The sequence below is a fragment of the Catharus ustulatus genome, chromosome 13 (assembly GCF_009819885.2).
Source record: "Catharus ustulatus isolate bCatUst1 chromosome 13, bCatUst1.pri.v2, whole genome shotgun sequence".
Lineage (NCBI taxonomy): Eukaryota > Metazoa > Chordata > Aves > Passeriformes > Turdidae > Catharus > Catharus ustulatus.
Genome location: NC_046233.1, coordinates 7,307,006 through 7,433,257, shown reverse-complemented (window position 1 = coordinate 7,433,257; position 126,252 = coordinate 7,307,006). Strand labels below are relative to the sequence as shown.

General features: G+C 47.5%; 1 protein-coding gene and 1 long non-coding RNA gene across 4 annotated transcripts; one reads left to right on the top strand and one right to left on the bottom strand.

Moving 5' to 3' along the window:
• Nucleotides 1-17,488: 17,488 nt before the first annotated feature.
• Nucleotides 17,489-117,351, bottom strand: PRICKLE2 (prickle planar cell polarity protein 2). 3 transcript variants are annotated; one of them, XM_033071279.1, is made up of 9 exons: nucleotides 117,288-117,351; nucleotides 116,988-117,073; nucleotides 48,536-48,719; nucleotides 37,097-37,210; nucleotides 35,253-35,390; nucleotides 34,395-34,598; nucleotides 32,552-32,738; nucleotides 29,413-30,276; nucleotides 17,489-19,227 (listed from the first exon to the last, which is right to left on the bottom strand). In XM_033071279.1, exons 1-9 carry the CDS (start codon nucleotides 117,327-117,329, stop codon nucleotides 18,359-18,361), a joined length of 2,688 nt encoding a protein of 895 aa, XP_032927170.1. In that variant the 5' UTR covers nucleotides 117,330-117,351; the 3' UTR covers nucleotides 17,489-18,358. The 3 variants fall into 3 exon arrangements, with proteins under 3 accessions (XP_032927170.1, XP_032927172.1, XP_032927171.1); XM_033071281.1 differs by lacking the exons at nucleotides 116,988-117,073; nucleotides 117,288-117,351 and adding an exon at nucleotides 73,554-73,688; XM_033071280.2 differs by lacking the exons at nucleotides 116,988-117,073; nucleotides 117,288-117,351 and adding an exon at nucleotides 58,353-58,831.
• LOC117002323 lies at nucleotides 37,217-39,528 on the top strand. The gene is made up of 2 exons (XR_004419265.1): nucleotides 37,217-37,355; nucleotides 37,648-39,528. It is a non-coding gene; the product is annotated as an uncharacterized LOC117002323 (long non-coding RNA).
• Nucleotides 117,352-126,252: the final 8,901 nt, after the last annotated feature.

Sequence of the window (126,252 nt, the reverse complement as noted above, 5' to 3'; positions counted from 1 at the left end):
CAGTGCAGAGCAGCCAGGTTTGGTTCCTGGTGGGATGGAAGAGGAGGCTGGGCACAATGGCTCTGTGGGCTCCTGCCCCCCATCCCCAACACCAGCTCCCCACTTGGCACAGCCTCTGTTTGGCCACATTGTCCTTCCTGGGCACAGGATGCCACTTTCTTTCTGCACAGTTGTTCAAACATGAAAATAACGTATTTTTATTATTTTGAACTGTATACTGTTCAATATATACTTCAATATATTTTAATGTTACTGTCATCTTGGTGTTTGCCTCTTGCTCATTTCCCTTTTCCTGTTTTCTCCATCCCACCTCTAGTGACTCACAGTAATTTTTGAAGTGCCCAGCAGCAGTCTTTTGATATATTATCTTATACATTTCCTTATTATCCTTATCTATTCTGTCTGGTACATGTAACTGAGCTTTCTGTATGATCTACTCTCAGTCCTGCCAGTACCTCCTCACCCTTTCTGTGCATCTTTTTTTTTTCTTTAGTTGACTGTTTCCTTCCAATTTTCCATGAGCTGCCTCCTTTCATTCTTACCTACTTCCATCCTTTCCACCCACCACCCCCAGCTTCCTCTCCTGAATCCACTTATGTGTAATCTAAAACATACTGCTTGAAAGTGGAAGCCCAGAGAAATATTTGCTCTGGCTCTTACTAGCACCTCTCAATGCCAGTGAGCTCTGGGACAGTGGATTCTCAGCCCTGCAGTAAAATGAGCTTTTCCTGTAAGTTTAAAATTCGATTCTTTCTCACAAGCTACAGTCAAAGTGATTGTCAGCTCAAAAAGTACCTTTAAACTAAATTCAAAGGAATGCATTCAGAGCAAATTTTTGAATTTCCACATGATAAAACTAATTACAATTAGCAGCTTGTTACTGAAACAGAAAACATCCAGAATGCCACAATATTTGAAGTTATATTTTAAGGAAAACACACAGATCAGAGAAAAAAGCTTCAAAGTCTAAGCCAATTATCTTCTTAAAGAGCCTTAATAGTTTGTAAGATAAATGGGAATGAAGAACTAGGGGGAAGAGAGCTCTTGCAGAGATCTGCCACAACACATGAGCTGTGACTCAGCACTGAATTGCCCCAAATTACCAACCTGCTCACCCAAATGGCACCACTGACCAAGGACTGACTTGGCTTGTAGTGTGGCAAGGGAGACTGAGAGCTCCCATTTCAGGTGGCTATGGGATAATGAATGTGTCTGCTGGTTACTGAGAGCACCTCTTCAAAGCTCCTGAAATGTTTGTTCATCCTTGTATTTGCTGTTACTCATCTCATCCTTAGTCAGATGAAATGCAGGGCTTTGCAGTCACGTGGGGTGAATTGCTGGGTGAGTTCCTTGACTTGTTCCACTGGCTGCTGGAGATGTGCATGGATGCACTTTGTCAGTCTGATCCTTGCACTGTGTACTGCTCACTGAGATCCAGCCCAGCTGCAGCAGGGTTTGAGGCACTGTTCCTTGTCTGACTGCCTCACCAGAGACACCACCTCGTGGGTACTTTGGCAGTAAGGGGTTAATGTCCCTTCCCTGAGGGTTGCTCATGTTTGATGTTCTCCTGTCCCCATGCTCTGCTGTGAATCCAGCCCCAGCTCCTTGGTAAGAGCTCCATTCACAAAACGCCCCTTGCTCAGGGCTGTATCCAGCAGCACAGCAGCTGGTTGTGCCAGGATGCCCATCTGGACTCCATGGGCCATGAGTGGCTGGTTGCCTGTTTTGGCAGTGTCTATCCACACCTGCTCCCAGCCCATCCTGGACTGTTGGATGGACTATGGGGAAGTACAAGCGATGGCAGAACAAATTAAAGAAGGCAGTGGAGGACCAACATTCACCAGCCCCCACCATGCACTGCAGATTTGTCTCAAGGCATTAGCCAGGAGTGGGGCTGGGACCCCTAAGAAAAGGGCCAGGGTGAATAATGGGGAGACAAGGAAGAGAAAGGCAAGGTAGCCAGGCTGGTGAGGTGGGCCTGGAAATGTTATCTGGAACTGAAGCTCCCAGACTGCATCTTTCCCTGTGTGGTTGGACTGGCTGCAGTGCCCCAGGGATGTGGATTTTGGAGGCAGTCATGGCTTGCTTCCTCTCGAACTGTGGTGTTTATGGCCTGCTGTGGTTTTGGCACACAGTTCCTGTTTCAGCTTCTCCCCAGATACATGATTTGGGTATGAAGGGTCCCTGTGGCACAGGGGTCTGCTTCCAAAGTCTGAGGGCTGCATGGGCATCGTCACTGGTGACTTTTCCAGAATCTCTTTCCAATGAAGATGGAGCCAAGGTGTGGCTGCCCTGCAGTCCCTTCTGTTGGTACAAGGCAGCTAATATTGTATTCCAAGTTGGACTGATGATGAAAATGTGCTGGACACTGGAAAGACATGTCTTGAGCACACAAAGCAGCTTACAAGCCTGAGAAGCGAGAAGGGAATTTTTCATTTGGCAGAATAACATGCATAGCGAGCACTCTTGTTTTTAATAAGTTCACAAAGCTTTTTTGAAAGCTAGGGATTGTTTTTTCCATCCTGAACACATGAGGTATTTTCATTTCATAATGAATGTATGTTACATCCAACTTCCAGAAAGCCTTTCACATGAAAAAAACATAGCAAAGAGTATTTCAGATGCTGAAGTGAACAGGGTGGAAGTAATCATGAAACAAAATGCTGGAATATTTGCTCTGTGCTCAGAGATTGTGTGGCATCTTGTATTGTCTGAAGCAGCACCAGATAATAATCATAAGTGCAAATCTCTCAGACTAGGGCAACAGGGAGAGGAGCCAATCTCTGGGTCTCCATAGAGCTGGAAGAAATTTCAGATATTTCTGTTTGTCTGCAGAACAGCTGGGGACTTCTCAGACATGAATCTAATTAAGCATATTCCTTGCTACAAACACTTCAAGTCCTATTTCTGAGATCCAAATGTCTCTCCGAAATGAAGCCTTAGGAATATTGCTTTCATGCAGCCTGCTTTTTCTAATTTGGTCTGGGCAAAATTAAATTACAGTTATAAGCTCAGAGGAAAATTTTCTGCAGTCAATAATATTGATTGATATTTGGGTATCAGCGTAATGCCATGCATTAGTGATAGCTGAATTTAATCCACATACCACGAGGTCTGCCAGCAGCAATGTGGATATTGGATTGTACAGGTGGGGTGACATTTGACATGCCCGGTCCCCTCATCCATCCTCTGCACTATTTGGATGTCTGTCCTTGCCTCCCGACATGTCCTGAGTTTGCACGTGGTCATGCTGGGACCAAAACTCAAATATTGAATCTTTTTTTTTCTCTGCTTGCCACATTGCAAGGTTTAAAATAGAGCTGAGAAAAAAAAAAATCTCAGCAGGGAAAAGGACTTCCCACAGCAAAGGGCTTAACTGGAGTGATTTAATTCTGCTGGGATTGGTGCAAGCCTGCCTGCCTGAGCACGGTGTGAGCAGCCAGGGCTCCAGCCTGTGGCACATCCCTGCTCCCTCTGGCACTGGGCATACTGAGATCCTTCAGCTGTTTTCATGGCACAAAGCCCTCATGGCACAAACTCTCCTGCACGGCTCTGCGGGCTGGCTGCTCACCCAGTAACCATGCTCAGAACACAGGGCAGCTGTGCCCAAATCAGCTCTGCCACCCCCTCACTGAGACCCCCCGGGAGCCCCAGCTCAACCACAGCTCTGCAAACCATTAACTTCCAGTCTGCAGCCACTTTGTTTTAAACTCCAAACCGATCCAGAACAGAAAGAACATTCCTGCTTGCTTTCTTCTGCTTGTTTTGTTTTGTTTTGTGGCACAAGGTTGCCACTGACTTCTCTGCCACATGTGGAAGCCCTCTCTGGAATTCTTGCAGATTTGAAGGAACCTTTTCCTGCTGATATTGCAGGGAATACACTAATCTGAGCAAAGATCCCAGTATTGATGCATTCATTACAGTTTTAATCTTTTTCCTGCTGTCTTCATTCCACTCTTAATCCAGTTGAAGCCAAACAATGAGCCTTGCAGGAGGCTGGTCCTAAGCTTCAGGTCCTGCTCTCTGATGCAGGTCACAGCCATGGCAAGGCTCATTGGCAAAGCCACGTTCCTGTTCCCTCAGAGCATCTCATGCAACTGGAAAAAACAGATAAGCTTTCAGTCACATAAGCTTGAGTCTCTTATATGCAAAGTTATTTGTCTGTGCTCCTCAGAGAGTTTGATTTGTGTTCATTTGCATGTACCAAGTATAGTGAAACCCAGTGAATTCTCCTGACATGTTTTCACTCCTGCAAGAAACATGATGGGAAGTGGAAGATACTATCATCTCCCTCCCTAGTGGCATCAGTAAGTATCACACATATCAGATTAAACCCTTGACATTTTTCCAACAGTGTGAAATTTGCTTGAAGATGCTGGAAAATGAGTTATAGATGTGAAAGCAAGGCTTGGAATATGAATGCAAACACGTTAACCCTAAAAACAGTGTAATTTGCTTTCCCTGAAATCCTGGTGTGTTGAGCTGGAGGGGCTGACAGGGAGAACTCCCACCACACAGCCTGGGGGTGTGTAAGATGTGGGCCATGAGACAGAATGCTCCTGAATAGTGATGGATAGATAAATTCTGTCCAGTGGTCCTGAGGGATGCACCCCAGCAGTGAGGGGGGATATCACTTGGGGATGGCTGGGTGATGTCAGGTATCCTGCCCTAATACTGGGGTGCAAATTCCTGTGTCAGTGTGGCCCCTGGGGAGAGCTGCCCAGCAGCTTTTCATAGAAAAAAATACACTTTTCACTCAGCTGAAAAGATCCCTCAGGGGTTGCTGCAGTATGATCATCCACCTGTGAAAGATTTCAGGAAAGATGCAGGTTGGGGATTTGAGGTGCTGTTTTGGGCAGGACCGAGCCTTTGATATAGAATTTAAGTCAGGATTCTTTTATGTCTTACAATGAGACTGGTTTTAGTGCTTTTACAGGAAAAGCTCTTCAGCAGGGTTTCATATCCCTGACTTGCTAAAGCTGAAAGGCACACTAGGGTACCGATTTTGGATTTTCCATGCTTGCATTTGGGATCTGCCATATTCTGATGGTGAAACCTCATCCTGGTAGAGTAGCCCTATTTGAGCATGGCACATCCCACTCAGTCCCTGCCTTAGGGATGGTTTATTATCCCATACCATTTTTGGGGGTTTTGATCTGTTTTGTTTCATTTGTGCCTGGGGTGGCTGTTGTCCCTGCCCCAGCCCCCATCCTGCCTGACTCTGGGGCTGTTGGGATAAATGGGAGCTGAGCTGGAGTTTCTGGAGGGAGTTGAGTGTGGGGTGAGAGGCAGAGCTTCCTTTGAGGACATTCTGTTCCACTAGACACATGTGGCCAGTACCTGTGACCAGGGATCCTGCTGTGGCTTTGCCTACTTCTTTTTGGCTTTTTTTTTTGCTTTAGTACTGTGACTGAGCTTGCCAGCTGGGCTTCTATTGCTGCTCTGCTGTCAGGAACCCCAGAGTCGGTGTGTGCCCTGCCAATACCCAGGAACATCCTTGTTTTCTCACTGGGAGCTGCCCTCACCCTCGCAAGCCTGGACTCAGGGATCAGCCGGTGAGAAATCTTGAGGAGTCTCTCTCTCTGCCATGTTTGGGAGCCAGGCTGCTGCTGCCCATTCCCTGCCATGCCTCTACTGCTGCTCCAGGGTTTTTTGCTACACTGGAGTTGTTTCACCCTCTGCCTGCTGGGAGGTTCCACAATTTGGGTACAGCTGCAGAGTTTCTACTGCCTCTTACTTGCTGCCCTGGGGGAGCCCACCCTGCTGTTCTGGCTTGCTGCTTTGAAGGTTTCCTGCTACAGCCCCTTTCAGTGTGCAGAGGGCCACCAGGATGGCTGTCCTGTGAGCTGAGAGATGGCCCCTGCTCCATCCCCTTTCGTTATCCAGGATGGGCTGCCCTGTGAGCTGTAGAGCAGCCCCTGCTCCATCCCCTTTCGTTATCCAGGATGGCTGCCCTGTGAGCTGTAGGGACAGTCCCTGCTCCATTCCCTTTCGTTATCCAGGATGGCTGCCCTGTGAGCTGTAGGGACAGCCCCTGCTCCATTCCCTTTCGTTATCCAGGATGGCTGTCCTGTGAGCTGTAGGGACAGCCCCTGCTCCATTCCCTTTTGTTATCCAGGATGGCTGCCCTGTGAGCTGTAGAGCAGCCCCTGCTCCATCCCTCTGTGCCCGCCATCGCTGTAAGGGGAAAGGCGGCCACGCCACAGCGCCCCCTGCAGGTGCGGGGGAATCAGCACACCCTGCCCGGCCCTGAGCCAGCAGCGCCCCTGGTGGACGTGCCCAGAGCTGCACCAGGGGAAAACACCTGAGCCGACAGAGGCTGGGGCTGGGTTTGTGAAGGGGGTAAGGTTCCACAGTCTCAATATCTAGTGTTTATTCAATTTTTTGTTGTTAATAACCAGCTGGTTTTTTTCACTTTCACCCCCCATTCTCTCATTTCTCTCATTTCTTTCTCAACCCGTTTCTCTCATTGGAAGAAGAACAGGGCGTTATTGAAGCCCTTTAGTCCTTAGAGGAAATGCTCATTCCAGGGCATTTTCTCCTGAAATTTATCTCAAAACCAAGACAGTCCCCTTCAGCCCCCTCTGTGGATATGCACAGGGAAGCAGTGAGCAGCAGCAGAACAAAAGCTGAGAGACACAAGAAATACGGTGCATTTTAAGGAACAGACTAATTGTAATCCAGAGGAATTGTTGAGGCAATTACACTCTTCAAAGTGGTTTCAGTGCCTCTTATTAATTTCTTCTGCATTATCCTCTTGCTCCCTTGGAGATGACCAAGACATAAGTTGATTGCAACTGCTGCTTGTGAGAGTGCGGCGGTTCCTTGGGAGCCATTAGGGATACAGCATCTGCTAGAGTTGCCATGGAGATGCCAAGACTGATTGTAAGCCAGTTGAAGTGCTCCTGCTGCTGCTGGCTCATCCCTCCTGGGGGACATGGCCACACAGCCTGACACTGGGGCGGGAGGAACAGCAGCTTCATCCTGGGCGATTGTGCTGCTGGCAGGGATCAAAGCCAGGTGCTGGTGACTGGAACAGGACCCATCACCAGAGTGGTGAAGAAAAGTCTGACAGCTACATCCAAAAGGAGATTGGCCTCAGGAGGGGTTTGCTACACCAGATCTCTGTCCCAAATTTCCTGGGTCCAGCCTTTTGCAGGTTCTCTCTGGTTGGTCTCACTGACCTGGGAGATGTGGCTGTCACTGGGTGTTTATACCCAGAGGAGGAGGAGGAGGTAACTGCTTCTGGGGTTGTGTTGTAGCAGTGAGAAATCTGGTCTTTCAAAATCTGGCAAGCACAGTGTGACTTGAAGTACAGTCTGAGCATAAATTAGGTGTGAACACATTTGTCTGTGGCAGAGGGAAGGTGGCTCTTTGGCAGCAGGTGGCTTGGCTTGCTTTTATGCAATAGATATCCTGTCTTCACTTAATAAACTGATAAAAGGGTGGTGCAGTTGACATCAGGCTCATCTATTCTGAGATCTGACATTTGGGAACATGGTTTCACTGCCTGGATTTGCCTGGAAGCCTGTGCCATTTCACAGGCAGGAAGGTCCTTCACTGTTAATAAATTTGGACTGAGATTTAATTGGTAGATAAGCAGGTGCCCTCCGTGCCCCAGCTTTTCTCTGCAGCCACTGCCTGCATTTGTGGTTTGCCCAAAAAATCAGACTTCTTGCGCTCAGCACTGCCCTCTCCTTTCAGGATCCAATTTCAGGAGAGCCCATCAGACCACTGAGGCACTGGGATGTACCTGCTCTCTGGATGTCATTATTTTATATACATCCTACTTTTTATCTATCTAGCTATATATATATGTCTATATATATGTATCTATTTATATATTGGTGTGTGTATATATATATATATATCTATCTCCTACTTTACAGATATCCTACCCTGACACTATGATCACCTCCTTTGAAAGTTAAAACAGTTCTTACATATTTCAGTCACCAGAATGAAGGTCAAGAATCCTTCTTTTTCTGTCTTCTTTGAGAATGGTAACGGAAAAAAAATATTACCTGATATTAAAACAGGGTCAAAAAGCTGTAGATAAATGGGACAGAGCATCAAGTGAAGTGACAGGAGACCTAATTATGGAATTGAAGCTATGGCATGAAATAGGTAAAAATCTCACAGGAATTTGTATCTCTTATAGCTCTCTCTCTCTCTCTCTCTCTTTTTTTTTTTTTTTTTTTTTTTTAAAGAACTTTAAATTCTCTCTTGTCACCTGAGCCTTTTAGAAATAAGTATATTTTTAGCTCAAAGTTGGAGACAAGGACCAAATGGCCTTGGCAGTAAATGTTTCAGTTGTCCAAAAACAATTGGAGAGAAGTTCACATTTCCTCCTGGTATTCAGGACTGGGTAACTGACCTTGGAAATGTGGGGGAAGTCAAGGAAAGCCATTGGGCTTTTTTCCTACCATTTTAGATAGGAGCTTTTAATCACCATCACCACACATCCAGTTGTACTTTATACCGTCTACTCACTTTGTGCTTAATTTAGAAGGGCAAAATTCTGTGGCACCAAAATATTATACCATGATTGCAGCAGTCAGTTCATCCTTGCTGTGTGTTGGTGGGATGGGCCTCTGGTGAGAGGTGTTCCATGGCAGGGGAAATGAGGCTGGATGATTTTTGAGGTCCTTTACATTCTGAGTTTCTGTGTTTCCAAGGTCCTGTTTGCATGCCCAGGAGTGACCATTCACACTCATGCTCAAGTGCTTGCCCATCCAAAGGTTCAAACTTGCTGGTGCAAGTGGCATTTGGCAGGATAGATGGGTCAGCCAAAATTCAGGCTTCTGAAATACAGAGACACACAGTCTAAGGGAGGAAATTAGCAATCATGTTAAGGTTGAGTTGATAAAATACCCCCTATCCCTTGTGCTGTGCTTTGAGAAGAATAAGAAGTGTGTGCTCTGCAGGTGGGCAGAGGCCTGGGAAGATGCTGGTGGGCAATCCATTTGCACAGTCCTGTGCTGGGAAAGTGACAGTAACACACCAGTGAGAGGGAAATATTACTTTGTGGGTATGTAGTGTCCTCCCACTGCTCCTGAGGCTCCTCATTTCCCCAGGTACTATGAATAAATAACACAGTATGGAAATAACGGCAAGGTGTTTATCGAGGCTGTTAGATAGAAGCACATCTGGAGCTGATTTGGACTGGCTGTTCTGCCTATAGGTTAATGTAGTGGCTTTGGGGAACATCACTTCTCTGGAAAGCTGTACATGCTGGTGGGGAGAGGGTATCACGCTGGTCCCATGCTTATCTTTAGGAAAGAGTACTGGGAAATCTTTCTTCACCTTGGTGAAATGATTACTGCCTTATCATTCAGGGCTTGAGGGATATATCCATGCTGTTATTATAACATGTTATTTCTTCACAGTTCCTCACATAAATGGTGGAGGCTGTGATGTCTGTCTCTGTGTGTGTGTGTGTGTGTGTATGTTTGTGTGTGTGTGTGTGTGCAGGAGACAGAGAGAGCCCTGTGCCTCTCTAAATGAAAATCCATCTGTTTTCTGTTTTCTGTTTTCTGTGGTGGATGCTCAGTGCTGGGCAGAGGCTCCTTGCTCTGCTGGTTGCAGTGAGCAGTGGTCAGTTGGAGGTGTAAAGCTACAGGCACCAGGAGGGAGAAACTTGCTTGAGGACAGAGATGTGGCTCCTCTGCCAACCTCCCAGATCCTAAAGCTACCCAAAGAGCAGCTCTAGATACGTGGGAGGTTCCTTGTTTCTGCAGCAGAGCTTGTTGCTGGTTCTGTGGGAGCAAACCAGGGCCATGCTGGGATGCTCACACTGCTGTTCCAGTCCACAGGGCAGGACCTTGGGCAGGCTCTTCCCACCGGCTTGTGGAGAATCACTGGCCCCAGGACAGATCCTCAACCCAGTTTCTTTATTCCCAGCAAACCTGGGGATTTGAACTCCACTTTGATGCCAACAGCAGGGAACCTGCTGATGGTGCTGGAGGAGATCCAAAGCTGTACCAGCACATCCCAGTGTTCCCAGTCTTTATCCAGCTGTGGAGCTGGAGGTGCCTTTTTTTGTTGGTGGCTGCACTGAAGTCTTCCAAGCTTTAGTGACTTCCTCAATGACAAGTGAGTGGGTGAGTGGGGATTTATTGGGAGATGGAACCTTTTCTGCCAAGAGCAGCCTTCACAAAGACCCAGAGGAACACGGTGAGCTCTCAATCTAGGAGGTTGTTAAAAAATTGTTTTCACGAGAAGGCAGAAATCTTGCTCTTAGAAAGACTGTGTCACTTGCTAACCAGTGTTTTCCCCTTCCAGCCAGCCCTTGTCACATGCAGGGTACTCTGTCTTGCCTAAAGGCCCCGGCCACACCAAAAGGAAAGTGTTCCTGTAGGCACCAGCCCTTTTTTGCTTTTATAATGAACAAAACCTCAGATTTCTGGGCTCCACATGTGCAGGGACAATGGCACATTTTCCTCTCTGGACAAAGGATTTACCTCCTGGAGAGGACCCTATTCCCAAGCACTTGGTGCTTACACCATCTCTGGAAGTGTTTGATCTTGGAGCCTCACTTGCTGCCTTCAAGCCTTGGCACAAACTCCTACTCAATTTTCTATTATTTTTGCCCATTCTTTAGGTTGTTTCATTCCTCATCTCAGTTTTCTCCTGTACATGTGATTCAATTCAATACTGCTCCCTGCCTGATTATGGAGATCTGGAATATTGAACTCTAATTTTAAAACTGTCCCCTGTGAAAAAAAATTGCATTCTGTGTGGAAATAAAATCAAAATTTAAATTTCATTGAAAGGAAAAATGAGGTTTGAGCAATTTTCATTGTAATCTTCATGTCTTAAATCCATCTCAATATTCTAGCAATAATTTTGGGTTGTTTTGACCTGAAAGAATCAAAGTCTTTCTTTTCTGACAAGGCTGACAGATGCTTTGACTGATGATAGCAAAAATCAGGTCTCATAGTCTAAGAAATGTTACAACATGATTTGCATACAAACAGGGACTGAGACAAGCTCTTGAAAATCTCTTGCACTTGCAAATTCTGACATTGGAGAGGAATAACAGGAATTTTATTCCCTGAGCCCAGCGGATGCTCAGCAATAATGACATTGTCATAAACATTGGTTTGAAACTCCAAATTATGAAAGTGAAACTGGAAGATTTTTGCCTTTTCCCCCTCCTAGACAGGCTCTCCCCACCCTCTCCCAGCTGTTAACAATTCAGGAGCATTAAAGGCAGGGATCTCTGGGGCTGCAGCAAAGCCCCGTGGGGAGCCAGGCTTGTTTGCTCCAGTTCTCTGTGCATCCCAAATCAACTTCTCTTTGTATCTTTTGCCATAAACAATTATGTTCCTAAATATGGGAAGATTCGCTTCCTCTGAGCAAAACCCTCTACTGACACAACTGGGCCAGGTGGTAAAGCCAGGCACACTTATCCCCAGCGCTGTGAATTCCAAAATGAGCTGCTAGAAGACCAAGTGCTGGGAGAGGAGGCTGCTCTAGTGTGCCTGCCCAGGGGGCTGCCCACTGCCTTGCTGTGTGCCCAGGGAGGAGAAAGCTTCTCCCCTTCCCTTGCACTTCCTCTTCTCCTTTTTGCTTTTCCCTTTCCTAATTTATTTTTCCCTTTTGCCCTTTTCCCTTTGCATTTCCCCTTATTTACCCTTTCCCTTAAGGCTGGCAGACCCCACAGTGCTGAGCCATCTCCATCCCAGGTTGGGGCCACACCAGCACTTTTGGAGGGTCTCATTGAGATTCCCCACACTCACATGCTGCTGTGCCAAGGCCTGGCCTTCCTGGCACATAAAAAAATGCCATTTCACCCATGTGTTACCCAATGAGGAAGTTTGAATTTAACTCCTCAGTGGTGGGTGAGCTGCAGGGGCAGGTACAGGGCAGCATCGCATTTGCTGGACCCAAATCTTGAAAATTTTCATCTTAGCCACGAGGATTTTGCAGTGACTCTCCCTGGTTCCCCTTTCCTCCCCTGTGGCCACCTGAACATTGAGCAGTGTGAGATGCAAGTGCTTCACTCAACATTTTAAAACTGTTTGCTACAAGAGTCTGTGAATTTAGTAAAACTTCCTAAATATTCACAAACTGCTCGGCAGGCACATGATGAAGGATGGAGTGGATTGAGGGAGCAGATTTACTATTGTGAAGAGTCATCACATAAATTATTCAGCAGCCCTAACGTGCCCAGCTGTGTTTACTGTCCTGGGCCAGGAGCTCCAGAGGCTGTTGCCCCCAACAATGAGCAATTTTGCTGCTTTGGCTTTTGGTGAGGGGTCAAGGTCAGACCTAAGCCAGGCAGATGGGGCAGGAGGATGGGGGGAGGTTCACTGGAAGCATCTGAGAGGAGAAATCTCCACTGGGCCTTTCCAAGAGGCACTCTGTGCATTGTGAACAAGCAGTGATAATTATGGAATTGCAGCGGCTCCAGATGTTTTGTGTATGTTTCAGTCATCATTTACTTGTTTTCTGTGCCGAGTTACTCGGGATACCAAAAAATGTAAATAATGAATATGTGATGAGCAGCAAGAATGAATCCCTGCCCTGCCTCCCTCTTCCAATAAAGCTAATTAATCCAAGTACCAAAATAAAAACTGCTTGAGTCTGCTCCAGCATCAGCCATGAAAGCATTCTCATGAGCAAATAATTGACAATTATGGCCCAACTTACAGAAAAGAAGGAATAAACCCAAGTTGTATAGAGCTAAAGCTCTATAGCAGCAAGGATCTAAGGGAGGAAACAACTGTGATAGAAATTGCTGGCATGCACTGCCAAGAAAGCTGGCTCAAACCCTGAGCCACTGGTTTAAATCAGAACTCTTTTGCAGCCTCCTTCACCCCAGATTTTTCATTTCTTTGTTGTTAAAAGCGTCATTGTGGTGGAGGTTTGGAGATGGGGAACTGAGGCACGGAGCTCACGCAGGGCTGGCAGCAAAAGGGATCCCTGTGTTTGGGGGGAGTGGACTGCCTGACTGGGTTTGTTCAAGAGCAGTGCTGAGATATTCATTGCCTAACACACACCCAGCCTGGCTCAGGGTTGGCTTTCTCCTGGGTGTTGATATGGGATCCCAGTCCAGAGGGCTGGGTTTTGACTGCAGGAATTACATGGGATATATATACATATACATATATACTGTGATCTGATGTGTGCTCTTCAGAGTTTAATGCTTTATTTAGACTGAATTAACTTGCTTCACAGGGCTTTGTTTATCCATTTTAATAAATCATCTCTTTCAGCTAAATCTTGCCTTAAGAGTTGATCATATCCAGAGCCTCTAAGAGCATAGCAGATATAAATATTTGCTTTTACAAGGGGAAAACTCTCCTGGGAACGCTTTAGCAACTAGCTGAGTTTGCCTAGAACAGGGAAACTGGTAATTTGCTGAGTGCTTAATAAGAAGTGAAGAAGCAGAAAGGTGGAGCTGCCTTTGGTCACTGACCTAAGGGCCAGTGTCCCATAGGGGGGTAAAGCCTGTGACCTGGCTTCCTCTGCTCCTTCCAGCTGAGGATGAAACCTGGATGCAGAGGAAGCTGGTGCTTTAACAGGGAGGAAACACACAGCACAACACTGGAGTCCATTTTTGATGGGCAGAAGCAGAAAATTCAAGTAATTTGAACTTTTTTTCCCTCCTCAGAGATTCAGACAAGCATTCTTGGCATTAGAAATTACTGTAATAGTGCCTTCCTTCCTTCCTTCCTTCCTTCCTTCCTTCCTTCCTTCCTTCCTTCCTTCCTTCCTTCCTTCCTTCCTTCCTTCCTTCCTTCCTTCCTTCCTTCCTTCCTTCCTTCCTTCCTTCCTTCCTTCCTTCCTTCCTTCCTTCCTTCCTTCCTTCCTTCCTTCCTTCCTTCCTTCCTTCCTTCCTTCCTTCCTTCCTTCCTTCCTCCCTCTCTCCCTCTCTCCCTCTCTCTCTCCCTCCCTCTCTCCTGTTGGAAAGGGGCTCCAGCTCTCCAGTGACTCCCCTTTGCACTCAAACTGGATCTGAATTCCTAAATAGTTTTAAGGATCTAGGTTAAAAGTGTATTGCATAAAAAAAAAAAAAAAAAGATAATCTTTAAAATAAAATCCTCTGGAATTGCTCTTAGTTAATGAGCTTTCTTTTCCAGACATGGAGGATGGTCATCTAGTAGGTGGCAGATAATCTTCAGGAGAACGAGGACAGCCTAGATTTCAAGAATAGCTTAGTTGTATGTAAATGCAAGGAACTGGGAGGTTATTTTAGTCTGAAAGAGCAAAGTTCATCAGATAACAGGGCAGTTCAAAGCCCAGGAGCCCAGACAAGCTGAGAGCTGGGAAGGGGGCACAGTGCCAGTGCCAGGTGGGTGCTGCCAGCCCCATTCTGCATAGGCATGGATTTTTGGGGTATTGAATTGTGAGGATAAACGTGTGCCTGTTTCTCAGGAGCACTCAGTCTTTGTCAAACTGATACAATTTATTAACCCCCACAAATCCACTGAGTGCTTTGGACTATTCCAGAGCCACTTGGGCCTTTAGCAAATTACCATCTGTGGATGGCAATTTCCAGACAAGGTGACTATTTCTAACTTCACACTTCTGATTTTTCTGCAGAGGTTTTGCTCATCTCATGATGTATCTGCCAGGCTCAAGGCTGTGTGTCTTCTGGCTTCCCGAAAAACAAACTTCAGTGTGCTGGAAGCTTCTCTGCACAGCTCTAGTGGCTTTTGAGCCAACATGTCATGCTGGGGTGTTCCCAGGAGCCTTAGGGAGCCCCCCAAGTGTGCTGGGGAACATGGATGTGAAGGATGCTGTGCTTCCACCATGCAACTGAGGTTAACACCAGCCCATCCCATGGTAACACTGGGTGGGTTTGCCAAGGACTTTTTGGAGAAAAAAAGGCGAAAAAAAGAGATTATTTTACCGAAGAAAATTGTGGTAGCAATAGACCTGATTAGATTTAATTATTTTTGTAAGCGACAGTGACAGTGTGCCAGGCTGGCTCTGGCAGCACAGCTGTCTGGAGGAGCCCAGCAAAAACCTTCCTGCTTGGCCAGACCAGGGGAACTGCAGGTGACTTCAGGAAAACTGCAGGTGACTTCAGGGAAGCTGGGAACCACTGACACCCACCCTGAGCTTCAGGAGGTGTCACCTTCACTCAGTTCTGGAGACGCAAAAGCGAACGTCAGCACGTGAGCCCCCTTCCGAGTGCAGTGGGCACAGAGAGGGGAATCAGCAGGGCCAGATGGCAATGGAGCAAGATTTTACAGACTTGCTACTCCATCCCTCAAGCTCAGTGGGTTTGTCAGAAATGGTTAATCATACTCCAACTGGGCCAAGCAGGAAAAAAAAAAGCACTTTTTTTTTTCTTTTTAAATCATGTGCCTCAAAGTGTACTGAACTTCTGGAGCCCATATGAAAAATCAAAAGTGTTTGGAAGCTGCATTTGCATTTATTGCTGAAATTTGTACCAACTCTGACTTTCCTAGAAAATGTGATCTGACACCTTTGTGTGGTACTGGTGAAGGGTCCATCAGAGGGGAGCATTACCCGAGACTCTTCTCCCCGGTTTGTTGCCCATCTGTTCCAGTTCCAGCAGTGCATTAAAACTGGGGTGCATTGCAGGGATGCAGAGATGCTCTGCAGTGACAACCAAATTTTGAAGAGTTACTTCCAGCACAAAACAGAGTGAAGAGAGGCACTGTGCCTGGGATTTTAGTAGAGAAATTGCATGTGCAGAGTGCTGCAATTCCACTGCAAGGACTCTCTAAATTTGTGCTGTCAGCCCTGAGGACAGGCAGCAAGCAGGGAAAGGGGAAAGGCTGGGGATTAGTTTTTTACCATTTGCTGAGCAATCCAAGCTCCTTCTGCACAAGAGCAGCTCAGCTGTACCAGAGCTGACAGACATTTGTTGTGCTTTTAATCATTGACAATGAATTAAACTGTACATATTAAATCCCAATTATATAATAACCTGTACAGTGTCATATTTGTCACTGTAAGCAATACTCCTATCCAGCTTAGCAAGTCTGTTTTATTACACATGGAAAAATCTGTGAACTTCTAAGAAAAGGTTGTTATTTATACATTTCAGGTTGATGGTCTCCCCCAGTATGCCATAGGCCCAGCAGAGATTTCAGCTGAGCTGTGCTGGCTTTTACAGGTCAAGATTTCAAGACAACCTGGAAATGTTCAAAAGCTGTGTGGGTATGGCTCTTGGGAGTATCCTTTAGTGGTGAACATGGTGGTGTTGGGTTGTTCTTCCTCCATGATTTTAGAGCTTTTTTCCAACCTTAATGAATCTGTTATGTGGCTTTTTTAACAACAAATAATGGGTCCAGGTGCTACCACACCAGGCCACCAACGCTGGGGTTGGTGCGTGGTGTGCAGGAGATGCTCCTTCACCAGCTTTCCCTGCCCACCAAAATTATGTCAATGATAAAGCTGAGCTGTTTCTTGTGCTTTTATTGCAAGACCAGCTCAGTAAAAATCCAGTTTTCTATTAACAATTAACCAACACTCCTCAAGAGCAAAAAACATACACGAGACTCTTCCCTTTGGATGAATATTTCCATTTATTCCAACTGGAAAAAACATTTTTTAAATATATTTAAGTATAATTTCTTTTTTTTTCTTTTTAAAGGAATAATAATTATCACATTGTCCTTTACAAACAACAAAAAAATTCCTAGCAATAGTCTGTGGTATGGAGACATCCATCTTCCAGATTTTTCTGCATCTGCTGCTTTGAGTAGGCATGGGGATGTCCCTATGTGTGCCCAGGGCTGCCAGTGCCATCCCTGCAGCGGGATCCACATTCCCAGGGTGCAGGGAGGGGCTGGCCTCAAGGTGCAGGGACACCCTGAGGTGCCAGCAGCACATGGGGCGAGGGCAGTGCAGCTGGTTAAGCTCCCAGCCCTCCTGTGGCTCAAAGCCCAGCCTGATCTTAACCCCCACAGGTGCTCTGGGTGCCAAGAGCCCCTTTTACAAACTTGCTCCTTTGTAGGAAGCACTGGGACAACCTGGCCTTGGCTTGCAGCTGGGACACGCTGGGATGGCAGAACCCCAATGGATTACAGCACACAGAGAACAAACTCACATCCACCAGAATACAACACAGCTGAGCCCTATGTAGGGACCCTCTGCCTCGGCAAGGGGCTGTCCTGCTCCTGGGGCTGAGCCCCCCAGGTGACAAACCCTGGCCACAAACAGCCCCAGAGGGGTGAGGGCATCTTGCTGGGCAGGAGGGGCCCATGGGGGGCAGTTTGCAGGTGTTCTCTTACATCTTAGGCAGGAGGCAATACTGAGACTTCCACTTGGTAATGAACAGCAGCTAACATAACCCAGGAGACTAGAGCACCATAAGACAAGTCTATATTCAAAACAACGTCATGCTGACATCACACAATTGCACCATTTACACTTTATTTACTCCAAATAATAGTTCAATGTTTAGTAACTTCAGCGTTCTCTACAGAGGTGTGAAATTCCTTCTCCAGCTTTGGTAATTTACAATGTTGCAGACATTTGGTAGTTCTGGTCTTTCCTATTTAATAATAATAATATTAATAATAATAATTAAAGAAAAGGTCCCTTTTGCAGCTGTCAGGGGTTCTTGTATCTGACTGATGGAGTGTACTTGCAAATCACAGGCTTCAAAATGCCACTGAGGCTTGTCAAGATTTAAAGAATCAAAAAACATTTTGTTTATTGACCAGGATCAAAACAAATGAACAGAAAAAAAAGGGTTAAAACAAAAAAACCCTCAAAACCAATGGAAACTCAGACTCTCACTGATAAACTTAAGGAGTTTGATGATGAAATGGAAAGGGGGATCCAAAGTACTGTTTGGTTAGCTCTGACTGAAAACAATTCTGAACGTGCATGCATTTTCCCAGTGACTCCTAAGATATAGAAATTCCTCTGATATTACAAAATACAAAAATATTTTCTCCAAACTTTCATTTACATCGCATTTACAACAATCATGGAAATAACTTAGGCTCCCACACTGTCCAAGAGACAAATCACCTACCAACGTGGCTAATGGAAAACAAAAATGTGGTGGAAAGCAAAAGCTACCAGCAAACTGATGCTGAGAGTCAACAGTGGCAACCAAAACGTGCGGACAAACAGAGCTCAAGGGGGTGGCAGTATCTGGGAGAAGGAAGAGAAACTACTGGGTAAATATTACAGGCTAAAGTGAACTTTTAAAATTTTTATCTCCAAAGTAAGATGTGCAAAATATATTCACTGTGCCCAGGATTATGACTATTTATAGAAGCCGGTCTACAACCTTCTTCCAAATCCCTACTCTGCGGGCCTTTCTTTTGTTACAATAAAAGCACTTACATGATCTAAAACAGTGCAAGATCGTGAGTTAATTTACATTCTCCCAAGGTGCCTGGCAAGGATGCCATTAGGATATGATGCAGTTCTTGCTCTTCTGTCTTTTCCGGCTGTGCAACTGTCCCCTGGCCCCCACCGTGGAGGACTTGGGCATGCTGTACGAGCCGTACTTGTGCAGCAGCTCCTCGCTGGTCACGTACCGGAGGCGGGCAGGCTGCGGAATGGGCTCCCCGAGGAAATAGCCCTCATTGTCGGACTCCGAAGAGGAGGAGCAGGTGGAGCACCAGTCGTATTCGGCAAAGTAGGGCCCCCATCTCTCGCCCAAGTGGTTCTGCAAGGCAAGATCCGACACCGTCCGCGGACAGTGGCCGTAGACATCCCTGTAGGGACCCTGCTCCATCGTCTCCCTGCAGCTCCTCTGGTGCATGAACGGGTCGTAGTCGTCCCTGGCTCGGAGCGAGGGTCTCTCCTTCAGGCGGTAGCACTGCTCGCTGGCCAGGTGCAGGGCGTTGTCGGAGCGGGAGCGCCGGGAGCGCCGGGGCCGGTGCGGGCGGTAGTGCCGCTCGTCGTCGCGCAGCACGGTTCTCCGCCGCGTGCGCTCGCTCATGGGGGTGTGCCTGGGGATCTCCTGTGCCCCCAGCTTGCCCCCGGGCACCCCGCTGCCGTAGTCGAAGCTCTGGTGCATGCGCCCGTGCGATGGTCGCTCTTGGTAGCCCAGGGGGCTGGCGAGGTCGTGCAGGGTGGGCTCCATGTCCTGGTACTGCTGCGCCGACAGCAGGCTGCGCACGGACTCGGCGCTGCGGAACTGCATGGAGGAGTTCAGGGTGCCCATGTTGCTCATCTTCTCTGAGACGTTCATGCCCGAGTCTTTGCTCAGGTCAGGCATGGAGAACCTGGAGAGGTGCTCCTGGCGCTTGGCTCCACCGTCTGCTGAGAGGCCTTTGCAGGAAAAGGGCAAAGGAAAAAAATAGAAGAAGTTAAGAAAGCGAATTTTCTGTCAGCGGAAATGCAGGGTGGAGGCTGGTTTTGGCCCAAGACTTTAGCTTTAAAAAGTAACTCAGTGGTATTGATCCTGTCCTGAAGAGCCCTTTTTAAGAGGAGGATTTTTATTTTTTTTAAAGAGCAGGCAGTTCCTCCTTTGGGGAAATCACACCAATTTAAGGTGTTTTGAGTTGGACTCCAAGCTGCTTTTCACGACTTCCTTTCCCATATGTCTACACTGTCTGCGACTTGATAGGAATAACCAACGATGCCAGGGAGAAATCATGCGTCAGAGGTAACCTGAGGCCTCCTGCACACCAAGCTAACTAGGGTGCCATGATCCAGCACTCACACCTTCTGCAATGACAGCACATTTTGGAGGACTAAACAGCATCAGTGGCAGATGAAAATGGGGCCACTGATTTATTCAGGGTTGCCACTATGCTGCACCTCACAGGTCCCCTGAATGACACTGAGGGAGAGACCAAAGTTACAGTTGGGTTTCCCAAGAAGCAAGGAAATTCCCAAGCACAGAGCTCAGCTGGTGCTCCCAGTGAGCAGCAGGCCGGAAACGTGAGCTCCACCTTGATGGGCTGCCCTGCTTGGGAAGGTGACCCATTAGATCCCTCCAATGCACCAATGAGCCCTGAGATCCTGCAAGGTGCTTTCCTCCAGCCCAGCAAGCCTTCACCTGGCAGCAGGGAAGAAGTGGGGTGTCTGCTCAGCACCTGTTTGTCAACAAGAATCCCAACACACCCCACGGTGTCCTAGTCCTTGGTTTGTTTTATGGGTGTTCCTGACTATTTTCTATCTCCCCGTTGGCTTGACAACTGGCAGCAGTCAGTGGTTGCATTGCAAGCCCAGGACAAGATGTTTCGCAAGTTATTTCAAAGGAAATTCGTTCCATCCCAAATCAAATGTGGAATGTTTGCTTTGGCACCCTTCTCCCCATCCCAGTGCAGACCCAACACAGAGAACTGTGCCCCGTCAGCAGAATTTCCAACATGACGCACAGCCTTTATGCAATCGCCAACAATTTACGACTTTGTAAATTAATTATAAAAAATAACAACCCAGCCCACAATTCAAGAATAAAGCCCTTTTTCCCTTAACAAAAGCTGCTTGCATTTCATCAAGAGCTCAGCTCCTTTGGCATTAGCTGCTGCTGCTAAACCTGAGCAAGAACAAGGGTTGCTGTCACTAACCCCACTCATGAGCTGCTTAAGGGTTTCCTTGGGCTTAGCCTTGAAAAGCTCAACAGATCCTGCAAAGCTATGCAAAGTTTTCCAAACCCTGCTCTCAGTGGCATCAGGGAGAGCTTTAGCTACTACTGGCCCTCACATGGTTTGGTTTTGCTCCCTGAGTCCCAGCTTCTTTGCTTTTCTGCTGTTAATGGGGATCTTTTTGGAGTTTATGGTTACAGAGGAAGGTAAAGTGAAGGTGAAGAGGGAGAGACTGGGTTAAAAAGAAATACAAGCCATGCTTTCTTAGAAAAGGTCACATTTTTCAAGTCAACTTCATGCTTTCTTTCTTCCTCCCCAAGTCACGCTGACTTTGAGTGAGCAAGCCCAACCCTGCCCACTGCCCTTTGGAAAAAGCCCTGGATGGGCTTCCTGTCCCCTCTGAAGACCTGCCCACTGACACTCCACACTCCCATTATGTTCCACTGCCTGTGAACCCAGTGAAGGCATCTGTCACATCAGGCACTGCTGCCCATGTGCCTCCTGTGCCACTGTGGAGGAGCCCAGCAGCCCCTGGGGAGGGAAAAACAACTTGGTAACATGCACAAAGACTTCCTGAAAAGCCAGAGCAACAGTGGGACTGCTGGCAGAGCTGATCACAATGAGAATCATGGCTGTTGACAGCCCAATGTGGCCTTAATCACATCTGTCAGACAATAGCTGACACCAAGGAAAATGAGCCCTCGGTGACATTTATGCAGCACTTCATTAAGGGAGCCGGTGCAGCTCTGCAATAAGAACGAGCAACAGCAGTGCTGTGCAGAACTACAGCTTCAACACCACAGGATGCTTCTGTGGCATCAACACATTGATTTTGCCAGCATCATTAAAAAGAGGCTGACCTTGTTTCACTCACAGGGGTGTGGCATGAGCTGATGCTTTGCTCCCAGCATCAGCCACATCAGATGGTACCCACGGGTCTCAGCTGCCCCTCACAGACATCTCCCTCCTGTGGTCCTGCACCCAGCAAGAAGAGAACCAGTGTCTGGGCACAGGCTTGGGAGACATGGCAAGAGTAAAACAGTATTTTCGAATTAAACAAGACATTATCAGCATCCTTCACATCACAGGTGAGAATGATGTGGCCAACATCAAGCAGGACGACCAGGAGGGAAACCTGTTTCTTTCTGTGTACAGTAAAGCAAGCTGTGATAAGCAAGGTGCTCTGGCTTGGGAAGGGCAGAGCTTCATTGGTTTAGTTTGTGCAGGACAAGGGTCTCCAGCCCCTCACACACCTCCAGCAGACAACTATGAATGCTTTAGTCTCTTCCCCTTAGAAAGCAGCACAGGACAGTGAGCTCAAGACAAGGATCTGTGAATGGCTCGTGCTCGGAGTTCGACGTTTAATCAGTCATGGGGACATCTCTGGCTGATCATTTAGACAGCTTGATTATAATTAAGCACAAACATTCTGAGATCTTGAGTCACTGGGAAAATGCTGATTGTAAGAGGAATCCAGCACTTAACATGTCCATCACTGTTACCAGCACACAGAACTTGGGGTGTGATGGAGCCTGTGCTTGGGAGGCTCTGATGCAAAGCCAGTCCAACATCCAATGGCTTCATCTCTCCATATGACAGAGTGGAAAAGGCTCCATGCTGAGGGCAAAATGTGTCTTCCCAGGCTGCACACGCACAAGCCTTTTTTTTTTGGGAGCCACACTTGGAAGTGACCCAGCAAGCTGTGCAGCTGGGAGAGGGAAACTTTATTTTATCTGCTCATGGTGACAGCAAAGGATTTATTCCACTTGCTCAGAAGCAAAGCTGTGCTCTTCCAGCTGAAAGCACTAAGAGCTCTGCAGGGCTCTTACAGTGCCCACAGCAGGTTCCAGGTCCAGAATGCAATCCATCCTTGCAGAACACAAAGGTGTCTCCAGGCTGAATTTTACATTTATGCCAGGGCATCATGAGCAGGGCTAGGCCCAGATTAGTCTTTCTAAGGTCTCAGAATGTCCCTCTCTATGGTTCTCTGTGGAGCCACAAGACCTCAGGAGGCACAGTGGGAACAAGCCAGAAGTGATCCAGTCTGACCGCAGCGAGATCAGGGGATAGCAATAACCATTTGTCATAAAAAATTTCATCTAGAAAACATAACCTGGTAATAAAGTTTGAAAGAGCAGAGGTTGTTTAGTCTAGAGGAGAGAAAGCTGAAGGGGATATAGTAACAACCTTCAAAGGAAGAAAAAAATACTTGCAAGGAGAAGGGAACACATTATTCTCCAGGTCTGCTGACTCCTGCAACTAAAATTCAGATTGGAGAAGAGGAAAACTCTTCCTGTGTAATCACAGTAGAAGGTGACAGGGACAGGCTCTGGCACTGGAGGGTTCCTGGCACCCAAAGGCAGTGAGTACCCAGGCACATACAGGGTGTCTCCAGATTCCTGGTCCCTCTCTGCCCTGGGTGGGGCGAAGGTGGCACCAACCCTTGTCTCCTGAAGTCATTTACCATTCCAGAGCTACACCCATCCACGAGGCCCCATCTTCTGGAGTTACCAGTATTTATGTGCAGCTGTTGCAGTTCCCACTTAATGAAGTGTTTCATCTGAGAACACAGCTAATAACCAAGAGAACTGCAATCTGGAAGAGCACACGAGGTGAGACCCCACAGCGCAGCCCTGACTTTCTCCTAATGAAGAAATGTGAGAATCTGTTTCCCAAGGCCATCCAAGAGAGCAGGAACCCTGCTCTGGCCCATGGTTTGGGATGGTTGTTACCATATCACCAGACCATTCCAAGGGTGCAAACCCAGGTATAACCTGCTGACCCCACCAAGATTTACTTCTGCACAATGCTCTGAGACACTGAGCACATCCACTGTTGGCTGCCTCAGAACCAGGCTGGTGCCAGCACCGCAGCACACGTAGACACAGCAGGTTTTTCTGCTGCTGCTCTCCACTGCATGGGGCTGCCAGGCTCAATATTTCACCCTGGAGCCATGGAAACAACACACTTTTCCAATGAGCACAAAGGAAAGCTGCAGCTTTTGGCTGTGGATGCTCGATATAGAACTGGAGCTAGCTGCAGAGCCAAGAAAACCAAGCAGGTTTCTGGTTAACACTCAGATTCACTATGAACACCCTGCACCATCCCCTCTGAAGTCCATCCCCACCCCTCCTGAGAACCATGTTTATCCCATAAACACTGCCAAGGGAAATAGCACCCAAATAAGCAAAGCGACAGCACACAGATACCCCTGGTGAACATCACCTGTACAACCTTGCCACAACAAAGCCCTCGGAGGTGCTTCAGTCCCACTGTGTGCTTTGCTAAATGGGGGCTGCAAGTTGCACTATGAATTATTAAAGCACTCAGCAAATGACAGCAGAGAGGCCGCAGGGAGCATGTGGGTTGGGTGTGAGCTGGGAATGGAGCCCCCCACGAGGGGAAGCAGCTCCCAGCCCCCATTTAATCAAACTCCCTGTGAAGCTGTGCTAACATGGGGTGAGCCAGCATCCCACTGCAGGAGAGCACCAGCCAGGGAATGCAAAATATCCTGACACAGGATACTGCAAACAAATAGGGCCATGCTGACGCTTGCTTCTTGCTTTAACATTTATCACAGCAGACACACACATCTGTGCATCACAGCTCTCACCACAGAGCCCCACAGAGGTGCCTGCCAGCACCAAAGCCCGACAAGCAGTGTTTAAACGCAGCTGTGGATGCACAGGAGGGTACAGCATAGCATCTCTTGTGTCCAGCCCCCTGTGCCAGAGCCTTCTCTCTCACACAGCATCAGGCATACACACCACCCCTCAAACAGGGTTTATTTCAAGGTCAGTCTGTAGAGCTAGAAAGAAATTTAAGAAGAAACAGCCTGCACAGAGCTTTGTTTATAGCTCAGCCCCGTCTCACTTCTGAGCGACCTCGGGGCATGAAGAAATAAAGCAGAGCCTTTATGTAGCTGGAAATTGTGGAAAATAAACAATTTGGGGGAAGGTAGAGTCCCCACCAAGTGGGTCACAGTCCCACCAGCCTCCCATGATGCGTCCCCATGTGTGACCCACGGATGTCACTGGATATTTCCCACCCAATCAGTCCTTTCCAACTTGGTGGAAGAAGTCCCTGTGTGGGGGCTGCTTGGAAAAGGGCTGGATTTTAACCTAGAAGCCCCCCTATAACTCCTTTATCAGCACTCCCATCTCCTACATCCTCCCCAGCTGATGGCCAACATGGGGATGATGCTTCCCCCACTAACATCTCCCAGAAGTCCATTTTGGTTCTCCCTCTGGTTTGCATTATCCCACCTGTTCTACACTGTCCATGTGTGACGCTGAAGGGTTAAAGACATGCAAGAGGTTGGCCCCTGCAGCAGGCACACCAAACCTGCCACTGTTGAGTGGCAAAAGGCAAGTGAGGAGAAGAAGAAATGTTCTTGACAGTTTTACAGTGGTTTGGCATTGGGCCTTCGGGGTGGAAAACTTTTATCTTCATACTGGTTTTGAAATTATCTGCTTTGGATCAGGAATTGTTACACCTGTGCCTCAAAATTGCAAAAATTCCCCTCAGGGATCTGATCTTCCAACTTGGAAGCAGTTTTGTGCTAGCTGTGTCTGGGAGAAAGAAGTGATAAGAACATGGTGGAGAGCTGGGAGCCTCCTTTGTTTCATAGAAAAACTCAGGAACAGCCAATGTGTCACTTTCTGGACTGCAGAACTCAGGTGGAGCATGTGGGGCAGCCACCTTCTCCAGCCCAGGGGAGGGAAGAACACACAGGGAGGGAGACCAGAACCCAGACCCCTCACTGCTATCCCTGAGGGTGTTCAGGAGCTGCTCCAAAGCCCCCAGTGCAGGAGAGGCTGGGTTCATTAATGTCTCTCCAGAAAATACAACCCTGGCCCCTGTTCTTACCCTCACCTGCCCTGTAGCTTTTAGCTCCTGCACAGGGAGAGGAGGAAAAGGGACTGCAGACAGATGATGCTGTCAGGTCACTCTGCAGCTCAGGGCTGCAGGGATCAGCCCTGTTCTCTCCACTTTCTGGTTATGTCACACTTGTTGTCCTGGAAAAACAAACTATCTGGGGCCTTTGGGCTACCACACAACACAGATGACAGGAGCAGTGTGTGCCATAGAAGTGAAATCACATTCCACCCTGTAACAGCACCAGTTAAACATACTTTTAAACTGGATTTATGCCTATGACAGATGTTCCCCTTGCCCAAACTAATTTTCTCAAGGAATCCTTAAAATCCGTTTCTCCTTTTGCAGACAGCAGTGCCACCATTCAACCTGACTTCTCCCTCCACAAGGCTCCTGCTCTCTGCAAGCAGCACACAAAGGGACTGCTCCCAGAGAACAACATTTAGCCTGCAGGTACTTTCTTAAGTGAGCTATTTGACCAGCTGTCATTTTGTGGAAATAACTGCTTGGAATCAGCAGAGATCAGCTCTTGATTTCTAATTCCACTGCCACGCACATTCAGGGACTGCAAAACCTTTCTGGAGGGAAACACAAACACAGGGAGCAGGGCTGATGGGCCAAGTGTCTTTTGGGAAGGGATTCACCTCTGGTAGGATCAGGCTTCTCATCATCAGCAAACCTTCCTGGATAAATCCCATCTTAGCATTGTCCCAATTGCTTAATGCACAGAGCTACAAGGCAAATATTGCTACAGAATCCACTGGTTTTTGTTCTTGTTACTGCCATTAAAAACAACCCAACAATCCAAAACCCCCAACAGCAGATAAAGGAAGTACAATATAAAAGATAATATAAAAGAAAAGCAGCAAAAATGAGCTCTCTCTTAGAAAACAGGCTGAGAAATACTGTTTCTTTTGCTTCTCCACCTAATGGCCATACAGTGCAGGAGGATACAGTCTCTAAGAAGCCATAGCAAACTGGAGTCTGTTGTGGCCTTCAGCTGATGGCAGAATAGGGATTTTCAAATAGAAACAGGGAAGGGAAGGAGAGATGCCCTCCACCAGCAAGAGATATTGCCCTTTGCCACTGGATGGGCTTAAATCCCATCAGCATTTGTGGCAATTACACCAGCACAAACCAGAGGACAGCAGAGACACTCCCACCTAATTCAAACCCCGACACAGAGCACAGCAGGGTCACAGGCACCTCTGCCACTCACATGTCTGCTGGTGCACCCCTGCCCAGGGTGACAGCACAGCACAACCCAGCACTGTAAGCATGCCCAGGATTAACATGGTGTCTCACCTCTTTACTAACCCATGAGGAATTGGCTTTAAAGCGATTAAACAGAGCCTTTTGCTAAGGTAGAAACCTGGGGTCTTGCAGGAGATTGGGGTCACGTAGATCTTGACCCACACAATGGCTGACCCCAAAATATTACAGGGAACAACATCTGCTCACGGCAGGCAGCCTTCCGGCCAAAGGACAGGGATTAGTGCTGCACAGCCCTGAGTCATCTGCATTACTGTCTCCAGCTAATTAGCAGTTAAGTCGTAATAGAAACATCACAGCAAAATCCGCTGCCAGGGAGGTACCAGCTTTTAACATGTGTTCTCCAGGTCAGGGACTGTTTGCCCTTCAGCTCCCTATAAAAAACAGACTGTTTTCAGTGATGCCTTAAAACTTACATGGATGTAGCGTTAATTATTTCACTTTATAAGGTGGAGCTGTGCTGCATTGGTAGCTCAAAGGGACTTTGTGTGTGGATGCCTGGGAGCTTCTAGCAAAGCACAACTGGAGGATACAGGGTGGAGGACATGGGGGGAGCCAGAACCCTGGGCTGTGGCTGGAGGGAGCTCTGTGGAGAGCTTGATCAGCCACAGCAGGGAGTGCAGGGATGGGAAAATCCAGGCAGCGGGGTGCTGTGCCCTGATACCACCTGCCCAAAAACCTGCTCTCACAGACCTCATCCAGGTCACCAAATCTCCCTGTCCTCAAAACACTGCCAATTAAATGGGATGATAATTGTGCCCTCCATAATTGCAGACATGGCCCTGGGGGAGCTGCCTGTTGCTGCTGCAGTGCCCCCAGAACAGCTGAGCCAGCTCCCAGAGCAAGGGAAATTATTAGGACCTTACACATTAATAAAAATATTATCACCTCACTCCACAGAGAAATGATGAACACTCACTGCAAGCCCCATCATGCTGAGCATCTGCTCCAGAAAGCAGGAAAGCAGCAAGCCATTAAGGCAGTCACTGCCCCTGAGGAAACTCAGACTCTGTATAGTAGACAGATGCCTTTGGGAAGTCTCCCTCCCAGCATTTTAAAAAGACGTTTCTAAAATGAAAGGCAGAATTATTTTCACTCTGATATGAAGGCCTTGCCATATTTTCTGTGTCTTGACCTATATCCCCAATAATACGTTACACTTCAGCTCCAAAGCATGCAACAACCTCTCTACTGCTCAGGGATTGCTCATCCAAGCTTGGTGTTGCTCAAGACTCTTTGTACTGATGGGGTTTACACAACACAAGTTTTCAGGAACACAGGAAGCTTTGGGAACGTGGAGCTTTGTTTAGGGAAACCCTTTTTTGGAGAGCAATTCCCAATTCCCTTGCCATTTCACATCTATTTTTCCTCTGTGTGTATGTGAGACTGTTCAAGCAAAACCCTTCCCAGCTCATTACCTTCTGCTCTCCCCTCCATTTTCCCACTTGCTGGACAGGGAGATCCAGGCTGAAACAGAGATCACTTCACATCTTGGCATGGGGCTGTCAGCTTCCCTAAACAAACACACCAAACCCTGGGCGCGGATGAGGAGGCACGGGCGGAGCAGAGCAAACCTGCCCATCCAGGCAGGGCAGAGCCCAGAACTGGGATTCAGAGGGGCTCAGCTCTTTGTGGGCATGGCAATCCTCACCACCCATTGCCAGTATCCTGTGGGGGATCCTCAGGACCAGGCACAAACACCCCATGGGCCATTCCCTGCCAGCAACAAGGCAGAAGGGCTTCATTTTGCAGGAGTTCAGATGCAGGACCTGCCCAAATCCAAGCAATGATTGTCTGGAACAGAGAAAATCCAGGGGAACTGCTAAGAAAAAGGCAGTTTTTCTCTGATGAGCAAACCAGGCTCAGTATTCTCTTCTCCAAGTAGTTTTGCACTGAGGGACGTGGGAGCTGTGGGGGGTGAGGAAGCAGAGCAGGCTGCAGGAAGGACAGAGCAGGCTGCAGGAAGGACAGAGCAGGCTGCAAGAAGGACAGAGCAGGCTGCAGGAAGGACAGAGCAGGCTGCAGGAAGGACAGAGCAGGCTGCAAGAAGGACAGAGCAGGCTGCAGGAAGGACAGAGCCTGCCCAGCGCCAGTGCAGACCAGAGCCGCACACAGACACGTCCGTGCACACACACACCCATCCCTGCAGCCACGAGTGAAACCCAAACATGTTTGGGGTGAGAGGACTGAGAAATATGACCCTGGGATGTGCTCGTGAGAAACAGGCTCAGCCTGATGGGACAAACATCTTGCCTGGCTTTTCCCTGCAGTTTCTACCAAGGGGTTGGGGAAGAGGAATTAAAGAGCTCTGCATAGAGGGGGAGGAATTTCTTCTAACTAGTCACATGCTTGAGGACTGCATAGCATTCAAAAGGGGTTAACTGGGCCTATTCCAAAGCATTCAAAAATAGTTTTAGCTCACAAGGGCAGCTGACAGCAGTTCTTCAAGTGCTGAAGGCTGGAATCTGCTTCTGTGTTAGCAGTTGGCCTTGATTTTCCCCCTCTCTTCACAAAAGGAAGGATTAAAGGGCTTGAAAACATTTGTTTTGAGCTGCACAGAAAGGCCAGTCATCTATAAAGCTCTGTATTTGGTAAATAAATAAGTAAATGAAAAGGAACTGTCAGGCTTGTTGGGACCAGGCAGACAAACCTGTCACTGAGCAGCGGTCCCCAAGCTGTTGGTCACCCTCATATTGGGAAGACACCAGAACACAAGGGACTCAATTTCATGGAGGGTGGTCTCAGGGTGGCAGGAGCAGGGGTGACATACCTGTAGCATTGGAGAGTGCCAGGGACTCCATGGAGCCCCGGGGAGTCTGCTCAGTGGGCGTCAGGTCCTCTGTGAACTTGAGGGCATTGATGGGGTGACGGGTGCGGCACTGTGACGTTGGCATCCCACCCTCCTCTTCCTCTTCATACTTGGGGACTTTGACGCTTCCTCTGGTCTCTGGGAAGCTCTGGTTGGACATGTCACTGTAGCTCTCCTGTGAGCGGAGCCTCCCTGAGTAGTAGTCCTCTCTGCAGTCCTGGATGAAGCTGCCACCGTGGCTCTTCATGGCCAGTGAGGAGCTCCTCTTTGGGTTGCTGAAGTGCTTTGCCCATAAATCCGACTGCGAGCCCGGGACCTGTGTGGGGTTATAGGAGGTTCTTATGTTGCACTGGCTGAGAAGCTGCAAGGGGGTTTGAGACTGGCTTTGCTCCATTTTGCCCCCATAGTGATAGAGCTCATCCCGGCTCCTCCACAAGTGGTCCCTGTTGAGGCTGGGTGTCTGGCTGGCCAGGCTCAGCAGATCCATCTGCAGGGACAGCGGGTCCACGTCGGTGGAGAGGCGGTTGGAGGTGACCTGCAGCTGGTTGCAGGGGCTGCGCGCCCCCTCCTCTGCCTTGCCCTTGTTCTTGCCGATCTTGGCGCTGCGGCGAGATTCCTTGGCTCGCGCGCTCTGGAAAGCCGAGTCAGAGGAGTCGGAGCCATTGGGGTCATCACCGATGCTGCAGGCCCTGGAGCAGAAGATCTGCCCCTGCTTGGGCAGGAAGGGCCGTCCCAGCAGCGACTTCTTGCACTGGGCACAGCAGAAGCAGGTCTCGGTGGCGTGCCAGTGCTGGCCGTCGTACGTCATCTGGCCCTGGTCAATACCTTGAGGGAGAAGATGCACAGTGTCAGGGGCATCTAAAGTGCACTTAACACCTGCATCAAGGTCAGGCTGGATGGGCTTTTGAGCAATCTGGTCTAGTGGAAAGTGTCCCTGCTGATGGTGGGTCCCTTTAAGGTCCCTTCCAACCCAAACTATCCTACGATTCCCCTATGAGTGATATGCATGATCCCCTAATGAGTGATATGCACTCATCCTTGCTCTTGAAAGCCCTTTTTCAGGGTTTCTCTGATGCATGAAGTTAATCCCATTTTTAATTCTTCCCAATTCTAATTCCAGGCCTTTGCTTAGGAGTTACTCAGTGTTGGGAAAGGCAGCAGAACCATGCCTCAGGCTATTTTGTATTAAATGGGGATATTTCCGATCATAAAGCAAAGGAATGCAAGAAGTTCTCCATAAAGTCCTTGAAGTAAAAGCAATGTGCTGCTTATTAAAAAAAAAAAAAAAAAAAAAAAAAAGCCTCTAACTAAATCATAATGAGGAATTTGTGCTGACTTGGTTAAGTATGTAACAGAGCAGATGACACCCCTGTCCCTTGCTGCTACTGTGGTCCTATCCTAACTGTATTTTAGCTTCTGGGGCCTCTTCTCCAACAGAGAATGGAAAGGGCTGGCCCCAGGGGTCGAGCACACACCCTTGCCTTGCACCCAGCCACATTTCCTGGGTTGCTTCACCCGGCCCCCCTTGGGTTCAGTAAAGGAATTAACACAGACAGTCTGTCTCCCTCCAGCCAAACCCCAGGGAGCAACATCCTCACAGTGCTCTCAGTCAGAGCTGTGAGCAAAGCTCCTGAGGTTTCAGTTCTAACATTTGCAGGCTTGTTTAAGCTGCTGTTCCTGGCCAAAGCCCTGGCTGCCCTCACTCCCTGAGGAACTGCCATGCAGTGTGGGCTGGCTGGCACGGCGGGCGCTGCACCCCCATGTGCACAGCACACCCGCTGTGGGGCCAAGTGCTGCCAGGTAACTCATAAATGAACAGCAAGTTAATGGTCTGTTTCATTCCAAGCTAAATTAGGTTCAGTATAATCGGTTCTTTCCTCCCCTTACAGCGAGCAAAATGCTTTTATACAGATGCGAGTGCTACACTTGTGGGCAAAAGAGTGAAAAGACGGTGGGTGGGGTTTTATCAGCACCTTTTCTACTGCTCAAAGCCATCCTGCAGAGAAAGGAGGGAAGCCTCTTTACTCCATCCTCACCTACCCAACCCAAGCCTTACAAGACTTCATCACATGCTTACCTCTGATTTGTGTAGCTTGTCAGCACAGTGCTCAGCTCGCTACTATGAGCAACTTGCAGTAAAATGGTCGCAGTCCTTCCTTTGCTAGAAATGTGCAAATGTGCACCAAACCAGACATTTTACCCTGAAAACCTGACAGTCAGCAGGCTCCAGCAGGCCAGCTGGAGTGAAGGACAGCAGATGGGAGAAGCAGAAGAGAAGGGACCATGCAGGAATCGTTATCAGCTGCTTCTTCACCTTTCTGCAGCTGAGCTTTTGGGAGGATGTGCTGCATCCTCCAAGCGCTTCACTGAAACCCTGTGTTACCCCTCCCTGTGCCATCTGGCTGCTGCACAGGAGAAAAATGTTTTTTTTTTTTTTCCCTCTGCAGCATATGAAGTATTTGAACATGTGAGCTCACCTCCATGGACAAAGAGCTGTCTGCGTGCTCAGCCAAGTGCAAAGGGGGCTGGGGAGAACAGCAAGGTGCTTCCCAGCCCACCCAGCTTGGGGACATGTAGCCTCCAGACTGAAGCGCATTTTAAATCACTGTTCTAGGAACATAAATTGACCCTGATGCATTATTTCTTTCTGTCTGAGAACATCTATCTGCAAGTTGATTGAAAAATGCTCAGAAACAATAATGATGCCTAATGAACAAGCATCTTTTCTGACAGTAGCTCATCAAATCATGTGATACTTTGGCAAGCTTGGATGGGGAAAATCTGAGTGAAAGAGCCAGGCTGTTACAGGAAAATGAGATTTAAAGGGAAAAAATGTGCCAGAGAAATTTTACTATGCTAGAGAAAGCTTTCACTAGCTGCCATTGCTCCTGAGGTTGCCCTCTGATAATCCTCCCCTCTCTGACTACAAAAAGGAATAAACAGTGGTTTAATCAAATAAATCACCATGTTACCTCCTCGGTGGGATGGGAGAGAGGGCCATCAGCACATTTGGTTGCCCCAGCCATGCACAGTCCTGCCCCCAGCCCCACCGTGCTGTCAGCAGCAAGCTGCCCAGCGGGCTGTGCCCTCCTGCACGTACCGATGTGCTGGGCGCAGGTGTCGCAGTACTCGGCGTACAGGGACTCAAAGCAGCTGCAGCAGTAGGGCCTCCCATCCTTCATGATGTAGCGCTGCCCCCCCAGAACCGTCTCGCACTCGAAGCAGCAGAAATGCTTCATGTGCCAGTGCCGCCCTTCGGCCTCGGTGCACTCGTCGGCAAAAATGATCTGGGGGAAGAAACACAAGTGTGGAGCAGAGCTGGTCAGAAAAGGGAACCCCCCAGACAGCAATCTTTGTGTCTCCTGCCTGTGCACAGCAGCTGTGCCCCTTTGTTCATGCAACCCCCAAATTTTACAGCTAACTCCCCCAGTCCTGCATGGGAAACTCCCATAGTTTGGTCTGTGGCAGAGGCACCCATCATTTCTTAGGAAAATCCATTAAAATGCAAATTCCTCAGAAGTGTGTAAGTGCCCAGACTACAAAGCGTTAAGGCAGAGCTGCAGTAATGTGCTCCTAAGCTCACCCATCAAACAGAGAGGTCGATCAGGGTAATAAACACACTTATACACAACCTATCGATCTGGTGGGCTTCTGACGAACAAACACAGCAGCCGCTTACTGGAACATATTTTCCATATCTGCAACAGGGACCTGACCACAAAGGATGAGCAAAACACAAGGAAAAGTGGCAGGAAAGATGGAGCTACCTTGGCTCCTCATGTCGCTCCTACCCCAACCTGGGTGCCTATAAAGGCGATTGCAGTCATTGTACCAGTGAAGAAACTGAGGCACAGAGCACTGTTAAGAATGAGCTGCAGAAGAAGCCATCTAAAATGTTTTCAGCAGATAGATGCTTTCTCGTTGTGCCTTCTTTTCAACCCTACCCCATCCCAACTCCCAAAGCCAAGCCAAGGGAGCCAGCAGCCCCAGATCTGCTCCCTGGTTCTCTACACTGGCACAGGGCACACCAAAAGCTTTTCCCCTGAAGATCCTCCTACCCCTGAATTACTATTTCTCACAATTAGTACTTGATGTTTTATGGGAAGAAAAGCATGCTGAAGAATGAGCTGAAGAAAGAATTAAATAGAATTTGCAGGGATAAAAAGTATATGAAAAAAAATTACCAAGCCTAAGCCACAAAGAAATAGAGCTGGTTGAATGGATAGTGGCTGTCTTTCACTGGTAACACTACAAATTTAATTGGATACATACATCAATGCTCTTCATATTTGAAGTGCATATAGCCTTGGATATTTACTATTACATGCTTACAAGGATGGGATGTGGTATTTTATAGTACATACGGTTTTCCACGTTATGGTTTTCATAACTTTAAAAACCAGAGCAATTTCCTTCACCAGCCTTTTAAACAGAGATTGACACTCGAGAAATGCTCAGAGGCGACTCGGTATGGTTTTCTATCTTAGTTTTGTATTCTATTTGTTCAGCTTCCTATAGCCTGTTAATCGCCTCTCTCAAAGCCCATTTCAGCTCAGTGTGTACTCAGACATGACCGACTTGCAAGAAATACAGCACTCATCCCACCAGGGACTTCTGGGGAAATGGAGGAGAAGGGAGGATCACCACACCCAGCTGGGCTGAAACCACACAGCCAGGGGGCTGTGCTTCTACTGGAAACACTCATGGAAACCCTCCAGCTTCCTGTGTGTAGATGAGGTCCTAACTCATAACAGTCCTAGGCAGACTGCAACTAAGAATACCTGAAACAACAGGAAAAGCTTTCTCCAGCTCTTGGCAAAGCCAAGCCATCAGTTTGGTGTGTATGCCTCCATGAAAATGTCAGGGATGGAGGGGAAATGGCAGCCAACCCTCCAGTGCCACCCCAGCGGGTGGCAGTGCTCGTGGCAGAAGCTGTCTCTTACCTCATCGCATGCGGCGCAGCGGGGCTTGAGGCACTCAGCGTGGTGCCTGCCACAGTAGATCTTCCCATCCTGGTAGAAGTAGATCAGGTCGACCAGCAGCTCGTTGCAGACACTGCAGATGAAGCAGGGAGGGTGCCAGCAGACGCCATGTCCCGCTCGTGAGGCAAAGACAGCCATGTCCCCTCCATTGATCTGGCCACCACACTGCCAGAAAAGCCAGGGATTAACGAGGAGTGTGGGGGACCCCACTGCCACCCACCACCAACAGGATGCTCTCACAATCACTGCTCTGATAATGCCAGCAGCTGAATTGACAATTCCATGTCAAACATCCTGAAAGGTGCCCTGACAGACTCCAGCACTTGCACTTGGCAGGGTCACAGGCAGATGCTTGTTCCATGAGTGTCACTACATCATGGAATGGTGTGAATGGAAGGGACCTGAAGATCTTCTGGTTCCAATCCCCCTGCCATGGGCAGGGATGCCTTCCACTAGACCAGGTTCCTCAAAACCTCATCCAATCTGGCCTGAACACTTCCCAGGATGGGGTATCTACAACTTCCCTTGGTAACCTGTGCCAATGCCTCAACACCCTCACAGCAAAGAATTTCTTTCTAATATCTAATCTAAACATGCCCTCTGTTGGTTTAAAGTCACTCCCTCTATCAATATGTACCCTTGTAAAAATTGCCTGTTCAGCTCTTGTAGTCCCTTTAGGTACTGGAAATGTTTTTAAAGCACCCCAGAACCTTCTCTTCTTCAGGGTGAACAGTCCCAGCTCTCTCAACCTGTTTTCAAAGCAGACATGCTTCACTTAACTTGGGTGATGCAGGTACCTGTTCACCAGCCACTACCCACCTGCTCACAGATGGCTCCTGTCATGGTCACAGGGAATGGCCGAACATTGCCTCTCCCTAAATTTTCCCTCTTCCTCTGGTTACTGAAGAGTTTGAGCTCCCTCTTCTCCTCCTCATCCAACGAGTTGCAATAACGGACCTAAAAAACACAAGTGATGCTCAGTGCCTGCGTCCCTGGCTCGCTGCCCAGTGAGGCACAGTTCCACAGGCTCTGCAAACCTCTGCCCTTGGCTGTGTGGAGCCTGGAGAAACAAAGGCACATGGGCTTCAGCTATCTGGGGTTTGGTCAGAATTTCAAGAGGTGGAGATGAGAAAAAAGGGCAGGAGGATTGTTGCTCTTTGGGTGCTCAATTTGTAGAGAAGTCTTAAAAGTTGGGTTCTCAGAGTCCCACCCAGACCAGCAATTGGACTGATGGTTTTCCTGCCTTCTCCATCAGCCTTCTGTGGCAGAGGTCTTAATAAAAACCCACTGGCATTTCTAGAGCACAGACCCTTTTCTCTGCGTGAATGACATAGTTCCAGTGACTTGTGAACGATTCTTCCAGCACAGAATCAAGCCTGCTCATTTGTAAAACCTCTGCATTGCAAGGTAATAAGGAAACAAGTAAAATAAAAGGATACAATGAATGATGCAATTTCCCTGAAGCTTATAAACTCTGAGGTTTTCCTGGCAATTTCCATCCTGCAGGCTTAGCTCTTGGCTGGTTGCATTTCAATGGGGAATAAACAGAACTGAAGAGCCGGGAGGTGAAATGTAGCACCAGTGCCCAATCCACCCTCCGTTACTTGGGAGAGCAGGCTCATGGAGCTGAGCAGGGTTATTCACATGAGCAACCAGCACACCTTGAATGTTCAAAGGAGCAAAACTGAGCGTGAAGGGAAACTGGGTGCCAACTCTGCCAATTTGCAGAAAATACACACAGACTTGCATGTCCAGCTTGCAGGAAAACAGGTTGCAGTAGCAGCATTTGCATGTATTTACTCTTACGATTTTTGGCTGTCAGAGGCTGTGGGTTTCCAGCAGCTGCCAGGGAAGCAGGCAGGCAGGTTGGAGCCCAAGGGTGTAGAGGAAGAAGCCCCTTCTTTGTGCCTGGAGCTTCCCCCATGCTGACAGTGCTGTGCCCATGGCATCCAGCCACATGCAGGCAAACTTGTAAAAAACTGACTGAGATCAAACAAGTTACCTGCCTGTATTTCCCAGAGCGGCTTCTTCAGAAAGTAGCGTGAAAATAATTGTTTTTGTTTACACAGGGAAATTTTGTGGGTTACCAGAAGCCAATGTTCTCGCTGGTGAGATCAGGATGTCAAAGACCAGACCCTTTTTGCTGCCTCACATCATTCTTGTGAGACGGAAGAAGGTTTATTTTGCTCTGACTGGTTTTGACTCAACCTGTGGCCTCGCAGGCTCTCCCAGCTCGTGAGGCTCAGCCCAGGTGAAGCCCCTCCTTAGCACACTCACTCCCACTCCAAGGCGAGTCGGAAGCAGCACCTGGGAAAAGGCTTTTGCAACTTTGGATTTGTCTCTAGATAATCTCAACAGCATTCCAAGCCACTTTTAACCGGGCCTTGGCCTCCAAAGGCTGAGAAAATGCTTTTATTTCAGACAACTCAAGAAAGGTTATTTTAAAAAATTTTAACTTTAGAAACAAACCACCTCCAACAATCAAAGCAGGGAGTAAATAAAGCAACTTAAACATCAACATGACCGAAATTCAAGTATATCCCTCTGAAAAGCAAATGGAGTTGAGAAAGGAAAGCCATGTTTCCCACAAGCAAGCCCAGGAAGAGCGTCCATTCCCCACCCACAGCCCTGCTGATGTCCAAGGACATTTTCTGGATACTGACCTCATTGTCATGTGGCGGCAGCTGGTGAAGAAGTTGCTTTATGCGAGATTTTTCTCCCGGGCTGTTGACATAGGGAACCTTGTCCTCGGGCAGGCAGCTGTAGTACTGGTGCACCTACGGAGCAAGAGAGGGGACTGCAGTGGGGTTCCCTGGCCGAGCCCGCGCCCCTGTGCCCGGCCAGCAGCCACCCCCTGAGGCAGCAAGCGCTGGGTCTTCCCGAAGATTCTGAGCAGAGAAACACAGCCAGGAGCTGCTTCAGGTTTGTTTTCTTTTGTCCTCCAAGGCAGAGGGGTGGCAGCCCCGGCGAGGTGGGCACGTTACCGTTTGCTCTGTCAGCCTCCATAGCGTGAGCATTGTGCCGGCTGCGGGGATGTGTCGGCACCTGCCTCGGCAGGGAGGTTAAAAAGGCTGCGCCCCAGCAGTCTCCGTGTTGCCGGCTATCTCAGCCTCCACCTCCATCAAACCCCTCCGGGCTTTTTTCTGCAGCAATTTGTGGAAATAAACAGCAGATAAAATCTGTTGGAAGGCTTAGTTTTTCTCTTTCGTCTCAGAGCGTGTAATTAAAATCAGCTATTAAAAAGGCAGAGGAACAGCGTGCCCGACGCTGGGAGCGCAGTGCAGCCCGGAGAGGAAGCACACCCTGAACCCCAGCATCTCTCCTCCGACTGCCACACCTGGGATGTGCACTCAGGGGCCGGGCCAGCACCGGGAGGGGACTTTCTGGCTGAGGATCCGCTCCCAAATGGCCACGGTGATGCTGAACAGCTTGGGAAGAACCAGGAGAAGGTAAAGGTAAGGGAAAGCTCAGCTGGAACTGGGACTTGCTGCACCCCCAGATGACTCCAGATGCTTGGGCAGAAGCAGAGGGCTGGCTGGCTTCCTTAAATCTGCTCTTGGCTAGAGAGATGCAAGCTGTTGTCCCAGTGCACACAGCTTTCTGCCTTTGTCATGGTGGATTAGTCCCGAGATGCTCCCTCAGCTATCAACAACTCATTTTGGAGTGGCTGTGCTGCCTGCAGCTTTCACAGGGCTTTTCCCAAATAATACTTCCTTTGCAGTGGTTTCTGACCAGCTTTTTCCCTGGCTGTATGCTTTGGACTTTGGCCTAGAAAGCACCACCTGGGCCAGCTGTCTCCAGAGAAGCCCTCTGTGCCTGCACAGCCCCACAACATCTGCAGACGACAAGCTGCTGTGGGTCACAGGGAGGAGGGGATGGGCTGGTCACACAGGGCTGGCTGAGCTCACCCATGGACTCACAGGCTGATGGGGGTGGCTCACATGCAGTTATCTTCTACAGGAAGAAATACTCTTTTATTCCAGAATAACTGTCCTAGCTTTATTCAGGAATAATTGCTCTGCATTCATCTCACTCCCTGCTCTCATTCAGAACTACCCTGTGAGCAAGAGCTGCTCCAGTGGTTTTCTCAATTTATGATTCCTCCCAAACCGTTGTCACCATCCACCTTTCTCCATCATCAGATTTTACAGAAAGGGAGAATTTAGCAGATTTCCACATGCAGGTCTGCAGTGCTGATGACAAGGGAACTGCTCATGTCACAAAGCCAAGGAACATGCTGAGCATACGCCACTGCAAAACCCTAAATTTGTTTTGCTAAGGCACAGCAGAAACAAACCCACCAGCTATGGAAACTGTCAAAGAAAGAATGGCTGCAAAGTATTTTGTTATGTTAAAAAGAAAACAAACTACATACATTAGAATACTTACTTTGCATTTATAGAGCATCCTTCATCCAGGGACATCAAAGCACATAAAAAAACACTAAAATTCTTATGCTACACTAGGTAGCAAATACACACATTGCAAAAAACTGCAGCATCACGATCTTAAATGAGCTCCCACGTTCACACAGCAAGTCTGTAGCAGAGTTTGCAGTTGAAAATCTCCCAGCAATGCCCCAGCTGCCACACCAGACCCTTTCCTGGGCTGCCAGGCTTCCAAATGGCCACTCTGTGCGTGCCCGGCCAGCACACACTCCTGCTGCCTTCTGCTGCCAAATTCCCCACGTGCAGAGAGGTTGCTCACTGTGCCCTGTGCTCACATTGGTTAGCTTGTGTTTTGATTTCTTGCAATGAAGTTTTTTTGCCCACCGAGTCCTTCAAGTTGATGGAGACCATAAATTACTTTTTTTTTGAAGAGCCGCCAAATTATTAAAGCAACGAGACCCAAGACGCTCACCCTGGGCAAAAACCAAGGATGGGAGCTCTTCCCTCAGCTGCCAGGGTGCTGCTTTCCTGGAGCACAATCCAGCAGGACGTACGTGCCCAGCTCTGCTCCTGCTTCCGCTGGGAAGTTTTCCATTAAGTCTCAGCAGGGCTGCAGGAACTGGTTCCCATCACACCAGCAACATAGCTTGGCAGGGATGGGCAATTTGGTTTGAGAAGCAAAGCAAAATAAATACAACAGGCTCCAACCTGTGTTCTGTTGCCTGAAATAACCTGAAAAGGTTTGCTTTGGATCTGCATCTGCCAAGAGGACCTTCTACAGGAGTGCTCATGGAGAGGATGGAGCAGAGGCAGCTGCCAATCCTCGTCCAGTGCCTGTGGAACATCTCATGAGGAGGAAATCCTTATACCTCCAATGGCTTCCTCCAGCCACCATCATTTTCTGGGGAAAAACCTGAATCAGAGGGATGCACAGATCCTTTCACTTCTATCTCAAGAGATCCATCCAGAGGGCAGATGAAGAGCAGAACAGCCCTTACCCAAGCTGACATTAGGTCAGGCCTGTGCATAAAACACTCTCTCACCCATCACCCATTCCCATGGCATGAACCCAGCTTGGATGGGGGACCAAAGCCTGGGAGGGACAGGGTCCCAGGCTGCCAGTGCCCAGTTGGCTGCCAACAGCATTTCTGATGTGGCCTGGGAGCAGCTGGCAGCTGGGCTGGCACAGGTCTGTGAGATGCTCAAAAATAAAGAAGGAAAAGGGGATTCTTAGATCAATCTGCAGAAAGTGTTAGCTTGCTGGAAAACTAAAACTGCTCAGTCTGCACTTTGCTTTTGTACAAAAGGTCACTGTTTTATGCTAAAGTAACTCCTCCTCCACCCAGCTCTGTGCTGCAGCACACACAAGGCTCGTCGCTGGTGAGCCCTGCAGGGCCAGGGCCAGACCCTCAATGTGCCTGAGGATGGCTCCAGTGCCCTTACAGGCTCTGCAACAGGAGTTGCACCCAGATAAGGATAACAGTGGGGGCAATGACCCTGGAGAGATAACATTTCCTCTTTAAACCCTGCAGTATCTGTAACTGTTTTATTATTAAATACTTCTGCTGCACAACACAGCAGCTCTGCATCCTCCTATTTCCCCTTGCAACAGATCTGCTCTGCCCGTGATTATCCCAACAAGCATCATTAACACACAGGAGTTAAACTTGTGTGAAAAACAGGTTTTTTAAACCAGGACTAGATTTCATCCTCAGTTTCCCCACTTGTCCCACTTCACTCTGACTTCTGCTCACATCTGGATGACAGAAATCCCAAAGCAGACTGGGTAACATCACGCTGAGTTAAAATAAGGCTTCAGACAACATCACAAGGTCACAGATGCCATGGGGATGGTCTGGCCAGTGCACTGGGCATGGGGACAGCCAGGTGCCATGGGATACTGGGAGGTTGGGCAAGTTCCATCCTGCCCAGGGAGGTCCCACTTGGACAGGCTCTGTGCTACCAGAACATGGCACAGCAGATTCCCAAGGTGTTACTCTCACCTTCAAAAGGAAAATGTCCAAACACCAAGTTTTGCTAACAAAAATTGATATACATTTTTGAAATTAACAGCTGCTAAAAGGGAGGAGGGGAAGAGGGGAGGTAGAAATTAAAAAAGAAATAAACCAGGAGAAAGGAAAGAACATAATGTAAAAACAGGGTAGGAAAAAGCCTTTAAACTGGAGCCAACTTTATTCAAAGGCACTGAGGAAAGTAATTACATTAGTTTACAAATGCCTTTGTGTTTTGTGGTCTTCTTAGGTTTGGGGTATGTTTCCAGTTTAACTTTGACAGTTTACAAACCTACCCTAGCCCTGCCAAATAAAGGCAGGACTGCAGCTTGTCCCAGGGTGACCAAAGACAAAACCCACACGAGTGTATCTGTGAGCAAAGCCTTACACCTCCTAGAAGGAAAAGTTTGCAAACATCCTGTAAATTCAAGCTATTGATGAAAGATCTCTTTGATCAATGAATTAAAGGAGGTGGAGGGGAAATATCATATTTCTTATGCCACAAATTGCTGTTGGGAAGCAGCATTTGGTTGTACTCACCCTGAGCACAACAGCCCTTCCTAAAGCACCCACCAAACCGGGCTGTTTGGGATGACTCTATGGCTGGGATGGACTACAAAGGAGCACACGGTGTCCTGGCACGGGTGCTGACTTGCTCAGCCCTCACAGCTCCAGCACAGCCAGCTGGGCAATCCCACCTGGCCCCATGAAACCAAACCAAACCAACTGCAAAACCAACTGCAAGGCTTTGCAAAGAGCCCTGTGAGGGCAGGACGTGCTGCTCTGTGTGCAGGAGGGTGCCTGAACACAGATGTCCCCAAAAAGGGGCCCTTGGTGACTCAGCCACCACTCAGGCACAGTGCAGCAAATCATCACACACAGTGGAGTCTGTTCAAAATACAGACACACCAGCATTCCCCAATGTCCCCCCCCATGCCCAGAACAGCATCATTTCCCCTGGGAACTTGCCAGGGTACCAGAGCCCTGGCAGCCCATCCCATGACACCCAGAGATGTCCTATGGCAGCACAGGGAGCACATTGATGTGTGTGTGTGCTCAGCTGTGGCCCCTGCTCCTGGCTCGCTGCTGCGTGCAAACTCCCACGGGATTTGGCTGTGGAGGGAAGAAGGCGGCCAGTGGCTCTGACAAGCCTGTGCTGGCCCAGGCGAGCAGGGCTGCTCCTGTGGCTTGCCTGCTCCTCCCCGGTGCCAGCTGCTGAGCAGCACACGTCAGGCTTTAATGATCCTTTACACTGAGCACTTAAAACTGACGGAGAAACAAACCTGATGCTTTTGTATGTTTCTCATTCCTGCCAGCCTCCCTTGGAAAAACAAGGGAGGAAAAAATCCCAAACAAACCACATGCAAATAACTTTCCCAATATGTCTGTGAAACATTGCAAGTACTTGTACACGTTGACTCACACAAAAGCTCCACAGATGACAGCACGTGTGAGCCTGGAAAACGGGTTCAGTGTGCTTTGGCCCGAGTCTGGCATGTCCTCCTTTTCCAAGGCCATTAGGATACAAAGCACTGATTTAGTTTTTGAAGCAAAACAATCCTTACAGCGGGGCCAGATGCTCTGAAATGAAGAGTGGGAGCTGCTAGCTGGCTCTGCCAAGCATGGGGTGCAGGCAGGCATGCACCCTGGGGGGATCCAGAGTGCTCCCCAAGAGCCCAAAGCCCCAGCTGGGAGCAGCCAGCCTCACCCCCAGATCTGGGAGCGCCCACGTGCCGGCACCCAGCAGCGGGACGCAGATGAAATCCCGGCGCCGGGCAGTCCGGCATCCCGCAACGCTGCCTTTGCTCTTGGAAACCCGCTCCTAACTCAGAGGGACAAAGGCAGGGAACAAAGGAAAAATCATTTTTCTAAGTGCTATTTGTTCTGGCACGCTCTGCGGCTTTCCGCACGCTCCTCTCCCACGGCTAACGGCAGCTGAGGCGTCTGGGGCTGCTGCTCCCCGGAGGAGAGCGCCATCCATCCCTGCCAAGCCTTTGGAGCAGCTCGGGCTCTGTAAGGGATCCCGCGGAAGCGCCGCTTCCTGCTGGCATCAAAGAGCAGCGCTTGAATGAAGGCTCTATGTCCACACGTTTTAGACTTGTGAAAGCCTATGACATGATTTTTCTTTCTTTCAGCAGAAATTGAATTTGGATTAAAAAGAGGCAGATCAGTGCTTTCAACAGCATCGAGAGCAGTCTATGCTGTGAAGTCCAGGCAGGGCTCAAGGTCCCCTGGAGCACCAGGAATGATAATGATCATCTGCTGCATTGATCATCACTGATCATTCCCCTAGGTATCCCACATAACATGCTCTTGGATTTCTAAGGCATGGGGTAGCCCACCAGCATAACATAACACTGCAATACACAAAAGCTGTAATTGCACACTGGAATAAAGCTCCAGGAGAAGTTTCTGTTGGGTAGTTCAGGGTTTTTCAGTTTCCTTTTCCACTCCCTTCCTTTCACCTCTGCTGACCTGCACATATCTTCTTCAAATTTCAGAATCGAGCAAACCATGTCAGGTGAGTGGTTTGGTCTCTGTTACCCACCAAAAGTAGCTGATTCCCTCCCTGATAATAAGATAGTTCAATGATTAAGCAATTTTTACATCTTCCATTGGCTCACCAGGATGAGGACAACACCCCAGGATACAGAAATGGAGCAGAAGCCCAGATGTGTGGTTCTGCCAGGGGCTCTTTTGTAGCATGGGATGTGCTCACACTTCTCCATCCGCTCTGTTCCAGGGCAGGGACAGCTCCAGGACCTCCTGCCCACTCCAGCTGCCCCCAAGTCCCGCAGCACTGGCATCAGGAAGAAAAAGCGTTCCGTGTGCGGGACTGCTGCTGCATGCAGCAGCTGGGAAGCATTCGGCACAGTCCGATGCCTGGAGGCTGGATTTAGACAGCTCCAGCCTTGAAATAAGAGCCGCTAACTGCCGGGCTATTTAGATACCCAGAGAGTTCACTGGGGAGGTGATGGACTTACGGCTACCTCAAAGTGAAACTGGAGAGCTTTTCAAAACGTGCTGAAAGGCAGCTTTTGGGTAAAATACTCCAGCGTGCACGTGTGTAAGGGGGCAAAATGAGAGGCAGCTGCAGCTCTTGGGAGCAGGGTACACGAGTAGCAGCTCCTCAGAGCCCTCAGCTTTCCATCCACTGCTGCTCTCAGGATCAGCATCTACCAGAAGGAAGAGCTCTTCATGGCCCTTCTGCCCTTCCTCTACAGGCTGTAAATTAGCTTGTCTGCTCCCCACCACCACACAGGTTTGGGGCACACTCTTTGGTCTGTTTTACTCCTTCCTTGCCTCATGCAAAACTTCAGTCTCTTGAGGAGTGAAACAGTTTGCTGAATTCAGAAGGCTCAAGAAAGAAAAAGGTGGTACACCCATGACCGTGCCACACAGGCACAAGTGAGACACACATCCCCCAGAGATGCCTGGCCCAGATATTGTACTTTCTGCCTCACCAGAATGGTGCAAATCTTTATGTAAGGTGTAAATGCATGCTCAGTGTAGCTTCATCTCCATTCTCCTTTCCTCACTCTGTGACCTCAACAGCAACTGATGAAACTTGGAGGTTTTATAACTCAAGCCCTTGCAACAGGTCCTGCAAAATATCCAGAAGAGGGATTAACATGTATGTTAGCCCCTGAATAAATTCCCTGTGACAGCTACAAGTTTCACACCACTGCAAAGCTCTTGAGGTCCAAGCTCTAACGGCTGTCTTAGAGAAAAATGGTCCCTTGAACCTCACGCTGCTAATTTTAGCTCAGATGAGATTTTCATAACTTTTTAAGGGACTCAACCAGAGCAACTGTGTTGACAACAAGAGGGAATTAAGTTCTTACAGCACATGTAAGGTTCTCAGATGTTGGCATGCCAGAGCCATGCAAAAAGCCACACTGAGGCTGAAGTAGAGCCCCATCTTTTGTTTAATTGGAAATTTCTGCCCATTACCAGCTGCTCCTAATACTGAGACACAATAAAGACAGAAATCCTAAAAAATCCCTTGTATTCAGAAATTCAAAGTGGCATGTTATAACCCCTTTGGATTTCTCCAAACCACAGGCCCAAGGAATGCAAGGCTGCATATTCACATGTATTTACACATGCCTGGCCTAAAAATGTGAAAACACATCACAAAAGGACTTATTTTCAAGCATCTGCCCTCAAACTTATGTCAGTGCAAGGAGGATCAGCTGTCAGACTGCCAGCCCCAGCAGACAAACTGGCTCCCAAAGATGTCTTCCTCTGTGTCTGCAGCCAGGCTCAGTCTGGGATTTTGCTTTGCTGAGGACACACTTCTAAAGGTGTTTGCCCATTTCAAGACTTTGACACTTATTTCTTTATCCAACCATTGAACTGTAGGCAGAAAAAAAAGAGCATTTCACAAAGCCCACGTCCCCTGCTTCTATACAGCCATCTCTGCCACTCCCATTTGCATCCCTATCTTCCAGAAGAGAGGTCCCTCTTCTGCCATAAGTCAACTTCTCATTGAATTCCAATCCAAGTGGGATTAGACCCCACAGAAGGCTCCTGGCCATCCTGTGTAGCTGATTGCCACTACAAGAAACCCTATTTCCTTATCACATTGTGATTTATAGGTTTTTACCTGTCGCTCTCCTGGCTGACAGGTTGTCACTGAGCCTTACACCTCTGATGCTTTCAAACCTCTTCCAATTTCCTGCCTGAATGCATCTGGAGACAGTTTATGTCTACGTTCTTGGGCTGAAGTTGGAGCTTGGATAACTGCTCCTCCTCTCTAATGAACAAGGGGGAAGAACAATCCTAATGAACAATTTGCTAGGCTGGACAAACTGAGCTCTTGAGCTCTTGTAGGCTCCTCAATGAAATAACATTTCCAGTGTCCTACCAGTTTATATCCCTCTTTCTTCAGCAGACATGTCATACAGCAGAAGAAATTTTATCATACCTTATGCAGGGGTGCTGTCAATTTTTAAATTACTGTCCTAATCCCTGTGTAATAAACATACTTAGAAATATATTGCACTTACGGCTTTTCAGTAAAGCTCTTTTTAATCTTAGACACTGATGAGCTATAATATAAGAGATAACTTCCAGCTCCACTGCTCATTACAATGTTTGGATCAGTACATGTGAACACTGGACCGATGCTCTTTTTGTCTTCAGTACTGGGCATTGAGTAAGCAACATGATTTTCACTAGTGACAGGTACCACAAACCAGCTGATGCCTGAGTGTCCATGAGTACTGTGAGACCTCATAGGTTTGAGTTGATTCCCCTCTAGTAATTTAAGCTCTGGATTGAAGGGACTCTTCAAATACTGAAATGACCTGTGGACATTGCCAAAAAACGATGTCATGTTTGCAGGCCAACTCCTCCCCACTGAAATCCTGTAAATTGCTGTGTTGAGTGAGACGTGAGCGCTGTCTCCCAAGAATAGCAAGGTAGGAAGGCTGTCGTCCAAATAAAATAAGAGAACTGCATTAGTCTTTCAGGGGAACACTTACCTCCCCAGTTCATATACTGCACAGAGATTTTAATAAAGTAGAATATTGCGGAAAAAGTTGTTTCATTTAATCTGTTTTACATCCAAAAAAATACAAAAGTGAAACGGCAGGAGGCAGAGAAAAATTCTCTGCCTGTTAATCTGTATTTTCAGTGCAGCCTGACAGCAGTGCCCTCAGCCAGAGCAGAGCCCACCAGCTGCTCCATGGCAGGCACCAGCCTTGCAGAGGCTCCACATCATGTGCACACACCTGACTTATTGACCAAAAAGCCACACATCTGTCTGCAGACTTACACATCCCCTGTGAGCTGCTGCAGAGACATCTCCCATCCCCATGGGAGGTAAAAGGCCCCTCCTGCACTGTGGGGCACCCCAGCCACGGGACAACCATTCTGTGATTGCAGGAAATTCAGTCACACCTCACTTTTGCCATCTCAGTGGCTCATCTAACATGTGAAAAGTCATGAAAGGGCTGGGGGATGAGCTCTACTAGACGGATTTCAGAGCTCTGTTTATGGCTGCTCTTCATCTCCATGGTGATTAGAGACAGGTCTGAAGTGGCAGATTTGCTGAAAGGCCCAGCAATCAGGCTGAGGAGTGTTCTGAGAAAACAAGTGTTCAGGCTGAGGAGCACCACGACCTCTGCAAGAAATAGATGCTGGAAGAACCTAAAAATACCTTAACCTGAGTAATGCATGAGATGCCAGTAGCTACTGGTAGAGCTAATGGACTTGTGTTTCCTCTTGAGCATCCCAAACTCCCTGATGCCACACTTGAAGAGCACCTAAGGGATCAAGGAAGCACACAGGTCTCCTGGAATATGTCACCACCACGCTGAAAGTGGGTTTCAATCACTGCCCACACCATGATGTACTCATTAGAGACCATGTCCACCTGTCACTAAATACCTGTATTTCCACCCAAAGCTACAGGGACTCGGCTCAGCTTGTGCTCCAGAAGCTGCTGCCACGCCTGGTCAGAAACCAGCAACGAGAGCAGGTGGCACCAGCTTGGGTATGGTCCCCCAACCAGGAGGGACCCCCCAAACCCAACCAGTTAATGTTGCCACAGCATGAAGGACCAGCAGATCTACTTCAGAACCATCTGCATTTCTCCACACACCATATCCTGTACCTCCTGTGAGGCAAAAAGAGAGCCTCTGACATAAGGAAGGTGACAGAAAACAAGGCTGCTGCCTGATTTGCACGGTTGGATGGCACCAAATGAAACACATGGTGCTGTGGAGTTTCAAGTGAGCACTGAGCAAGGCTTATAAAGACAAGTGAAAGAAAAAAAAAAAGAAACAAGCCACCAAACAACTGGATTTTCTCTAATCAGACAGATAATATTTACAGCCTACGGGTGGTGCCAAAATATTTCAGGAAATTCCTAAGCCTGTCTGAATAAAAGCACAGGAAAACACAGTACTTAAGGACAGCAGCTATGGCAGTAAGAATGAAAGCTTTCCACCCCCTTCCAGCCTCTTTATACAGTTTAAAATTATTGCCATATCATATCATACTGCAATTATCAAGGCTAAGCTCATTTTGCTATCTCCACTGCAAATGAAATTCTGAGTTGAACATATAAAAGACCAGCATAAAAATTCAAGGAATCATGTAAACTGGAAGGAGCAGAATCAATGTGTGCTCCACACAGCAAACTGAGGTCCAATCCAACCCACTCAATCCTGCACCAAGAGACTTGAGAGCTTTATTTAAGCTATTCCTTCCAGTAAGGCATAAACATCACGCTTGGAAAACCCAAACCACAAAGCTTTTGGCCCATTTTTCTGAGTTATCTACCAGCTTTGACTGTCTGCCCTGGACTTACCACAGAGAGGAGCAGTCCAGGAGGGCAGAACAAAAGCACTGAGCCCCTGGGAAACACAGGAGTCCCATCGCTTTTTTCCCAGTGAAACACTAGATACGTCTTTTCCCTTGCACAACCACAAGAAATCCCATCCTGGAGGCATTTTGTTTCCCCCCTCTCAATTACAAATTACATCCACAGACACAGAAAACCACAGGTCCCACAAGGACCACGTGTCTGTTTTGTTCCATCTGAGCATTCAGACCAGCAAGTCTCTTTAGTGCACCCAGAAACAACCACACACAACAAGTGCTCACATCCCTAGAAGGACAATCAGGTAAATTATGTTCAAAGAACACATAAAACCAATTATTTTCTGGTAGCTGGTGGTGTCATCATTACCTGTTCAGGCTTCAGGCCAGGGGGGACCCATGCATACTCTTCCAAAGCACAGCCTGAGTCGTCGTCAGAAGTTGAATTCCTCTGGAAGTCAAACATGAGCTTCGTGACTGTCTTCTCCATCTCCAGAGGCATAACTGTTACAATGTGCTCTTCCTGGGAGCACTTACAGTGAAGGCAAATCTTCCTGCAAGGTGAGGAGAGAGAAAAAGAGATGCCCCAGTGAGTAGTGCTTTAAATAAGAAAGTGATTCTTGCCAATCACTGGCCTGCAGAGCCTAACCTCAACCCTTTCTTATGCTCAGGCACTTTCCAACACAGGATTTGTCTCTCTTATGAGGAGGAAATGAAAGTCCATATTTGCTGTAACAACACTTGGCAATCCATCTGAGCCAGACTGCCCCAAGTTTGGGGATATGCAATTGCTTGTCCCTTTACTGCACCACAAAGAGTATTTCCAGGGGTCAGCAAAGGCACAGACCATGCCTGGTGGGGGCTGACTTGCTACCCAGAATTGCAGTCATTACAGAATTTAGGACAACTGAGCACTTTGCTAAAATGGGAAATGGTGGATTGACTGGGAAGCTGTGAATGACAAGCCTCTTTAGCATGCTGATAGCATAAATTTGCTTATTAAAGTAGCATAAAAATTGATTATAGTCTGAACATATAAGCTAAATTAAATTAAGGGAGGCTACAAAACCCACAGTCACACTGCAATGGATTCTTAACCACCCAGCTTGGTGGCACATCCACAGCTCAGCAGCATGGGCAGAAAAGCACAAGAACTGAAAGAACAGCCCACAGGTTGTAATAATTCAACAGCCATTAGCTTAATTCACTGCAAATATCTGCTGTTCTTAACACTTCTTTAAAGAGGCTGTTCCTGCAGCCTGTGGTCTGCGACAGATTTTCTTCACAGGCTTGAACCTGAACTTTTATCTGCAGGGCTGCAAGGACAGAACAGACTGATAGAATGGTTTGGGTTGAAAGGAACCTTAAAGGTTATTCAGTTCCAACATCCCCTGCATGGGCAGGGACACCTTCAACTAGACCAGGCTGCTCAGAGCTCCATCCAGCCTGGCCTTGAACACTTCAAGATATCTGCAGGTTCTCTGGGCAATCCGTGCCAGGGCCTCACCCCACTCACAGTACAGAAGCCTTCGTAATACCCAATCTAAACTTACTCTGTTTCAGTTTAAATCCATTTCCCTATGTCCTATCACTATATGCCCTTGTGAAAATCCCTCTCCAGCAATGCTGGAGGCTCCTTCAAGGCTGATAAGGTCACCACAGAGCCTTCTCTCCTCCAGGCTGAACAATCCCAATGGTCTCAGCCTTTCCTCACAGGACAGGTGTCCACCCTCTAATCATGGCACTCCTTCACCATGGTAACAGTAAAGAACAAACTTGGCTGAAAACATCCCCTGACAAAGAAGAAGAGGTTAAAGGGAATGCTGATAAATTGGCTTCTATTTCTGAAAACTCAATGCTTTTCCACAGGCTGGGTCAATGGTATCTATTTTAGAACAACCACACAGGATTCTGAATTAATTTGCACTAATGAGGCACCACTGACTTCTGAGGAACGAGATAAGGTTTCACTGGGGTAGCAGAAGGGAGACATCTCAGAAATAATAAGGTACCACACGAAATCAAGGGAAAATTTACAGTTGCCACCGCAGGTTTCTCTGGTCTCTGGTAAAGCAAAGAAATTCAGAGGAAAGCAATAGTTAAACCAGGGGGCTGGAATTTTTAAACACCTTTCCCTCTCTTCCACTGCTGTGTACAAGCCAGCTAAGCATAGCAGTGCTCAGATCCAGCTTCAAGTCTAAATTTCCATTTGGCCATTACAGCACAAAAAACGCACTCTAGCAAAAGTCAAGAGGCTCCGTTAAGTCAAGCCAGGGAGATTTGCCAGATTTTCCCATTTCCTGCCTTTCATCAGATCTAAACCACACAGCAACCCCCACTCACTCCAGCGTCTGGTTTGCGTCCAGTCAGGGAGTCTCGGCATCACCTCTGGCTGTTTCCTTAAAAAATAACCAAGGTACCATTTCATTTGAATATTTTAATTAATCAGCTACCGTGGAAGGGTGTGGAAGGGGTACTCTGCCTCAGTAAAGTTGCTGGTATCATTGCTGTTTTCATCTCATTTCATGACATGATTAAAAGCAGCTTAATAGGAAACAAGATTTTAAGAATAATTCATAGAGCCCCAGATTTGGCACTAGAGTTAGTTATTCTTAGACTTAACCAAATTTTGACTTTTGGGGTATCGATCATGTGCTTCAAAGAGGGACAAACCCAAGAGTCCACTGAGAGCATGAGCATTACAATGGGGGAAAAGCCAGCCCACAGGCTTCTTCCTCCTTCCCACCCTAGATCCATCCCCTCCCCATCCATCCCATCCCCATCCATCTCCCCATGGGAGATGGCAGGAGAGCATCAGACATCTCGGCTTTTAATAAATTAGATAAATCAGGACCTTCAATAACAGTGTCAAAGGGTGAATAGGTGAGATGTATGATCCCTTAGACCCCAGAGATCACTCCCATCCCCCCCAGCTCACACCAGGTACAGCCAGGAGCTTGAGGAGGGGTCAGGAAGCTGGTTTACCCCACCCTCCCTGCTGCCCCATCCCAGGCAAGCAATTACTGCCAGTGAGTGGCTTCCCTGGCCAGAAAAGCAAAGGATGAAAACAGCACAGGTAGCCTGTCTACTCAGTAGTGTCCCCAAGCTAGGACAACTCTGCACCATTAAAATCTGACCATCTCCAGGCATGGGATTTCTGCCACGTCCCTGGGCAAACTGTACAAAATTTAAGATCTTTCCTCTGAGATATTCAGCTTTTTCCCCCCTCATTAAGAGCAGATGATTAACAGCTTTAATTACAATTTTCTTTACATTAGGATATGTTGTTTCATGGGAACAATACCCAGTGTCCTAGGAGTGTCTTTCTACTTCTATGATCAGGTTTCCATGACTTCTTCACATAGGTCTCACTTACTCAACTTTATTTTATCATCTTCCAGCTCACTAGAATTAAAAATAATTCCCCATAGCAAAAATTTAATATCAGAATGTACATTTCAAATGTGAGATGAAATTGAAAAAGTCATTTTCCCCTGGCACACTCAGAGCAGAGCAGCACGGAGCGAGACAGCGCACGTGTCAGCGCTCGCCTGTGCCTGCAGTGACCACAGTGACAATGCGGGTGCCACTGCCACAGAGGAGAGCTGGTGGGTGCTGGAGAGGAGCAGGGCCATGGCTGGCAGCCTGCCTGGCTGCTCCTGGCAGCAGCACAGCCTGCAGATGCTCAGCACATCGGTGTGTCACACACCTTACCCTGGACAAGGGTAAGCCCACGTGGAGTGGCACCTCCTCAAAGGGAAACCCGTTAGCTTGGCTCTGCCCAAGCCCCACCAAAGCCTCAGCAGCAACAACCTCTGCTGCCTGTGCAGCCTTGCACAACTTGAGAAGAGTGCAGGCAGCTGGGTTTTTTTTAGCAAGAATAAATTAACACCAATCACCGTCTGGAAATCCCGTCTTCATTCATGAGCCTTTCCATCTTGCTCCCATCCCAGGTCTGCAAGCTTGTCACCTGCCCTGGTGACTCAGAGACATCACCAGCACTGGGGAGGAAACAAGGAGGCAAGGATGGCTGACAGCAAGGAGGGTGAATAAAGGAGCTTTCAAGCAGCTGTAGCTGTGGACAGGGAGGAAAGGCGAGCAGGAGGCAGGCTGCTGCAGGAGGCACGGGCTGGGGAGCATCGGCAGCGCTGCTCTGCACGGAGCGCACACAGAGCTGTCCTGTAGAGGGGCCAGGACGGCGGGAAGCAAATGGGGAGAAAAAGAACATTTCCTGGTGTCAGATTTAGCTGGAAAGCAGCCTGCCTTGAATTGACTTCACATGGTACAATGCAGCAACGTCTCAGAAACAGACTGAAAAATTTCTTCTCCTCAAGGCCAGCGAAGTTACAAGATGGATGGGTTTTATTTTGCATTGGCTGCTTTTACATGGTGCTCCTGGTAGAGTGGGTAAATCCTCTCCTCAGAGGAGACTTTAAACCCATTCCCAGTCATATCCCTACCCCCACACTGGTGTAGGAGGAAGGTGTAAATAGATCCACCACCCCACACCAGCCCTTTTCTCTCTACAGATGAAAATAGGCACACAAGGGGAATCTGAAGCAAACACGACCCAACACACCAAGCAGAGAACCTGGCTTTGAAGCACCTCTTGGGATGCACAAGTACACTCCCAGCTTCGGTCCACCTACGTAGACTTTGACACGAAGCCAATTGACCCACGAGGTCTCTGGGACGAGGCAGTCCCTTGTTGTACAACCCTGCTAGCAAAGCACAGCCTCTGCCACCTCTGGAGCTTCCCACAGCCCTTTCATCTCAGCAATGGCACCAACAAAAAGCTAAACCACGCTGAAAACACTAGTGCTGTGCAAGAGGCTCTGGAGAGAGCTGTGAGTGTGACCCCAGCTTTCTGAAGAGAGATGAGGTCTCCCTGCTGTGAAAAACCAGCAGACTCCAATTGGGGAAAGCACAAGCAGAGCTAAAAAGTCAGGGAAGAGAGATGGAAGGCAGCCTGTCACCAAGGCAGAGGGGGTCCTTGCCAATAGAGTGGAGCTCCAGCAAAGCAGCCAGGTGAGCTGCCTCTCCCTGCATGTCAGGCTTTGGGGTGCACAGGCAGGATGGGACTCCCCAGGATGTTGAGGGCAGCACATCCCTGCCTGCAGGAGAAGCTCCAGGCCACAGGAGTTAGGGCTAGGGCTCTTCTCTTCCTGGTTAGTGGGTGGGCATGCAGAACATAATACAGCAAACAGCACCAAGGCAAAGCCTGCCCAGGCTGGCATCCACAGATGAAAATGGGCAGAGCTCAACACCTCCCAGAAACAGCAGGAATGAAAGCAGAGTTTAAAATTGTGGCAGAAATGTTAAAATTCCTCTCAGACAAAGAAGGAACTCGGTAAACAGCCCTTATCACCCACCAGCGGGTGCTTATCTCTGCTTCTCACTTGTTTCTTCTGGGATGGAAATAAATGGGCTGTATCAGGGAGCAGCTCCCTCTCCAGACAAAGCCAGAAGCAGGAATGCCATGGCCATGCACGGCCATGCTGTGCTCCCTAATACAGGATTTGCATGCATTTGTGCACACATTAACATGCAAGATTTGGAATCCCTCAAAAAGCAATTGTCTGCTCCGCTCGGATGGGGTGTGTAAATGCAGACGGACAATTCCCTTCTCACTTGGCTTAAGGCATCCATGGCAGCCTGATCTCTTTCCAGCATCGTGCCATCATCCTGACTGCAATAAGGCTATTGGGTCAGCTGTCAGTCAGTAAATCACAACATCCCAAGACCTCTTGGAAAAGGGAGGAGGCTCAGGATTTGGGGTGGCTCATATGACCCCTGAGTGTCTTAACAAGGGTGTTTTAAAATCCCTGCCTGTTATCTCCTCCCCTCAATTGAGAGCTAATGAGGCATGTTCCTATCCCAACAGACCCGTTTCTCCAGATCCCACAGGCAGGGCAAACATTTACCTAAAGGGAAAAATTAACAGTCCTTCACTGCCATAGGGAGAGCCCAGCAGTTCTTCTCCAGCACAGGGAAAATGAGGCATGGAGCAACCACAAGCAGCATCCAGCTGTGGATTCCCCATGGACTTCCTAAACATCAGAGGAGCCCCAAGGTTTTGTGCTCAAAACAGACAGTTCTGGCTGAAGTTCTGCCTCTTTCTCCAATTTCTCTAACACTGTATTTTGAACAAAACGGTCCCAGCAACCCCATCCTGCTGCTGTCCTTGGCCTCAGGGCCCATGGATCTCAGTGACAAAGGGGCATCTCTCCAGATGAAACATTTCTGCAGTTTCCCAGCTCTTCCAGTCACTGCAGCTGAAGAAAACCCCAACCTATCAGTGGGAATGACCTGCAAAGACTCTGTGTTACCTGGGTTGAAAAGGGAGCTTAGCAAAAGCTTTTACCTGCCCACTGTGGTGCAGGAGGAAGAGGAGGTGAATTACACACAGGTAGCAGGAACAGCAGGAATTCAAAGTCTGAGGACAAGGTGCCCTTGGTGGCCTGCAAGGACAGTCAAAGGATGCCAACACTCATTGACACAACATGTTGTGGGAACAGCTGGCTTGATAGATCAACATCAGGTGGTAGCAACAGAGCTGGCAGAACAGTAATGCCAGGAAACCAAGGTAAAGAGAAATAATCCAGCAACTAAACCAGTTGCATCCTACAGATACAAGTCCCCCAGATCCCAAAGGCACAGGAAAAGCATGTGTAGCCACCCACCTCCATAAAGACCCACATTAGGTGGGGAAACACCAAGAGGATGGAGGAGTTGCAAATCAGACTCTTCTCCATCTTCCCCATCCACCTTCTCTTCTCTCCCTCCTTGATTTGGTCAAGGCAAGTCAGCTTTAGAGCACTGTTTTATTTGCAGCTCCCCCTTGACCCCTGCAGTGCCCACAGAAGCAGTTGTGAGGGTATCCAGGATGGCATTGATGCTTTTATGACAAAGCCCCTGTCCACTCCTGGAAAAACTCTCCTCTCTGGATGATTTGTTCATGGTTGGCCTCAGGTTGGAGACGAATTTTGTTTTTAAAACTCATCCTTTACCACTGCAAAAGCTATTCTTGCTTAATTAAGCAAAAGAAGAATTAAAAAAGAACTATCCCCAGTACTGCCAGTTGCAGCCAAATATGAGCAAAAGCAGCCTTTGAGGATTTTCCATTTGCTCTTCTTCCATCATGAATCAGGACCATCCCTTTCACAAGCAGGTAGAACACTGCCCTGTCCCCAAACCACTGCCTTCCCAGAGGCACAGCCTGGGGCAGCCTCCAGGCTGCTCCCAGTCCTGCTGTCTGTGGTCTGCAGCACCACATGGCAGAGAACAGCCACCAGCACAGCAAGAAATTAGGACAAAACACAACACAATGCACAAACCTCCCAAATTCCCCATCTGATCTGTCTGGTGCCCTCTTAGGCAAACAAGGAATCACAGAACCGCAGACCAAAGCTGTGGCCAGACCTTGCAGCCTGCTGGATGAGAATGAAAACATGACCAACCTTTCCAGCCTGTGGCTAAACCACAGTGGGGGACCTGGGGTGCATCACAGGTCTTTTGGAGGGCCCAGGTACACCCAGTGCTCTGCAGTGAACACAGGTCCCTGCTTGGGTTCCAGTTTCTCCTCCTGAGCTGGGTAAGAGCAGCAGGGTGTTGAAACACCCTCCTGACCTGAGTCACACTGCCAGGCTGCTCCCATGAGCCACAACCCCTGACACAAACTGAAAATTTCTGATGCATAAAGATGAGACGGTTAAATTAAAGGATATTAATAACTCAGCAGTTCTCAGAAGAACCCTCAACTTGGATCTCTCAGGTTATTTTTCAGAAGATTCAATAATTTTTTTTCCATCATGCAGGTTAGACAGAAGTGGGCAAAGTGCTACACCCATGTGAGCTGCAGATCAAGCAAAGGGAAGAGAGAGAACAGGCAAAAGAGGCTGCAGTGAGCCCCAGCCTGTTGCCCAGCCATGCTACCAGGAGAAAAGGCATCCAACAGGCTGCTCCCTCTCATCCAAGACGATGGAGGCAGTCTGCCAGCTCACAGGCTTACCGCTACTCTCAGCATATTTATATTAGGGTTGGCTTTTTTCCCCTTAAAGGTCCAGCTCTCAGCATACAGAAACAGCAATAACCACATATTTTTCCTCAGTCACGGAGAAGAAATGCAAACCACTAGTTTACAAGTTGAAGAGAAGAACAGGCTCAGCAGCAGCAGTAATAACTCTGAAGCTGGTGGGCAAACAATGCTGAAGCCAAGCTCATGATTATAAAAGGCAGAAGAAGGTACAGGACAGCCAGATGCAGGGGCTGTGGACACCCAGGAGGGTTTGGTCTCCCCGCTGGCAGGACAATCCCAACCCCAAGGACCCCAGAGACCAGTGGGGCCTCTGGCTGATGGGGATGGGACAGGGGAGGTAGTGGAGGATCAGGAACAGCAGAGGAACTCTTCCTCTGGGCTCCCCATCCAAGAGCCAATGTGGGTCTGTGACAAAGCCCTGCCCTGAAGACTATCTTGTCACATTCTAATGGGTGGCTTTTCAGCCTGACAAGATGTAGAACTGAATCACAGGAGGTCCTTTCTGCTTTGTCCTTAACTGAAGATGAAAATTCCAAGCCTGGGGTTCCAGCACCCTGGATCCAAAACCAGCTGTCCATTGAGAAACCTGTGTCTGTGCAGCATGCAGATCTTCACTGTTTTCTCAAGGCTGAGTAACTCTGGGCTCTCCACAGGCAGTATTTTTCTTCCTGCCCCTCTCTTTCCCCCATCCCATTCCAGGCTCAAAGCCCATCACTCTGAACTAGCTAAGCTCAGTGAGTTCCCAGCAATCTGCCCCAGGGCTGTAAGTGCTATTTTAAGGGCCTTCACTTGTATTTGCAGCATGACAAGCAGAAACCACAGGAACTAGTAAACATGCTGCAATCCAAGCATCTCCCAGGCCATACATCCTAAAGGAAAAAATCCTGGCTGATAGGCAGTCAGAAGCAGGATGAGCTAGGCTGAAAATTGTCATTATTTCAGAAGTTAAGGCTCAGACTGTGTCCCCTAAGGCAGGCAATACTGACCCACAGTGAAAACAAACACTGCCAGCCTGATCCATGCCTGTGCTGGCTGAGCCAGAGCCAGGCTGCCAACAGCAAATGCGCAAGCCTGGGTCATTCTGCTGAGCTGAGTCTGCCTGGCAGAAAACACACAACGGGAGAAGATTAAAATACGAAGCAAAATATAATCTTGTTAGCTGCAGACAGTTTTACTTTACAAATCTTTATCACAGGCTCAAGCCAGCACCCTTATAAACACAATGCAGTGATGCGAGACATGTAAGTGCTCCCACAGCAGGCGAAATAATCGCCCAACGAAAATAAGTCAGATAAGTTACAAGATAAGAGAGCTAAAACTGAAAGGATGACACTGCATCTGGTGCAAATAATTATTTTGGCATTATTCTGTCCAGCGCTAATCCTCAACTGCTCAAAAAGATTCAATCAGTGTTTAGCACCGCCAAGGAATCATGACTAGAAAACAAAGAATAACTGGATTAAAATCTTTCCACGGTCACAGGTCACGTCTGTGTCACATCTGCTTAAAATGTTCCATTGAGGGACAGGAGAAAAAAGAAAATTGGACTTGAAAAGATTGCACTGAAAAACATAACCCCCAGGTTGCAGTTCTAGGTTGGTTTATAGGTTGGCATTCTGGCATGAACAACGAGGGCTTAGAAAGATTATTACTTTAAAACTTCCTATTCTCAGGAAGGCAAAATTACCAAAATAAACATCTGAACAGCTACGTCCTCATTCACAGCCCCAGCCTGCATACAGTCTGCTCAGAAAATGTGCAGAAAACCCAGGCTTCTGGGGGCTGCATTTACCAGAGCAATACAATTAACACCAAGAGATGAAGATTTTTTTAACTCCTATTAGAGCCAGCTGAGCCTTCCTGAATATTTTTAAAACGAAAACTCCATTACAACAGCATCAGCATTTCTCCCTGACGTCCTGCAGCTGCAGAAATACAATTTAACAATTAACCTTTTACATCCATAAACACAGAGAACAGCAAAGGCTGGAGAAACAGCGCAGCCCCTCGCAGCACACTGAGCAAAGTTAGCACGCAGCTGCGTGCATCCATGGAATGCTCCTCATTCCTCTTCCTCCTCCCTTCTACTTTCTATCCCTTCTAAAAATCCGCGACAAACCGAAGTCTCTGGCCCAAGGCAGGTCCTTACCTGTGCCCCTGGCAGTGACAGCGCGGCAGGGAAGGGTCTCAGGTGCTGCCCAGCTGTGCCAGCTGTGCCCGGTGCTGCGGGATGCGGGGCTGCTCGCAGGACCAGCCGGAGCACCGCAGTGCCATAAAGCATCCCTGGCTCCCGGCTCTGCCCGAGCCTTTCAGAGCAGGCAGGCGCGTTCCCGGAGCGGAGCTGCCCTGGAGCTCCGTGCCATCGCTGCCCCGCGTCTGAAGCTTGCGCGTCAACACCCTCGCTTTGAAACGCGGCTCCGGAGGGTCCCTCCCTCTCTGCTCGCAATCCGGGTGAATCCAGCAGCCCCCCCTCCGAGCCTGCCTCGCACCGAGTGACCCTCGGAGGTGGGGAGAGGCTGTGCAGTGTGCAGGGCACTAAGGAGGAGCGGTGCAGCCCGCGGGGAGCGCTCGGCGGCGCGGGAGCGGCGCGGGGCTCCGCTGTTGCATTGCTCTCCTCTCCTGCATGTTAATGAGCAATGATGTCAGCCAGCCAAAGTCACCGCATCCCACCCGGACCGGCGCCGGGCCCGGACACCCGCCCCTTTATTTACATGGAAATCAGCCCGCTCTCCGAAATCAATAAATCCTCGTTAGGCAATGCGAGAGGGGAAAAAAAAATAAATCCTCCCCGCTCGCTTGCGTGTTTCAAAGAGTTGGCTCTACACCAGCAGCCCAAATTGAATGGTGTGAAGACACTAATTATCCTTCCCTTCTTATTTGATACTGACCGAATCTCAACTTGCTGTCAAACTTCAGGCAGCGCTTCTTAGGTACGCGGCTATTAACGCAATGATCCGCTGGCTCCGAGCAACACAGCATTTTTCTCTTGGTTTTTAATGTCCTCTCTCAATTATCTTCTACAGTAGTTTGCTGTGATTCCCTACTGCTTTATAGACGCAGCATGTTTGTGACCAGCAGGGCTAAATATTCTGGGGAACACAAGTTGTTAGCGTGGCATTTCGGTCACTGCATATTTTAATATATTTTCTCTCACTCTGTTCGCGACAGATGAACGATTCACACCTTTTTATGTGTGTCTCAGGTGAGTACTGCGAGCCCCAGGAATACACCACCTCAACGGGGATGCTAAGCCTCTTCCCCCTGAATTTCCTTCCCCTTGGAAATGAAAACGCAGAGAAGGAGCTACGCTGCCAAATCTCTTACGTTGTTTGGGAATTCGGCGGTCACAAATGAATAATTCGAGTCATCTGGAGGACAGCGTACTTCTCAATTTTTAGCGTTTGCAAAACGTGAGTGAAATTCAAAAAACCTTCACAAAAAGCAAATAAAGCTCTCCCAACACATAGCACCTCTTGCTGAGGAATTCACCTGGTCCAGGTAGCTGGGCTAACAAACTGCAGAATGAGATGGAGATTGAAATGCACTTTTAACACAGACAAGAGGCTGAACTGCCAAACTTTGGGATAAAAAAGGACATGAAGATGGGGGATGCCAGCCAGGTGAATGGACACTGAGACACTGCAGGGGCTGGGAACTGCCGACCTTTGGGATAACAAAGGGACTGAAGACCAGTGATGCTGTGAGGTGGGTGCACAGGAAGAGGAGAGCAGGAGCTGAAGATGACTGGGGCAAGAGCGAGACTTACACCTGGGTAGACTGAGAGGATAAAAGCCCAAAGTTCCTCACTTCAGTCCCAGAAGTCAAAGACCCTGGCCTGGGGAGTGTGACTGCCAGAGAGTCCCGTGAATGGTCAGACTGGGAAGTTTCCTTAACGTTCTGTTGCACGCTCCTGACTTTTGATGCCTGACTCCAGATTTCAGAGCCCTTGATTTTGGCAATATTAGCTATGTTTACAGAACACAGATGCAGAAACTACAGCTGTGAGCCTTTCTGCAGCCTCAAATGCCTTAAATTGTTATTATTAAGGCTCATAAATTAGGTTTAATTACATGGAATTACACTCAAAATCTCAAGGATGAGATCTTCAGCTGGGACAAACCAGCCCAGTTCTCACTAAGAGCCTCTCCAACTTACTTGGCCAAGTGGGACAAACCAAGAATGTACAGAGATCTGAACTCTCTTTTTTTTTTTTTCATTTATATTAAGTCTGAGCAGCAAGTTCAAGAGCTGAGCACTGACTCTTAGTGCATCCAGCCAGATCAGACCTTCCTTTCATGGAGCAGGGGCTTTGCAGGAGATGGCTGAAGTGCTGAGGATGGTCTCCTTCAACTCCTCCAACTACAAAGAGGAACAGAACTTGTAGGGAAAATCTTCACTGATCCTTCAGCTTCCTAAACTGGCCCATTTTGCCCCCTCCAGCCTGAAGCAGTGCTGCAGGCAGGCTGTCAATCTTGACTCTCTGTGGGGTTAACATGCCATGGCCCTAAGATGATTTACTTTTGCTCTTAAACTCAGAACATGTTAATTACAACACAAAGAGAATGAGACAAAACTGAATAGGGCAAAAGCAAACAAAGAAGCCTGGTTATAAAATGAAAATGTTGGGCAGAAATGCTGTAGAGCAGAAATTACACACGTTCCCTGGAAACATATCCCTAAAATTGTGCAGCAGTGACTTGGGGCTACAAACAGCACAAGGAACACATCCTGCTCCACAGGGCACATCCTGTAGGCACTAATTTCACCCAACAGGAGTAAAAATGTCTGACTTCATCAGCATTAACTTTCAAGGAGGAAAGGCCCTTTAGCTGCAAACACTTTGGAGCAAAATCTCTACTCAAGCTCCAAGGGTCTCCATCAGCCGGCCTCGCCCCAGGGGAAATGCTGGCAAGGCATGAGTGTCCAACCCCACACTTACTGTACAACACCCTCTGTGCCACCATCTACAGTAGCTTCAATCACCCTGCACCAGCCTGGCATGATCCCACCCCAGGGCACAAGGCAGGGTCATCCACACACAACCAACCATCCCAAAGGTGAGCTCTGCTTGGCTTTCTTCTGTGAACTTCTCAGTCTAAGCTCATCCACAAAGATAAAATGGGAGTGAGAATCACGAACTGAAGTAAAAGATGAGTAAAAGACCAATGTCTGTAACAATTCAGCTGCAGGGCTAGCTGTGAGCAGTAGAGCTTTGTGTCTCCAAACAGCGGCTCTGATTGTCATCACTCCTGACAGACTTCTTGTTCCAATACTTGCAAATCTAAATATCCACAAAATCCAAGGAACAACCTCTTCTGAGACAAGAAATCAGATTAGAAGCTGTGTAATGTTTGGACACACAACTGTCTCAGGGAAATGGAAATGAGCCTTCCTGCTTTGAAGGCTGCTGGTGTGCTGGCAATTGCTCCATATTACCATTGCCTACTGTGAGGCTTGTGAAAAGGTCATGTGTTGGAATAACTCCAGAAGGCACACAAGATTTCTTAACGGATTCTGCACATTATGCAGGTGAAATGGGTGTTTCATTAGGCAGCAGGAAGAATACTGAGCCGGTGGAGCACATTATCAAAGGTTAGGTGAAGGACTTGCACCATTATAAGGATGGATGCTGACAACTGCCAGCAATGAAGCAAACGACCAGAAGTAAAAAGCTACTAAAATAAAGAAAGATGGAGAGTAGAAAGCCCCTGCTTCAATCCAGGGGTGTGAGACAGACAGCTCTGTTTGTAAATGTAGCACCATCTTTCTTCCCTTTGTTGCCAGTTTTAATGACAAAGAGCCAAACTCAGTCAACTCTCAACTTTCTGCCATTTGCACAAACTCAGACCTATGGCTAATTTAACAAATCATTGCAAGAGCCCATGTTTCATAAATGCTGTGTTTCATCACCTTGATGTATTGATTGTCTGTCAGTCAATAGGGTTCCACGTGACAATGTTGATTCTCCTGATGACAATGGGCTGCACAGCAGAACCAACACAGCACCAGCAGACTGCTGTGCTCAAGGTCACTGGGCTACTAACCTGATGAATGTCAGATCAAGTTGCCTTTCTGAATTATTTAGTGAGCATTCTCTGCTGCAGCACACCAGGGCACTGCACAGCACTGCTACCTTGGGATGTCACAAAAGGTTTCAGACTCTGCCACCCCAAAATGCTGCCCACAGGGACACAGATTGTCCCTTGTCACACACCACCAGCCTGTCCTGGACCAGGGTTGCAGGTCCCCACCACCACCAAGCCCATCCTGGCTCACAGCTACAGGCATAGCAATAGATTACTTTCCCACCACTCGTTCTAACCACAGAAATGCAGACTTGGACACCACAGTGCTTTTTTTCGCTCTGCTCCCACACTTGCCCTGTAATTTGCAGAGCAACCCCCACTGGCAGAGCCAGTGCTCCCAGCCCAGTGCCAGCACACTATGAGCCCAGTGTGGTCCCTGGGCACAAGGCAGTGATAAGCAGCAGAACAACAGGCTGGAGAGGCACAGCTTTGCAAACACTGGATGGGAAAGGAAAGATGACTGCAAAAAGCTGTTAGTGACAGGGAAGGGAAATGACCCTATGTGGCAGGGTACAGCCCCACTCTGCCCAGTAAAATACCTGGTTCTTCAGCAGACACATAAGGATGCACCCATGGTATGGGGAAAGCTCCTTGGAGAATCTGAGACATGAAATACAGGTCAGGACTTTAAATGCGGATGAACTTTGTTTTTTCTTTATTCTTTCTGAGCAAGGCAGCAAATGCTTCCTCATGGCTCTCATTGCTAGAAGCAGGGATGTCTTAGCACAAAGAAAAACGGGGTAGACAGAGAGGCAGAGAGCCCAACATCAGATGCAGATCATTAATCCCCAAACTTGGCCTCCTCCACTTTTCCTCAGGGCTGCCATTTGCACCTTCCCGTGGCTGCTGCCTGAGACCAACCACAACAGAGCCACTCCTCCGGCTGTCACCACTGCTGCCTTCCCCTTGTTTTGGCAGAGCCAGGGGTAAGGATCTGTGCTGTCAGTCTGCAAGGAGGAATTCAGTTTTTAAAACACCATGGAGCCCAGCAGTGGCTGACGCAGAAGGGGAGGTACAGCCCATACTGCAGCTGATTTTACAGACAATTCTCTGTGTTTCCTACCAACTCAGCAGCGAGACAGGCCTGACCCTGGCTGGACAGCGAGGTGTGCCACGAGCTCATGCTGTGCTGCCCATGTCCTCTGGCAGCACTGAACCACACACATGCAGGGATGCTCAGCACACTGTGCTGACACTCCTGAGCATCACTGCCTGGTACCCCAATCCCCTCCATGGTCCAAAGGGACCCTCACCCACCAACTGTCCCCATCCCAGCACTGCACACCCTGCTATGACTCAGAGCACACCAACAACAGGGTTTCATCAATCACTATCTCTTCCCCCCTCTCTCTCTCTTTTTTTAATCACCTTAATGTAAGAAGCTTTAGAGAGCTTAACACAATAAGGCTTTCATAGCCTCCAGCTTCCACTCGGCACTAATATGTTTTTTACTTTTATATGTTCAAATCAAATTTGTAACTGAATGTGAACAATCCAGATGCTCCTGTGGTTTTCTCCCCTTTCCTAGTCTGATAGGCTTCTCATCTGAAGACTTTTTAATAGTGTCCTTTAATGATATCTGCAAAAGCCTCATTAAAGCACTCTATAGCAATTTAAGCTAAATAAGCTCAACACAGTTATTTTTGTAATCACATTGTTTTCTTGGGGCTTTTCCACAAACAATAAAGTGTTCACTGAAAATATGTTATAAATGAAATGCATAAATCTTCAGCTTATCTGGCGGTGTGTTGTCCAAAGATCTAAACCTTTGATCAGCAACAAATTAATTTTCCATTTACACAAAATAGAAGATGTATTTTCAGGATAACCAACTAACCCTGCAAGTCTGCAATGACATGTGCCTTGGCAGCAGCTCAGGACTCCCTCGCTGCTGCCCTTCTCACTGCCTGACACTGTCAGGGTCGCTGTCACATCAGATGATTTTTATTTTATTTTTTGGCTTCAAACCTGTCTAACAGGGTGTTTCGGGTCAGTGGATATGTACTGAGGAATTCTTGTCTTAAGTCACTGAGCTCTGCTCTGCACTAGTCATGCACTGCCTGGCCCCACCACCGAAGCTGAGCATCCCCCAGAACCAGGGGATTGACCATCTCCATGTTCATGGGCATCTTGAGCCAGCTCAGCCCTGGACAAGTGACACGAGCCTGGTTTTTACAACTGTGCACATCTTCCCTGGCTGCCAGCAGGATTTTGGTGCTTCCCTCACCTTGGCTAGCACCCCCTGAGCTCCTGTTCCCAGTCATGTGCCACAGGGCTGCACAGACCTCTGGCCAAACTCCCCTGACCCCAGCAAAAGTCTGAGATGGCCGTGCTTCTACTCCCAGCCAGGAGACACAGCTGCCTGCTTTTTGCCAAGAGAAAAAACCTGTTTGCTGCTTGCACCCAAACAGTGTTAAATGCACAGTGAGGTGATAAATTCAGCACTTTTTTGACCCAGCCAATTCTCTCATATGATGTCAGGGAGGGCATCACACACAAGAAGGGGCTTTTGCAATGTCTTCAAGTCTTAAACTTCCCAGTGTGTCTGCAGACACAGGGAGATCAGATGTGGTCAGCAATGCACCTGGCTCCTCACCTCCCAACAGAGCAGTGGGAAGAAAGGTGCCCAAATGTGTTTTTATTTCACTCTGAGAGCAAGAAGTGGCTTCACTCTGAGAGCAAGAAGTGATACAAAACCAGCCAGTGCCAGCAGAGGGACCAGCATGTGCTGTTTCAGTACACCCCAATCCCACAAGACTTCTACAATCAAGCCAGCTTTGATTTAAAAAAAAAACCCTCCAAAACATAGAAAACAATAAAATTCTGAAAAGTGGCATCTGTATTTAAGCTTGGGTGGTTTCCCAGCCCCAGCCCTCTTAAGATCATGGCTCAGTGCCCTTCCTGGAATGCACAGAGAGGGTCATCCTATCTTAGGCAATGGCAAGGGTCCCAGGCTGGCTGTCCCAGTGGCTGAAGCTGGATGGAGCTCCAGTGTCCTCCAGAGAGCCTGGCAACTGCACACACATGACAGGAGATGTTTGCTATTCTTCCCTTTGTTTTAATTAGTAATAACAACTTGTTATCGTGGCTTGACATTTGTTCATACTTAGAAATAAATTGTTTCCTTGAATGATATGCTGAGATTACAACAGGCTTTCTATGTTTCTGTTGGTTTTAGTAGCTCATAACAAACCATGAAATTCATTACTCTTGCCACAAGCACCCACGAGATGTGCCAACCGGGGTGTGATTTATACACAGCTCAGCTCATGGAAATTAAAAGGTTTTAACGTTGCCTGCAAGAAGTCCAGGGTTTGAAATTTTATACTGCTAAATTACAGAAAAAAAAGAGAATCTTAGATGCAAGCCACTGCATTGTTTTATCTGCCTAAGGACTCAACATTAAAGTCAGAGTAAAAATAATTCACTAAATATTAATTAAGTGTATAATTTAAACAGCCTTTTTAGTGATAAGCCTTCTGGCCTGCAAGTTACTTCATTCTCATCTGTTTTTAACTGCTTGGAAGCTATTAAAGGGATGGTATTTAACAGCAAAACTCTGCTACAATGCAATTCGTCAAAGCATTCTCACTGAAAGGAATCACTGGAGAACAGCCTGTGCCTCGCCATCCTTAATGGGAATGGGCTGTCAGTCATACTCCAGCCCCATCTCTCCATGCCGTGTCAAGCCTTGTACATCAAACCCAATACACAAATCGCCAGCTCCATCAAGATCATTAGAGCTGCTCAGCCCGTCAGGGAAAGGTCAGCACGTCACTGCCTGCTCCAAACACAGCATCAATCACAGCCCTCATCAAAGGCAGCCTCAGCAGCAGCTGCAAACCAGCATCCCTTCCTCCTGCAGCAGCCTGTCATCCCCTAAACCTTCTTCTCTTCTTGTAGAACACGGCCAGCCTTTTATCTTATCATCATCTAGAGGGAAATGCAGCTATATAGTCTGCTCTGGGAACAGGGGGATCAGCACCTGCAGGGAGGGATTAAGACCGTATCAGGAGAGGGCTGGCCAGAAACGTGGCCACGATTCCTACACTGGCTCCCTCCTCCACAGGTCCCACAGTGTCCCCACTCCCCTGGATGGGTCCAGTGCCAGACCCAGACCCAACACCTGGAAACAGTGCTAGGCAAGGCTGTAAGTGCTGGTGTTTCCATCACAGCCACAGCGAGGCATGGCTTGCAGAGACACCACACCACCCTGCCAGCTGCTGCTGGCCTTCCACCAGCCTGAGCCTCAGCTCCCAGCCTCTGCCAGCCCACCAGGGCATCCTACCCACTGCTCAAACACCAGGAGGGCTGGAGAATCCCAACTGCTGGCAATTAATAGGGGACACCAGCAATATGGAATGCTATGGCTCCCACCAGCCACTGCTCATTAAACACAATAAAACTACAGGCCATTTCTACCCCTTTTTTCTCCTACCAAGCTGTGTCGAACACGCAACATTATCTTCAAAGGGCAAAGCAAAGATGTTTGCTAAATACCAGCAGACTAAGTACATCAGCCTTTTAGAAGCAATTATTGCTGCTGGAGACTTAGTGAGCCCCATTGTTTTGTGGCTCAGCCAGCTTCTTTGGAGTGGGCTGTTCTGCAAAGCCAGCACCCTGTGACCAGGCTAACCCTTCCCCAGGGAAATAAAAAACAGGTGGGCATCCCAAGGAGTGGGGCTTTCTTTTTGCTGAGTGTTTAACTTAGAGTGTCTCCTTGCAACAAAAGAACAACAGTTCAGGGGCCAGCTTGGCTGCTGACTGAAGCAGGGTTAGCCAGGCTCCTGCAGCAGAGGGTGAGGCTATTTCTGGAAAACCATGGAAGGGTTAAAGCTGGGAGCCTTCCTGTGGCATGTCCTGACTGGAGGGGATTGCTCTGACCAGTAGGTAGCCTAGTTGCACTGGTACATGGCAAAAAGAAAAATAAAAGAGGAAAAAAATCCTCTTCCCTCTATCCCAAACAAGCTGGAATACTCCAGACCAAGGTGGCTCACCTGGCTGAGATTTTTAGAAATGTGGAGTTGCAGAGTAAGGGCAACATCTCCCCCTTCCATGGCCTTAATTCAAGGCAAACAGCTCAAGCCCCCAAAATCCCTTCTCTGTACAAACTGCAATCATTCCCCCGTGTCAGTACGGAGACGTGGAGCGGGAGCACCGTCAGCCTCTCTGGGGTAAGAAACACTTCAAACGTCTCTCAGAGAGATGAGCAGCCATGGATGGCCAACCCGACAGATGGGGCAGGAGAAGGGAAGCTCCTGATAGCAGCGAGACGACTGTAATTAGTGTAATTAGCAGCAATGGCAGCCCAACGCTGCCTTCCCCTCCCCAGCTCCGCTGCACGCACCAGCACAAACCGTGGCCAAGGATTCTGGCACTTGCCGCACTCTGAACATCTCTGCTGTGAAAGAAGTTCTGACTTTGATGGTTTTCATTGCACACAAGGCACAGAGCAGAACACTCACGTGCTCTTCCAGCCTCTCCACCTCCACCTGAGTGAGCAGCACTGTGTGCTCACAGGAGGGACATGAAGCTGGGTTTAATTCTGATGTCAAATATGATTTTGCCTGTGACTTTGAACAGGACGTTGTTTCCTCTGTGTTGAGACAAGCCTGCCATATTCAACTTTCTGAAGTGCCTGAAGCCTCAGAGACAAGCTGTTCTACACAAAATGGCAAAACATGACAAATACAATTTTCGGTGGGCATACATAACCATCCTCCACTGATGGGTGTTCGTCTAATGTCCTTCCCTGATGCATCTTCAAGCTAAATTCCCTTGAAGAACAACAAAGTTGGCAGTGAGCATATAGCACAGAAAAAACTGTTCCTCCACCAGTTTTAGGGCTGGCTCAACATTCACAGTCAGCACAAGGGTTGCAAATCTGCTGACGTGACAAGCTACAGGACCTAAATTGCAAAAATATGCTGTGGCTTAGACCCAGACTAATTCTGAGTAATTTCTGATGCTCAAGCTCCAGGAGGGATTGCTCTTCTCACTGCCTTTCTGCTATCCCTTGGTCTGATGGAGGTGGTCAGGGGAAGCAGTCAGATCCTCAGGGTATCTGCATATTTTGGCAGTAGTTAAGGATTCAGTTCCCAATGATTTTTAGTGGGTGTTAAGATGCTCAGAAAGTATCTGCTGTGAAGATGTTTGGAGGTGTGAGCTCTAAGCTCTTCAAGCAGGGGACTGTTTCCTGCACTGCTTAAGAAAATGAGAGTATGAAGACAACAAATAAGGACACGCTTGGAGAGCAGAAAATGTTTATGTTGAGGAAATTTAACCCCTCATGAAAGGATGAAGCCCAGGCTGGGTGGGAGAGTTCAGGAATAACTGCAACCAGGAGCTTTGCTGAATGTTTCCTGAATGATCAGTTAGGCAGTAAAAAGTCAGAGGCAAATTAATCAAAGCCATCTACGTGGGGTGCCACAAGGCATCACTTCATGCACAGTGAAAAACAGGAAAAACCAGAGGCTGAGGGCCAGTGAGAAGCTCTCTGTGCTGCACACCTGGCACAAAACCACACCACTGTCCTGACTGCCATCAGGATCTCCTTTCTCATACAAAGGACAGGGGAAAGGTATCAGGAAGCCAAGAGCATGGCTACAGTCAGACCTTTCACTTGCTGCTCTGCTGAATGGTGCCAGTGGAAATCAACGGGGGTTTCAAACACATGAATGGATCACAGAGACATCCACATTGAACCCATTTGCTAATTAGTCAAGATTAACATTTATTTTATCCAACAGGCATTAAGGTAAAGGATGTAATTCTCTCTCTGTATATGTTTCTTTTACACTTGTTAAAAAGTAGGACAAAGCTGTCTCCTGATTACAGTAATCCTAAAATAAACTTTTGTCTCCACCAGGGGAAGTGCCTGTGGGCATAGCCTGACCTGGGAATGCCACTTGCTGTGGCTGGATAGGGCCAGCATCATGGACCTTCAGCCCCAAATCTGACAGACCTGTGCAATCACTACAGCTTTTGACACGAGCCTGAGACCAGTCTTGGGCTCACAGCACTGGTCTAGAACAGGGCATCCTAAAGCCTAACACAAGACCCTGTGTCATCTCAAAGGAAAATTTAAACCATCAGGCTGCTACAGCTTCAGACCTTCCATTAACACTGTGGGAAATCTAATACACTTCGCTGTGATCCTGTATCTGAGGATGCAAAAGCCAGCAAGTAAATGTATTTCAACCATTGAAATACCTTCACTTAACAAATATAAGAAACACTTTTATTTATAGCACCAGAGTAATTTGATACCTTCTATGCTGTTAATGAAGCAAGCATTAATACCATTTTATCATCAGTTCTAATCTTCCTGGCATCATTTCATGCCCACAGAAAACTCCCTCCGTAACTCGGTACCTACAGCTCATGTTGGAGGAGGCCCCCGGCCACAGCTGGTTTCCAGCACTCTGAGAACTCAATCTCTGCTAATCCCAGCCCTTTACATCAACTCAGGGCAATCTAAAAGGAGACACATGAAGTCACTTAGGCTTATCTCTCTAATTGCCTGCCTGCGAACCAGGGGTTCGGTGTCAGCCACTTGCACTCTCGTAAGACACAGCAGCCAGAAAAATCAGACCTAAAATATTTACCGCAAGCATTTTGAGAACGGTAAGTGAAACTACTGAAATCCTGCTTACTGCTGCAACTCCAAAAGCAATGCCAGCTACGAGGGACACATCTGGTAACAAAGGCAGAATTCATGCCTTTCCTCTGCTGCAGCCCTTTCCAGGTCTGTGGCTGTGCAACACAGACTCCAATTCTCTCGGCAGCTTTCTTGAACTGCCCAGTGCCAATAGAGTGAAAATGTTAATGAATACTGTCCTATAAATACTTAATGCACATTTTCCTGCAAGTCCTGCTGTGATTAAATAGCCACCTCATTACTCAGTACCATCCTCCTTTCTTTTTTATCTTTGCACAAAATACTAAGAGTTGGAACTATACCCATACAATCTGCTGGAAACATCACTGCATAAACCAACACCAACAGGGCAAAATCCAAACAGATTTCCAAGGAATGCAAAGAGTAATTGAACCCTGTTAAGAGCAAATATTTCCTCTGAGCTACCTCCTCCCAAGATCAGCAGAGGAAGAAAAGCAGAGGGGACAAGCAATATATTTTCTTCCCGAGTCTAGCTTATTTGGTTTTACTGTCTTTTTCCATTGCATTTGGAGGACTTTGTTACAACAGGGGTCCACTGCAGGTACCCTCCAGATGCATGGATCCCTGGGTACCACTCTGGGGCTGGCTCTGCTCTGACACCAACTCCTGAACAGCTGCAGCAGGAACTCTGCTGTTCTCTCCCATCTGCGGCTTGGAGGGTGTCCATGATTTGTCCAAGGTTACATAAGCAATCCAGGACAGATGGAAGGGAACATGGATCACCCAGAGGCATTGCTGTATTGGTGACCCTGGTGTCCAAAGCACAGCTGACCACAAGATCCACCACGCCTGCTTGCACAACATCATGACAGCCATTTAGGAATCATCACACAGAAATACTAGGATATTGTTTTCTGGATCATTAGAACTCCTGTATTTAAGTCCTTCCCACCAACCCTCAGCTATTTCACAAACCAGCCCAAAAGCTGCAATTCCCCTGGGATACCCAAGACCACAAGAGCACCGCTGAGAGCCCAGAGCCAGCGGGGTTGGCAGCTCTGGGGCTGGGGTTTGTGTGTGCTGCCAGATGTGACACGTGGGGTTTCCAGCACTGCCATCCAGATGTGACACGTGGGGTTTCCAGCACTGCCATCCAGATGTGACACGTGGGGTTTCCAGCACTGCCATCCAGATGTGACACGTGGGGTTTCCAGCACTGCCATCCAAGCAGGTCCCAGCTGGAGTGAGTGCTGGTGCTGGAGACACGTTTGTGCTGCTCCCTGTGGTTTTGCTTTGCAGGGCAATGCTCTGCCTTGCACATGGGCCACAGGAAATGTGTTCTGTGACAGAGGAAAGTCGTACAGTCCAAATTCAAGCCAAACAGCTGAAAATGTAGAAGAATCAAAGGACTAAAGCCTGTGTACGTCAGAATTTTTGGTAATTCCTCCCAAATACATAATTTTTTGGCACAGATGCCTCAATGTAACTGAAGGGCAAGCACTTAGTTCCATTTTAGCTGGGAGAGTCCCAGCTCCTGTCTCTCTGATTTAAATATGGAAGCAGGCTCATTACACAATACGTGTTTCAGCGAGCTCTGCGCCAGGCAGAGTGTGAAGCTAAGGCTAACGAAGGGAATATCATAAAGTAATAAACAGCACTAAAGCAGAACAGTACTAAAGCCAGAATAGGCTGGGCTGAAGCAGGGGCTGCTGCCACACGTATCACAAGGAGTCTCCAAAGAGAAACATCTGAGTTTCTTTGAGATTCAGAAAGAAGCACAGCAAAGGACGGTGTGTGGGGAATACTGGTGAGGAACTGGTGCCAGCTGGAGAGGTTGTTTTTGAAGTGCTCTGTGGAGACACTGGGTGGTCAGCATGGTGCCATGTTAATGCATGGGAAATATAAAGACCACTGGTGATTAAAAGATACTGTACCCCCTTCGGAACTGGTCCTGAGACACAACCCCAGCCTCAGTCAAGTTAATACAAACAGGGCTTTCAAAGGACCACTTCAGTTCATTTTGTCTGTATAACACAGATGCCAGGAATAAATGTACATCTACATCTCATTTCAAATTCGTGCTGCCAGGAGAGTCAGCCCACAAGAAGCACCAACATCTCCTGGAGTCAGAGCCACACATGCTGGCACATTTCCACTGACACTTTTCAAAAGAGAAAAAAAAAAGAACTTTTTTCCCCTTCTCTGGGTGAACAAATAGACTCGTTTAAGGTGTAAGTGGATGAAGTAGCTAATTAAGGAAATAACCGATAACTTAAATCAAGATCATTAGAGGAAGCAGCATGTTGCTGCCATTACTGAAATGGCAGCTGAGCAAAAACATGCTCATGCAACCTGAGACTTCAAAATCTACAATCAGCCTGATCCACACAGGGAGAGCTTCCCATGCCACCCCACCACTGGGGCCAAAACCACTGAGGAAAATCTCAAATCTCCTGGTAATTTCTTACAGTCTGAACATTTAATCATCCCCAGCCACCACCATAAAAATCCCAAGTGAATGATTCACATGTTGAGAGAAATTTGCCATAAGCAGCAGTAGCAGGGTCTTCTGCCCTCAGATGCAGCCCCTGACTGATTTTGGCAGTAGGAAGAGCAAACCTTCTGCAGAAATAAAACCAAATATGTTGGGCCATATGAATTTTGCTTCTGGCATCTTGTGCTGACTGTGCTCCTCAGCCAGCTGCTCCCAGGATGGACTCTGGGATTTCTGTACCCACCCCCAAGGGGTGTTTGCACACCAGTGCCACATCTCTCACTAATTATTCCACCAGTTGCACAGACAAAACATCTGCTCAAGGAGAGAAGGGATCCTAAAGCACACAAATAATTTGCAGCGCCTAAACAAAGGCAAATAGAGGATGCTGTGAAACCCCCACCCCCCCGCCCAGCAAACAGACCCAGCAGCTCTGCCCAGGGGCTGCGGCTTCCTCTGCCTTCTCCAGCAGGAATGAATCCTTGTTTCCAACCAAAACCACAGTTTGTTACTAACACAGCCTCCTTCTGTTTAATTCCTAAATTATCCTAAAGCAACTGCATTCAGCAAGTTGATTAAGTACTTCAAACACTTTGTTTCCTTCATAAGAAGCTTTTGTTTTGCCTGAAAGAAAATTGGAGTTTTTCTCCTGAATTCATACTAACAAAGGCATAAGAAATCCAACATCCCAAAGTTAAAATACCCCTTTATCCTGCATTAAACACAGCTGCCAAAGAGCCAAAATCCGCATTCTGTCATTCCACACATATCCTTGCAACAGCTGAGAAGACACACAGCACGTCTGGAAACTCAGAGCTGGAGATAAGCTGCAGCCTCCCGCGGGGTTTTACTCTTCATGGGTTTTAAAGAGAGTGGAAAAGCAGGAGCAGCTCAGGGACTGGCGACAGACGTCACGTCTGCATCAAGGCAAAGTTTTACAGTGTCCGGATATTAAGTCAAATGTTAGAGAGGACTCAGCACAACCCTGCTGCTGTGCCTGCCCCCAGACCCTGCCTGCAAAGGGAACTAATGCTCGCAAAGGCAGGCAGGAATCAGAGCTGGAAAAGAAAACCATTTCCCAACTCAAACATTTGTAAAGCATTAAAGCCACTTACACTTTCAGATGCTGTACATGGGGAGATTACTTACCCCGGCTAAGCAGGCATTCACACGCTGGAAAAGCCCCATGGAACGGATGAGGGCAGAGGGAAGGAGAGGCAGGACAGACCCTGGAGCATCCTCAGCAGTGGCAGAACCTGGAGCTGGAGCTGTCTGTGCCCTGCCAGGGGCTGTGGTCATCCGAGGGGGGCAGGTCCCTGCCCGCCCACCACAGCTTTAGCTTATTGGAGAAAACCCTAAACCCTGATCCAATCCTGTCCCTTCACCCAAACGCAGCTCTCTGCAGAGCCAACATCCTTCCCAGCTTTGACTAGCGGTATGAAAGCAAAGTTACCTTGCCAATGTATAAATCACACAGACTAGGAAAAAAAACCACACCCCCATGCTCAATTTTATTTTCCCTCTCACAAAAAAAAAAAAGTTTCTTATTTACTTACTTGGAGCAACAGCCATGTGAGAGCATTGAAGAAAGCTGGCAACTCTCAGCCTGTATTACCAGATCAAAAATCAGGATGCCAATAAAAGCACTATTTGTAAGAAAGCCTACCAGTGCTCCTGTCACATCTGGGGCAGGGCTGCAACACATACGGAGAAGGTTTGCAGAAACCATCAGCACATGGCTCCTGAAGCTATACTGAATTTCACAAAGGTAACTACTGAATCATGAAGTGCTGCTGGCAAACAGCCTGGCCAGCCAAAACCTAGAGTTTGCCTTTTTTTCCAGACACTGTAGAGATACATCTTTCTGTGCTATACACAGACCTAGACGCTTGACCCTGATTGACACTCGTGCTACAGAAAGCACAGGGCTACACCGTGGGCAGGCAGCGACCTGGAAACCTGCATTCATCTGCAAACAACCAACGGGCAGGGATAAAAGCCTCTCGTGCAACTGCACATTGCTGCACTCCGTTACAGATGTGCAACCCTGGAGCAGCTCCAGAGCGTGGGCTGGCATCTGGGTGACCTCTGAATGTGCTCACACAGCTCCTCCAAGCGAGGGGGGAGCCAGTGCTCTGCACTCCAGGTGTCCCGGCAGCACAGTCCAGATGTGGGCAAGCTGCCCCAGCCCCAGCACGGGCTGGGGATTCAATGAGGTCTATTCATGGAGCAGTGAGCTTCCAGGAACGCAGAGGAAGCTTTTCAGAGGGGTATTCCCATTGCAAGGCTCCTTGCATTCTAACCCCACCACCACTGCAAGCTTTAAATATAGAAGTAATCAAAATGTACATTAAAAGAAGAACTTAGAACTTGGCACTGTTAATCTAAGAAACATTCCACAGGGGAGCGGGGCTGGAAGAGCCCTGGCAGCCTCGGGGAGGGCTGAGCCTGGCTCTCCAGGAACAAAAGCAGCTTACAAACCAGGTTTGCCACGTGAGAGCCTAATTAGAGACCGAAGCCCACACAGCAAACAGACAGACTACAGAGGAAATTGGAGTCTAATTTACATGGAGAACGATTACTTACTGCAACCAATTAGTGTCAAGCTGACTGACAGACTACCCAAAATATATTCTCCCCACCCTCCCCTGCAAGTCTGAGTTTTCCCTGTGGTGTTATTTAACCTGGGTAGGTGAGCAGTAGCTCCTCACTACCACACATGGGACAGCAAACAGGGACATTCTGAGCTTCTCCATGACAAACACAGAATTAAAGCCACCCTTGTGCCACCCTCAGCGTCATCAGAGATCAGTGTAATGTACTTTTTCTCCTGGTCTTAAATCCTTGAATGACATCCTGAAGATCCCAAAATTAATTATTTTCCTGAACTCGTATTCTGCACGGAGACTTTCACACCTTCATTTGCAACCACACAGAAGCAGAACTTCAGGTAAAGGCTGTGTCCACATATCCTTTGCAGTGTGCTCAGGCTGTGGGTTCTGTGTCCCAGCACACGTTGCTGGTCTCTGTCACAGGAAAGCACCATCCCACAGCATCACTGCTGCTACCCAGGACACTCAGCTCCAGGTACCTGCTCATCAAACAACCATTTCTTTCCAAACCAGCCTTTCCTCTCTGGCTGTGCTGTTCCCCAAGCACTGGCAGAACCTTTGCTGTTCTCTGGGGAAACAGGGAATTTCACTCTGCTGGAGGGAGCCACATGGATAGAGAAACTCCTCCTTGGCTGGCACAGCGTAGGGGTGCCCATGGTCCCACCAGTGCCTGTGCTGGGAAGGACATCACCTCCTGAGAGAGAACTGCCTCATCAAGCTTCCCGAAGTACCAGCCTGCTGCTAGCTCTGCATAAAACCTGCCCCTCCTCCCTATCAATCAGTACCCAAACTGATAAGCAGACTTTAAAAACTCCTGAAGTGCACACATAGAACTGACCAAATGCCATCTACCTTCCTTTTACTGTTACAAAAGAAAGAACTCATTCTATCATCATTTTTCCCTTCCCAGCACCACACTCATTATTAACAGGACTGACTAATTGCTGTCCTCTGTTTCACACCCTGGCACATGCATTTGGAATGCACAATGACAACAGCATTTCAGTGCAACTTGCTGTGTTATTCTTCACAAATTCCTAAGTAAGGTCTGTCTGAGCAGCCTCTCTAACCACTCATCAGAGAGCTCTTGTGTACACATACTCAGGCACACAATGACCACATTTTGGATATCTGAGACCAGACAATCAACCCTTCATTTTAGAAACACCAATATAAAGCATATTTAAAGACTTCATGAGTCTTCTGCATGGATGAGATAAACATTTTGTTAATCTCTGCAGGCTGCATGGATATATAGCATTTTAAACACAAGTTATCTTAAAAAAGAAAACTTGGAGGAAATGTTTGGTGAAGTTTATCTAGTAGCTGTTTGAAAATATCTACAGATAGTCAGGGCTGGGGTAAAAGATGGGGTAAAAATAGCAGAAATCCTTTGTATTTCAGCTCACTTCACATCAATGGTGCTAAATCAACTTACACCACAGGAGTCCCATCAAGAGAAGTAATGCAGGATCATCCCACCTGGGTCTGAAAGTTGCAAATCCTGGCAGCTCTGGTTTCCCTCTTGGTAAATTAAAAGTCTCCATTAATTACCAAGTGGAAGCAATGAAAATGCATGTGTGCTCATGCTCCTCAGAATTAGGCTGTTAATCTGTTGTTTGTGCTCCTGGAGTTTATCTCCTCCACACCTCCCATCTCCCTGGGGAACTGCCTTGCTGCCACTTTATCTGCAGCTCTAAGGACAACACACACTGCTTCGTTTTTAAATTCCCCTCCAGTGCTACCCCTGAACCAAGCTCTTCAGAGAGGGGGGTTCCACCAGCTGTAATTCCCATTAATTCCTCTTGTGATTAACAGGTCAGCTCACTCCACCCTGATGACAGTGGGCTTTGGAGGTCCAACTCTATCAAAATTATCTGTGCATAAAAGACAATCATTACAGGAACAAACGCCTCGCTGAGACTTTTATCAGCTGTGTGCTTGCTGCTCACTGTTGTGCCACTAATTTAGAGAGGCACAGGCTTTAGAGAGAGTGGGGAAGGCTTCCTCATTGCTCTGCAGTGGCTCCAGGCACAGGAACCTCTCTTCTGTGCTGGGCGAGAGTTGATAATAAAGCTGTGGAGGCAATCACTCCTGGAGAGGGGCAAGGGCAGGTGGGAGTGCAGGGAAATTACAGAAACATTCTTCTGAGTGCATCCCATTAGGGCTGGTGGCAATTACACATGCTGATCAAGGAGGCAGACTTCCCAGAACCCTCTCTGAAATTACCAGGAGGGAAGGGAAGGTGAGAGAAAGAAGGAAAAAGGAATTAAAACAGGAGCAGCAAAAATAACCCTCAACAACAGCTGCAGCCATCCCCTGGCTCCTGGGAGCAGGGACAGCAGAGCCACCTCCTCCCTGCAGGCAACCTGTGCTGGTGGTCACTTAGGGGAGACCCACAGAGATAAAAGGCAATAAGGCCAGCTGAAAAATGCTTGTGAAAACGCTAATGGTCTCAGGTCCTGCTAAGCCACCTCAAGCACTGCTAAATCGCTCTTGCTTGCTTGCTTTCTGGTGGGTTTTGCTTAGGTTTATACTGGTGCACTGCACATCCCCGTGTGCAGGTCAAAACCTGTGTGGATCCAGCTAACCCACAATGCAGGCATCACTGCCAGGCTCTGCAAGCTGTTCTTCCTCTCATCATTCCATTTTTTCACTAGTTTCACAGAAATAAATGAAGAAACCAACTTAACAACATCTTCCATTTCAATATGCACTATTGGGAGTTATTGTAGTAATAAAAACCAGAAGGAAAGGCAAGAATTTTCATTGCAACCACTGTGCAGACTTGCAGTCCTGACCCTGGAACTCCTGACAATGTGTCACCACACATTATTAAGAAATATTCACATTAATCCCAACTGTAAAGCTCTACTTTCAGCCAATTAAATTGCCTGAGCGGCTGAGCTCTCCTGGAGACCTTTGTACCCTCCTTTTTATTTTTTTTAAAAATGCTCTCTTAGGGAAAGGAATGGTTTCTGCAGAGATGAGCCACCCAGCTCCTTCCAGCCCCGCCGTGTGTGTATAAAATGTTCTTGGCTGCTTTCAAACACTGCACATTAATCTGTGCAATGGAGCCTGTCTCCAGTGTTCCATCATTTCTCTTCCAGGCAGGTGAGACAGAGCTGTTCCACTTGGCATCACATACCCTCCCTGCCCCCTTCCCAGCTTGTTTTTTTCTTTGTTTTGTTAGTTTGTTCGTTTTGTTTAGTTTGGAGTTTTTTGTTTGTTTTTTTTTTCATTTGGTATTGCCAGAATAGCTCACAAGCCATCACCCCTGGCACGTCTGGACCTGAAGAAGAATATATTGCTGTAGCAGCCTGCAGATATATGAGACAGCCAGGGTGCTCATAAACAGAACAGGAAGATGATGGTTTTAGTACTTCAAATTATGAAAAATACTCCTTCTTGCAGCTTAGGACATATAACTTCTTTCTCCCCCTGGCCAGTTCTTTGCCTGTGTCTTAACCTGGAGGGACAGAAACTGTTTCTTGAGTTAAGGGCTGCTGGAAACAAACCCCAGACAGATGTTGAGTAGTGATGACTGGGATTTGTTTGTGAGCAATGTGAGCCCCACTGTCCCACCTTGACAAGCTCTTGCACTAATAAATCAGAACATCTGCCACACACAAAGGGCTATCTGATACAAAGCCAAGTATTTTTACTAACCCCACTCCTGGGACATGGATTTTCATGCCTGCCTGCCCAAAATTTGCACAAGTGAGGATGCCTGCTGCTCAGGCTATGCCAGCCAGGGACCTCACTGGCTGCTGGCATGTGGAACCACTACCACAGCTGAAGCACCTTCTGCACCACCCATGTGCCACCAAAGCCCAGACTGGCAAACTACGACATTTCTTCAAGCCTTCATTAAATACTAAAATGTTCTGCATAGAGTTCCCCCCTTCAGTGCAGCCTGGTCTGCTGGAGATGTAAACTTGGCTGTGCCCCACACAGAAGGGATGCACTCATTGCTGGCCTGAGTGGTTCCTTGTCAATAGTTAGGGAGGACAATTCCCTTCTTCACCCTACTCTCATCAGCTCAGGTACTGCACTCCATGGAAACACCCAGAGCCTGAGGAATGGGGCAGGAGCTGAGCAGAGAAAGCCCACAGACCTCCTTCATGCCCAGTGCCAGCTGCCTGACCTCACCTGGCTTCACCATGAAAGGGATGGGTACCTCTTCCACAGAGGGGGTTCCCAGGAGGGCACATGGATGTGAAGGATAAAAGCTGCCTAAGGATGCAGGAGCATCCCAAACCCTGCCAGCTGCTGTGATCCAGCAGCCACAGGCATCTGCAGCACATCTCCTGTTTTGGAAGCTGCAATGGGAACACCACGCACTTTCCCTTTTTTCCAAGCATCCCTAAATCCTTGGCTCCTGGCATTTCTACAGTGATTAAACACACAGTTCTCAACACTGAAACCCCATAAAAACAAAAACCCATATGGGGAGTGTCCCCATAAACCAGCTGATACCTGCCAGCAGCTGTAATCTTGGTGCCATCAGATCTACACAATAAATGAGTTCATTTTACTGGGGCAGGGTTTTTCTACAAAATGGAAATCAAAATTGGCTTGCGAAGATGAATGATGCCTGTGAAACTTTTTTTCTGCACTTGATTAAATACACACAACAAACCCATTTTTTTCAACTTGAACGATAAATTCAATAGTCTAAAATTAAGCCCAGCAGGGTAAGTAAGATCCTGTATAGATTTCAACAGATACTATCATTTTTTTTTTGGAAAACCTGACTGCAATGTATACACTTTGAAAAATCACTTGAGTACCTCTGGCACCAAACATAAACACAGGGAAAGCTAAAAATCATGTTGTGTTTTTATCTTGATACATCCTGCACCGCAAAGCACAGCCCTGGTTTGCCATTTCATGATAAACCAACTCTTTGCTTTTGATCACTTTAGTGTGTAACCATGGATGTGAATGTACATTAGTATCAGGAAAAGAAAAAAGGAAGAAAAAGCCCAATCACAGAAGCACACCAACCTGAACCACATGCTTCCCAACCAAAGGGTATTTGTAGATACCAGAATTACCATTTCTCTTCAAGACAACTGATCCTTTTAATGAAAATATAAGAAGCCCTAGAGAAATGCTGGTTGATCGTTATTAAATGCACAGGCCTCATGCATTTTTTTTCCAGGAAAATGACTGAAGCTTGGCTTTAGCATAATCCTGAAGATTATTTACATCTTCTGTATTTTTTCCACTGCTGCTGAATAATCAAGGCTCCTTAGAAAACCACTGCCAGAGAAACATAAGGGGATTTTTTCCCCTTCCTTTCCTCTCTCTTTTACCTGCTTTTATACATTCTTTCTTGCACAGGAGCAGTGAGGAGGTGTTGGAGGTTATTATTTTTTTTTCCCTTTCTCTCAGGGAATTTTGTCCCATTTGCTGCCTAAGAGATGATAACGACCAGTCCTTAAGAGACAAAAGATGTGGTTGGGAGGGGGAAGGGGGCAGCAGGGTGCTCTCTTTGCTGGGGGATTCTCTGGGGAAGGGCAGACACACCTCGAGATTTTGGCAAGGGGCAATGTGTACACTGTCTGAATCCCCCTCCTCAATCCCCAGCTTCCAGACATTTGATGAAGGGGAGCTTAGGTTGCCTTTCAAACATTATTTTTTTTCTCAACAGAAAAATCCAAGAGAGGAATGAATGCGACTCCTCTGAAGGCAATGGAAGGAGCTGTCTCTCCTCTTTGGAGGAAAGGGCTCCAAAACACTGCAAGCTCCCTGAATATTGGGATGCTTTGGGAGGGATCTTACAGGGATGCTCTAACACAAGCACTTTGTTTTCTGTCTCAGGATTCTTTATCATTTCCCATCACACAACCTCCTGCTTCTGCCCTATCCACTTACACGGCTGTGCACGGGGAATGAAAACAATTAAATACTCTTAAACAGGCAGGGCTGCAACTGGCACGGTAATGAGGTCATTATGCACCTAAATATGCTTTCTAAAAATAAATTACATCCAGGTATAGAGATCCCCTGGCTGCACTGTGCCCAGGGAATTATCTTAATGCAGAATCTCTAACAGCCTGGTTTGGTATTTCAAAGCAAGCCTGGCCTCATCAGGACAATAACAAGGGCTTGGCTGATGCGCAGCATCACAAATTTTGGCTCCTCTCAGGTCAGGGGGAAGCCAAGAGAGGCAGTGCCCTGTGTTAGAGCCAAGGGTCACCTCTGCACCCACAGGGCACAGCCAGGCTAAGGGAGCCCTGCTCCACCACCAGGTGCCATCCCAGGCCAGGACAACACCACTCCCCTTGTGTGACACGCTTCCTGTCACAGTGTGGGGACACACACTGCCCAGGTCCTGCCTAGCAAGGATCCCATCTGGTGAGCAGACTTGGTTAGAATTACACAGCAGCCTGGGCTGCAGGAGGCTCATTTGTAGTAATTAGATGCATGATATGGGCACATGGGAGGACATCAAAGGACACTGGTAGCTTCGATGGCACAGGTCTTTTTTTTTAGTGGTCAAGAGGTAAAAACTCCCCCTGTGCCCTTGAGCTTCTCTTAATAAACCAAAATTATACAGAATTCTTTTTTTGGCAGGGTAACCAGATAAGTCACAACAAAACCCACTCCAGGGGAAAATTAAGGGTCAACATTTTTATTTTAACGTGTGCAATTCATAGAATCATTTAGGTTGGAAAAGACCTCTAAAGATCATCGAGTACACCCATTAACTAGTTCTACCACATCCACCACTGAACTCTGTTTTGAAGTGCCACAAGAGACCTGTGCATGTGTATGCACAGCCACACACATTCCCTGCTCCAGTGCACAGCCATATGGGCTGCTCTGCTTCCCCAGTCTCCCAAACTGAATACAAACAAGGCTTCATGTCTATTGGAATCTGTAGGAAGCTTAACATTTACTTGGCTTTTATGTAAACACTCACGTGAATTACACAAGTTTCAGCCAAGAGTCTCAGCACCCCGCTGTGCTGAGCCAGATAATTCATTACAATTAAAAGCAGAGAGGGAGGCAATCAGGCTCACCCAACACTGGGTGGCTATGGATTTGCTCTCCCAAATGGTTTGCAATTTGTCTCTTGGAGGAAACCCCACTGGCATTGGCAGGGGAATGCTGTTCCAGGCTGTGTGAGCAGGGACCCAGGACACAGGAGGATGTTCTGGGCTGTGCCTGTCTGGGCACCATCAGGGTGAGGCAGCACCTGCAGAAACTCACCTTGCAGGCAGGTGAGCACTGCCCTGGGTACACACAGAGCATCACACCCTGACAAAAATACTTCAACAATAACAATGCTGATAATACCAATACTAATAATAAACAACCAAAAGGCATGCGGATGTTGTTTGGGATATGGTTTAGTGCTGAGTTAATTGTTTTACTCGTGACCTTAAAGGTCTTTTCCAACCTTAAGGATTTTATAATAAAAGAACCTCCCCACCATAAGCACATGCATCACCCCAAACTGCAAGGCAGCATCTATTCCCCAGTTCTCTGCCTTTCTCACTCACCATCCATAATACGCTAAGCTATTAAAACCATCCTATGGAAAGTGCCATGGCTCACAGTGCTGAAGACAAGTGGTGTTATCATTTGGTTTTTCTTCTTTTGTTATTGCAGTGAATCTTCCTATATCTCTGAAAATAATCCAATTATTGCTTACCACTGGTAAGGTCACTGCTGCTTTGAACAGAGATTTGGTTAATACTCTGATTACTCTTAAGCAAATATTGCTGAGACTTGAGCAGAAATTTCAGAGAGATTGGAAATCCATTTAACTGGAAACCACAGATGGGAAAATATTCTCACTCTAGTGGATATAAACAACAAAAAGAAGGCATCATTTCTCATCTTATTAAAAATATATTTGTTTATCTGAAATCAACAGCATAGATATATTCAGCTATATATTAGAAATACATTATTTCTCATATCATATACCCTTCAAAATACAGGAATCATTGAGTCTTTATTAAATGTTCTCATATGGGCTTCCAAAGGTATTGAACTATTTAAGTGCAATATATGAAAAACAGCAAAAGGTTTGTATCACTTGTGGGAATAAAAGAGCTCCTGAAGAAAAGCAGATATCAAAGATCAATCTATAATAAGGAAAGGAATTTTACATCCCTTACGGCAGTCTTGGAGATAATTTTTCTGCATGAAGCAAATGAGATAACAGCAAAATCATACAAAATACAGATGGTGCCAAGAAAAGGTGTCTATTATAATTTCTTTGGTGCAATTAATCATAGGTTCTTTACTGTCAGACCATCTCCAGGTAATGGCAAAAAAAGGGGGGAAAATACCCAACTCTTTTTGTTATTTTTCCTTAAAAAGGAATTAATCATATTGTCACTGGAAGATGCTTTTTCTGACATTGCTTCACTTGAACTGGCCAACTGATTAAAAACAAAACACAGCAAGGACTTGCTGTCCTTCTGCTGAAAGAGTGGAGAAATGCTCAGATTAACCCCTGAGTGTCCTGACAGCTAGGAAAGACCCATCTCAGTGACAGCATCAGAAAACCCAAACCAGCCTCTCTGGGCAGGGGGAAGGATGAAAAATTCCAACAGCTCTGGGGGTGGCCAGGGCTGCCTGACCCATGGGTGGCTTCTCCTCCTCTCCTCCTCACAACCACATTGTTTGCTGGAGTTTCCTGCCAACACCCCCACAACACATCTTCATCCCACAGCAGGGATCTGTTCAGGGTCTGGGCTGAACTCCTGCTCAGCCCTGGTGGGTTTGGCACAGTGACACCCCTAAACCCCTTTTAGAGCTGCATCTTTTTTTTTCCTCCACACTCTTCCAGCCTCACGAGGTTTGCAGCACCGCAGGCGGATAACGCCAGGGCAGGATGTCACAGCGTTGTGCCAGGAGTGAGACAGCCAGTGACACGTCCCTGGGGACACAGGGGGTGAGCAGGCACAGTGACATGTCCCTGGGGACACAGAGGGTGAGCAGGCACAGTGCTGCACTGTCTCTCTCCTAGGAAACCTGCCCCGCCTGCCTCACACGCGCCAAAATCCCAAGGGGATCGCGAACGGTGGAAATCGCATCAAGAAAACCTATTTAAAGTGATACCCCACTGTCATGCAGCAAAGGAAAAATCTGTGCCTCAGCCTTCCAGATGACTCTATTCCCTCCAGAGAGCTGCCTGTGAGCAAGCTGCCTGCCCAGCACCAATGAATGATATGGCAGCACTATCACAAAGCCTAACCCTGCCTTTGTCCTGCCAGTCTTTGCCTCCTGCCTTCCCATCTTGGAGTAAGAAGGGGACAAAGAAGAAGAGAAGCACTGCAGGGCAGCCTCTGCCTGCTAAAGACAGGGGAACAGGACGCTCAGGGGATGAGGATGCTCAGGGGATGAGTGAGATCCCAGACACACTAATTCCTCACTGATGGTTCATGAGTGCCATGGGGCTCCCACTCATCTCCCAGCTCTGCTTCTCTCCTCTCTCCCTGCAGCCAGGAGGGGCTGCACAGGGATTCAGACAATGCTCCCATCCACACACTTAACATGTTTTCTGTTTTGAACCTCAGCCCCAATGCCTTTCTCCCGGTTGCTTCTTGATGCTTTCCTCATCCATGCCCACACCCACCCTGCAGCACAGACACCTGCAGGCTTTTAATTGCTCCTGGATTGCCTTGATTAGACGCTTTCGGGGCCCTTGGACTTTTCTCTCAAGAGGTATGCAAAAGACAGGCATAAACTCACAGTGTCAATCCTGTGCTGGGCTCTGTTTTTGCTGCACACACACAGCAGCCAGGGCTTGGCTCTGCTTACAACATCCCTGGGCATCTCCAGGGCTATGAAATCAGCGTGCAAAGGGCATAAAATACTGCCTGGCAGCAACTACACTTCCACTGGGCTAGGGACTCACGCCTCATGGGTTTATTTCTACAAAAACATACTATGTTGCCAACTAATCCCCTCTTTCCTACATAGTAACTATATCTGGATTCTTTGTGTTTTTTTCAGCTCTTTCTCTGAAAACCTGTTTCTTCAGAGGAAAAGCAGCAGCCTGAAAAAAACTGAAAACTGACTATTTAAGAAATAAATTGTGTTGGTGCCTTAGGAAGAACATGTGCTATTTTAAGCACATTAGACTGTTATGTTAAGTATTAGCAAACAGAGGAAGAAAAAACCACAGTTTTGTACTTCTTGTTAATGGCACTAAACCCCAGCACACAGGAAAGCCCGTGGGATAGGATTTTTAAAACCATTCTGTGAGCTGCAGAATAACCTCCAGGTTAAAAGTGCATTAAGACAATTATAATCAAAACATGTCTGTCAAGGGTGGATCTCAAATCCCCGTTCAGGGACAGGTTTAGCTCCTCAGCAAGTGAACACAAACAAACCACACCATTGTCTGCTGCTAGTGGCAGCAGTGAAGTTATCCTGGCCACTCGCTGGGGCTGGCACTGGCACCCAGGATGTGCTGCTGCAGGATGCAGGCACTGTGGGGGAGCCTGGCATGCCAAAGGAGCAATGTCAAAATGCTCAGGCTCCTCACAGCATCACCCTTCCCAAAAAGCAGTCTGGGTGAGACAGGCTGAGCCCTGAGAAATGATGGATAGCTCTGAGAAATGAACAGATGCAGTGTCCGAGGACAGGCAGGGCAAAATGCAGAGCCAGATAGCCAGCGCTGCCTGAGACTGTGCTGGCACAGTCCAGCCTCGATGCTGCCAGGTTTTCAAGGAAGAAATAAAAAATGATAATTATAAAACCCCTCAAACTCAGTTGGCAGACCACTTTTACAGACATTTGCACAGACACTGCAGGACTATCCAAAACATAGTTGTGTCTAATATTCTAAGCTTACAAACAACACCTGATAAAGCTGCCTGGGTAGAACACCTCCCAAATAAACTTCAGAGTCAGGAGGACCAAGAGAGGATACAGTCTACCCTGCTTTTAGCCAGGGCTAGCTAAATGTGAGGAGCCTGGGGAGGCTGCAAGCAGGAAAACAAAACAGTGAGGGTGGATTTAATGCAGAAACCCGAGCTGGCTCGTCAGTGTGGAAGCTGCTGTCCAAGAGCTCAGGTCTGCACCAAAGCACCTACCTGGCCAACAGAGCCCAGCTATTTTACCCAGGGTGAATGAGACTTCACCACGTCACCACAGAGACCAAGGCAGCTGAAACAGCCAGCAAACACCATGCACAGTGGGATTTCATAAATCCTGTCCAATAACCAGTTGTGCAGAGCAAATGCACATTGAAATAATGTCACTCGCAATATCAAGGTTCTCATCAGGGACAAGCACGTCATGAATCATTGCTGAAGCCAAATTTAAAAGGATATTGATGCCCAGGCATCCCATTTGCTGCTCATATAACATATGGCACATGTGAATTTTATAGCTTTTGTATTAATCTGCCCAGAATGCCATCGCTTTGTGAGATTTCATGAAATATTAAAATTAATGAGGATAATTTATTTTACAACTCTCAGCAAAGGCCCTGGGAATGATGAGAACCTCCCCACTACATTCATTCATGTTTGTGACTCGCAGCCCTAATATCTGGCATCTGTTTGCCAAGTGAGAGAAAAACACGATGTTTTTCAAGCTGGTTATTTGATGGATTGGCCTGAATTTATTTATTAAGGTTTCTACAATCCATTATCACTGCAGGAAACAGAGAGGGAGGGATGATAGACTAAGCATGTTTATCAAATCACATGAAATCTACAGAGACATTCAAAACAATCCTCTAGCCACTGCAGGAAAGTGTCAAGCATCTTTATCGATAGGCTTTCAAAAATCCAACAGAAGACTATGATGTACAAGGACAATATAGGAAAAGGCTGAATTTTCATGCCTTGTGATGAATACAACAGTGCTAGAGTCATTTCTAGAGGACTCTGCCCACCTGTGTGCAAAGCAGTATTTGAGATATCAGCAGGTGGCAAAATGCTCGAGGACCAAGCACAAACCAGGCAGTGACAGCCCTGGAAAGCAGCCGGGGCCAAGATATTCCCTGCCAGAATGATTACTGTGGAGAGAGGGGTTCCTGCAATGTGTATCCAGAAGATTCAAAGCCAGCAGCTGCTGGGAACTTTGAACAGCCACAGAATTCAACAGTAAATCTCTGATGAATGGTTAACACCTTGCAAATCTTTTCAAGAGCAGGGAATGGTATCGAACTGGTAGCCTGCTGAAAAACTGTGCGTGCACAAGATACAAAGTCAATGTTTCAAGCAACCAATAATGAGAAAAGAAGGGTTCATGCAAGGTCCCTTAGTCCAGCCACCTGCCCCAAGGGATGGGGGATTGATTGTGTGAGTAATGGTGTGCATCTCGGACCTTGGCTACGTCTGTGCACGCAGGAAGAGGCAGCGGAAGAAATCAAGTGCAGCAGGATATTGTTGTGTGTAACAGCCTGTGCTCATGTCTGAAAAAACAGTTAGCAAGCCCTGTACCTGAATCAGATCACGCACCAACTTCTGCAAAGTGTATTATTCCCTTATTTCCTATTGCAAATTGGTTGATTGAAATCCTCCAAGCTTTGCAACCAAAAAAATCATCCTAATAAACATGAACTGAAGGGAATGGGTGGAGACACATCTGCTTAAATGAGCACAACTGGTAGTTACTGAATACACAGCTATGAAAACTTGAGTCTGTGTCTACAGAGATGTTTCCCATTAAAAAAAAAAATCTTGTTAATACCAAATACTCTTGGACTACTTCTCCACAATGTAAAAAAATCATGTGCAAAATTACATTCTACTTCCAAGATGCCATACACATGAACAGCAGAAAAACAATATTATGAAAAAGGAATTTCATAGTTCACATTACTGTGCCAAAACAGCTGCACTGCAACCAAACACACCAACCACACCATCCAGGAAAGAGCCAATATCTGCCCAACAGCAGCCCACAGACACAATCACAACTGATAAGGACAATGATGATGATAAATGAAGCTGGACCGACAACAACTGGCTCTGAACTACACTTTGATTCCAGTATTTCCATCTCCCAAGACACACATGCTCACTATATTGAGAACATATGGTGACATGGTGACACGTGGATTTGAATCTATTTCAAAGGTATGTGGAGCCACATAAGCAGAGCAGGAGTGTGTGCTTGCTCCAGCCAAGACACTCATTTATTCTTCATATGCATTTATGTGTGGGAATGGGCTCGTCAGCATCACTGCTTGGTTCATCCATAATTAACATCTGGATGCAAGAGAGAATAAAAGCTGACACAAGATCCAAGTGTTCCAAAACCTGCAAACTCTCTGGATATTTGAAAACTGAGAAATATTTTGACCTGAAAAGGAGAGTTTCCATTCCCAGTTTAAGCATGTGCTAAATTGTACAGACATGTTGGTCCAGGGTGTTGACCCCATTTCTCAGCTGATGAGGGATGACCTTGCAAGATGGACTGATCACACAGTAATGCAGAAATGAGAAGATATTTTGCTTTAATGACTGTTTTCTGGGAAATGATCAAGTGTAATCAGCCATCACCTCTGCAGTCCTAGGGTTTGCAAATCCATGCAATGCACCAGCCAGGTGGGATTGTCTGTGGTATAACTGACCCAGGAGCAGACACAATCCCTGCTCACACCTTGGTGAGCTGAGAGGCTGAGGCTGGTGCACAGTTTGCTTGCAAGCAGCTGTCAGAGATGGAGGTGAAGGCATCAGGAAGCAGAGGCACTGTGGTGACTGCGAGGTGAGAAGGAGGACGTACAGCCCCCCACAAATCCTCAGCCTCAGTTTTATGCCAAGCAATTAGGAATAGACTCCTTTCAGCATAAACATGCTTCTTGTTTGCAAACAAAACTAATGCCACAGCAGAATCTGCTTACAGAATGTCAACATGAGTCTGAGATATGTTTTCTTCCCCTACAAAGAGAAGATTAACCATAGTACTTCTGGCAACTCACATTTTAATTAATAAGAGCACTATCTTATGAATAAACCCAATTACCAGCTATCCAAATCCAAAGTTTCCTACAAGAGGGATTTCATCAAATGAGGAAAACAAAGCCTCACTTGCTGTTAGCAGAAGGATGGTCCATCTCTACCTTCCCAGATACTCTGGGCATTTGGCATCACAACACAGTGAGTCAATGTACATATCACATATATTACATATGTATCAGTACTTTGGGTCTCCAAAGGCATAGGACTACAGACCCTCAGCAGCAGCAAAGATTTTGTGTGCCATTATCCATGTAGTTCATGCTTCCAATCTGCCTGGTGTAAGTGTCTTGGGTGATTTAAATAAGAACTGAAAATTTCCCCACAAGACTGAAGCAGCACCATTGAATTTGTAAATATCTTGGGCTCCACAGAAGGATGTTAATGCTAATACAGGGAATCTGATGCAAATGAAAAATGAAAAAAAACCCTCATTACAGAGTTTCTTGTAATGACAGCGCTCAAATATAACCACAACAGTCTGCTTTTGATTAGAGTAAGCCATTTAGTGCTGCTGTTATTATTTGTTGTTTCTATAGTTCCTTGGGTACATATCACTCTTCCCAGACAAACACAAAGAGAGGCTCAAAGCTTCTTCACTGAGATAACAAATCCTGCTGGATGTCAGCAAGGTCGAGCCCATGCACACCTCTGCCCCCCTCCTGGCTCCAACAGGGCTTTCCACATGGACTTTTCTCCTTTTTGGAGGAGTGGGGCTCCCTTACACATTGAGCTGCACTGGGAACTTTCCAGGTTCTCCAATCCATCAGCAGAAAAAGTTCTCATTTCTATTACATTGGGAAGAAGTCATTAAGGAGAATTGTTTGGGTTCATTTATGTGTAGTGCCATGGATGCCAAAAAAAGGGGCCCAGGTGAGCACCTCAAATTAAAGCACATGATCCCCATCCAATTGCCTCCAAGATATGTCTGCACAGCCAGCACCCACTGACCCTTCAGCCAGCACAGAAGTCCCTTCCTTCAGACTTCTCATCTGAGGCTTATTTTGGTTTTTTTTTTAATAAAAAACCCAGCAAAACAAAAAACCTCCAGCAATCTGTTGGGTCAGAGGGTTGGAAAATGAGGAGTCCAACTTTAATTAGGCTGTGGTGGTTAACAGCCCTGTAAATCCATAATTTTACATTGCATGCCCAGATCTGTGACCTGGCACGTGCCTTCATTTGGCTGCAGGAGGTGACACCAGGCACACAAAAGCAGCTGCACAGCTACAGGGTCAGTTTGTGCAGCATTAATGAGGCAATATAGATGATAAGAAATACATCCAGTGCCTGGATATGCTGAATGCTCGGGGGAACTGGGCTCATATTAAACAACAAAACAGTGATCTGTTGTGTAGGGATGCAGGTCTGGAAGAATGGTTTCCAGATGGGACCACAGCACTGGTAAAGGAGATTAAAAAACCCTCTCTTTTTAAATAAAACAGAATTTACAAAAATAGTGCCTACACATACATTATATCTACAGCACACATATATCTTGGTTACATTTTTCCAAGGAGTCTTTATGACAGGTTTCCTATAATTTGTAACTCTTTTGTACCAAGATTTATCTTTTAAGCATAAAGTATTTTATTGACTCAAAATGGGGCCTTCTACTTTAAAAAAGAATTTGAATGAGAATGGCCACACCTTGCTTTTGCCTCCCCCCAAATTCTCCCAGCTCTGGATGGCTGGGATGGACTGTGAGGCTGGAGCTCAGACAGCAAGAAAAAAAAAGGTAAAGTTGTTTTAATTGTTATAGTACTTCCATGTGCAGTACATAAACCCCTATCCAGGGTAAAGAAACCCACTGTGGAGCTGGAGGGAGTGATAACCACAGCACAGAGATCTCAATAAATACATCAAACTATAGAAGTGTCAGATTTGGCTCTTTTCTATTACAAAGGCACCAAACAAACACTTGGAACTAATAAAATATCATTTAGAGAGGCCATGTAATAACGAGGCTGGTAATAAATCACGTTAGCAAAGCATCCCAGTACAAACTTGTGTGTTAGAGCAACAGATCCTGGGAGTATAACACTGTTCTCCACTCCTCATTATTACAAACTTGCTTTGTTGCCATCAACGTGCTGTTCTCAAAGCTGTTGTAAAATTTCCTGCTTGTCAGTGATTTTACAGAAATGTTCACTGTGGGTTGGAATTCCCACCCAAAGCTGCCTGGGTTGCTGTGGGACAGGTCACCATGTGCCTGCTCCTCCTGTCTGCTGCCAGAGGAGATGTGGAACTGGGACATTGAATCCTGACAATATTTTACCTATTGTTACAATTCCACTATTTGATTTCTACTCCACTTCTCACATCTGTTTGCCAAATCCAGCTATTTGCTTATCCATTTCATTTAAACATTATTTTCCTCCTCGAGATAAACAGTTTATCAGTGGAGAGCTACTCTACACCAAACGAGGGCTCTGAGCAATATTCCACCCTCTCACTTATGTAAATCCTGTTTATTAATGACAGACACAGAGTGCAACACCTGAACCAAGGCCTGTGAAACTTTGCACCCAGGCTTTGGCAGAAAATCTGAGAAATGTGGGAAGGACTGATGGGGTGGGAATCAGAGGGAACCCCAGCTTGCTACCAGGGAGCTGTTGGAGCTCTGAGCATCTTGTCATGCCAGGCAAGGCTCTTAATGCACCATGAGACAGCCCAAAATGCAAACCCATTTTCTGCCCCAAGAGGTTCTAAAAAGGCACATTTTTCTGAGTGGAAATGTCTGACTGTGGCAAGGTCAGGACAGTTTTTTGCTTTGTTGTCACCATCTCACCCCACAGTTGGAGGGAACCCTGCCACAGAAATTGAGTGAAATGGCACTTAAATGTTATGGCAAGAGATTTGCACCACAGATCAGCAGCTGATGTGATGAAAACCAACAATCCACAGGAAAATGGTATTCCCTGAATGACTGACCAGGCAACTCAAATGAGTTTAGTACATAAAAAGAAAAAAATCTGTAGGTCAAATTATTTTAAATGCTGTATAACCCTTGTTTACCTCACTAATGACAACAAACTCACTTTTCATCTGCATTACTTCAGCTGTTTATCAGAATTTCAATAAAGAGTTTTCTTCTTTTTCTTAATCCTATTTACTTCCATTTTCTACTTAAAGATTTCAGACTTCATCTTTGAACATTGGCTCCACTCTGCTGCTTTTCATCTTGCACCAGCAGACTTGCAGCCCACTGAAATAAGGTAACCTCTCCTGGCAGAGCCCAGGGCAAGGTGCAACTCCCTGGATAAACACCCTGTGAGGGTGTCACTGAGGCTGGATGCCAGCTAATTAATTGAACTTATCTCTTCCTCTGCACTGTATTTATCCAAGGAACCCCCCTCCCAGAAAGGCTGGCTGCCTCGCAGTTACAGCATTCAGATGTTATAAGTTCATGAGCCAGAATCAGTAAACATGATGCAATTATAAGAGTGAGTTAGTGTGGAATATCAATTTAAAGGGTCCTCAAGAGAAAAAGCACTTCTAGATAAAATGCCTCATAAAAATGCACATAATAGCACCCTGGCTGCAGCACAACCAACAGTCCAGGACTGCATTTTATTTCATACTGGGTGAGTTACACCCCAAGACAGATATCTGATTCTGCCTTTCCCACCCAGCCATGTATCCAAGGTCCACAGCCCTGGACCTGCTCCCACTTCCCAAGCTGCTTTGACTGGACCACACCAAGCACTCAGCCATTTGGAAGATTGACAGGAGGGTCTTCTCCTGTTGTACTTCTTGCTGTTTCCCAGGGTTTCTTCTGATTTTACTGTCATGTTAATTCTCCTGAAATCCTGTGATAATCACCCTTAATCCAGCTGTCAGCATCCCAGCATTTGTTACCTTGCATTTAGTCCAAGGAAGGTGTGAAGATGTTTTATACAAGAGTCACAGACTGATGAGCTTCTAATTGCAGAACTGTTTCTACTTGCAAACCAATTTCCATAAGGGAGATGAGAAAGCCTTTGCACCACCCTGCACTTCCACATGGTCAGCACATTCTATTGGCTCTCCTGGCAGCTCACAAAACCACTGTCCACCAGCTCCACCGCCTGCCTGCAGGACTGGACAAGAGAGGACAAGTCTGTTTACCAGTGACTTCTTCCTTCTGTGGACATCTCAAGAAATACAAGAGGTTAGATCTCTAATCTCATCAGAGGGCTCTGGTGAATCAGGGCCTCTCACAGTCTGAGGTCATCAACATGTGCTCTTAGCTGCAAGCCCATCCCTTCAGGACACTCTGCCTACATCTCCAACAGCTGGGGCATGGGCTGAAGGAAGGGCACCCACACACCTTGGGAAAAGAGCCTAGCTGCAAAGCAGGCACCACACAAACATGTGCCCACAGTGCTTGTAATCATCTCGAGGAGAGAACAAATTTATAGAATCACAGAATTGTTTAGGTCAGGAAATACTTTCAAGATCATCAAGTCCAACCATTAACCCAGCACAGCCAAGCCCACCACTAAACCATGTCCCTGAGTGCCTCTTCTACTTTGCTTTTAAACACCTTGAGATGATGACTCAACCACTTCCCTGGGCAGCCTGTTCGATGCTTGACAATCCTTACAGTCATTTCCTATATCCAATCTAAACCTCTCCTGGTGCAGATTGAAGCCATTTCCTCTTGTCCTCTTGCTTGTTGTCTGGGAGAAGAGGCTGACTCTTACTTTGCTATTTCCTTTCAGGGAGTTGTAGAGAGTGAGCCCCTCTGAGCCACTTTTTCTCCAGGCTGAGCCCTCCTGCTCACTCACCACTCCTCACAAGCCCTTAGGAGTGTTTGTTCCTCCCTTTAATTTCTACCAGCATCTTCTGAGAGTCCTGTGAGCATCATGAGGAGCCTCACCTTGCTGGAGCCAGGATTACACCTTCCTTGCCCTCAGCTCCACAAGAGCAGAAGAGCTGTCAGGGTGTGCAGAGACCCTGGCACAGTGACTGTCTGAGCACCACTGCAGCCACACAGCTTGGGGTGATCTGAGGGGTCCTGTTGCAGAGGAACACAAGTTTTGGGATTTCCTGGTAGAGAATCATCCCTGTGCCCCTTCCTGGGCTCCAAGCAATGAGACAAACTGAGCATTTGGGCAGAGTGCTCTCCCAGCCCTAATGCCAACATGTGCCAGGTGCCCTGGCAATTGGAGCACTGAGCTAAAGCTGTCTGGCCACAGCTACTTCTCATCAGAAAGCCTTTGCCTGGCATTGCCCTTGCTCCCTGCTCTGCCTGCAAGAGACCACTTCAGAATCACACTGCAGGGCCTTCCAGCCCCTCTTCCAGCAGGAATGACAGGTGATGGAGCTGGACCTGGCACACTCCCCACTGCTCTTCCACGAAAAACTCCATTCCAAGGGGAAACCAGAGGTGGGTGAGCTGGAGAGGCGATGCTATCCCTTGTATCCAGCACAGCTCCTTCCCTTTGCCTCTCCCCAGAAGGTGTTTAAGGCTGCTCAGCAAAGCATCCCGGACTTAGGGCTGGCTCCCACCCACCAATATCCACACAGGACCCTGCTTGGCTGGACTGGCCAGCACCATTGCTGTGGTCTCTGTGTGTGGTCCCTGATCAAGCACCATCTGTCTTGAGTTTAGCTCAACAACGCTGCAGCCCCACCAATTAAAACAGCCTGCAGAGTAAAATCCTGAATAAATGTGAAGTTAAGTAAATGATCAGCAGTGAAGATAAATAGCACAGGGATGGGTCTGGCATTGAGGTGGAAGCCAGAGGGGCCAGGCCACCACAGAAGGTGATGGCACGAACCCCAAAGCGATCCCAGGTATAGCCTTAGACCAGTGACAGTGACACAGGAGACCACTCTGCAGAGTGGTTCATTTTCTGCTGCATGGCACAATGTCAGGTGAAAATGCAATTATTATCCAGCCTGCCTGGCATGCTTCCTGTTCCAACCATTCCACCTCACACTGGAGAGCAGGGTGGGATGCTCCCAGCCTCTTTGAGGCACCGAGCCCTGCAGCTCCTGCCTGCTGTCCCAGCACTGTATCTACCAAGGATTTCAGTAGATTGAGGAGCTCCAAGGTGCTCTCAGAGGAGCAGCTCTGTACCATTCTCCTGGTGCACAGGCTGCCCATCTCCATCCACACCATGAGCACAACAGGACACACACCCTTGCCACAGCACATCCTACCAATACCTCTGGAGAGGTCCTGCTCCAGTGGGAATGGGACCATTTGTTAACCCAGAGGATGCAGGTGGAAGCTGCTCAGTTGGGACAGTTTAGATAAGCATCATATAAAATAGCTGAATCCCAGTTCCTGTGCAGAAATGTATCTGCTTGTATTTACCACCCACATACTATTTTATTAAGACATAATCTCAAACAAGAATTGTTGCCATTGCTGAAGTTTATTTTAACATATGGCAAACTGAGCCTAAGAAAAACATGTAAAATACATTTTAATGTGCTATTCTTGCCTAATAGTTTTTATAATTTTTAAAATGTGCAATATATATTTATACATTCCAAACATTTGGGGAGGTGAACATTAAAAAATTATATCAGTCACAAGTTGACTGTTAAATGAAAAAAGTACTGAGGTTCCTTTGTGTTAGTCCAAAACCACTAGTGTTGCATTAATTTTCAACAGGTAAAAGGTAATTTGTGGCCTCATAAATTCTCTTCAAGACATGGTAATTCTTACCTGGTCACAGCTGTCAGACATTGATAGGCTATACCATGGTGATGGGTTTTTAAAACCAGAGATGGATGTCTTGTGAAAATCCTATGTATTTAAAAGGCTGAAAATTTCTTTCAGTCCAGAAAAAGCCCAGCTGAAGTCCTGGCTGGGGTTAGCTGCTTTCTCTACAATTCAACACAGCACTGAAACACACACCTAATACTGAGTACAGGTGTCAGCTCTGCTGCCTTTGATAAACCATTCGTGTATGCAACTTTAAGCACACAATTTGCCACATAATCACGGATATCAGGACCCCATTAACTGAAAACCATTTGCAGAATGAGCATCCTTGGGGCTTCCAGCTCCCTCATCCCATTTGCACTACGGTGCAGGCACCATCCCACTCCTGCAGACAGGGAATGCTGCTTGCCTCCCCACTCCCAAATTATTCCCCCAGGCCTTAAAAGTGCCTGGTGGTGCTGATCATCCTGACAGAAGTGAAGTGCAGTAACACATCAAGCCACCCTCAGGCTGGCCTGGATAGAAAGCATTCCCTCTATCCAGGTTTTGTTCAGAATTGCTTGCTCCCAACTCATCAGTGACCACACCAAGGGCTGGGAAAAGTCCTTGTCAAAACCATGGATGAAGTTACAGCTAAACACCTCTTCATCATCCCTGCTTCTCATGCTTGAAGGGCCATGGCTCTAAATGTATTTATCCTCACATGAAAGCCCATTCTGCAGAATTTAATTGGATACATTCTAAAATATCAGCTTTGTTTCTTCACCAATAAACCAGAAAACTGCTCTCTCACATGTTTATTTGAAATAGGGATTTAGCAAGTATTAAATGCTCTCCTCTTAGCTACAGTTCCAGGCCAGGATTGAAATATCTGTGTTGCAAGACGAATTCTAGCTTTAAACTGCACTAAGCACATTCTAAAAATGGAATAAAATAATCAATTCCATGTGCAAATCTCTGCCCTCCTGGTAACCTTCCTGACCCAAATACAGCCAATGCTCTGACCGGCATGGGATGGTCCCCTTGCTGTATGCTTCAAGCAGAGAAAGCCAAGGCAGAAAACACTCCCTAATTTTTGCAGCTTTCAGCTCTTACCCTCAAAGGACAGAGGGTTGGGGAGGATGAACTTTGAGACCACTTGCAAAGGCCACTCTGCACACACACAGCATTCTTTATTCAGCATTTACATACTGACTCGCATCCTGTTTTGCTGTAAACCATAATATTACTTCACTGCTGTCTGAAAAATGCAAATTCCAGCAGATCTGGCAAAACACTTTAGCCACTGCTTAGCTTCCAGGCCAGCAGTTGCTCAATGGGGCTATTCATAAGCCCTGCACAGACTTTAATCCTTTCTGCACCAAGCAGTGCTGAGCTCTTTGCCTGGCTGCAATCTGGAGTTCCCGGCAGGAGATATTTTCACTTCTGCCCTCTGCCTTTATCTCCTCTCTTCGTGCTGCACATGAGGCAACAGCCAAAAACCCCAAATCCAAACAAAAAACCCCCCAAACCAAACCCAACCCCCTCAAGAAAAATCACAGAGAATGCAATGACTTTGATTTGTTTTCAGTGTTGGCCTGAAGGCACCCACGGTTCAGCACAAGCAGTGGGCAGCAAGGGATGGTATTGCTGATCCCAGCCTGGCTCACCATTACAGACATGGCAGAACTGTCATTTTCTGTATTTCTAGGACACCACTCACACAGAAAACATTCAAGATTACCCTTACATCAGGTACTGGGTTATCATTTTATGAAATGCATTTTTAATTTCTATTTTTTAAAGAGAAAGAGGAGAATCATATAGCTTTTTACATCCAGTGAATCAAACTCCTTATAATTAGGACTGCTGGTTTCCTAGGTAACAAGGATCCAACTCTCTTTTACGTGAAGTAAAAATAAAGAATAGCTCCATCCAGCTCCCAGAGTGGTGTGGGCACTTCAGGATGGTGCTGCAGACGGTGGAGCTCAGAGTTCTGCTCTGCTGCCACTGCCACCACACTGGAGGAGGGACACACAGGAACACTGTCTCCAGCCCAGCCAAAATCATGGACAAGGTGTAGATAGGGATTTCTCCAGCCTTCCCACTGGTGCCTGTGTCCCCTTGGCCCAGGACTGCACTGCCCCACTCCTCTTTGTGCAAGAGCAGCATCGCCCACACCCTCCCCGAGGGCTACAGCCTCCTCTGCATGACTTCACCTCTAATAATAACTTCCAGAGCCCCATGGACTCCAGAGGAAAATAAACTCCAGTAACTTTTCCCTTTTACACTCCTCTTATTTTAGGAATTTGATGTGGGTGTAAAAGAAAGAAGACACACCTATCATAGCTGGAAAAAAGGGCTGTGGGTATGATGTGCCTCTGGCAAGCACAAAAGTGAATCACAGGAGGATCTGCACTTTCCAAAACAGTAATTTGCCTGGACCAGACTTCTGTAACAGATGTTGCCATTTATATATGTAATTTAGTACTGCTTTTTCAAATACAGAAGGGGAGTGTGTGTGAGTGTGTCTGTGTTTGTGTATTTGAGTGTGTGAGGGTGTGGCACAGTCATTACACAAAGTCACCACTTTTGCACCAAGCCCTGGGCACCTGGAGAGCTCAGATGTCCCAAAGCCCACCAGTCACTGGTATAAAATGTGAACCTGGTTATTTTCTGGATGGTTTCTCCCTCCTCCCCTGCTTCTGGCAAGCCAGAGACAGAGCCTGTCTCGAGAGCAGCTGAAGGGACATGTCCAAAGGGACAGCCCCTCTCAGAGACAGCTTTGTACAGCCCATAGAATGTGTAGGAAGTTACCAAAGGCTGGGAGATCATTTCCAATCAAAGCACCGTGGACTTCTGCAGCCCTCAATATATTGTGCTGCACTGCAGATGTCAGGTCAGAGTCATTCATGCAGTCAAACAACCTGGTTACATCCACAAACCATCTAAGCAGCTGAGCTACCAGGATGCCTTTTGAACAAAACAAACCCAATTATTTGCACAACGTTGGACAGGGGGTTGTTCACTTCTGCAGAAGAATGCCTGTAATGTTTAAATGCTTTCCAAGAAAAACCTTTTCCTTTTTTTGCTTTATATCCAACCACAAAGCTTCTTCCTTATCTATTAGGAATCTTTATTATAGATAAACTGATGAGAGAATGAGATAGGCTGAGTAAATCTGCAACTGCTGCTGCACAATAAGCCAATAGGGACAGAGATACAACTTGTTTGAGTTTCTAAGTACTGCTTTGAGAAGAAACGTGGCCATCAGTGCAGCTCTGGGGCTGGCAAGGACCTGTGGCAGCCTGGGCAGGTCTTTCCCTGTCCCTCCTCTGCTTCCCCACCTGGAGGGTGTGACCTTGCTGAAGGAAGCTCCCTGGGTTCAGAGTCACCTAAGCAAGATGTGCCCATGCAGGGCACCAAGCCATGGCAGTGATGCTGTGGATGCCACAGGGCTCAAAGGAAGAAGGGAACTTACAGGGCAGAAAGGCACCCAGGGACACCTAATACCTGGAAATCACCATGGCTCAGAAAGTCCCCAGACTGGAAATACTTAGGGTGTGGAACACATGTGAGACTGTCACACTGTTCTCTCCCCAGCACTGTCACAGACACTCCCAATTGCCTGACTCACCCCTCCTCTCCACTCTCAGGTTGTGTTCATCTCTGCATTCCAAGAACTAGAGCATCTAGTAAACCACCAAATTAATGTTTGCTTGTCTGTTTTTTTAGTAGAAAACACAGAAATGCTACATTTGACAAGTCACTCCTTTTGCTTCCAGACACTTTTCAGACCTGTTTCCCCACTTCTCCCCCAAGTGCTTTGGCTGGTTATGAACACCAAGGAAGTTTTACCAAGGAAGTTTTTCAACCCAAGCCTAGCATTAAATAAAGCTCAGATTCACAGGACACTCTACATGAACCCAGCAGAGACATAATGTGGCATGAGGCGTTTGCAGAATCCACTTTGGAAATCCACAGAGGTGCTTAAAAAGACATCTACCCTGATCAAAGTGATTTATATTTTTCATGAGTGAGCAATTTGCTTACTAGGAAAGAGACAAATTTAATTTTTAATTTGATCCCCATCAAAACAATATTTTCTTGTTGCTATGACAGCTGAAAGGAAAACCTCTTCCCTTGGCACGAGCCAGCTAAAGCACTGCAGCACATCCCCCAGCAGCAGCCCAGGGAGGGAGCACAGCCATGTGCATCATTTTTGGCTCTTGGTGCCTTTGATTTGATGGGATTTTTTAAAAGGACATTCTGAAGCCAGGAAGTAGAAAGTGTCTTTGGAGAGACTGAGGAGAAAGAGCTAAAAACCATGGGAGCCTCATAACGCCTGTGGGATGGTGGCCTCTCCAAAGCCCTGAGGATCTTTCCAGGGATCCTCTGGGTTTCACACCAGGCTCCAGGGATCAGCTGCCCTGCACCATAACCCAAACTGCACCTCCAATCCAAGATGCACAATGCTGGGAGGGGAGAATAAAGACATCTGCTGACCATCAGTAGATATGGCAAGAGTCCAACAATAATAACAGAAAGGGCTTAAATACATAACAGTTCTTTTCCTTCCACTCCTCCTCCATGGCTACCATCCTTGCAGTACTGAAGAAGTGCCCTGATGAATAAATATCTTCTTTCCCTTAGCAACAGTTAGCAACAGAGTCATGGTTTTTTTGCCTTGCTCACAAGAAACACATCTCAAACTAACATAGATGATTTAAACGGCAATAAATATAGGACGTGGGTGTAATCAAAAATCGCTGAAATGCAGATCGCACTTTTTAGCCTGGGTTATTTTAAAGCCCGAGCAAAACTGCCAGTGATCTGTAGAAAGAGCAAGGAGAGGGCTAAAGGGGAAAGGAAAATCACAGCAAGATTTTAGGACCACAGAGACATACTGTCCATTCCTCCTGAGCAAAGCAGAGGCCAGGAACAGCGATGAAACCGGAGGTTTGCCTTCAGCCTTCAGTACAATCTGAGTTTCTGCAGCAGATTTCACTTTTTACAAACTGCAAAGGTCACATATAGTAAAAAATCTGTTAAATCCATAACCCCAGTGCACAGCAAACGTATTCTTTTCACGGCTCTATTCCTTTAACAGTTCATTTAAGATGTCTGCCTTGCATTTTTCCATTTGGTGTTGGGAAAATATTTTCTTTCACCTGGCATAGAGCCCAATTCAACAGAAAAAGAAAGCCCTCCCCATTTCCATGGGGCCCTGCAGTACAAGACATGGGACTGATTTTACCTTTAACCAGGTTGCTTTCAGCTCTGCCACCAGTATTTAGGCCCCTTTCCTTTTGCCCAGGCTCTTTTCCTCCCTGTCATTTAGAGGATGAGTGAATCCTTAGCTGGTTCCTCGATGGAACCATCAAGGGCAATTCCCAAGCACCAACTCTGCTCCTCTCAGGGTTCATCACCACCTCCACCACAGCCCATGAGAGCCAACTCCCTGCAGCCCTTTCCATCCCACATCCTCAAACCTTGGTGCTAAAGGATGGAAAACTCTACTGCCACCAGCAAAGCTTCATTTGGGATTTTGGTCACACCTCCCAGCTCTTTCTCCACCAAGAGAAATATTCCTGATTTCCATACAAGAATCACAGCTGGACCACAGAGCACAGCCTGGTTTCTACCCAAACCCAAACCATGGCAAGTATCACTAACTGCAGAACAAAACCACAGCATGGTCCTGCTGATGTGGCTCTGCTGAAGGGCAGCCTGAGGGTCCAGCAGGTCTGTGGGAAAAAGCAGATCTTTGGGATGCCTGGCCCCCATGGATACAGAGGAATGGTAACTGGAGCCAGACAGTTCCAACATGTCCTGATTTTATTTCTCCATAGAGAAATAAAATAATGTCACAGGTAAAAAAAAAAATCTCTGAGAGATAAGAGCATTTGGTTCCTGCTGAGTTTTTCAGGATAAAAAGCTGGTTGAATTTTTTTATTTTTTGATTTCAGACAAGCTGGAGACGGCAGAAGGCATCTCTGCAGCCAAGGAAGCCCAACTCCCCAGCTGACACTGTGCCACATCCCCTTTCTTCATTCACTTCTGTTCCAACAATGAAAACCTGTTAGGTGCTTTTATCTAATTACCTATTGACTGCAGCGAAGCAGCCCCCCACTCAGTGATGAACACAGGGACGATTCCCACGTCACACTCGGTCCAGACACGCACGTCACAGGCTGTGCTGTATGGATCTGTACCTGAAATGACTCAGTAGAATGATGCCAGCTGTGCAGACTGAGAATTGGGCTGCTACGTGGCTTCCCATTGTACGTAGATGTCTAAATCCCTAAGCCTGAAGTAAAATAATTTATAAGCGTCAGGTAGAAAATATCTACTCCCAAATCCTCATTGCTTTTCAATCCTGGTTTCTTACACTCTTTCTGCATTTAATGTGCCCTTAAGGTGGGGATTAGGCAGACATTTGATTGCATCTTTTATGTTTATGGCAATTCATTTCCAAACCTTTACAAAGTTTAATTAAATGCTACATTTTTACCGCCTCATCCTGAATTGAGAGAGAACAGCAGAGGAAAATCTGTCCTCAAACAGAATTTACATTTCTAAAGCACCTTTTTGTGTGCAAGCACCTTAGGGCTACTGCACAAAATCATCCTGAGCTGCCTTAAGATATATCAGTGCAGACATCAAAGCAGCTCTAATACCCAGCCTCACGCAGACCTGCACACAGCTGAGATCACTGCATTTCCAAGCACAAAATAAAACAGTTCCTGCCAAAACCAACCATCGATCCCCTCAAGAGGTGGCTGTGGGGAAAGTGAGAGCAGCAGCCAAGCTCCAGCAGTAAAACCCAACCTTTGCTTTTCAGAAGGCTCAGAGGAAGGGACGTGGTAGCCAAAAGCAGGGCGACTTCATTCAGTGCCACAGCCCCTTTCTTTGAGCATCTCTGCTCAAAAGATGGATATACACAAGAGGAGATACCATCATATTCACATGAAGCTGAAGGGGAGCTGAGCATTCCCAGTGAGATCTCAGCAAAGCCAGCTCTCCAGAACTGAGAATGACCAAATCATCTCCAAACATAATCCTCCCTCGACTGTAAGGACTTGCAGTGACTAGGAAATGTAATGCTATTTCCTTAAAATCTGGATTGTTCTCTCAGGATGCAGCTGGGGTCACCCCATCCCTGGCTCAGTGAAAGGTCACACACCTGCATGCATCATCTCCATGGTCACTTTGAAGAGGAACACAACCCAAAATTTCTCTCTGCCCAGCATTTAGGACCAAAGGCATTGATTTTGAAGCCAAATTTTAATTGCAGGTTGGAAATTGGGATTTTGTCCTATTTTGAAGTCTGGGTGCAGCAGAAACCATTCTCAGAAGCTGTCAGATCAAAAAGACAGGGAATCTTGTAAGATTACCTGAGCTCTGCAGCTTTGCTCTTTGGGGTCAAGACAAGAATGATATCAAATTTTTATCAGTTAAGAAACTCAAGCCTGCCTTGAACACCACCACATCACAGCAGTCCATCGGAATAAATTCAAACTACATAAGGAGAATACTAAAAAAGGTTTAGCTGAAAATCTCACAGGTTGGCTAGCATCAAGGTCGAAGCTGCAGACACTGTGCAGACACAGAAAACAGTGAATCAGTAGCAAGATCCTTGTTTTCTGCCTTCCTGCAGCTCTCTGCCCATCCTTTCAATGACACAGCCAGCTTCAAACCCTTTAAACAGCTTGGGGGAGGTGGGATTTAAATCACTGATCACCCTTGGTGTGCCCCATGTACTGAAATTTCACTCCTTGGTGCACGGAGTGTCCCACTCTGCAAACTCCTCACTCACATCCAAACAGCCTCACTTTTCCTGGATCACACTAAGGCATTTCCCAGCAATAACCATGGTCAGGCCAAATTTTGGTCTTCCAGCTGCTGTTGTTGCCATCAAAGAGCCTTAAGAAGATGTAAAGCTGTGTTTCACTTTGCCTAAAAAAATCTCACAAAGGCCAGACAAATTTAATTCGAAGACTTTTATCACAGGTCTCAAACTGGTGACCACTTTCTTGGTCCCTGGGAAATTCATGACATGACTTCCCCGAGGTCAGAACTTCACTCCAAGCTTGGAAGAGTTCAGGTCAAAAGGAAAGTTTCAGCAGTTGCTGCGTGCTCAAAGGAGCAGCTAGAGCAGGAAGCCAGTGTTTAACAGCACTTGCAGCCCTGCAAAATTTTACAAGACACAACCCTCGCATTAGAGGATCCATTTCTTTCTTCATAAAATATATTGGGCCTTTCCACAAACTCCTTTTATTGGTCCATTTGGCTACTCACTCCTTTTATGAACTACTCAAGCTCCTGGATCATCTGGAAAAGAACCACAACGATGTGCTAGCCACTGCTAACAACCCTCTCTGCTTCCCAGGGCTGGGGCACTGTGTGCCAGCACACAGGGCAGCTGGATTTCAGCCCCTGCAAGGAAACATGCAGTATCTTTTTAACCCAGTTCTTCTCACTGCCTACAAGATTTTGGAGTCCTAAAGTGGATACAAATCCCCCAAACCCAGGTGCCTTTATGCCTTTTGCTTCAGACCAAAATCCATACTTGGCAGCAAACAAGCAGTTAAGACTGGGATATTTTTTTTAACCAGCCTCCCACTTCTCTTCCATGGGGGTCCTTTAATTGATCTAGTTAAAGAGCAGGCTTACATGGAGGTCCACATGCTAACATAACAACATATTTTAACTGTGTATTTAAATAGTTTCATTTCTATTTGCACTGGCTAAGGTGAGTCCTAAGGCTTGCTGGTCTCCAGCACAAGGCTGGACAATTCTCGAGCGCAGCTTTTCAAGCTCTGCATTGCCACATCTCCTTTAACAACAACAAAACATTTCACAACCACTGCGTCCCAAGGAGATGGGTGCCTGAGGGACTCTCTGTGCGAAGTACAGGGCTTGGTCAGCACTGAAAAAAGACCAGCAAAGCCTTACAAGACACGAAAAGCCAAGCAGTGTGCAGATATGTGCCTGGTGTACACATGTGCTCCTGCAGCCAGCAGGGCAGAACCAGGGTGCAGTGCTCCAGGCTGTGGTGCTGCAATTTGCTTTGGGTCCCAATCCCAGAGCTGCAGCAGCTCATTCCCAGCAGCGTTCTCCCAGTACCTCCCAACCCACGAGAGGAGGCAGGAGCACCTAACTGGTGTTGGTAGCACCTTATTGCTGTCACAGCCCCAACAGCACAACCCAGGAATCACTTAACGGGACAGAGCAGCCCATCCCAGAGCCCTGCTCCAGTGACACCTCCACAGAAGTAATTATCCAGGCACAGTGATATAACAGCATCTTTATCCCAGTGAGAAGGTGCTTTGCAGCACGTGGGCCAGCCTGTATCCTTGAAATTTCTCACGAATGTCAAGTCTGAGCTATACCAAGCCCTTGTGAAATAACCAGCCAAGGGTGAACAATCCCACGGAGAGGCTGTTTTAAGCTGTGTAACAAGGAGCTCTGCTGCCCTCCCAAATAGCAGGAGCTACTTTAAAATAAACCCTTACTGTTGTAATCTTGGATTACTCCCTACCACCCAAATCCATTCCATCATAATTAGCACCCATTATTAGAAAGCCCCTCTGGCATTTCCATATTTCTCTGATCATTACACTCCACAGATATTCTGTAGCAAAATCCACCCAGCTGTGTATTTTGCATAAACTGGTTATCTTGAACCACATGCCCTCTCATTCTTGTTACCAGGCCCATATTTTATACAACAGAGTTGACACTTCCAGCCTCTTGCAGGAGCCCTGCTTTAAGAGATTTAGATTAAGCCCAAGTAGCTCACTAGGGGAGACAGAAGGAAATCTGAATTCCTCTTGAATTAATTACTAAAATCTGAAAATTCAGCATGGCATCATATAGTTTTACCATGAAACACATCATCCAAAGCATGGCACAAAATTCAGCTGCCCAGAATACTTGAACAGCACTACAATGCATCCAAAGACTGATGAAGGACTTTGGAGTTCTTTATTCCCTCTTAAAAGAAGAGTTAAACTAGAAACACACCTTGTCAGTACCTTGGCAGCATCTGAGCAATTAGCCAGACGGAACAAAAATTTTAAAAGTCCATTTTTGTCAGAAAAAACTTATTACAGAAGATGAGATGGCCCCAGTCTCTGTGATCAGCTCTGGACCATAAAGTTCACACCTCTAATACCCCCAGGATGGGGTCCCTCCCGTAGCAACGTGCTTCATCTTAAAACTAACAATGCTCCAGCCAGCATCCAGCCCTTCCACAGCATCCTTGGGGCAAGGGTGCTTCCTGCTCCAGGCACAAACCTCACTATTTTAAATTTCCTTACGCAGATAACTTCTGTGGTAAGGATAAGAACAATCTCAGGGATTTTCACAAGAGCCTCCACAAGCCTTGGTGCTGCTGGGAATGAGAACTCAGCATGGCAAACTCCAGCACAGAACCCCCCAAGCCCCCAAATCTGCTGCTTTTATAGACAGAAGGACTCTTAATTCTGCACCCTCCAATATTATCCATCTTTCAAGATCTTTCCTTTGCTTGGGTAGCTCCCAACATCCTAGGCTGTCAGCAAACTCTGTGCCTTCAAGAAGATGGAGACTGCAACCCTTCACCAGCCAGGGCCTCTTCATTTTCTCTTCTCAGCACACTTCAGTCCCCTCTGAAGCTCAGCATAACAGCAGGCAGAGCATTAATCAACACATGTGCTTCACCTAACTTCAGCAACCACTACGAATATTTAAGTTTTACATTATGTGCTGGGATTATTTTTATATGTACGCCACCCTGTGTCTTTTTATATACACACTCACACCCCTGTATAAGCAAACACACACACAGAGTATTTCATTTCTGCAAACTCTAATTTAAGCACAGGGATTTTTTTCCCCTTCTGGCAGCTGGAGCAGCAGCTGAGTAGTGCAGCAGTGATGCCGAGTGCCCTCTGCTGTACATGAGACAAACGCTTCTTTGTTTAAAAATATTCTTTAAATGCTCACAACTTTTCTTAGGAAAATATTTATTAACATTACATTTGATCATTTTGAGTGCAACATGCAATAATGATGCCACCAGATTTTCTCCTGTCAGACTGAAAGATTCATGTCTCTTCCAAGTTACATCAGCAGAAAGTAAATAAGTCTGGGCTGGAACAGCACGGGGTCCAATGTGAAAATGTTTTATTTATATACTTGAAAATGAAAAAGGGAGATCAGAACAAACAATATAGCTTTATTATTCAGGCATTTATCAGATAGCCTTCACACTTCAGCAAACCACACATCTATTAGAGGTACAAGCTGAAACTGTCACGTGGCAACATGAAATCATTTTTCTATTGTAAAGTACCATTGCTCCTGGTACTGGAAGGAAAGATAATATTAAAACATATTCAAATATATGTATTTCGAACTGTTACACCTTGTAATAAATTATGCACTTCATATTAAAAATCCAAGCTATGCTGCAAAAACCTGACTTTAGAATATTAATTCTTATTGTCTTCTCATGTCCCAGTTCTTCTCACATCTGACATTTAAAGGGGGTGCACTTTAGACATGTGGCTTTTATAGCACCAAACACAGATAATATGGCCCAGCCACAGCACTGTAATGAGTGCTCCCACTGTTTGACAGGTGAGAAGAGAAAGGGAATCAGCCTTGTCCCCATCCTGCTGCTACTTCTTCAAATGTGTAATTTCAAGCAAAAGTCTGACTTTGATACAGTTGGAGTTTTGCAAAAACAGGGATTAAATCATCTGCTAAATCAGGAGAAGATGGGGGACATGGAGCCCAGCAGCATCTCTGCACAGACCTGCACCCAAGGCAGAGGGGCCAAAGAGCAGCCAGGTCCTTCTCCACAGAGCAAACCCTGTACAGCCTGGAGAGGTCAGAGCAGCACTGTCTGCTCCACAAGCATCAAAATCCCAGCTACTGGCACCATGATGTATTTTCTCCCTGTCTGTGTCACGCTCCCACAGAAGGAGACATCTTTTTTTAACCTGTCTCTGTGCAATACCTCAGCTCTGCAAGCAGGGCCCATCTGCTTCGCAGAGCTCCGTGAGGACACCTCCACACTGCCCTTGGAGGGTGGGAGGGGGACAGCGGGGTCCAAGCACCCTTGGGTGCTGGCTTGAGATGCCCAAGCCCCCAGGTGCTTCCATGCAGCCACCCTGTCCCTGTCAGGTCGAAGAGCTGGCTGTCACTCAGCACAGGGACACCAGAACAACTGGTTCCTCATCCCTTTCAGTGACTCACTGCAAAACCTCTCAATTTCCAGCATTTGTATTCACTTCACAGCTTGGATTTCCTAGAGGAGGCACTACCCAGGAAAACAAGCCTCCTCTTACACCCTCCTGTAAATGTGTCCACATGAAGCTGATCAAAAATATTCCAGATTATTTTTTTAAATGAAATCTTTTACCGGTATTTTTTTTCTGCCAACAAAACGCTGTGGTTTTTTATAACTTCTCATCTTGCTCTTCTCACAGATTCTTGTCCTAGATTCCCTGTCTTGGTTGAAGGCCAAGCATCACTAGCTGAGCCAGAGGGAATATAAAAGCATCTTTCTAAGACGCTATAGAAAAGAAGAAGAATTGGACCCTGGGAGACAATTCGCTTTTATGCCTTGGGTATTTAAGGATCAAACGCACATTTGTGAGCTGACACCAGGTAAAGAGACTTTTGAGACTTTATGGCATCTAAAGAAACCTCTCAAAGCATCTTTTTACCAACTAGAGCCAAATGAAAACAAGGAGCAGTGACACAACCCCTAGTGTGGCTGCCAAGCCCCTGGGGACAGCAGGGCTCCTGGGCCACTCCTGGGGACACCAGGGGCACTTGCAACCACTGCTCCGCTTGCACAGCAAACAGATGAAGGCAGGGAAACAGGAACCACCCAAGACATGCTGAGGAGGTTTCCTATGGTTACTGCTGCCATGGAAATATTTTTTTGTTAGCTTGATCTAAATAATCTCTGGCTCCTTGGCTATGCTTCCTGCAAGGTTGGGTTGGATCCTCAGCTCTTCGCCCTGCCGCGGGAATGTGAACGCACTGAGCCGCGGCCACCTTCGAGCTGGCCCAGGAGTATCTCAAACCTGAACTGCTTGAGCTTTCCTCTGGGCTCCCTGAGCCTGTGACTTGGTTTCAAAGAGAAGAGGAGGAAAGAAAGCGGAGGGAGGGGAAAAGACATCCTTTACTAATTGCTCACAGCTGTGTCCGAGCAGCTCCCACTTCAGCTGCCAGGAGTTGCAGGCTTGTGCTCTCCCCAACAGGCTCCAGAGCAACAGAAACCCCTCACAGGGAGAGGGACTCTCCATCCATCCATCCACAGAGCTCTGCATAGGGATTTCAGTAATTACACTTACACACTCCCCTTATCAGCAAGAGCAGCCATTATGTTCTTTATCACTGCAGCGGCAGCATCCACACAAGGGCAATGGATAGGGGATGAAATATTTGCTGCAATGGCTGAGTACAAAGTGCCTCCCTCTGCAGCCAGAATAATAATTGTCACACCGAGCTCTCCAAGTGATAAGCTCTGGTATCAGGGTCCTGTGAAGAGCAGAGCCACACGTGGGAATAAACAGCCTCTCCAGCAGCAGAGAGGAGCACCCTGAGTTTTGTGTACACCTCTTGGCCCAAGCACCGGGGAACTGAGAGAGGTTCTGGCCATTGGGGCTCCCCTGATGCACGTCTGGGGTCTGCAAGCACGAGAAAAATGTTCTTTACAGCCATGCTCATGAGGTTTATCCTGAAATTAGTTTTCCTCACATCAGACAATTCTGCTAATGTTACAAATTCCTCCAACATTAGATAGTGACCGCAGAGATGCTGCGAGCACAGGAAGAGTCCGGCTTTCCACGCCACGGCTGGGAGATTATTCATTGGAGACAAAAGCAAATACCCAAACGAGCACCACAAATTGCAAAGCCAGCTGCCAAAGGTCTCAGCTGATACTATCGGCCATCCTTAAAGTCGGTGATAGACTTACGAGCCAGACAATGAGAGCGCAGTGCATTGTTTGAAGAGTGACTCACTGGTGTAAGAAGGATGGATTACTGGGCGGGGGTGAGGTGGGGGAGAGTGTGTTTGAAAAAGTCTGAAAGACTGCAGATTGACTTTTTAAAGGCAAACAGAAAAAGAACAAAACCAAAGAAAAACTCTTGAAAACACTGAACAGGCTCTCTACAGCCCAGAGCAACAAAGAGGAGGGCAGCGCTCAGTGGGCGTCAGCCAAAGAGGATCCGGACTCCAGCCCTTATCCCACCAAAGCGGTGCCTGGCAGCTTTTCCCTTCACACCACACAAAAGCCTGGTGCAAACCCTCCAATAAAGCAGTAGGAGTGTTCCTGGCTGCCAGCAGACGGCACAGCACCGCCGGGACACTGGGATGCATCCCGCGGGGAGCGCGGAGCTGCGCGCAGGAACAGCCAGGACGGGATAAGGATGCTCACGGCAGGGATGACAGCTCAGCTCTGCATGTCACAGGACCAGGGCAACCCCTCATCTCCCACCTCCTTCCTCTCACCAGCTCAGCAGAGACTTCAACAAACGATTTAGCCCATTTCCCTGGGCTTGCGTGGATGCGCGGGGAGCTCAGGACATGCAGCAGCACTGAGTTGTTACATCAGCTCACCACTAAATCACAGCTCCCAAATCCTGCACCAATGCTGTCTGCTTCTAGGAGACCCCAGTGTAAGCCAATCCATCCTGCTTCCTATTTTTGTGGGTCTCTCTCAGGCAAATCCACCTGGAGAGGCTCCATGAGGAGCTTTGCCAGGGTCCGGTGTGGCTGAGGCACCAGGAAAGGATTCACCAGCCAAATTCTGCCTTTGGGATGGCAAACCCCCCTCTGGTATACCAGGCAGGTCACATTCTACTCTTTGCATACCAAGAAGCAGTTGTAGTCATTAAAAAAAATAATAAAGGATCAAATTTTAAATTTTTTGTTTAGAAGTAAAATATCACACAGTGTGTCTGCTCTGCAATCAGCTATCCATCATCAGTGCCACAATTCACCATCACACCAGAAACAGAATAAACCCCACAAAATCAGCCCAAATCCCACAACAGCTTATAAGTGTTTTTTCACACCATTCATAAAAATAGAATTGCACAAGGCCACTTCAGAACAGACAGAAAATCTACCCACACTGCCCGTTCCCTAGGAGAAATTCTGCTTTTCTGGCTTTTGCCGGCAGCTCAGTGGCAATGGAGCTGGGCAGAGCAGCTCCAGTTAGAGCAGCTGCAGAGCAGGGCTCTGTGCTCAGCTGAAATTCAATCAACAAGTGTCCAAACTCCTTTGAGTTCTTGCAATACAATCCTGAGTGGCTTGTAAAGGACTTCAAACAGGCTCCCTGGGCTTGCCCGGAAACAAGCACATACCTCACCTGCTCTTTTGTACATTGCATACAAAAAATTAAAGAATTTATTTTAGGCTTTTTGCCAGGGACAACACTGCCTCTGACACTGTAATGCTCTGGTAATGTGGATACCGTGTCTCCCAGCCAACACAAACAGGATACCTTATCAGTCTTGGCTGTTTTAAGTGCTGCTTCAAGTGCTGTTTCAGCAGCAGGGCACAAAGAAATGGAACCCACAAGTCAGAAAAAATGGTTGGGAGTTCCTTAAATGCAACTGTGCGCTCAATATGTAGGAAAAAAATTGTTCTAGGGCAGGATAAAGCTGATACCTACACAACAATCCATCCAAACCCCCATCCCACCAGTCTGGTTGTCCCTTGGAACAGTGGGAGCAGCACGAGCCATCACTCACTACCCCTGCTCTCCCTATTACCATGGGGTAAAAAGTCCCCAAAAAAACCAAAACCAAGCACTTACACAGGTGTTTAACCTTGCAGGTGTAAGAAAACAGGACAGCTGAAGTCACTGATGCCAAGCCAAGTGCACAGTGCAGCATCCCCCTGAGCAGAGCCCCAGTGCACACAGCAGCCACCACCCCAAACCACCCTGGGCTGAAGGGCTCTGCCTGTCACTGGGGAACCTGGCAGGGAATGGCTTCTCCTTTCTGACCCTGTCACCAAACAAGCACACAAAAATAAATAAAAACAAGCTAATGATACCAACAGCTTTGTGAAACGCTTTAAAATCAGCAAACAAAACCAACTTTTTTTTTTTTTTCACATCCCCTCTGCCAGGGTGACAGCATCCTGGAGAAACAGGTGACTCCTGCCCACCTCTAGGGACACACAGGTCCCCCAGGGATAGCAGTACCTTTTGCCCTCTGCAGTCCCTTAGGGACTCACCTCAGGAGCTGTCATGGATCTGAACTGGGCTAGACCTGCACTGGATGAATTTTGTCCATTTCAGCAAGTTCCCAACTGCAAAATGATGAATTTTCTAAAACCTTCCAGGCTAGCACAATTCACCTTGGCAGTGATAGGAACATCAGCCTATTCAAGATAAGGCATTGCTATTCTCACATCTCCAAATCCTTTCAAATAAACATGCAAGGAAGTGTGGAATATTTGAATCCTAAAGAAGAGAGGCACAAAGCCTGTTATTCATGCCAGGGAAAAGCTGGGAGTATGTGTGTGCAAGAGACATAACCTATGAAAAATGCTGAAAACATATGGAAGTAATAATCTGTACTTTTTTTTTTTTTGAAGTAGAAACAAATGCTTCAGAATTCAGTGTTATTCATTCGTGTGCTGTGCTACAAATATTTTTGTTTCTGCTCTCTGGATGAGGAACTAGGCATCAAACTGGAGACCCAAAGGCACCCAGGGATGCAGGCAGGAGCCTGCTGTGGTGCACTCCCCACGGGCAGGATCAGAGCTGTAGGAGGGCAGACAAAGGCTGCAAACACACAGGATTTCTCACTGCTCATGCACAGCAATCTCCAAACACAAAAACAAAACAAACATCCACTGCCACCAGCAACTCCATGCCTACAGTCAACAAGGCAGAGAAGGGAGTTGCAAAATGACTTGTGCACCATCACCCAACAATATCAAACATCACAGGGCTTCTGGTGAAGTCAAACATCACCCCCTCATTTTGGGTCACTGTCTCACGACACGCATCCCTTTTCCTTGTCCATAGGGTTTTTGTGGTCCAATGGTCAATCACAGCCCTTTGGGCTGAGCACCTGGGATCTCCAGGCAGATTTTTCCTGAGAAGATGAAAAGTTTGTCCTTGCAGATGCTCCCTGATCCAACAAGGCCAGAGGAGATCAGACTTCAGCGGGACTGACAGCACGAGATTACAGCATGAGGCTGAGTTATGGAAGAGAATAAATAAATGCTCGAAACAACTGTATGCAGCAGAATTTGTTAATATGGAATATTACTGAATACTACATCAGGTCACATAAATTAGCCCTGGAAGGCAAGGGGCAGGCACTGTGTGCTGTACAAACACACACCACTGATATTAGGAGCACGACGTGTGACGCATGAAGAGAAGCAGATCTCTTCCCTGGCAAAATGTGGTTCCAAGGGACAAAGATTGCATGATGTATGCAAGCAAAAGGATGCTCCAAGATGTAATACATAATCTCACACTGAAACTAAAACCCTGGCAAGCCAGTCTTCATCTTTGTCATGTTTATTACTGCTTTTCAAATGCTTCTGCAAACCAGAAGAATAACTATGGCAACAAAGACTTCTCCAAAGGTTTTCAGACTCTATTTTTAAAATTGTCTTCTGTCTCAGCATCCAAATTCCTTCCCTCAGAAACCAGCCGTATGCCACTGCCTCTGCAGGCTTTGCTAACCAGGTGGCATATCCCCCCTTCCTCACACCAAAGCTCAAATACCATCCTGAGACCTGGGTGTCCTGCATTTATGTTTTTAGCTGGTGTGTTTGGAGAAGGCAGAGAGCAGGGAGCAGCAAGGTCTGTTGAACTGCAAGAGTATTTTGCAAGGCTTTCTCCAGGAGCAAACAAACCAAGGCTCCTGTGCTAAACACATGCCAATCTCCCAACAAGAAGGATCCGCAGTTAGAAGGATCCGCTATTTTAACTGCGGCACTAAGGCTGCAATTTTACTTCACCCAGAGTAAATCTGAAATTAGTTCTTCTCAGTAAGCTTAACAGCAGCAAAAGCCAACCATTTGTCACCTTTAAGGTTTGCATATTCTCACTAATTGCACCGGGACTAGGTTATAAATTCCCTTCCCTGCTCCTGGACCACCTCCCTCGAAGGCTTTTCTCTGCAAGACATTATGCAAAAGACTTTCCTAATGGCTATTCATTCACCAAACTCCAGTGACAGCTTTATTTAATGCCAAAGCTTGTTAACAAGCTGAATGGCACACAGTTTAATGTAATGCAGATCTGATTAGAAAACAGCAACCGGGCTCCTAAGGAGTTCAATTTTTATTGAATTTGATTTCCCCTTTTCCACACAAAGCCACCTTTATTAATGAGGATTTGGTTATGTACACGCCATTTCCATCTTCCAGACTGGAGCCCACACAGATGAACTCAGTCCTTCTGCACTGTGCTGACAACCCACCACAGCAGAAAGATGAGACAAGAGGAAGGAGTCGTTTTTCTGCTCAGGCCAGGAGGAATTCAGGGTTTTATTGGTTATAGTTTGATAGCTGTGTCTTCATGGACTTTGTGTCCAAGGAGGGTGGAATTCAATCTTCAGCCTTCTCAGAAAAAACACTTTTTCCTCTTCTGAGCTAAATGATTTAAAACTAAAAATTGAATTTCTGCCTTACAGCAAGAGGCAGAGATGTGTGGCGTGCAGAAGAGAGCTTTGAGGGAGTAAGGTGTAGGCTCTAGCTGGGCTCCAGTTTAACCGAGGTGGTTTTAATTCCTTGCTTCCACTAGATTAGCATTAAATATACTGACACTGCAACAGCATAATTCACCCACTACCTTGAATGTGGGATTATAATTTCAGAGCAAAATTACAAAGATTCAAAAACAAACTTCAAAAACCAGGGATGTTATTTAATTATTAAACAATCCCTTTAATCTTCTTTTTGCACATCACCTGCAGTACAGAGACCAGGCTTACTCTGAAAACAGTTCTGCAGAATATAATTTATTTTCAAGAGGTCTCCCCGTCTCAGGAAGCATGCCTGTGCTTCCAGGAATGATAAATTCAACCAACACTCAGAGCCATCTCTGAGAAAAGTGGCTTTTAAGGCAACATAGGAGCACAGGAATCTTTGTGTAACAAAGCAATCTGCCTGCTTGAGGGAGTGCCTGCATAGATCACACCTAAAACCACAGGTAAGTAGAAAATACACAGTCCAGCATAATTAGGTATAGACAATGCCTGTCTCAGCAATGGTTTCAGTGTCTGCAAGTTCATAAATTTTGTCTCCCTAAAGCATTATCACCACTCTGTATCTCTGAAGTAAAAACATCCCATTTACAATTATCAGCAAAACTCTGCTGTCAAAGGATTATAAAAAGCCTTACAAGTCTCTACTGGTCAATTGATCTGGATTTATACCCCTAATCTGAGGATCTCCTTGCTTTTTTTAAGTCTCATTCTGCACGTTTAGGTGAACAACATCTCCTGCACAGAGGGCACAGGCTCCTCAGCGTGTTTTCAACCTACAAACTACCGTGAATAATTTGCCTGCTTACCTATTCCTGGCATTAATAGACCACTGGCTAGTAAAAAATGAACACGTTTCCTCTCCATTGTGTTCTGGCAAATAGACTGCCTTTATTTGGTTTAATTGCATAATTACTCTTACATCAAGGCAATTAAATGGGAATGTCTGCAGGAGGGCTCTCAGCTCATCCTGGAGGAAGGTCTAACCTGCTCAGTGGGATGCAAACCCGGAGCACACAGGCTGCATTGCCTCTGGGGGCTGACCCCACCCACACCCAAAGGGGCCCCATCCTTCTCCTGGCCCTGGGGACATAACCACCTCATTCCTGAGAGAAAGCTGCTGGGAAAATCCACACTGTTTTAGCAAAAATCCCCTCCCATGTCTGGGGTCCCTCAGCAAAGGAGATGGTTATGGGTAGTCCTGGCAGGCTGCTCATGGGGTTTGGTAGGATGTGTGCCAATGCAGAGGGCACAGCCTCAAAAGAGCTGCAGCATCCCTCTCATCTGACACTCCCCAGGTAGCTGTGCCCCTTCTGCTGGGCTATTTGGCCTCTGGCAGGATGCTACCAAAATTCACTCAATTCTCCAAAAGCTACTGTACAGGTGTACCCTCTGACATAACGAAACATGAAGCACAGCACCTCACAAGTCCTTGGAGCACGGGAGAATTACTGTTGGTGACCACAGATTTTCTTCTTATCCTGCATTCGAAAGTTCTCCTTGACACTTTTAAGTATCAGAAAGCGGCTCTGCAGTGAAACCTGGGACAGCCTGAGGACCACAGCAAGCCCCACCTGCTGCTGTGCATCCCTCAGGGCAGACCTTAGCCTATGGAACCCGTCCCACCACACCCTGGGGCAAATGCCAACGGGAACAATGATTTGCAAGGCTAAACATTAAGATACAACTCAACAGGAATATATCACTCCATCTCCTTGCTCTGAATCCAGGCTTTAATCTGGTGAGACAGCTCTGAGAAGTAGGGCAGAGGCTGGGAGGAACGCCAGGCACAGCAAATGCTGGAGAAAAGGGTATGCCCTGAAAAATAAGGTTAAAAGGTCGCCAAGGGCTCCCTGGCCTACTAAGACTGTGTGCAGCTCCCAGAGCCCACAGCCCAGATTCAATATCACCAAGTCCCAGATTGCCCATCAGCAGGGACTCGTTTTGAGGCAGCAGAACGCAGGGAGGGGAGAAGAGGCCACCAGGAGAAGGTCAGGGCTTGCTGTGCTCAGCAGGCACCGGCACTGCCAGGTTTGTGAAGAAACACACCAGCAATAGACAGGATACTTGTTCATTCCCACACTCCCCCGTCCATTCCAGCAGCCGTATCTGTGCTTGGCATCACTGACAGGGGAGGCAGGAGTTTCACACAGCGGTTTGGTGCAGACCGCCAGAACCCCTTCAGCCCCGTTTTTCCCTTCCCACCCCACCCCATCCAGGCTGTCCCCGACAGGTGAGGGCGGCTCCAGCCCCCGGCGTGTCCCGGAGCAGCAGGACGGGCTCCTGACCGCGGTGGGGAAGCTGCGAGTCGGTAATTACCAAACCAGTTACCCCAGTCCCGCATCTGGATGCTGCACCGGCCACGGGCACACCCGTGCGGGGCTGGCACGGCTGTGTGGGGCTGGCACAACCCGTGCGGGGCTGGCACAGCCGTGTCCCCAGAACCCCCAGTGTGAGTGGGCAATGCGCCTCGGGCTGGCACAAGCACTCCCAGGACAGCCACACCTGCACCCCGGATGCGCACGGAACTGGGAGGGCGCCGCAAAAGCTGCGGAGGGAGAGCCAGGATGGGACCCAGCGTGGGGGGCCGGGGGATGAGCGGGGGTCTCGCCGGGCCTTACCTCCACTTGTGCAGGGCGAAGCCGGGGCACTGGTCCCCGCAGGTGTTGCAGGGCTGGCCCCGCTCCGGCTCCCCCGACGCCGTCAGCTGCAAGGAACAGCAGAGTGAGCGCCGGCTGCGGGACGGGGGGAACGGGAACGGGCACCGGGGATAGGGAAAGGGGCACGCCCGGGGGAAAGGCACGGCGGGGAGAGGGCAGGGGAAGGAGAGCTGGAGCGGGGCGCACCCCGACAGCGGGACAGAGCCACAGGTGGGAGCGGAGCGGGGATCGGGGCGAGGGGCAGAGAGCCCCGGCACTCACCGAGCGGCTGGAGAGCCGCTTGCGGGAGCCGCGGCCGAACATGGCAGCGCTCCCGGCGCGGAGCCCGGCGCAGCCCAGCCCGAGTGCGCGGCACAGCGGCCGCCCCGTCCGGGCCCGTCCCGCCCCCCCGGCGGCCGCCCCTCGGCCCAGCCCGCCCCTCGCCCGCCCTCGGCCCGGCAGGCACCGCCCCGGCTCCCCCCGGCTCCCCCCGGCGCTGTCAGCGCTCCGTGGCTCTCCGCGCTCCCCGAGCCCGCCCCGCCGCACCGCGACACCTCCAGGGCTCGGTGGGGTGAAGGAGCCGAGCTGGGCTGGCCCAGGGCACAGCGGGGTCAGCAGGGCTGAGGGCGCACGGTGAGGTTACCTGCGCTGGGCACGGGGGGTTTACGGGGCCAGACAGGGACAGGCATCCAGGGTTCCTGCCCCGTCTGATCCCCTCTGCAAGGAAAAGGTTTAGCCCAAACACGAGCAGGAAAAACACTGTCACAGGAAATGTATTTGTAGCCTGAGATGCTGGACCGGGACACAAAGCACCTGTTACAGCCCCGGAGTTCATGGTACTCCCAGAGCTGCTTGTGGGGCAGCAGGGCTGTGAGCTGGGATCCGTGGGGCTGTGAGCTGGGATCAGTGGGGCTGTGAGCTGGGATCCGTGGGGCTGTGAGCTGGGATCCGTGGGGCTGTGAGCCTGGGATCCGTGGGGCTGTGAGCCTGGGATCCACGGGGCTGTGAGCTGGGATCCTGGGATCAGTGGGGCTGTGACTGGGATCCTGGGATCCACGAGGCTGTGAGCTGGGATCTGTGGGGCTGTGAGCTGTCATACTGGATCCATGGGACTGATGCCCTGGGATCTGTGGGGCCGTGAGCCGTGGGGCTGCCCATGCATCAGCCCATTCTTGTGCACTGAAAGCAATGCCCACAGCCAACAACCACCCCGTGCCCCTGGGGTTTGCAATCAAACAGCACATCTGGCACAAGGCACAGCACAATGAACCGGTGGGGAGAGGAGGGGCAGCAAACGCTTCACAGAGCACAGGGCTCCTCCGAAACTCTTCCCCAGTGGGGCTGGAGCAGCTTCCCCATTAGCATTTCACAGCTTCACTCAGGGCTGTGGTTGTTTGCAGATCCTGGCAGCTCCTTCCCCTCCTTCCCTGCCTCTTTGTTCCCTTGCCTTGCTGCCTCACAGCTGGTTAAAATGGTAACCCTTTGGTAATTTCTCTTTTTTTCATTTTATCAGTTCTCATTTTTGTCAATTCTTCTCTCGTATCTTCCTCCCTGGAAGGCTGAAATGAGGCTGGGGGCTGGGTTGCTGAGGTAACCTTTTGAAGAGTCTCAGGCAAAAAGTTTCAGGGAGATTTTCACTCTTTCCTGCCATAAATACTGTGCTTCCTTAAAAAAAAACCAAAAAAACCAACAACAAAAAAATCCACCAAATGAAACAGACAAACCCAACCAAAGAAAAAAACCCTCCACACAGAGAATTTTATCATGGAGAAAATTTCATTTTTCACAGGCTTTCTTCATGGCACTGGGAAAATATTGAATGCTCCCTGCTCTGTTTTTCTGTGGTTGCTATTTTTACATTTCCAAAACCCTCCAAGCTTCCCTCTATTGCTCCCTTCTGCTAAATTTCCTCATCGTTTTCCTTCTTGGTTTCTCTCCCAGTTTCCAACTCATACAGTGGTGCATGAATATATTATAAACTCTCAAGGGAAGAGGCGATCTAACCAAGTATACATTTCACCACACAGTGGGTAACTGGTTGCAGAATGGGGTTTGACCTCGTGTTGAAACATCTCTACCTGCAGCCTGTATCCAGTGTCAAATACATTAGCAGGGTGCTGAGATACTGTTATCTCTACAGAAGGAAAATAGGATTTCAGGGAAAGGGTGTCATGCAAGAGAGGGCCTGAAAATCTCCAGCACTTTGGGTGTCTTGCATAAGATTCAGAATATTTAAAACTCCAATTAAAACTGCTGAAATAAAAGCAGTATTTGGTACAGGACTTATAACAAGATTCAACGTGCTGTGGGAAATGCTTTAAAGGTGACCTGCAAATCCTCTTTAATTGCTCTGCTGTTGCAAGAGATGCTGTGCGCCCTCAATAACAGGGCTGGTGAGGACATCTGCTATGAGTTTAAAACAGCAAATGTAAGTCAAAGTTGGAGGATAAATTCCTTGGAGGTGTGGCTGTACTGAATCACAGCTCCAGCCTTCTGATGAAGATGCAGATCCTAAATTGCTACTTAAAACAAGGCTGGCTGGTCCCCTCCCTCCATCCCAAGCTGTCCGTGAAGCTCCCAGACTTCCCTGTCACCCTTGTATCCCTCAGGCTCATGCCAGCAGACACTGCAGGGACAGGGGTGACACAGGCAAAAGGCAGGGGAGGCTCTGAGCTTAAATCATGATGAGGGGTCAGCCTGGGAGTGCAGAAGATGCAGGTGAGAAGGGTGAGGGGTCAGCTCACTGCTTCTGCTCTGTTGTGCCTGCAGAGGGATCTGGGGAAATCGGGTCCATGCAGAGCCATGAAAATGTTCAGGTAGCACAGACCACAGTGAAGTCAGGTCCTTAGGGACTCCTAGTCACCTAAATATCTCATGGGAACAGCATTTTTTTTTTCTCTCTGGTCAGACATCCAGGGTAAATGAAGGGCTATTCAGGAGGACCCCATCCAATTCTAGGGATGTTCAGATGCTCCATTTCCGTAAGGAAACAGCCAGGCCAGAATATCATTTCTGGGATGCGTTTGGGAAAGGGAGGGGATACATTATCTCATTGGCCTGAATGCTCCTCTTCTCTTTCCTCCCCCAGAAAAGCTGCCAAGAGTAAAGATCTCTCAGGAAATAAACTCCCACTCCCTTGTTCTCACCATGTGCAAAGGGGATGATGCACCATCCTGGCATGGCTGGGTGGGCAGGGGACAGCAACACAGCTCCAGCCCTACCTGTGCTACCATGAGAGCTACTTTCAAAAGGGGATTTTGCATTATTATTTTTATAGACACGGAGATCTTTTTCTTGAGTGGAGGCAGACTCAGCTTGGAGGTGGGGGGTGTCAGATACTGCTGTCAAATAGGCTCAGAAACAGACACACATGTATAATACATGCTAGACAGTTTGTCTGACAAATTATTGTTTCTGCTGTCACTTAAATTGTTCCATACGTCACCTTCCCCTCCCATTTCTGTTTCAATCAAACCTGCCTAGAGATGACTCTCCTTCCAGCCTTTTTTTATGACTAAACCAGTTTAAAACTCAATTCGCTCCATTTCCACACCGTGAGTTGGATTAATTTCCCTTTTGAAGCTGTGGATGGCCAAGAGGAGGGAAATGACAGGGATGCTCTTTGCTTCCTGCTCCCTGTTGCACCTGATATTAGAGAAACAATTATGATGAAAATCAAAGAGCTCACAGAAAGGTAAAATGCAGCTCCTGTGTTAGCCTTTGGTGACAAGGTAGGTGGAACAGGGACTGGCACAGGACAGATCTGTGCAGAAGAGCAGCCTGGGATGCAGGGCAGAGCTGTCATTAGGGCTCTGTTCTCCTGGTGAGCTCCATCCCATGCAGGACACCAGCATGTGCCATAGCAGCAGTGACTGTGTCCAAGCACAGTGGGCAGCCCTTACCACCCAGGAAGAGGAGCTGCAGGTCCACAGCAGTAGCTGCAGCCAGGGAATGGGAAATATGGGACAACTTGTGCCACCAAAGACCGTGGAAAGTCTGCCTCCAGCTCTGGTCCAGCAATTCTGGATGGGAGTTAGCTGGCAGACAAAACAGTTCTGTGTGTGAAGCCAGGAAAATTTGCTAGTCTTTCCAGGAAAGTGCCCCTGGCTCTTCTATCCTGCAAACCATGCCTCATGTCAGGAATTCACCTCCAAAATACTCACATGCAGGAAGCTCTCAGCATCCCTCCATCAGCTCTGACACCCCTGGTGCCTCTTTGAGTCCAGCCCTGACCATCAGTGCCAAGGCAGGGGTGCCACCAACAGAAAGCCCTGGAGTAAGGCAGAAAGCAGCTCTCATTTTGATGCTGGACCATGCATTTCTCCCCTCTGTGATGTCAAGGTGAATTTGGCTGTTACATACCGAGTCAGTCCCCTCGTGGTTCCTCCTGCCAGCAGCCTGTGCAGGTGAATTACAGCTCAACATGAATCCTGTCTCCATCTAGTACCCTGAAGGCAATAAATGTCTGACTGTTATTAGGAAGTTATTGTCTGAAGCCTTTCAAACAGCAAAAGGAGGGCTTAAAAATACCTCTAAGTGCCACAGCTGCTGGAGGAGTGTGCTGGGGACCAGACATCTAATTTGCTGCATCGTTCTTCCACCCAGCCTCCTTCTTCCTGGGTAAATGTGCCCCCATGAGGGTCTTTTAGGAGTTCTCAGTGTTTGCACTCATTCAAGCTCTAAGATTTGCAATTACTGCAGGCAGAAAAGGCTGTGCATAAACCCCAGTTTGAGGTGGGGATATGGAATTTCAATCTGTGCTGTGCATAACAGGAACCCAGGCCGGGATGAATCATGCTATGTTACTTCAGTTTTAAATTTTTTTTGCGCTGCGTAGGATTTTCTGGGGCATATTCCATCAGGCACGTAATGGTCAGATTCACTCTGAGCGTTTATTACACAGTTACTTTGCAGCACACACACTGCAAATGTCACAAATGGCAACAAAGTGGGCTTAGCAACTTAACAAACCCTTCCACAAGTTCTGTAGATCACCTTACATTTTCTGAGTGCTCTTTATCACAGCCGTTTGACTACTACTTTTTTGTTACATTTCTCTGTTCTGAGGTATTTTAATTAAAACGGTACTGAGTAATTGCACCTTTTTTTCTTTCATCAATACACTCATTTGTAAATATCCCAGGAATTTTTGTGTCCTCCCACCCAGGAATGCAAATGGCCATTATGTAGTCCCCAAGGTATCTCCAAATAACCCTTCTCCTTTTAACCTTAGGGTTTTATTGTGTTAGTTGCTAGGTAACTGAGTAAGATTTATAGCCATCTATTGTTAATTTTGAAGGCGGTCTTCAATTTCCCTGTAAATAGCATTTGGGAGTTGGAGTCCACACCAATAAAAACTTGGAGCCCAGTCCCACTCTGTGGAGAGGAGCACCTGCCATGAAATGCAGGGCCAACTTACCTTCCCCAAAAGAGACCTGCCCCTCTCAGACTGGGCATTGCTGAGGAGCTGAGGGACCCTGGCAGAGTGCCACAGCCTCCTTCCCTCCCTCCTGCTCCTTTCCAACCCTCTCCTCGTCCTTCAGGCTCCCCAAAATCACATAGCAGACAGTGCTTCAGCTTTTCCCAGACCTGCATTTCTCACCCTTTGCACAGCCCTCCCAGCCTCCCTGACAAAGGGGGTGGGAGATGGCCCCAGTTCATGTGGTTGCTCGATGCCTTTCAATTTGAGGCTAAACAAAGCAATCAGGTGGGACTCTGCCAATTTGCACACAACATCCTCGTGCTATAGCAACAAGTAATTTTCTGCTATCCCCCCTCACTCCCTGGAGCTCCCTTTGGTGCAGCAGAATTATTTGCTTTACTCAAATTCACACCTCTGCCATGCTAGTTTGACTTTTCAGAACCATTTATGAAGATAAGGCAAAACAAACCAATTTAGGGTAACTGGCAGAGAGGCAGGTGTCAGCAGGTGAGCTGGCAGGAGTGAAACCATCCTGCCCTTCCCTTGTCACAGCACTGGAAGTGTCACAGATGTCCTGCAATCCCTCACATTAATCATTCATTTGCCACCCTGCAGGTGGAAAGGTCCTTTTAATCATGTTTTTAAAGCTGTTTTGTTGTCTTTTTTGATTGGGAGAAAAAGAAAAGAGTCTTTTACTCACCATTTTACGGGGTTGAAAATTGCTTATAAATAGAGGAGAGAAATGCCTAGCAAAACCAGGCTGCGGGTGGTAGCTCAGATCACAGGAAATAAGGTAGCTGGTTAAAGGGAAAAATCAGAAAACTTTTTCTGTGGCCCTGAGATGCCAGAAATTGTTTCTTTTCTGAACACCAGTGTTATCAGGTTTTATATTGGTGCTATTTTTGCCTGCTGGAGCCACCAGTTCTTTAGCCAAGGCAAACAGCCCAGGACATACCTGCTATCAAAAGCTTCTGATTCTCCCAAGTTAAATGCTGCCATGCATTTAAGTTCTCGAAAGGCCCAAGCCATTGGGAATGATCAGATGGGGAAATGCCATTAGTGAAACCTGAATGCCAGTCGTACCTGGAAAGCTTCACACACCACTTGCACAATGTGGAGGAAAGCTGAAGAGGAAGATACACTCAGGTTATCTTGGGCAACAGCCTCTCCAGGGCAGGCAGGCAGCTCTCAGGGGTTATTCCAGGTGAGCTCTGCACCAGCACAAGGCACACCCACTGCATTTTTCCACACAGAGCAGGATGAAGCCGTCGGTGTTGACAAGAGCTGTTGAAATGTCTCGAGGACACCCCACTTTATGCAATTCAGTCAGCAGAATTTAGAAGTATCTCTAAAAAGTGGATCTGGAGGGTATCACCTCTCCATTTGCCCTACCTGAGTGGAGCAGCAGCTCAAGTGAGAGTCAGCAGAGTGATCTGCTGGGGTTTCCTTAGAAAACCACTGATCTGGGTGGACTGTCCTCCTGAGACACATGGATTTGAGGAGACATGGAAAGCTCAGGGATACCCTGGGAGGAGAACAGTGAAGAAGAGACAGACAGCAAAGTGTTTCAGGAGCTGAGCCCCAGCACAGGTAAGAAGAAAGGCCATTGCCTCCTGCTCCCACAGACAAGGCTCAGACTCATTGTGCTGCTGCTGAGCTGCACAAACAAACCTCCATGGCCACTGCTACCCTACATTTCCTTCCAGCTGCTCATGGTTTGTTATTCTAGGTCTCAGTTGTTTGCCAGCCCAGCTGTGCTGTGTTTTCTGAAGCAGGGAAGGATTGCCACCAGTGTGTACCTGGCTGTTCTAAGCTGCCAAGGTGTCAGCCTCAGTGGGAACTGCAGAGCTGCATGCTCCCACCACTACTCGCGTGGATCCTGCTCCAAAGGGCTGCTCAGACCTGGGACCAAACCGAGAAACTTCATCTGAGAAGTCCAAGCCATGCATGAGGCCACAGCTCCAGCCTCTGGCAGCATCTGGTACCTGCCTGCATCCTGTGCTGCAGGCAGCCCCGCTCCCACCTGCGAGGGGGGGGCTTGGAGGCACCGCTTGTATTTACTGCTGCTTGTATTTGCCAGTAATAGCAACTACCCCGGACATGTCTGCTCCTGCCAGTGAGTGTGCAGGGAGCCATTCCCACCTCCCTGCTACCGGGAGTGGGAGCAGTGGAAGCGTTTCACAGTCCATGCTCATTCTCTGTGGGGCTGGGGAAGGAGGCAGGAGCAGTGAATAGCTTCAAAGAGGAAGGTCAGCAAGGCAGCGAGGATGGATTAGAAAAGGACAATGCAGAAAAGACCTGATTAATTTAATTGCTCATCTGAAATGTAGTCGCAGACTAAAGAAGGATGAAGAAATTATAAGCATATGAATGGAGCCAAGTAATGATTTCAAGAGAGAATGTCAGAGCCCTGCCTCTCCCTGCACCCTCTGCCCCACATTCAAAGGGTTTTGTATTCAGAGATTACTCCAGACTTCTGGCTCTTCTCCTCACACTGTCTCTTCAGAAATGGAGACACTGACTACCAACACATGTTTAATTAGCTGCAGCTTGATCTTGCTGCTGGCAGCTCAGACTGATCATTAAAGCCAGGCGTGTGAGGAGATGTAATGTGGAAACCATTCTGCTCCCAGCAGAACCGAGGTTTTCCTGGTGGAAATGGATTGATGGGCATGGCCTCAGCCTCTGCACTTCATATCCTGCCTTGAAGGACCTGGATCAGTGTCACAAAGGAGAAAGGCATTTCTACCTCCCCTCACTCAAAATGGTACCTACATCAGATCTTCTTGTACTTGTCAGCAGATCACATCTCCAAACACTTCAGAACCAGTATTTATAACTAGAGAGAGGCAGAAGTAATTTCATGGAAAATTTCACAGGTGGGGGGTTTTTGTTTATTTGTTTTTCATTTGGAACAAACAAACAAAAGAAACCTCCCCAGGAAACATCGTATAAAAGGGTTAGATCAAAATACTATTTTTTTTAAAATCTGTGCCTTGTATTTACTAATATTAAATAGCTGAAAAATTAAGCCAGCTTTGAAGTGGAAACTCAGACTTCTGTGAAGGCTGAAAATAACTTCTTAGCATTCTTCATCTTGCTATTGCAAAGAGAGGTCAGAAACTTGTCAACTAAATCTGCTTCTGGAAGGCTACAATTCCAATTGCCTGGATTTCTTCACAGGCAAAAAATCTTGGAAAATATTGGAGCGAGACTGACAGGCACCACTTTCGGTGATCAGCTTCTTCCTCCTGCTCAACGCCAGCCAGAGAGCTGCCTCCAGGAATTTCATCCCCTCCCACAACCTGACCAACACTCCAAAGGGCTCTGGCTTCTGGATGAACTCACGTCTCTTACAACCTGGCTGAAAGAGCTCTCCATTTGAAGAGTTCAAGTGATGGGAGAACTTAAGGCATGGGCTGAGCCACCTCAGCTGGTAATGACTCCTGGGCTGGGCTGAATTCCTGTGCCTTTGCCCGGTAATGGGAGGTGTCTCACCTCAGTGCTCTTCCCTTGACAGAACGCTTTCTTCTGAGTCAGCCCTCAATCATCTCTTTGAGGAGCTGTGTTGGAAAGACACAGCAGAACAGGCCTTTCTGCACTCTTCAATAGGATTTTCAAAGTGTGGCTATGAGGAAAGGAAGGAAAGGAATCAAATGTCCTGATTTAGAACTAATTCCTTGAGAGATGCCTTTCCAACAGCCTTCAACAAAATGTGCTTTATTTTGCTGTGGAAGAAAAATGCCCATCATTGGGGCAGAAAGCCAGAGCAATCAAACAATCACCTCTGTCTCTGAAGCTGCACAAAGAGACTAAAGAAGAGTC

Coding starts and splice junctions, on each gene's coding strand:
- PRICKLE2 (XM_033071279.1), bottom strand. CDS start 117,329: ATGTTCGGCCGCGGCTCCCGCAAGCGGCTCTCCAGCCGCTCG. Junction 37,211..48,535: donor CTGGCCTGAAGCCTGAACAG/GTAATGATGACA, acceptor CTTGCTCCGTAG/GTGCACCAGTACTACAGCTG. Junction 32,739..34,394: donor GCTGCGCCGCATGCGATGAG/GTAAGAGACAGC, acceptor TTCTTCCCCCAG/ATCATTTTTGCCGACGAGTG.